We start from the raw sequence: 144179 nt of genomic DNA, 5'->3' as shown, positions 1-144179 counted from the left end.
AAGTCCATCACTATGAACTATCACTTCCTTTTAATATCAAATTGAATCGCTAAACAGTGTTAGCTCCAAAAGTAGACACATTTTCATCCTTCTGTCTACTTGTCCCCATCACTAGTGTCTCTATTAGAAAGAATTGGAGGGAGGCAAAAGAGCTTCTAATTTGTTTTGTGTGTTCGTGTGTTATGTGTTCTTTTTTTTTTTTTTTAATAATCTTATTTCTATTGATAAGGAAATAGCCCAAAGTAAAGCATAGAGAGTTGACCTTGAAGTCAGAGAAATCTTCACTTCAAATCTTGCCTTTTATACAACTGACCTATAATCTTGAGCAAAATACTTAATTTATCAATGCTTTAGTCAAGTTGACAAGAAGATACAGACCACCATCATTAAAGTGGATTTCCTTATTCCAAATTTCCCCAAATAACAATGAAATCTTTTATTTCCATTTGTATTGGAAGAAGTAGAAGAGACCCTCACATTGGAGTTCTTCACCTTCTACCCAAGAGAACTTGATAAGGACTCCACAAAGGGATTTCAGTAACTTAAATCTGGGAGTCATCCTTTTGTCACCTGTACATCCAACATTGTGCTCCAGGTTTGAGCTCACTCTTTGCAAAAGCTTATGGAAGCATATTTCCCAGATTTGGGAGAAATTATTCTTTGTAACCAGTGTCTTTGCAATACCGCCTTACTAAATGCTCTTATTTAAAAGTTAATTAAACCTGGCTGACCAAATTACAATTAATGGGGGAGGATGACATATGGGTGGGGGCTCATGAGTTACCACTTTAGATATTCTCTAACACTTCAGGATTACTTCCAGAACTTTGAGGGGAAAAGGAATCATCCACCTCCTCAGTGCTGGTAGAAGATAGGAAAATAGTTCCAGAGGGCATGCTATTGAAATAATAATTGAGACAATCCTGTGGTCATTAATAGCAGGTGAGACACTCGAGTCCTGTCATGGAGGAGATCTGGCTCATTGTAGAGTACAAGGTGGGATTCCCCAGGGGAAGGTGAGGTTCTATCCAGGCTCCTGTTGGTGGATGACAATGCACTGACTGTCTTGAGCCCTAGTATCCTGCAGGGCCTCCCAAATGAGGTCCATGCTCATTAAAAAGAACTTGGTCTAACTACTTACAAAAGAAAATGTCACGGGGAGAGCCATGATTTCAGGCCAGGCTTTTGGATTTCAAATGCAGAGTCCTTGTATCCCACTCAACACAAGAAAACATCTTGGTAAAAGATGCTTTTTGTGACTTCCTAAAGTATGTGAGTGTTATGGCTCATAGTTTGAAATTACACAGAGATTCTCTTTTAGTCACAATAGTTTATTTATGCCATAGTTGATGGATTAGTCTTTAGAAAGAGTTTAACAATTAGAGAGCTTTTTATACTGAAAATGTGAGGCTCTGCTCTGTGGGCTAACACCCTATAAGATTGTGGGTTGTAAAAGAGAGGTAAGGAAGGAGCTGGGATGTCTTTTAGGTTATATTGCTCTACATTCCTTAGTTAGATATGCAGTTTTGAATAAATCCTGGACTCTGACCCATCATCTCCCCCCTTTTGTCTTTTGGGAAGAGGAAATTCTGGGGGCAAAGGCTGAGAACCTATCACTCTCATGTCCACACTAGCACTATAGTCTTTATTATCAGCTCTCTGATCCATTTCTTCTCTAATCTAAATATCCCCAGGTTCTTTAAGACAACATGGAATGATATCTGTGCCCTTCCCCATCCTGATTATCCTCTCTTGGACAGCCTTTCATTGAATACTCTCAGCTTAACGATGACTTTCTTAAATCATGATACCTGGAAGTACAATGTGATCTGGGAGGGACAGAATACAATTGGGCTATCACCTCCCTCCTTCTGAACATCTGACCTCTTAATGCAGTCTAAGATCAAATTAACTTTTTGGTTAACTTATTGTTAGTTTACATTGAATTTGAACCAACTAAAATTTCCATATACTTTTCAGATGAATTGCTTGCTACCTAGCCTTTAGTTCTCCATCTTGCTTTTGGAAAATTGATTTTTTTAAACCAAGTGTGTGATTTTATATTTATCCCAATTAAATTATTGAATTATTTAACTCTACATGTTTTTTTTTTTTCTTGCTGAGATCTTAAAATCTTGATCATCATCTAAAAAGCAAGTGACTACACTAAGTTATCTGAAAATTTGAAAAGCTTACTGCTGGAAGCCAGGATGAAAACCCAGACCAGAGTGATGGTTCAAAGTGGGGACTGGGCAAAAGGAGAAATTCACATGCCTCTGAATAGTTGAGAAAATAAAATTTAAGGGCAGCTAGGTGGCTCAATGGATAGAGCACCAGCCCTGAAGTCAGGAGGACCTGAGTTCAAATCTGGTTCAAAACTGCTGTGGCAGATGGACTGAATCAAGTTGAAGATAACCAACAGATCCCAAAGATCTCAGGCCCATTGATGAGTTAGGCAAGTGTCTAACCCACTATATAAAGACTTCCTCTGGTAGAATGGATGGGGGATAACAATTTGTTCCAGTGGCTATGAAGGCAGCTAAAGCAGGTATGGAGCACTCAGAGCTGGATCAGACATACATGTTAGCCACAACTTTGTGAAATTTCACCTCCCTTAAATTCAATATATCACCCTGTGATGTCATTAGTCTTCACTGAGATGGAAGGATCAGCAGCAGATATAGCACAGTCCCTGAGGACTCCCCATTTGAGTCCTTTCTCCAAGTCAGCATCATTCCAGTCATTCAATAGGCCCTTTTGCCCACATCTCCCCATCTTCTCCAGAACACTGATATGACTAATATTTTCAGTTATGGTTTCCACGAGGGCAGAGAATGCGTCACAGATGAATTTTTATCTTCTCAGTCATCTTCTTCACCATGTCCGTCCCTGTACTTCCACTGCCATCTTGGATTCCACCCTGGGCTCCTCCAGTTGGTTCTAAGAGATGACATTTTGCATTATCTGGCCCTAACTCTGGCTTCTCCACCAGTCCTGGGCCATTGCCACACTCCCCTCTTTCTCCTTTCCAGCTTTCCCTAATACTTTTGTTGTCATCCTCCATTAGTATATAAATAGCTTGGAGGACAGGTCTTTCTTTGTCTCCAAGTGCTTAGCACATAGTAAGCCTGCAGTAAATCCTTTCTCTACCTATCACCCATGACAACAAGCCGGGCACTACACGCAGTAAGCACTCGCCGGGAGTTGGATTATATTATGACTGAATTGTCTCACCATGCTCCAAATCAACTGTGCTTAAAATTAAAAGTGGCGTTGCCAGAAAGCTAGATTTCCCCTGAGAATTAGTACATCTGTATAGGAAAGCATTTGCTGAATTTAAAAAAAAAAAAAAAAGCAAAGTATTTACTAATTTGGGAAGGTGCCCTATTTTCTTTTCATGTAGTTTTATATTATGATCCTGAAGCTGGGGTATGTTGGATTAAAAAGAAAAAACCAACAAAAGCAATTTCTATAACATTTTAATTTAAAGGTTTACAAAGCTCTTTACCTCATAATGACTTTGTGAGGTAGATTGCCCAAGTATTTTTTTTTTTAATCTCCATCTTGCTGCTGTTGTTCAGTCCTTTCAGTCATGTCAAATTCTTTCTGACCCCATTTGGGGTTTTCTTTGGGGGCAAAGATACTGGAGTGGTTTGCCATTTCTTTCTCCAGATCAGATGAGGAAACTGAGGCAGAGTTAAGTGACTTGGCCAGGGTCATATAGCTAATAAATGTCTGAGGCTAGATATGTTACTTCTCCCAGCCCAGCACTTTATCCACCTAGAACTAGAACATGGTTATGACATGAGCCCAATTTTATATCTCAGCCCTCTTTACTCCAAATATGATACGCTTTTATAATTATTATTTTTTGCTGAGGCAATTGGGGTTAAGTGACTCACACAGCTAGGAAATGTTAAATGTCTGAGATCATATTTGAACTCAGGTCCTCCTGACTTCAGGGCTGGTGCTCTACCCACTGAGCCACCTAGCTGCCCCAATCTGATAGTCTCTCAAAGACATTGCAAAGAGTGGACTTGACATCTGAGGGACCAGGACACACTGGGCCTACCTTGGGGACATCAGATCTGAAGGTTTACAGCCAGAAAGGGCCTCAGCAGCCAGTTAGTCCAAATACCCTTATTTTCAAAACCCATAGTCGCATACCCGTTGGGATTTGAACTCAGAATTTTTGACCTAGAGACGAGTGTCTAAGTTTCCCAACATCTCTAAATCATATGCTTGAAAAAGTAAGTTCCTATAGTCTTCACCACAGAACTGCCTCACCCCATGGGGTCAATGTACCTCTAATAAGGAGAAAATCTCTTAAGTGGGGTCAGGCAGTAGAAGCAGAATAATGGAGGAGTCAATGAAGGCATGTAGACAAGGGCAGGAAAATTATGTTTTAGGATTAAAGAAAATGATTTCCCCTTTCTTTCACTCAAAGAACAGGGGTGTGTGTGTGTGTGTGTGTGTGTGTGTGTGTGTGACCATAATTAGATTCAGAACTGAAAGAGACGTTAGAAACATCTATTCTTATTTTACAGAGAGGGAAACCAAGGCTGAGTCAGGCTAGCAAGTTTTAGATCTGGGATTTGAAAAAAGATTTTCTAATTATAAAATGAGCCTCTTTCTACCACCTTGTGTATTGAAGCTTCTTTCTTGAATCATGTTCTGTATCTCCAGAAGAATATAAAATCCTTCATGACCCTTTTCAACAATGAGGTGATTCAGGCCAATTCCAATAGACTTGTGACGGAGAGAGCCATGCGCATCCAGAAATAGGACTACGGGGACTGAATGTGGATCAAAGCATGATATCATCACTTTTTTGGTTGATGTTTGCTTGTTTTTTCTTCCTCGTATTTTTTCCTTTTTATCTGATTTTCTTGTGCAGCATGACAGGTATAAAAACATGTACAGAAGAATTGCACATGTTTAACTTGGATTGCTTGCTATCTAGGGGAGGGGGAAAGTGGGGAGGGAGGGAGAGAAATTTGAAAAACAAGGTTTTGGAGGGGTCAGTGTGGAAAATTATCTTTGCATGAACTTTAAAAAATAAAAAGTTATTATAGAAAAATATAAATCTCAAAAAAATAAAATGCAGATGTTAAAGAAAAAATATGATAGTCCAGGCTCTGAACCCTGCAATCCTGACACTAATTGGCCCTAGAGATGGGAAGACCTGAGTTTACATTTGAGCTTAGACATTTCCATTTATCATGTGACCTTGGGCAGGTGACAACCTCTGCTTACTTGCCTCGTTTCATCATATATAATTGAAGATAATAATAGGTTTTTGTGAGGATCAAATGAGATATTTGTAAAGCACTTAGAATTGTTCTAGGCACATAAGTAAGGGTTACATAAATGCTAGTTATAATTTATTATTATTTTTGCAATGAGTTCTTTAAAAATTTAGAACTCTAAGTTTTTATAAGTATGGAGGCTAATGATACTTTATATAAAAGCAAACAAACTTGTAAGGGCATTCAGAGGAAAGCAGCATCCATTTTCCACTTTGTGTTATCTAATTAAAATTCCATTAGTATTAGTTGTCCTATTAGTTTGGGGTATGATAGCAGTGATTCTCATCCCATTGGTTTCCATGGAAAATGTGCTGCAACATCTTCATTTGTCATTTCATGGTCATAAAATCCCTGGCAGGGAGAATTAGCCAAAAGTAAAATCACAGCTTGCAGGGGGCGGAGGGTGAGGGAGCGGAGGGGGAAAGACGGGAACAGGGGATTCTCCATGGAGGTCTTCAGGAGGAGACTAGATGACTACTGTTCTGGACAATACAGAGGGGGTTCTTGACCAAGGACTAGATTGTCACTGAGGTCCCTCTCGATCCTGAAAAAGGCCTGTGATTCTGTAAATCTTATGATTGGATGGTCAGATTTCTGTTATATTTCATCCCAGCTGGCTTAAAACAGCTGAGAAAAGAGAGAGAGACAGAGAGAGACAGACAAAGACAGAGAGAGACAGACAGACACAGAGAGAGAGACAGAGACACAGAGAGAGAGACAGAGACAGAGACAGACAGAGAGAGAGAGACAGAGAGAGAGAGAGAGAGAGAGAGAGCGCTTCTCAGAAGAGGTCAGACAGTAGATGGGCCGGAGCCCAAAGGAGAGGGGCCAAGTAAGGCTCCTCACAGATGGACTGGGTAGAACTGGAGGGGAAGTTCACATCTGGGGATTTAAGACATAGACATTTTATTTCTACTTGCAGACAGGGAGGACAAGGGGGCTGCACAGAGTAGAGAGCTAACAAAATTACAAGATTTGAACTAAGAGATGTCGGAACTGGGAGGAGGCTTAGAACAGGGGATGTCAGAGCTGGGAGGGGGCTTAGAACAGGGGATGTCAGGGCTGGGAGGGGGCTTAGAACAGGGGATGTCAGAGCTGGGAGGGGGCTTAGAACAGGGGATGTCAGGGCTGGGAGGGGGCTTAGAACAGGGGATGTCAGGGCTGGGAGGGGGCCTTAGAATAGGGGATGTCCTCAAGGTGCTCAAGAGCTCACTTTGGGATCAGTCTGGAGTGGAATGGAGGGAAACATTTATGTATGTGTAAAGGTCTATATATATATACATGTATATGTATAAAATATATATATAATGTGAAATTTTATATAATATTTATTTGCATACATATATATGTATATTTCTATACATATATACATATGAATCATGCAAAGTTGTGAGGAGGGTTATTCAGCATGCTGCAATGAGGACAATCATCCTTTTGGAGATGACTTTTGGACTGAGCAAGGAGACATAGAGAATAGAATACCGGGCCTGGAGTCAGGAGAACCTGAGTGCAAATCCAGGCTCAGACATTTACTAGCCATGTGACCCTAGGCATGTCACTTTATGTCTGCCTGCCCCAGTTTTCTCAACTATAAAATGGGGATAATAATCCACCTATTTGCTAAGATGATTGTGAGGATTACATGAGGTAATATAAAGCACTTAGCATTAGTCTGGCTTACAGTAGATACCATACAAATGCTTACTTGCTGACTCCTGAGCCGTGAGAAACATTCAATGCTGTAAGTAGAAAGGGATCAATCAGTCCAAAAAAGGAGAGGGAGAAAGAAGATCATACAAGAGCAACAGGATTTGACCAGGATGAAGAGAGGAGGAAGTACAGTAACGGAAGCCTAGAGAATAGACTGGAACCAGCTTGTAAAAGGCATCAAAGATCAAGTAGAGGGATTTGTATTTTACTCAAGAAGTGATATTTAGGAAGTTTTTCATGACATCAAACCCAGATTTGCCTTCTCACAGTTCCCACCCATTCATTTCTCCTGGTTCTGTCCACTGGGACCAAGTAGAACAAAGATAATTCCCTTTTCCCTATGTCAGTCCATGAAGGACCTGTGGTGTTTCCCACACACATACCCCAGTGAGTCTGTTCTTTTCCAGTAAATACTCCCAGGTTCTCTAACCATTCCTCACGGGGCCATGTTGGTTGCCTCCCATCTAGACATTGGTGGGTTATCTATGTTTTTCCTAAAAAGAACTGAGCAGATGCTCCAGATGTGGTGTGAGCAGGACAGAGACAAAAGGACTAGCAATGCTCTGTTCTCGCTCCTAATACAGCCTGAGATGGGCGGTATCAGTTCTTTTAGTTTCCATGCTACCTTGGTGACCCACATTGAGATTACAATCCACCAGAACCCCAAACAAACCGCTCTTTAGCCACGCCTTTCCTCATATTGCACTAGTGATGGGGATTTTTTTTTACCCAAATTACAGACTTTTCATTTACCTTTCTTCAATTTCATCTTGTTCAATTTAATTCACCTACTATGTGCAAGACATTGTGCCCAGTGCCAGTGAGGCAAAGAGAAATAGGAAACAGTTTTGCCCTTGAACCACTTACACTGTTGCAGCTAACAATGATTTTTTATGAATTTATTAGTCAATAAGCTCTCCTAGTTGTTATTTTACTATTCAGTAGAGACCACAATAAGAACAAAAATACATTTACCTATAATTCAACCCATTCTTTGTCCTACCTTGTAATATATTTTAGATCCTGACCCTGTTAAGGCTAAAGAGGAGTGGGAAGAAAATGGTGTCTAGAAACAAGTGGTAAGGGATGGAGAAAAATAAGGAGAGAAGACTAGAAAACCAGTTTCCCTCAATAAGATGCCTGCCTCCTAAAAGAAAAAACTAAACCTAGAGATGTCCTTTGGGTAAAGATTTCCAAGAGTCAGATCAGAGTGACATTTTGGCAGCTGTGTGAAGAATGGATTGGAAAGTGAAGTGATCAGTGATAGGAAGATGAAGTAGAAAGTTATTATTGTGATTATTCAGGTAAGAGGAAATGAGGTCCCAGACTTACACACACACACACACACACACACACACACACATATGTTGTCTCCTTTATAGGGAGGTAAACTCATTGAAAATAGAAACCATTTCATTTCTGTCTTTGAAATACCAACATACAAGAAGCTACCTGGTATATGTGGTTCAGTTATTTTCAGTCATGTCCAACTCTTTGCTACTCTGAGTTTTGGGGGTTTTTTTTGGGGGGGGGGCTTTGGAGGTTGTGACTGTGTGTATGTTTTTGCAAAGATACTGGAGTAATTTTCCATTTCCTTCTGCAGCTCATTTTAGAGATGAAGAAACTAAGGTAAATAGGGTTAAATGACCCACTCAGTTAAAATCTTGAGACCAGATTCAAACTCAGGAAAATTAATTTTCCTGACCCCGGATCTGGCTACCTAGCTCCTTACCTGGCATATAATAAGTATTTAATAAATGTTTGTTGTTTGAGCGATAGGATGAAGAGAAGGGAATTTATTTAAGAGATATTATTGATATAGAGCTGACTAGATTTAGAATTTAACTGGGAAAAGCTAGAGGAAGGAGTTGAGAATGACTCTGAGGTTATAACTTGGATGACTAAGAAATAATGGTGCCCTCAACAGAAATAGGGAGATTTGGAAGAGGGAGATGGTAGTAGGGAAATTACAGGTTCCATTTTGAACATGTTGAGTATGAGATGCCAATCAGACATACTGATGTAGGTGATAGACTAGAATTCTTAAGAGATATGAAAGATTAGATAGATGGATTCATCTGCATAAAGATGGATGGGAAATGATGAGATCTCTAAGGAATAGAACTTAGAGAAAGAAGCAGGATAAGGAAAGAGCTCTTGGGGGATACCCACATTTATGAGGCAGAATGCATAATGAACTAGCTAGAGTGATTAGATAAGGAGAAGAACCAAGAGAGGGAAAAATCATGGAAATCAAGGAACAAGAGATTCTCCAGGAGGAGAGTTTTCAACTACCAGACCAAAATCTGGACAAAGAAAGGGAAAGTCTGAGAATAAGGCATTGGAATGAACAGGTAGACCATGGGAAATTTTTAAGAGAATCATTTTAGATGGGAAGCCAGATTGTATGTAATAAGGAAATGAAGGCAACTAATATCTGGGACTCTTTTTAGGAATTTGGCCATGGAAAAGAGATTTAGCATTATAAATTGAGAGAATTGAGTGGACAAATGAATGATTTTTGAGACTATATGATACTTGATCTGGTAGCTGCCTGGGAAGAAGTTGCTAAATAGGGAAAGATTAAAAAATGAGAGAAAATAAATGATTGATAATAAATCCATCAGTATGGGAGGCATTACACATAGTTACATAAGCACATAGTAATATAACACAGGCTAGTAGTAGTGTAACAAACAACATGAATTAACATGAGAATTTTCACATTTACACATTGTCCATTAGTTCATGTGCCAGGAATCCAATGATTCCTGTAAGCTTTGAGGTAAACAATTTTTCATATACAACATTATACATGTCCCTAAGTCCTAAAAATAGTCCAAAAGGAACCCATTGTCCATCAGTATAACAGTCTAGTAGCAATGTAACAAATAACATGAATCAACATGAGAATTTGTACATGTCCATAAGTCCTAGAAATAGTCCCAAAGAAATCCATTGTCCATTAATGTGCCAAGAATCCAATAATAGATTTTAAAGTTATTTTAACAGTCTCATTATCAGCCATGCTCCTTCAGTGTCAGATGTTTCTTGAATCTTCTCCTTTGTTTAGAGGTTTTTCTTTTTCTGTTTCTCTCTGATGGGCAAGGCGAATATGGCTCATTGATCAATGATTGAAAATAATCTCACTTGGGCCTCATAATAACTCTCTTGATCTTATTATACCCATTTTACAGATGAGAGTAACTGAGACTCAGAGGTATTAAGTGGTTTCCTTCTCATCACATAGCTAGTGTCATAGATAATTCCTGACAACTGGGGTTTTAAAAGGCTTGAAGCCCCCATCTACATGCAATCACAATGTCCCCCAGACCCTCCTCCTTCTCTGTTCCACAGATTTCTCATCATGATGTCCCTTGAACTATCCTCTCGTACTACTTACTATATATGTGACCTTGGGAGAGTATCTTCTCTCTGAGTCTAAGTTTCCCTATCCATAAAATCTGGCTCTGAATCTACAATCTACAAACAGCTTCTGTTTGTTCTGGAGAAAGATAGCCCAGAGTTCTTTGATAGTTCAAAGATGACAGTTGGGTCTTTTACCCACTAAATTTGAGGCGCCCCTTTGAGTCGGAAGCCCAGGTTAAAAGACCCTCCTCTCACCTGTCTCTGACTGACCCTACCCCGAACTCTACAACCCCTGACCTGGCTTACTACCCCTGAGTAAGCACAGGTCAACCCCCAAATTTGATGAGAATGATCTCCTTCCCTTAATCCTGTCCCAAGGGAAAGACTTTGCAGAATGGTTATATTAGGTCCTATTTCTATGCTTTAGTATATTTCTAGTGCTTTAAGACTTGAAGAATATTTTTCAAATAATGATCCTATGAAATTGGTAGTAGAATAATATTATGCCAATTTTGCAGATAAAGAAACTGAACTGGAGACCTGGAATGGTTTATATCAGTTTATAATAGCAGCTGGGCTGTGAAGTGGATTAGAAGTTTGGAGTCAGGAAGACATCTTCCGGAGTTCAAATCCAGCCTCAAATACTTACTAGCTGTATGACTTTGGGCAAGTCATTTCACCCTGTTTGCCTCAGTTTCCTCAACTGTAAAATGAACTGGAGAAAGAAATGGCAAACAATATCTTTGCCAAGAAATACCAAATAGGGTCATGAAGAGTTGGACATGATTGAAATGATTAAATAATGACAACAAACAGAGGCAGCTGGTAGTATAATGGGTACCTATATTAGGAAGATCTGAATTCAAATCCTGCCTCAGCTACTTACCAGTTGTGTGAATCTCGAAAAGTTACTTAAATCTGTATCTCAGTTTCCTCATCTATAAAATGGGAATAATAATAGTGAGTGTCAAATGGAACAATATTTGTAAAGATGGCTTAACACAGTGTAGGCACACAGTAGGCTCTATATTTCTCTTTCCTTCTCCCTTATAGCACCAAGAGTTGAAAAGGACTTTAAGTACCATCTGGACCAGTTCTTTCATTTTAGAAATAAGAAAATTGAAGCTCAAAAGTTAAGGAACGTGACTAAGTCTACATAGCTAACAAATAGCAGAGCTAGGATTTGAACCCAGGCTTCTTCTGACTCTAAGCTTAGAGCTTTTCCCAGTGTGCCACAATGTCTCAGAAACCAGTAAGAGGCTCAAAGTCCAGAACGTATTTTAGAAAGATCTCCATCCTAGGATTCTTGGAGACCTAGTTCCAGTCTTGGTTCTGCTACATAAGGCAGGTCACTTTCCAAAGCTCATGAGCCCCTACCCGTATGTACTTATATTAAACCAATCAGAGCATAGATTAGTTTAAAGCAAAAAAAATTTAATTAAATGACATAACAAGATGTTTCCTCTTCTGTAAAATGAGAAAATTGAACAGACTACTCTCTAAGGTCCCTTTGAGCTCTAGGACTTTATGAATCTACAAATAAAAATGGACTTGTAAGACAAATCCATCTCTAGAGGGAGAGATTAGGGTGAAGAAATCCTCCCAGGCATTTATAGCTCCAAAAGCTATGGTCCAGGAGCCTGCAACTCCCATTAGGTTTCTCCTTTTGAAGGCAGGCTATTTATTCAGTAAGTTTCTTCTCCAAATTACTCAACCATTCTGGAAAACAATTTAGCCCAAACTGTGCACACCCTTGGATCTTGCTACTCATAAAAGAGTGCAAAATGTTTGTGGCAGGTCTCTTTGTAGTGGCAAGGAACTGGAAATGAGTGGATGCCCATCAATCAGGGAATGGCTGAATAAGCTATGATATATGAATGTAATGGAATATTATTGTTATATAAGAAATGATGAGCAGGCTGATTTCAGAAAAGCCTAGAAAGACTTGCATGAACTGAGGCTAAGTGAAACGAGCAGGACCAGGAGCACACTGTACACAGCAACAAGATTATATGATGATGAACTCTAATGGACGTGGCTCTTTTCAACAGTGATTCAATTCAATTCTATTCAATTCAATTCAACAATAATTCAAGACAATTTCAATAGATTTGTGGTGGAATGTGCCATCAGCAACCAGAGAAAAAACTATGGAGACTGAATATGGATCAAAACATAGTATTTCCATTTTTCGTTTGTTTGCTTGTTTTTTTCTTCTTTTCTCTTTTTTCCCCCTTTGATCTGATTTTTCTTGTGCTGTGTGATAAATAAGGAAATATGTTTAGAAGAATTGCACGTTTATCTTATGTTGGATTGCTTGCTGTCTTGAAGGAGGGAAAGGATGAGAGAAAAGGACAAAAATTTTGAACACAAGGTTTTGCAAAAGCGAATGTTGGAAACTCTCTTTGCATGTATTTGGAAAAATAAAATATTATTGAAAAAAAGTTTCTTCTCAGAGCTCAGTATCACAAGTGATGATTTGTCAGCTGCTCAACTAAGCCTCTAGTATGTTGGGCTTTTGTTCTGAAGATTTACAGAAAGAAAATATAGAACATGTTGCAGAAATCTGACATGTAGTGGGTATATGCTCTAGCAAAGAAACTTGGCAGGACAAAGGTCCTGGAAGATGAGGTTCCATTTATGCTTGTTGGTGACTAAGGGTAGAAGATGGATGTCCTTGAGAAAGATGAGACATAAAATGAGCTTTGGGGCTAACTCAGAGTTCCCCATTCCCAAGACCTATAAGGCAGAGAGCCCAAGCAATCAAGGCTGTACCTCCCTTTCTTCCTGACCCCTATTCTTTAGACAAAGCAGCACAGAGAAATAACTCTTTTTCCCCACTGATGGGGGCTTATAAACAACAGATCTTGGAATTTAGAACTCAAATCACTGCTCCCCATTCAGAATCTAACTTGTCAGTATGGGTAAGGTAGATCTGATGAGAATGCTGACTAAAATCTTTCGAAGATGGACTTGAAGTGGGAAGGCCTGCGTTAAAATTTGTTATTGTTCAGTCATTTCCAACTCTTTCTTACTCCATTTAGGGTTTTCTTGGCAAAATAACTGGAATGGTTTGCCATTTTCTTCTCCAAATCAGTTTATAGATAAGGAAAGAGAAGCAAAAAGTGTGAAGGAACTGGGCCAGGATAACTTAGTAAGTGTCTGAGGTCACATTTGAACTGAGGTTTTCCTGACACATGCCGCAATCTGGAGCTCTGTCCATTGCACCACCTACCTGCCCATCATTTGAGAAATTGCTAAGTAAATGTGGCATTAAATATCATAAGGGAAGACTGAGGATGATAAATGGTCATCAATTTTCAGATGATAAAATTAAATCGTTGATAGTCATATGAAAACAATACTCTAAATCACTAATGATTAGAGAAATGCAAATTAAAATAACTGAGGTACCCTTCATACCTCTCAGATTGGCTAAAATGACAGAAAAGATAATGATAAATGTTGGAGGGAATGTGGGAAAACTGGGTCATTAATGAATTGCTGGTGGAGTTTTTAAAAGGGAAGGAAGAGAGTATAACCAGAAAAAATAAATGTCTCAAAATTCCATACTTTATCATTTGGTTAAATTTAACACTTTCACCTGACAGAAGGGGGGGGAGGAGAGGGAAAAGAGGAGAAATTAAGGAAGGTAACATCTTTTAAATTTATCTCCTTAATTGTTCAGTCATTTCAGTTATGGCTGGTTCTTCATGACCTCATTTGGGGTTTTATGGGAAGAAATATTAGAGTGTTTCCTCCAGCTCATTTTATAGATGGGGAAACTGAGGCCACAGGTGAAGTGATTCACCCAGGTTTTTTCCAGCTGGATTTGAACTCAGGGATAAGTCTTCCTGCCTCTAAGGACTATGGTACCACCTCGCTGCCCTTTATCTCCTTCGGGTGCCATCTTAATCCAAATTCTCATTGTTGTGTGCCTGTGAAACCTGGACAGTACCAACGCCATGGTGGGAAACAGAATCGCTTCCATCTGAATTGTCTTAGGAAGATGGCGAAAATCACCTGGCAGGATGAGGTACCAGACACCAAGGTCCTTTCTCAAACCAAACTGCCAAGCATTCCCACTCTACTACAGAGGGCACGGTTCCACTGGATCAACCATGTTCCTTGAGTGCCAGATATTGCCAAAAATGATTTTATGGAGAACTCTCACAGGGCAAACGCTCACAAGGTGGTCAGAAAAAAGGGATACAGGGACACTCTCAAGGTCTAGCTTTAGAATGGATTTATGACATGGGAGACACTGGCACAGGAGCGCCCAATATGGCGTACCCTTGTCAGAGAAGGGGCTGTGCTCTATGAACCAAGCAGAATTGAATTGGCCAAAAGAAACACGAGATGCACAAAATTAGAGAGGCTGCCCCAAACAAAATTAGAGAAAGTGGATTACTGCCCCTCATCCAGTCTTGCTCGCTGCCACATATGACACTCTAATCTCTGGTTTGCATGATTTTGTCCCCAGTGCCTTGCAATGTTTTCCCTCCCTCAAGTCCACCTTCTAGAATCCTTCCTAGGCTCAGCTTAAACCTGATTTTATTCTACCCTAACTCTAGCCCTTCTTAATCCTCTTAGTTATTATTGCTTCCCCTGCCAATAAATAAATAAGAAAATACATAGATGCTTTGTTTTTCTCCCATATATATTTTGCATTTGTTTACATATATATATATATAATTTACCTTGCTATGAATTGTAAACTCCATTAATACAAGGACTGTGGGTTTCATGTTTTTATATTCCCCCAAAGATTAAGGCAGTGCCTGGTACATAATAATTACTTAATAAATACTTTTTGAATTTAATTGATTTGAACTGAACTAAATTGGATTATGAATATCTGTCGACATGTAGGGGATGAAGTTTAGGATCTCTAATTTACTATGATAAAACACTTTTACTTGGGGTAGGAGGAGAAGAGAATCAGCATCTCTTGAATCCATCCTTTCTCCTTATTCATAAAGCCACCATTCTAGTACAGGTCCTCATCACTTTCTTGTCTAGAACTACAGAGGTGGAAAACTCCCTTTAGTTATAACTTAACAATTTTAGAGAATTAACCTGGAACACGAAGGGATCTACCTGAGATCATACAGCTTGCATGGATCAGAAACAGAATCTGAACCCCCCACCCAGTCTTCCTCATCCAAGGTCAGCTCTTTCTCGACCATCACACTTTGCCTCTGATGAAAAAGTACATAAATATATACATACACACATATCACTCCTATTCTTACATACTGGGCACCCAGATCAAGCTTGGGAAGAGTTCAGCCAGATCCCTGATGGAGACAAAAGTCTTGTCAGCCCAAATGAGAACCAGAACCAAGAGTAGAAGAAGGAACCCTGAGAGAGAGGGGTGAATGAAGAGATTGGGGTCTGTCTAAGGCAGATCCTGATAGAGTGATGGGTCCATAGATAGATCCCTGCCAGGGATTTAGACACCAGAATAAAGGGACTATTCGTTTGTTCTGGGCAAAGGGCAGCAGAAAGTTGGGGGAGAGGGGGGAGAACCAGAGGCAGACGAGATTTCATCAAGATCCCCATGGAATCCTAGGGAGGGCACCAGTTAGCTGTAGCAAGTGGTGCTGGGAATATTATAAATGACATCTTCCTGCAGCTTGGAAGTCTCTTTGTCCCCGCGAGTCGTCCGCCACAGAGCCCTCCACCTCTGACCAGCTCTGGCCACAGCCTCCCTCATTTCCAGAACCCCAAGTCTGCCCAAGGCCCTCTCCACTGCCTCACAGTCTCATTCGATACCAAAAAACCAAACAGACATATATTAAGAATCGACTACTATTTTTCAGGCTCTACGTCACTCACCCACGGACCAGCTTAACTAAATGTGGAGAAGCTCACCACCAGGCTGGCCACAGGGGGATTAATTTTTCAGCCGAAGCAGTCCTCCAAGATCATCCGATAAGACAGGCAGAGATTGCAATCTAGGTCAATGGAAGCCATACCAATGAAATCAGTTAGCTAAGCGACTAATCAATTAACCATCAATAAGCATTTACGCAACGTTCAATAGGCAACCAGTCTGGCCAAGAACTGTGCTGGGTATTGCAGAAGATACCAAGGAGGGGAGCTTATAATCACAAAAGGCTTCTCTCGGAGAGTGACTCCTGAGGTCAGAAAGGCTTTCAGTAGGACAGATGGGAAGGGAATGAGTAACACTGGGAAAAAGCACAAAAGCCCAAGGGTGAGTTTATAATAATGAAGAAGCTAGACATTTATCAGGTGGAATAAGTCCTCTCTAACCTTGGACTCTGCCCTGGTGACACTGGGCTCTCCTAAGGGGATTTTTTGCCTTATCCTCAATTTCAAGTTATTCCAAATGATGTCCCTCACCCCCAGTCCTAACCCCAAACTCCCTTCTGGGTCCCCTTCTTTTGTTCGTCTGGAATTAGTTACATAACTACTAATACCTTCTCTGATCAGATTACCTTCATGTATTCTGCATATATTTTATAGGGACTTATTTTTATGTGTGATCTCCTTCAGTCTGTGAGCAGACCCTGTGTCTGGGGAGGGCGAATTTTTATGGGGATTTTGGAGGATTGGGGTATTTCGTTTTTTGCTCTTTTTTGCATCCGTGACTTAGCACAGTGCCTGGCACTTCCCCATGAGAATGTCAGCTCTGTCCCTGAGGGCAAGAACTGTCTTGCTTACTTATATTTGTACTCTCAGAGCTTAGCACAATGCCAGGCACATAGGAACATCATCCGATCATTCTTTGAAAGGGAGATTGGAACACAAATTACGGAGGCTTTTTAATACCAGGATAAAGAGTGTGGAAAGAGAGTGAAAAAGGAAGGGAGAAATGATGCAGTGAGAGGACAGGGGAAGGGACAATTCTTGAAGGAATCATCCTTATCAAACTTTTTATAAAGAATTTTGGGGTGTTTTGAAAATAAGGATGATGGTAGGGCTCCATTAACCCTGATTCAGGTATTCTGAGGTCACTATCTGGCTCCCAGAAGGCCTTTCCTAGGACCTCCAGGTTAGGGGTCCTCCTTCCTCATCCCCCCCATGTGAGTCCCTCACGATTTCTGCCCCCTGGGAAGGAAAACTCTTCCTTCCTTCCTCTCTCCTCCCCCCTTATCTTCCTTCCCTCCTCCATCCCCTCCCACTGCAGCCCAGTGATTTTCCTGCCTCTCACATGGCGATTTTATTAAACATCTCGAAAAAATATTCTCTCTCACTCCCTCTCTCTTTATTTATAAAAATCAACTTAACACCCTGCTCCTTTGTTCTATTTGGAAACGGGAACAGCCTGGTTTATATTTAGCCGGAATCCTGCTCCTTTCCCAACAGAGCCCAGGGAGCTGGGAGCAGCTGGGGGAGGAGGAAAGGGAGGGAGAGGGCCAACGATGCTGATGGAGAGAAGGGTGCTCTGAGTGAGCCCCATCAGCCGTCGGGAGGAGAGGGGAGCAAGAACCAGCCCTCTTCCAGGCTCAGCGATGGGAAAAAGCACCGGCCTGGGAGGCAGATGGTTCTGGCCCCAGCTCGGTCCCTAACGGAGGGAGACTGGGGATCCATCGTTTCACCTTGGCCTGGCTTTCCCACTCTATAAAATGGGCATATCATGATTTCCATCATTTAGTTCTTGGGATTGCTACAACTGAATGAGATAATGTGTGTAAAGAATTATATAAATGCAAGCTATTATTATCCATCTCATCTCCATGTCCTCAGAACCAGGTCTTCCCGCCTTCTTGCTCCCACTTTTATTTATAGAATTCAGACCTTCCCATTCCAATACCAGTGTTTTTGTCACTAGTCAACAGCCCATCGGGAGCATGAGGACTGAACGGGACCCTGGAGAGGCTACCCAGGTCGTGACCTTGTCTAGAAGCCCTTCAATACCTGAATGTCATGGACCCCACCCCATAGACACCATAGAGAGCTTCTTTACAAACACTTCATTTTACAGATGGAGAAACTGTGCCCCTGGGAAGGGAACTGACCTGGGCAAAGTTACACAGCTGGGGTTTGAACCCAGTTCCATGTTCTAGGAACAGCAACCATAGCAACACTGCTATTCTTGAAAAGAACCTGTCTAACAATGGCCTATGGCTCTTCAACATCCCTAGAATTCCCCTCCTCAGCCACTATTCCTTCATATGTCTGTTAAAAGCAAGCTGGGGGTCATCAGATGGCACAATGGATATGGCACTGGCCAAGGGGACCCGAGTTTAGATTTCATCTCTGATACCTACTAGCTGTGGGTCTCTGGGCAAGTCATTTACCCTCAATTATCCCTGCCCCCCCCCCAAGTAAGCTGGTTGTATGCAGAGACTGTCTTGCTTGGTGGGATCATCAACTAAAAGCTAATAACGAGCATTTATTTGTTACTTTGCAGTGTTTGGGGCTTTCGGGGTTTTTTGTAGACGTCTCATCGGAGATAACACATAGTAAATTGCTTTTTCCCTCACTCCAAAGCCAGTCCACACAATGCCCACAACAGATGGGCACATCATTTCCTTCTCGGAGATTTCCAGTGATCATAGCTGTAAAACTGGAAGGGAACTAGCTAGGGCCAACTCCTTTTGGAGTGTATTCTCCCTAAATGACCTGTTCAAATGTACTTTGAGCTGCAGGAAGGTAATTAAGGTGGAGCCTGTGTTAAGAAAAGCTAAAAGGGGCATCTGGTCCAACTCCTTCACTGATGAAGATATGAGGTCCAAGAGAGTTCAATGGCTTGCCAAAGATTACACAAGTGAAAAACAAACAAACCCAAAAAATAAATAAATAAATAAATCTTCATTTCTAAGTATTTTAGAGGATAAGTTAGATGGTAAGTGATTTGGGGAGAAAAGACCTTTTAAAGCCTGATCCCCTGATAAAAGTACTGTGTCTATTGCTCATTACCTGTGCGATTTTGAGCAAGTCAGTTAACTTCCACATAGTCAGCAGTCAATGACACGGCCTCCTTGCTGTTCCTCCCCAATGACACTTGCTCGCAGGATCCTTCCTGCTTGGAATGCTCTCCCTGGATCCAGTCATGACTTCCTGGCTTTCTCCAAGTCTCAGCTAAAATCTCACCTTCTGCAAGGAGCTTTTCCCTCACCCCCTTAATGCCAACGCCTTCCCTCTGAAATGACCTTCAAGAGAACCTGCATGTTCCTTGTTCCCACACAGCAATCTGCATGTTGTCCTCCCCCACTGATTTGTGAGCCCCTCTAGCTCTGGATACAGTTTTTCCATTTTTTTGTGTCCCCAAAATTTGTTTGACCAAATAAGATGACATTTGTAAAAGTGCTAAAGGCCCAGTGCCTGGGTTAAAATAGGTGCTTAATAAATGCTTTCCTTTCTCTCTTTTTTCCTCTATTCTTCCTATTTCTATTCTTTCTTTCCTCTTTTCCTTGTTTCCTTTTTTTCTTTCCTTCTTCCTTCTCTCTTCCTTTCTAGGTGATTAATAAGTGCTTTCCTTTCTTTCTTTTTTCCTTCTATTCTTCCTATTTCTATTCTTTCCTTCCTCTTTCCCTTGTTTCCTTTTTTCTTTCTTCCTTCTCTCTTCCTCCCTTTCTAGGTGATTAATGCGTTCCTTTCTCTCTTTTTTCTTCTATTCTTCCTATTTCTATTCCTTCCTTCCTCTTTTCCATTTTTTTCTTTCCTTCTTCCTTTTCTCTTCCTCCCTTTCTAGGTGATTAATAAATGCTTTCCTTTCTCTCTTTTTTCCTCTATTCTTCCTATTTCTATTCTTTCTTTCCTCTTTTCCTTGTTTCCTTTTTTTCTTTCTTTCTTCCTTCTCTCTTCCTTTCTAGGTGATTAATAAGTGCTTTCCTTTCTTTTTTCCTTCTATTCTTCCTATTTCTATTCTTTCCTTCCTCTTTCCCTTGTTTCCTTTTTTCTTTCTTCCTTCTCTCTTCCTCCCTTTCTAGGTGATTAATGCTTTCCTTTCTCTCTTTTTTCCTCTATTCTTCCTATTTCTATTCTTTCTTTCCTCTTTTCCTTGTTTCCTTTTTTTCTTTCCTTCTTCCTTCTCTCTTCCTTTCTAGGTGATTAATAAGTGCTTTCCTTTCTTTCTTTTTTCCTTCTATTCTTCCTATTTCTATTCTTTCCTTCCTCTTTCCCTTGTTTCCTTTTTTCTTTCTTCCTTCTCTCTTCCTCCCTTTCTAGGTGATTAATACTTTCCTTTCTCTCTTTTTTCTTCTATTCTTCCTATTTCTATTCCTTCCTTCCTCTTTTCCATTTTTTTCTTTCCTTCTTCCTTTTCTCTTCCTCCCTTTCTAGGTGATTAATAAATGCTTTCCTTTCTCTCTTTTTTCCTCTATTCTTCCTATTTCTATTCTTTCTTTCCTCTTTTCCTTGTTTCCTTTTTTTCTTTCCTTCTTCCTTCTCTCTTCCTTTCTAGGTGATTAATAAATGCTTTCCTTTCTCTTTTTTCCTTCTATTCTTCCTATTTCTATTCCTTCCTTCCTTTTCCCCTTGTTTCCTCTTTTCTTTCCTTCTTCCTTCTCTTCCTCCCTTTCTTTTCTTCCCCCTTCTTCCTCTCTCCCTGTTTTCCTTTCTTCCTCCTTTACTCCTTCCTCTCTCCCTTTTCCTTCTCTCCTTCATTTTCACTTCCTTCTTCATTTCCTTTCTCCTTTCCTTGCATACCTTCCTTACTCCTCCCTTTCTCTTTCCATCCTTCCCCTTCCTTCATTCCTTCTTTGTCCCTCTTTTCCTTTCTCCCCTCCTCCCTCCCTCTTCCTTCTTTCCTCATTTCCTTTTTTCTTTCCTTGCTTTCCTACCTGCCTGCCTGCCTTCCTTCCCCCTTTCCCCCTTCCCTTTCTCCTTCCTTTATTTGCTCTTTGTCCCTCTTTTCCTTCCTCCCTTCCTTGTTTTCTTTCCCTCCCTCCCTCCCTTCCTTCTTTCCCGGGGGACCAGGCACAAAGGAAATGCCTCATAAATGATTGTGGGCTTGACGTAACCGTGTCTGTTTCATCATGTGGGGGGGGAAAAAGGAGGCTTCTGAGGTCCCTTCGATCAATCAGTCACTAAAGGCGGATTCACCGCCTGCCCGGGGCTTCACTTTCCAGCATCTACTTCCCCGGCAAACATTGCAGAGACGTTGGGTGACTCGGCCAAGGTCCCACAGCTAGAAGGCGCAGCGTCCGCACGTCGAGGACGCCTGGGAGTCGCGCCCCCCCACTCCCCCCCGTGCGCTCGGCGTGTCCCCGGCTCCCCGGTTATTTTTGACAGCCGCCAAGGTCTGAAGGCGTCACTGGCAACCTCCGGAGCAGCAGCAGCCGCCCAAAGGGGAAACAGAACGCGGGAGGAAATGCCCACCCCGCCGCCGTGACGTCAGCCCCACGCGCTGTGACGTCACGACAGGCCTGCGGGAGACAGCTGAGCCCGCCGGCATCTTTAACTCGTTCGCGGCCGGGGCGCCCGCCCCCGGAGCTCTGCAAACTTAGAGCGCCAACTGTCCCCGGCAACCTTAGGGCGGGCGCCCAGTGGGGCCGCTCCGCCCGTCCCTGCGAGCGCAGGGCAAGGGCAAGGGGCAGGGGCGAGAGGGCAAAGGGCGAGGGGCCGGAGCAAGGGGCAGGGGCGAGAGGGCAAGGGGCAGGGGCGGGTGTGGGGCCCGCGGAGGAGGCAGGTCCGTGGGAGGCTGGGGAACGGAATGGGAAGGCAGCAGCGCCCGCCCGAGTCCGAGGCAGCCTCGGGGAAGCAGCCCGGGCTGCCCAGGAAAGGCGCCAACTCCGAAGAGAGGGAGGGAATCATCCGGAAATCCGAGGGAGAGGAGGGGGCGGCTGCAGCTCCGGGGGGGGGGGGGGGGGGGGGGGACGAGGAGGCAGCGGGAGAGAGAGGAGTGAGTGAGTGATCTCCGGGCCAGACACAGACGCTCCCCCAAGTCAGCGAAAGCGCCGAGAGGGGCGCGGGGACAGAGGGAAGGGCAAGGGGAGAGGCAGGGAGAAGAAGGAAAAGAGAGGGCTTAAAGGCGGGGAGGGAAACAGGAGACGCGGAGAAACGGACGGGAGAGGAGCCCGAGACCCCGACCAGAGAGAGGGAGCGGGAGACGCAGGCGGGGGCAAGAAAGAGCCCGGCAGTCAGAGCAGAGCGAAAGGGACTGGGCACAGCGCGCCGAGGGCGGCGGGGAGGGGGACCCAGGAGAGCGCCCCAAAAGGCGCGTGGGAAATGGGGCAAGGGAGAGAGAGAGGCGGGAAGGGGGCGGGGAGGCCGGGAGACAGGCAGGCAGGTCAGGGAAGGGGGGGACGGGGCGGGAGAAGAAAATAGAGGGAGACGGAGAAAAGAGACAGACAGAAGGCAGGGAGAGGGACAGACAGAAAAGAGGGAGGGAGATACAAGCACAGAGAGACAGAGATAGAGAGAGACAGAGACAAAGAGAGATAGACAGAGACAGAGACACAGAGAGAGACAGAGACAGAGACAGAGAGAGGAAATAACGGTCACGGGGTGAGGACGGCGCGGTCCTAAATCATTCCTCTTGGAATCAGCCAGATGTGACGGCGGTGGCCCTGCTGAGGCAGCGAGAGTCCCCAACCTTGAAAGCAGAGCCCTGCCTGGAGATTTTGCTCCTTCCTGCGGTGGGCACATCTCCCGTGAAGCTCTTTGGCCCCCAGAGCCTCTGACCTCCCAAGGCGGGTGGGGTTCACTCTGTCTCACTATGAATTATTCGGAGGTCGGGGGAGGGGGAGGGAGAACATCCTCACCAGCCTGGAGGGGGAGGGGCCAAGTCGGTGGAAGAAGGCGGGGGGCCGTAACGGAAGAAGCTGGCGCTGAGGCACACGGGGAGTGAAGGGCGGGATTCGAACCCGGACCCGCAGCGCCAGCTCCGGGGCCTCGGCAGGCGGAAGGCGCCTCCGGTGCCGGGCACGTGTCTCGGGGCGGGAGGGGGGCGCCGCCGCCCAAGCTGCTGCGACAGGCGTGTGCCCCCCCCCCCCCCCCCCCCCCGGCCAATCCGCGCGGTTCGGAGCTTCCCCGCGGCTGCTCTGCGGTTCCGGCCCGGCCCGGCTTAGCCCCAGTGACCTGCCGTTCCGGGGCAGCCCCGCCCCCCTTCCGCTGCGCACCCAGGGCTCGCTGTGCCTAATTCTGTCCTGCCCAAGGCCCCTTCCCGAGCCCTGGCGCTCCTTGGGCAGGGCTTGTCTCTGCATCTGCCCCGGGGTCCCAGGCTGGGCTATCAGCCCCCTTCTTCTCGCTCTCTCCCGGACTCTGTAAACCAGCCCCCGGGCGTGGGAGGTTTGCAGGAGCGCCTTGGGAGCTTATTCATCCTTTGTATTCCCAGCACCCGAGTCTGGGGTTCTGGCACACAGCAGGTGGCTAATAAATGCTCGTCCACTGAGGGGGCTGCTTAAGAGCAGGGTCTCCCCTCTGGCCTTTGATCCACAGACCCCCAGAGTGGGCAGCAAGAAGTCACAGGGCATGGGTTGTTAGAGCTGGAAGCAAGGGGGGGCAGCTAGGTGCCCCGATGAATAAAGCTTTGGAATCAGGACCTGAATTCAAATCCTACCTCAGACACCGGCTGTGGGACCCTGGGAAAGTCACTAAAGATTGCCCCCCAAAAATAGTACCACGAACCACAGAAAAGACCGGAACATAGAAGAATGTTAGGACGTTGGGCCATAGAATAGCGGGCTCTATTAGAACAGAGAACGTCGCCACTGAGAGAGGTGACAGAACAGGGACTGTCAGAGATGGGCAGTCGGAGCTAGCTGTCGGGTGGTGTGCGGGAGTTGGGCCTTTTTCGGAGGCTCAGGGTGGCAGGGCAGCAAGACCAGAAGCCAGATCTGGACCCCCAGGTCCAGTGTTGGTCCCACAAGGCCCTGCTTTACCAGAGCACCCCAAGTCTCCTTGCCTCTGGGGAAAGATCTTTCATCTGGGAGACTTCATAGCTCAGGATCGTTTTTTCCACAGGCACAAAGGCCAGTTGGTTCTTAACCTTCTGTGTCTGTCTCTGTCTTTCCCTTTCTGTCCCCCTTCTCTCTCCCTCTTCCTCTCTCTCCTTTCTCTTTCTCTGTTTCTCTGTGTCTCTCTGTCTCTTTGTTTGTCGCTCTCTCTCCTCTCTCTGTCTCTCTCTTTCCCTTCTCTCTCCCCCCCCTCCTCCTCTCTCTCCCTCTTTCTGTCTTTGTTTTCCTGTGTCTGTCTCTCTTTCTCTGTCTCATTGTCTTTGTTGTCTCTCTTTTCTCTGTCTCTATCTCTGTCTCTCTCTCCTCTCGCTCTTCCTCCCCCCTCTCTCCCTCCCTCTTTGTTTCTCTCTTTCTCTTTGTCTCTCTCTTTCTTCCTCTCTCTCTCTCCTCTTTCTCCTTTCTCTCTCTCCCTTTCTCTTTCTCTCTCTCCCTCTCTCCTGTCTCCTCTCTCTGTCTCTCTCTTCCTCTCTCATCTATAAAATGAGACAAATTGGACTCAGTGACAACTCAGACCTCGTCCAGTTTCTGAGCTCCCTCCTCCTGTATGAGACTAGGTGGGACAGGGCCTATTTCCCAGGGGGCTCCCAGCTGAAGAAAGGATGGAGGAAATGGGGAAAGGTAGGAGGGAGAGGGGGGAGGAGAGAACTTGCTAACCTGAAAATAACCTGGATTTTTTTTTCGAAGGAGGCAGTAGAGAGTGCCCCCCTCCCCCCAAGCATACCATGAAGTTCAACTGGAAATGAAATTAGATTCAGCCCTGGGGGGAAACCTGAGCCGGGCAGCCACAGATGACTTGATGTCGGCCCCAGGCATCGATTTCCATACATCCAGGCCTGCCTGGAGAGCGCTGGGTCAAAGAACACAGATGGCTCTTGTTTCTCCGTGGCCCCCAGGGAGGAGGGGGAGGGGGGAGGGGAAGGATGGCCCGGTGTCCCGGGTGTGTTCTGCCTGAGCCCACCGATTCTCTATTCCTGCCTCTGGCCCACAGCCACGCTGAGAAAGTGACAGTTATTTTCAGTTTTTCTGTTCCTTCTCCCAAGTGGGGGAGCTCTGGAAAGGAGGAAAGCCAGGCAAAGAGCCCAAGCTGGAAAATGGGGAGGTTGGGCAGGAAGAGCCAGATGATGAGGGCCCCAAAGGTTGGCAGGCCCCGGCCCCTCTCTTCCCCCCTCAGCAGGACAGCGTCACCTGCTTGTATAGTAAGGGAGTCTGGCGAAAACGGCACAGGAAAGCTCTGTGTGTGTGTGTGTGTGTGTGTGTAATCTCTGTATCTGGAAAAGACGTGACAGACGGAGCCAAGAGCTAGGAGCAAATGGAGCAAAGATCCAGGCAGAAAATGGGGTCGGGGGGAGACCAGGGTTGGGGTGGCAGGGGGGACCACGGCATTCTGGGAGGGCAGAGGGGACAACTGGCCTCTTCGCCAAAGTCCCCCTGCACGTCGATCCAGAGATGCCAGTTTCTGCCTCAGTGAGTTGGAGGCCAAGGGGAAACTCTCAGAGCCCCTAGCAATGGCAGATGGAGGGTTTAATTTTAACCAGATTTTTTTTTTTTTTTGCATGTTCTGTTGGGGTTTTACATGGAATTTGTTTATAGGATTAGAGGTGCTGAAATCCCTGGATTGCTGACAGTATGGCAATGGAGCAAAATCACGAAGGACATAAGACACATTTTGAACATTTCTAAAACATTGCCTGACCTCTCGGACCCTGGGGCGGCTTCTTGCCTTCTAGATGTCTTTGACTTGCACATCCTAAAATCATAGATTTAGAGCTAGAAAAGACTTTTCTCTAGTCCCCAGCTTTTAAGATTTTACAAAGGAGGACACTGATTTATTGGACCAGGATCATCCAGGTGATGAATGTCTGAGGCATAATTTGAACTCGGGTCTTCTTGGTTCTACATCACCACCTCCATCCACTACACCACACTGCCTTCTCCACTGCTCTTACTCGTCACTAGAGCAGCTAGGTGATTCAGGTGATAGTCAGGCCTGAAGCCAGGAAACCAGGAGTTCAAACCCAGCCCCAGATATCTGTAAGCTGTGTGATCCTGGACAAATCACTTCATCTCATTTGCCTCAGTTTCCTCATCCGTAAAATGAGCTAGAGAAGGAAATGGGGAACCCCTTCAGTATCTCTGCCAAGAAAACCCCAAATGGGGTCATGAAGTGTTGGACATTGCTGAAAGGACTGAACAGCAAAAAACTCATTAGTGGGCAAAAATCAGCCATTACCTTATGTGGTGAGTTACTTTTTCACGTGGACCCTCTTGGCTAGACATGTAACCCCTCAGAAACTCAGTTTTCTCCTTTGTGAAATAAAAAGGTTGGACAAGATGACCTCTGATGTCCCTTCTAGAACCAGGAGCCCATGAACCAGATTAGATCCCTATTTCATACAGCTCTATTTGGTTGGTTGGTTGGTCTTTCCTAAATGACATCACTATCACTGACATCACTGATCGGATCAATATGAACTGGGAATAGGGACACAAATAGTCCCTATGAACACTTAGGATGGATTCTTTAAATTTCTATATTTCGCTCTTGTTTATTTTTTATTCTAGTAAATTTATTTTTAATATACATCACTTTATGAATATGTTGGAAGAGAAAATTAGAGCATGAGGAAAAAACCATGGGAAAGATTTTTTAAAATAACAAAAAAAGAAGTGAATATAATATGTGCTGATTTACATTCAGTCTCCTTATTTCCTTTTCTGGATGCAGATGGCATTTTCTGTCCAAAGTCTGTTGGGACTGCTTTGGATCACTGAACCACTGAGAAGAACCAGGCCTTTCATAGCTGTTCATCACATATTTTTGCTGTTATTGTGTAACAATGTATTTCTGGTTCTGCTTGTCTCCCTCAGCATCAGTTCGTGTAAATCTTCCCAGGCCTTTCTAAAATCAGCTTGTTCGTTTTTATAGAACAATAATATTCCTTTATCTTCATGTATCACAACTTGTTCAGCCATCCCCCAATTGACGGGCATTAACTCATTTTCTAATTCTTTCCTACCACAAAAAGTTGCCCTTCTATTTAAACTTCATAGTACCCACCTGGAGCTAGAAGAGCCAGAATCTCCCTTTTTGTAGAATGAAAGTTTTTTTGAGGTGAGGGACAGTTTCTCTTTTTATCTTTGAATCCTCAGTGATTATGCAGATTCTCAAAGATGTGAGCCCTTAAAAATATTTGCTGAATTGGATGGGATCTAGTCCAATCTGCTCATTTTGCAGGTGAGGAGACCAAGACACAGGGTTTTCCCCAAAGTTCTGCTCTTAATTGATAAGGGACCTGCATTCAACTCTTGCTTTGGATTAATCTCTCTGACTGCAGTGTCTCTACTGGGTCTGTATCCCATCAGCTGGAGAATGGCTGACTCAGTTATGGTATGTAAATATTATGGAATATTATTGTTCTGTAAAAAAATGATCAGGAGGATGATTTCAGAGAGGCCTGGCGAGACTTATATATGCTGATTCTAAGTGAAATGAGCAGAACCAGGAGATCGTTATACACAGCAACAACAAGACTAACTGATAATCAATTCTGACAGATGTGGCTCTCTTCAACAATGAAATAATTCAGACCAATTCTAATAGATTTGTGATGGAGAGAGCCATCTGCATCCAGAGAACTATGGAGATTGAATATGGATCAAAGCATAATATTTTCATCCTAATTTTTTGTTATTGTAGATTGTTTGCTTTTTTTCTCGTGTTTTTTCCTCTTTCGCCTTTTGATCTGATTTTCCTCTTGCAGCATGATGAATATGGAAATATGTTTAGAAGAACTGCACATGTTTAACCTATATTGGACTGCTTGCTATCTGGGGGCGGGAGAGCGGGAGGGAGGGAAAAAACGTGGAACACAAGGTTTTGCAAAGGTGAATGTTAAAAACTATCTTTGCATGTATTTGGTAAAGAACTATTTTTTTTAAATCTCCCTGACTCCCAGAGGCACCATATAGTGGGCTTCCTCATCCCTCTCTCTTGGACTAATGTGACAACCTTCTAATAGGCTTCCCTATCTCCAGCCCCCATTTAGCTGACAAAGGAATTTTCCTAAAGCTCAGATTTGACCATGTCATTCTTCAACCTATTCAATGAACTCCAAAAGCTCCCTAAAATACACAGAAACAAACCCAAAAAACCTTCTGTGTTTGGCTTATGAATCCTTTTACAAGCCACTACAATATCTTTAGCAAGAAAACTCCAAATAGAGTCACAAAGAGTCAGACATGACTGAAATAACTAATCCACAAACAGCCTTTTTACCTTTCCAGTTTTCTTACAATTTGTCCCCCCTCTAATTCAGCTCTCCTGATCTATTTGTTCCTCAAATAGAATACTCTACCTTCTTGGCTTTGGGCTGAACAGTTCCATGCCTAGAATATTTTACTTCCTCCCCTCTGCCTCTTAATTTCCCTGGATTCCTTCAAATCCTACCTTCTATAGAATCATTTTCCTGTTCTCTCCCTCCCCACCCATCAAGCACTTCTCTTTGAAATTACCTTCCATTTAGAGGCCTACAGGTATTCCGGGAGGACTAGCACCTTGCTCAGTCCCCATCACAGATGCTCATTCCATCTTTGGTGTCCACCTTCACTCAATTCTCACCTGTGATTCCAAGAAGCTGTAGCATACACAATGCCCCCTCTCCCCATCCCTAGTAAACCATTTTAGCAGATGGGCTGAACCAGGTTGAAAGTAATCAAGGGGATCTCAAACCCATTGGTGAATTGGGGGGTTTTTATACCCCAAACATTCGAGGACTTTTGAGGAGTTTTTGGAAGGGGAGGATGAAAACAATTTGTTCTGATGTTCATTAAGTGGATGAAGCAGACATTGTGGAATGTTTAGAGTTCTATCAGACATTGGAGACGCAAAGGTCTCCACTGTATCCAGGGCCATTGAGAGTTGTCTTGATTTTTTCCCTGCCACTGGACTTTGTTGACTCAGGAAGAGAAAGTGAGCCTGACAACATTATGCAACTCTGCCTCACTTAAATCCAATTCACTAAATCGCAATTCATTACATCTAATTAATGAATTAAGACATCATCCTTGATGTCATTAATCCTCTTAGGAAACTAAGGACAATTCTCCATAATATAGCACGGTGCCTACATATAATAGGAGCTTAATGAATGTTTAGTTTATTATTTATGACTCTACTAAGCACAAAGGATACTAGGAAAGATAAAAACACTACTCCCCTCCTCAAGGAATTCATATAATGAAAGGGAGAAAACAGGCAAATAACTGGTACTATGAGATGCATAATATATAAATGGAAAGTAATCTCAAAATTGCACATATTTAATTTATATCAGATTGCTTGCTGTCTTGGGGGAGGAGGAGGCAAAGAAGGCAGAGGAAAAACAATGAACACAAAGTCTTATTAAAATGAATGTTGAAAACTATCTTTACATGTATTTGAAAAAATAAAATCTCGTTGAAATTTAAAAAAAAAGAAAGTAATCTCAAAAAAGGAGGTTGGCGTAGATACAAGGAAAGACTTCTTAACAGAAAGGGAGATTGAGCAGAGGCTTGAAAGATACTAGGAAGACTAGGAGTAAGAGGTGAATTGGAAGAATATTTCAAGCATAAGGCACAGCTGGGGTAAATGCAAGGAGAGAGGAGATGGATGTCCTCTGGGAAGAACTGCATAGATTGGAAGATGGATATAAAGTGTGTGGAGCCAGGAAAGGTAGGAAAGAGCTAGGTTGTGAAGGGCTTTAAATACCAAATAGAGGACTTTATTTGTGATCCTGGAGATAATGGGGAGCTATTGAAGTTTAGTGAGTAGGAAAGGTAAAATGGTCTCATGTGCTTTAGGAAAATCACTTTTGGCAGCTGAATGGAGGATGAATGGCAATGGGGAGAGATGATGCAGGGAGACCAACTGGAAGGTAATTACAGTAACTAGGCAAGAGATGATGAGGGCCCATATTCATGTGACTTCAGGGTTTCAAGCCTTCTCACACTGGCCCCTCTGACATGCTGGACCTGTATTCCTACTGGTGAATTCCTCCATGTGGTTCCATTTTGGGGAGGAGTCCAGGATGGTTAACCTTCATTCTCCCCTCAGCTGTGCTTCTGACTTTCTGAACTTCAACACCATGCTCCCCTCATCCCCTTCCCTTTTTCACACCCATGGTTAGAGAATGATACAGATGATGATCCAGCAAAGGAGACAGAGAGGAATTAGTCAGACAAGTAAGAAACTAGGACTTAAGTAAACCTAGAGAGGAGAGAGAATCTAGGAAAAGATGATCCACAGGGACAAAGTCAGCCAAGAGATCTAAGGGGGTGAGCACTGAATTTATAACAGCATTTATTTATATATTTACTTCCTTATCTGTAAGGGAGATAATAGCACCTGCCTCTCAAGATTATTATGAGGATCAAATAAGATAGTGATTGTAAAGCAATTGATAGCAATTGTAAATAGCAAAATGTACAGTACTTAACACTTAAATGTTTGGGTGCTAGGTGGTGCCATAGAGGATAGAAGACTCAGCCTGAAGTTAGGAAGACATCTTCCTGAGTTCAAATCTTGCCTCAGACATTTACTAGCTGTGACCCTGAACAAGTCACTTAACCCTTTTTGCCTCAGTTTCCTCATTTATAAAATGAGCTATAAAAAGAAATGGTTAGCCACTTTAGTATTTCTGCCAAGAAAACCCCAAATGGAATCATGAAGAGTTGGACACAACTGAAATAAGTCAACAATAAAAAAAAAAATTAGAAAAAAAAATTTTAAAGAAAAACTCTTAACTTCACTCACAAATTTACCAAATTATGCACACCCTTTGACCCAGCAATGTTTCTACTGGGCTTATATCACAAAGAGATCTTAAAGGAGGGAAATGTGTGGCAGCCCTCTTTATAGTGGCAAGAAACTGGAAACTGAGTGGATGCCCATCAATTGGAGAATGGCTGAATAAGTTATGGTATATGAATGTTATAAAATATTATTGTTCTGTAAGAAACGATCAATAGGATGATTTCAAAGAGGCCTAGAGAGACTTACAGGAATTGATGCTAAGTGAAATAAGCAGAACCAGATGATTGTACATAGCAACAAGATTACAAAATGATCAATTCTAATGGGCATGACTTTTCCAACAATGAGATAGATGATTGGTTCCATTACAATGATCTTGTGATGATGAGAGCCATCTACACCCAGAGAGAGAACTATGGGAATTGAATGTAGACCACAACACAATATTCTCACTCTTTTTGTTGTTGTTTGCTTGCATTTTGCTTTCTTTCTCATTTTCTTTCTTTTTGATCCGATTTTTCTTGTGAAGCAAGATAATTGTGTAAGTATGTATACATATATTGGATTTAACATATATTTTAATATGTTTAACATATATTGGGTTACTTGCCCTCTAGGGGAGAAAGTGGGGAGAAGGAAGGGAAAATTTGGAACACAAGATTTTGGAAGGGTTGATGATGAGAAATTATCCATGCATATGTTTTGAAAATAAAAAGCTTTTACTTGAGACCTAGACCTATTTTTCATTTTGTGTTTATATTCATGGCCCCTTGTACAATGCTTTGAACATAGTAGACACTTAATAAATAATTAATTGAATTGGGGGAAAAAAAGAAAGAAAAGAAAAAGCTTTAATAAAAAAATAAATAAATAAGAAAAACCCTTATAGAAAATTAGAGAATGTTAGAGAAAACATGGGAAAATTGGAAGTTGTGGAATTGTGAACTGATCCAACCATTGCAGAAAGCAACTTGGAACTATACCCAAAGGTAATAACACTGTAAATAGCCTTTGATCCAGCAATATCACTACTAGGTCTGTATCCTAAAAATGTCCCCAAAAAAAGGGGTGGAGGTGGGGATGGAGATGGGGAACCCAATTGTACAAAATTATTTTCAGCACCTCTTTTTGTGGTAGCAAAGAAATAGAAATTGAGGGGATGCCCACAAATTTGGGCAATGGCCCAACAAGTTATGGTATATAATTGTAACAGAATACCATTGTGCTACAAGAAACGATGAACAGGAAGAATTCAGAAAAACTTGAACTACAAAAATAAAGTGAGCAGAACCAGGAGAACATTGTACACATTAACAGCAATAGAGGACCGTGATCAATTGTGAATGATTTAGCTATTCTCAATGACAATAATATAAAACAATCCCAAAGGACTATGATGAAGCATACTGTCTGCCCACAGAGAAAGAATTGATTATCTGAAAATAGACTGAAACCATTTTTCTTTTTGTCTTTTTTTTTTTTTTTGAGGCAATTGAGGTTGTGACTTTCCCAGGGTCATACAGCCAGGAAGTGTTAAGTGTCTGAAGCCAGATTTGAACTCAGGTCCTCCTGATTTCAGGGTTGGTGCTCTATCCACTGCACCACCTATCGCCCCCCAACTTAATCTATTTTTCACTTTTGTGCCTGTTGTTGTTTTTGTGTCTGTATTTTCTTTCATAAAATGATAGATATGGAAATATACTTTGCATGGTTGCACATATATAACCCAAATCAAATTTCTTACCATCTTAGGGAGGAGAGTCATGAGAGGGAGAAAATCTGTAACTCACATTTTTTAAAATGAATGTTTAAAATGGTCTTTATGTGTATTGAGACAAAATATTATTGAAAATAAAATAAAAATCCAACTATATAGTTAAAAAGAGAGAGAATCCTTATAACAAATATGTAGTCAAGCAAAATAAAGTCCCACATTGGCTATATCCTAGGCCTAGAATCAGGGAATTCAAATTCTGCCTCAGCTACTTTGCAGGTACTTGTGAGGTAGATAACATCGCTCGTTTTATGTTGAGGAAACTGAGATAAAGGTTGAGCGAATTAAAATTTAAGGTCTTACAGCTAGAAAATGTCTGAGGTAATATTTGAACTCAGGACTTCCTGAATCCAGGCCCAGCTCTTGCCTTAAGCTATCAATTGAAAAGACTATTGGATTGAGTGAGGAAACCTCTCTCCGCTCACTAATAATAGTCTTCTCTTCCAATAAACCTTCTCAGCTCCTGCAGGTGCAAGGCCAGAGGGTGCTTAACCGTTCTGGTTGCTCTCCATGGTACCATGCTTTGATTCGTCGCTTGTTTCCCTACTATGCCTGAAAGGGCTGGCAGTCTACTCTCCCAATTAAACACCTCAAAGCTCGGATTTGATGAAAACTGGATTGTGGGACAGGCAGCAGAGTGGGCTCCTCCCCCAGTCTTCCCCTCTGGGCTCTGACCCAGGGGTTTCCAGGAAGTGCCAGCCCCTCTGAAGGATGAAGGGTCTTCCCTTAGCCTCTCCTCCACCCCCACTCTCTCCCATTCCCTGTTTGCTCTCAGGTCCCCACTCTGTCTAGGCCGTTAAGCCTGGATTGGAGTCATCTATAATCTCCCCTCCCCCACTGCTGCACCTTTCTACCCCAAACCGGGTCTCGGGACATCGATTCCAGGAGCCCTTGGGCCAGGGCCCAGCCGGGTGGTGATTGCTCCGATGGTTCAGTACTGTCCAACTCTTTTGGAGCCCCTTTGGGGTTTTCTTGGCAAAGATACTAAAATGGTTTGCCATTTCCTTCCCCAGATCGTTTTACAGTTGAGGAAACTGAGGCAAATAAGGCGAAGCGGTCAGAGTCACACAGCCAGTTAGTGTCCAAGGCTAGATTTGAACTCAGGAACGTGAATTTTTCTGACTCCAGGCCCAGGACTCTATCTACTGTCCTAATGTAACCTTCCCTCTCTCATGAGGAAGGAACCAGCAAGGCAGGAAGAAGAGCTTATTGTCCGGAGTGCCGGACTCACAATCAGAAGTTTGCTGGCCGAGAACCTTGCTCTTTGGAAACTTCGGTAAAAATGAAGCCCTGAGGACCTGCAGAAATGAGAAGGAAAAAAAATTATGGAAAGAGAGCCTTCCTCGGACAGGAAACCACCCGCGACCTATCTAGGCCTACTAATAATGAGAGGGACCCTGGTAAAGAAGGGGTGGAGAGCCTAAAGGGCTAAGGATACTGCATCCCTTTCCCGAGATGCTCTTTCCTTTGTTAAGTTTTGTTTGATTTAGTTACATGGGAGAGCTCTAACAATGATGAGGAAATGAATGACATCTGCAGAGCTCCCTTTTTAAAAATGAACATTTTTCATAAAATTATTTATTTAGTTATAAAAATAAAACAAAAACGAAAATAAAGCACCTACTGTGTGCCAGGCGCTGAAGATACAAAAAGAAGCACAAGACAGTTCCTGCCCTCGAGAAGCTCTTGCAGACCAACGGGGGAGCCAGCAGGCAAGCGATTCTACACGACAGGCTCCATGGAGGAGGGATGGGAAGTCATTCCCGGAGGGAGGGCTTCCTGGAGGAGGAGGGATTGCGGCAGGAACTAAGGCAGGGAGGCTCGCGTTTGGCCCAGAACCGACGTCCTCGGTCCCCGTGCGGCAAGCCCCCTCCCTTCTAGCCACCACGGGAGGTATGCATGCGCCCGACGCAAGCGCCCGCTCCCCGGCGCCCCCGAGCCTGATTTCCCCAGGCCTCCTGCTCGGCGCGGCGGGGGCCCGGGTGATTGCAAACAGCCGTCTGGCCTCATTAGGAGACGTGTAATTAGCGGCTGGCGGAGCCGGGAGACTGGCCTGGCGTTGCCGGGGCGCGGCACGCCGGGGGTTCCTCCCAGCCCCCCGGGCCCCGCCGCCGGGAGCTGGGGGGAGCCGGGCTGGGGCCGGGTAGCCCGGGTCCCTGGGTTGGGTCCAGACCGGGCCGGGTCTCCTCCCGCATTGGCGCCAGCCGCGTTTTTGGGAGCGCCTGGCTACCCAGCGCCGGACGCAAAACCGGCAAAAGGACCACGCCAAGCCCGCGTCTCAGTTTTACAGCGGGGGAAACTGAGGCCGGGACGGGGCCCGGAGCCGGGGATTCGACAACCGGTTCCCAGGTTCCAGAGCACCCCTTCCTTTCCCCCAAAGAGCCCGGCCCCGGAAGGGGGTGTCACGGGGCCGGGGTCTCACGCAGCCCCTTCCCCCTCCCCCTCCGGAAGCCAAGAGCTCCCCGCGAGCATCCTTACTCAGCTTTCCCCTGCTCCAGACTCGGTCTGCAGAGGGGCGAACGTCCCCGTCCGCTCGCTTAGCGGGCTGCCGAGGCCCCCTGCTGGCGAGAGCAAGGACTGCGGGGCCTCTGCCCGGACTCGGATCCACCCAACGGAGCAGTCCTGGAGGGAAGGTGTCCAGCAGAAGGGTTTGGACAGCGCCTGGTCCAGCCCCCTCCTCTAGGAAGGCGAGGATAAAGGAAGAGTCCGGGCTCCACAGATGGAAGTTTCACAGGCATTCAAGAGCGGGCTCAAAAGCTGAACCCAGAACTGCTGATCCCAGAACCAAAAAGGAGAGGGAGAGAGGGAGGGAGAGAGGCAAAGGAGATGGGAAGAGAGCAAGAGTCTTTTCTGAGGCTTATCTTTCCCAAAACGCAAAAAACGATCTCTAAGGTTTCAAGTACTAATACTTATCATCCTCTTTCTCCTCCTCATCAATATCATCACCACCTTTCAGCTCCTCCTCATCACCATCCTCCTTATCACCATCCTCCTCTACTTCCTCTTCCTCCTCACCTTCTTCATCATCATCATCATTTTCCTCCTAATCCTCATCATCACTACCATCCTCATCATCATCACCATCCTCCTCTACTTCCTCTTCCTCCTCACCTTCTTCATCATCATCATCATCTTCCTCCTAATCCTCATCATCACTACCATCCTCATCATCATCACCATCCTCCTCTACTTCCTCTTCCTCATCTTCCTCACCATTATCACCATCTTCCTCATCATCATCACCATCTTCCTCATCATCATCATCATCATCACCATCCTCCTCTCCCTCTTCTTTTTCCCCCTTCTTATCTCTTCTATGGACCACATTCTCCCCCATTTGAATTTAAGCTTCTGGAGAGCAGACACTGTTTTTTGTTTGTTTGTTTGTTTTTCTCGTGCAGGCATTTTCCTAGCTGTGTTAAATAAACATTTAAGGTTAGCTTATGAGCTTTTAATGGCTAGCAATAAAGCCCCTAAGCTAGATCGTGAAGTCACTGCTAATATCATAAATACTTGCTGAATAAATGAACTAAAGGGGAAGAAGCAAATGTAAAAAAATATTTTAGAAAATCCTATAAATAAGGGAAGATATTAACACTTGTCTGGGGCCAGGGACTGTCCTAAAGCTTAGAGCTGTCCATTGTTATAGAGCTACTTGTCAGAGGTAAGATTTGAACTCACTTCTTTTAAAAATAATTCAGGCTACTTGTTAAGTCTACAGTGTCCATGAGAAACCTGAGGATGCTGTTATGAATAATACAAAGGATTTGTAAATTAATATACTATGTTGCAGGCATTGGGGATACAAGGGAAGGCAAAATCACAATATCTCTCCTCTAGGAGCTCACAGTCTTTCTTGGCAAAGTTTTCTTGGCACAGTTTCTTGGCACAGTTTTCTTGGCAAAAGTCCTGGAAGGGTTTGCCATTTCCTTCTTCTCTCCTTTTACAGATGAAGAACCTGATGTAAACAGGGTTAAGTGGCATGTACAAGGTCACTAGGAAGTGTCTAAGGCCACATTTGAACTCAGGTCTTCCTGATTCCAGGTCAGCTCTCTCTCCAGGGAGCCACCCATTGTCTTAGATTCACAAATGAGGAACTGAGACAGAAGTTAGGGACTTGCACAGTGTCACCTGGCTAATAAGTGCCTGAGGCAGGATTTGAACTCCAGTCTCCCCATTTCAGGCACAGTGGACTCATATAAGTAGATAAAAAGGGATTTACAGAATAGGTGAAAGAAGAAAGCATTAGATGTACAGGACCTCTGGAAAGGTCTCCTTCAGAATGAGATCTGTTGAGTTTTGGAGGAAGCCAGGTGCATTAGGAAGGAAGAAAAGCATTCTGGGCATGGGGGACTGTCAGTGCAAAAGCTCAGAGATGAGAGATAAAGTCTCTCTGGATGCCTAGGACCAAACTCTCTCCACTCCTCCAAAGTTCTTGTTTTTGCTGTTTGTCCTTTGTTCTTGAACAAAATCACAACTATGACATGCAAGTGATTTCTATTGAAGTGAGGGAGGGCTGTGCAAAGTCACCAGCCTCACTCTCCCCTCCAGAGCTATCGGGTCCAGTGGCAAGAAATACATCAGGATGATTGGAGATGGCTCAGGGTGCAGTGGGAGACCTTGGATTTTCCAAGTTAAGATCTTTCACAGGAATCAATATGAGGCCCATTCAAGTGATTAAGGGTAGGTAAGAACTGAAGCACAGCTGTCAGAAAAGCCTGGAAAGACTTGCATGAACACATGCTGAGTGAATCAAGCAAAGTCAGGAAAACATTGTACACAGTAACAGCAACAATGTTCGGTGATGATCAACTATGATAGTTGTCGCTCTTCTCAACAAATGAGTGATCCAAGACAATTCCAATAAATTTTGAATGGAAAATGTTGGTTGGATCTAGAGAGAGAACTATAGAGACTGAATGCTGATCAAAGCATACTGTTTTCACCTTTTTTTTCCTTCTATAATTTCTCATGTTTTTTTTTCCTTTTGTTCTGAGTTTTCTCTTCCAACAGGACTCATATGGAAATGGTTTTTTTAAAAAATATGTATTGTATGACCTAAAATAAGTAGATAGATAAATGAAGAAAGAAAAGGGAAAAAAAAGAAAGTCACAACATAACATTCTCACTCTTTTTGTTGTTCACTTGAATTTTGTTTTCTTACTCATTTTCTTTCATTTTTATCTGATTTTTCTTATGCAGCAAGAATTGTATAAATATGTTTACATATCTTGGGTTTAACATATAGTTTTAACATGTATAACATATATTGGATTGCTTACCATCTAGGGGAGGGGGTGGAGGAGAGGAAGGGAAAATTCAGAACATAAGGCTACTCAAGGGTCAATGTTGAAAAATCATCTGTCCTTATGTTTTGAAAAAAAAAAACTTTAGTAAAAAATGTTTTTTTAAAAAAGGAAGGAAGGAAGCAAAGAAGGAAGGAAGGAAGGAAAGGAAGGAAGGAAGGAAGGAAGGAAGGAAGGAAGGAAGGAAGGAAGGAAGGAAGGAAGGAAGGGAGGGGGAGGGAGGGAGGAGGGAGGGAGGGAGGGAGGGAGGAAAGGAAGGAAGGGAGGAAAGAAAGGAAGGGAGGAAAGGAAGGAAGGGAGGAAAGAAAGGAAGGAGGAAGGAAGGAAAGGAGGGAGGGAAGGGAGGGAAGAAAGAAAGGAAGGGAAAGGAAGGAAGGGAGCAAAGGAAGGGAGGAAGGAAGGAAGGAAGGAAAGGGAGGGAGGAAGGAAGGAAGGGAAGGAAGGAAGGAAGGAACTCTAAACTAACTTTTTAAAAAGGTCATATGCCCAAAGGGTTATCAAACTGAGCATACCCTTTGATCCAGCAGTGTTTCTACTGAGTTTGTATCGCAAAGAGATCATAAAAAGGGAAAAGGGACCCACATGTGCAAAAATGTTTATAGCAGAGCTTTTTGTAGTGGCCAGAAACTGGAAACCTTGTGGATGCCCATCAGGTGGAGAACGGCTGAACAAGTTATGGTATATGAAAATCATGGAATACTATTGTTCTGTAAGAAATGGCCAGCAGGATGATTTCAGAAAAGCCTGGAGAGACTTACGGGAACCGATGCTCAGTGAAGTGAGCAGACCCAGGAGATCATTGTACAAGGACAGAACTCTTTTCCACAATGAGGTGATTCGGGATAATGCCAATAGACTTGTGATGGAGAGAGGCACCTGCACCCAGAGAGGATCATGGGGACTGAGTGGGGACCACAAAATAGTATGTTCACTTTTTGTTGTTGTTGTTTGTTTGCTTGTTCTTTTCTCTCTTTTTTCTCTTTTTTCTTCCTTTTAATCCGATTTTTCTTGCGCAGCCTGATAAATGGAAATAGTTAGAAGAATTGCACATGTTTAACTTATGCTGGGCTACGGAAAGGGGGAAGTGAGGAAGGAGAAAAAACATAGAACGCAAGGTCAGCGAGGGTGAATGGTGAAAACTATCTTGCGTGTACTTTGAAAAATAAAAAGCTATTAAAAAAAACCCTGACCGACTCGACTTTCCGATGCCCGCGGGTGCTCAGGGAGCATGCGCGCCACGCAGCCGCCGTCCCCGGAGGCCTGGGAAGAGCTCGCACAGGCGCAAAGCGGAGCGACGACCGGCATTTTAAACCCCGCCCCATCTCTGAAGCCTTGAGGCCAGTGGTGGTGCCAGGCGGCTCTGGCCATTCCGGGTGTGGTCTCTGGCCGGGAAACCCGGAATCCGGGTCCAGCGGGCGTTGCTGTGGCGATGGTGCGCTTCAAAAGGTAAGGGGCCTGGGGGGGCCCGACCCGGGAGCCGGGCCCCCAGCTGCCTGCCCGGCTCCCCGGGTCCCGGTGCCCCACCGCCGCCCCTGTGTCCGGGTGCAGGACCCCGGAGGTGGTGTCGGAGGACCCCCGCTGCCGCGCCGGCCTGGAGGAGCGCGCCCTGTTCGGCCTCGTGCGGGACGCCGTCGCCCGGGCGCACGGGGCCTTCGGAGCGGCCGCCTGCGCCGTGGCCTTCACAGGTGAGCCGGGACGCCGGACTGGGGGGCCGGACTGGGGGTTGGGACTGGGGCCGGACTGGGGGCTGGACTGGGGGGGCTGGGCCGGACTGGGGCCGGGGGGGCGGACTGGGGGCTGGGACCGGGGCCGGACGGGGGGCGGGACGGGGCCGGACGGGGGGTGGACCGGGGCTGGACGGGGGTGGACTGGGGGGGTTGGACCGAGCGGACGGGGGGCTGGATGGGGCCGGACCGGGGCCGGACGGGGGGGCGGGATGGAGGGGCTGGGACGGGGCGGATGGGGCGGGACTGGGGGCGGACCGGGGGGCTGATGGGAGGGCGGGACGGGGCCGGACTGGGGGGCCGGGACCGGGGCCGGACCGGGGGGGCTGGACAGGGGCGACCGGGGACCGGGGCGGATGGGGCCGGGACCTGCCGTCCTCCCCGAGTCCCCCGGGGTCCCAGCCTGACGTGCAGGAAGCACCCACTAAGTGCTTGTCCGCGTCCCCGCCCCCTTTTCCCCTCCCCCCGTCACGTCATTTACGAGTGCCCCGTAGCCCCCCCCTGCAGCCCGGGCCGCCGCCAGGCTTGGGGTTAAATCCGCCTCGGTGGGGGGCGGAGCGGGCGTTTGCGGAGCGGCCATTCGGACGGTCATCCCGCCGCGGAGGCAGAGAAACTGAAGGCGCTGTGGCTCTCACGGCCCTTCCCGCTGATGCCCTTAAAAAGTGGGACTCGGGCGGGATGTCCCGGACATCCCTGGAGCCGGGAACCCTTCCCTGTGGGAGATTCAGATGTGCCCTCTGGCACTAACCCTGTAACCCAGAGCGAGTCGTGCGCCCCGCGTGCCTCGGCTTCTCTGTCTGTGAAACGAGCTGAGAAGGAAACGGCGGCTCCTGCAGGATCTGGGCCATGGTTAATCACAACCACGCACCAGATTACCAGAGCTGGCCCTTGTCTTCCTTGTCCCGACCCAGCCTCTGTCTCCGTTGTCCGGCTGACTCGTCCTCCCAATCTGAATCTTAGTGCTACGTGGCCAGAGCTGTGACCCTGCGCTGTGTGAGTCCTTGTGCTCTCCCTCTAAAACCCCATCCCCCCAAAGCGTTAGGCTCTCTGAGCCCACACAGCAGCAGGGCGGGTGCCAGGCAGCTTCTTCAGCAGTGCCCCAGCTCCCTTCCTCGGCAGAATCCTCACCCGTTTTTCCCCTGCCCTGCTCCTCCTCTGCCTCTTCCATTCCCGCTCCCCCCTGCTGCTCTCTCTCCGTGTTTGCTCCTGCAGCCACTTCTTACTTCCCCCAGTCCTGTAAACTACTTTCCCATCTCCCTCCTCTTCACTGTCACTTGGAAGAGTATTCGATATATATATATATATTTGGTCTGATTGCACAAGGCAGAAATAGGAACAGAGGATTTGCTAAGAGAATTGATGGAGGTCAAGATCCCAGAATTAGCCAGGATAGTGAAGGTTCACTTGTCACCCAGGCTTTACATACAGGTTATTGTCAGGAACGTTGTAGAGGGGAACTGGACTGAATTAGATTTTGGGGGAGGTTTCCAACCCCACCTGAGTCTCCTTCCAAAGTTAGTTTACAGCTTGCATTTTTGTTTTTCTTCCCTGGTTATTTTTACCTTCTGAATCCAATTCTCCCTGTGCAACAAGAGAACTGTTCGGATCTGCACACATATATTGTATCTAGGATAGACTGTACCCTATTTACCATGTATGGACTGCTTGCCATCTGGGGGAGGGGATGGAGGGAGGGAGGGGAAAAGTCGGAATAGAAGTGAGTGCAAGGGTTAGGGTTAGTCAATAAAAAGTTATTTAAATTTTTAAAAAAATGGAGGAAAAAAAGTTAGTTTACAAAGAGTAGCTGTTCCCTTCCTGTGCCCCTTGAAACGCTTCTGCCCTCACCACTCATTGCTCTCTCTAAAGACCAGCATTTCTGATGACTACAGTCAGTGGTTCTTTCAGCTCAGCACACATAAGCAGGAAGGGTGCTTGTGGGGTGGCTGCACTATGAAGGCTTGTTAGATATATCACCTTCCTGCTGCATCAGCAATAAGAGTCTCCTGGTTCTGCCCCACCTTTCAGACCCGCATGTAGGGGGACCTTATGGCTCTGGGGGCTTTACTAGACCTCATTCTGCCCCAGGCTTTGTCACCCCCACACCTCTCCACGAATGGCCCACTAGTATTTCTCAGACAGCAGGTCCCCCCAAACCTTGTTTTCTTTAGATCCCTTGCCTGCTTGGCTTGGGGCTTACCATCTTGTGTCCAATTATTTGCCCAGGCTCCCATTCTACCCCTCCAGCCTTTCATACAACAAACAAAACTCCCATCTGCCTACGTTACTCCCTTTCTCAGCAATTCTAAGTAGCCTCCTATCATCCATGACTTGGATGAGGATGGGAATGGCATACAACCAGTTGTACAGATGCCCCAAAGTAGAGGCCACAGGATCCAGAAGGACTGGGATAGGCTGAATCCAAGATGGACTTCACCTAGCCCCAAGTGTCAAGTTGTCCATTTGGCCGCAAAAACAAGCAACAAACCCAAGGTGGGGGAAACATGCAGGATTAGACAGTAGGTCATGTTAAAAAAAAAAAAAAAAAATTTTTTTTTTGGACTGCAAACCAGCAGAATCTCGGGCTGCTTTAAGAGGGAGGGGACCATCCCCTGCTGCATGACCCTTGTTGGGCCCTCTCTGTTCAGGTTAAGGTGAAAGTCTAAGGATGTTGATAAGCCAGAGGGTGTCCAAATGAATGGCTAGACCCAGAAAAAGATATGTTGAAGGTGGGCCTCTGTAACCTGGAGAAAACTTAGGGACTTGTCTTCTAATATTTGGGATTAGATAGACTGGTTCTATTTGGCCTCCAGAGGAGGTTGACACCTCAGCACGCTGTTTGGGTTGGACTTCCAGCACATGCCCTTCACAGTTGTCACCAAGAACTGCTGTGGCTAAAAAAAAAAAAAAAAAAAAAGCCTCAAAACCATCCTAGAGAGGAATTCTCCAGCCGTAGTTTTTCTGGGCCTGGCTCTGTGGCTGTGCTGGGGGCAGGCCAAGGGAGGATCCCAGCAGCCTCTCTGGCAGTGGGTTGATGCTACATGGGCGGGTGAGGGGGCTAATTCCCAGAGGCCTCTGCCTGCAGCCGTTCTGAGATAGGGTCTTTCTCCTAGTGAAGTACCTCAATGCCTACACTGGGGTGGTGCTGCTCCGGTGTCGGAAAGACTTCTACCAGCTCCTGTGGTCAGCCCTGCCCTTCATCACTCATTTAGAGAACAAGGGACAGCGCTTCCCCTGCTTCTTCAACACTCTGCACGTGGGAGGTGAGTGAGACGGCGGAGGTTTGCCTTCAGGTCTAGCCAGCAGCCGCCAATCAAAGGTGTCCCCACACCGGGCACTCGCGCTCAGCTGGGGACCACCAAATGCTCTGCTTTGATTTGTTAGGGACCATCAGAACCTGTCAGAAGTTCCTGATTCAGTACAACAGGCGCCAGCTTCTGATCTTACTGCGGAACTGCCCTGATGGAGGTAAGCAGTGATTATTGGGCAGCCCCACCTGCTGGGTGGGGGGGGGGGGGGGGGGGGGTGGAAGATCCTGACGACATGTCACTTGCAGAGATCTTTCATGATTGCTATGCTTTTGATTCTCTGCAGAGGAACGGGAGTCTATCAGAAAGTCGGTCATGAGCTGTTCATTAGAGGAACAGCAGGAAGACGAGTTCTCAGGAAGTGGAAGTGAAAAGGATGCCACAGAGATGGAGTGAATGTCTGGCTGGGAAACTCTGCCACCCTGATGCCCTCAGAAAAGCTTTCCTTCACCACCTTAGCTAAGGTGGATCCAACCCCGTTTCCTCAGGCAAGCCTCGTTCTGTGCCTCAGAAGGGATTAAGAGCAAAATCCCTGGGATCAAGCACCCTAACCCTATGAAACGAACTACTTAAACCAAAATTTCTGCCATTTATCCTTTTTCTGATCAAATTAACCGAAGCTTTGTCTGTTTTGGTTACCAACTATTTTATTAGCTCAATAGTTTCCATTTTCAGAATGGAAAGTTTCAGAATTCCTAGTTTGGTATTTAATTGTTCCATTTCTAACTTTTTGAGTTGCATGTATTTTATTCATATAGCTTTTTAGATTAAAAAATTTCCCCTGAAAACTGCCTTGGCTGCATCTCATAGGTTTTGGTATATTGTCTCATTTTTGTCATTTTCTTGGATAAATTATGGATTGTTTCTTTGATTATTTGATCCACTCGTTCTTAGATGCTGAGAGGGGTTGTTTATCCTTTTTCAATATAATTTTTGTTGCTGTGAACAAATGCCCTCTCCACCTCTTGATTTGATTCCCCAGTCTTCACAGAATCCACTGGTAAAATGATGCAACAAATTTGGGTCTCTTGGAAAGGATTCCCTCCCCTGCTAGTGTAAGTTACTCACAGTAATAACCCTTCCTAGTGGCATAGAGTTAGGTGAAACCAAAATGCTGAATGGAATCTATATTAAACTACCTGGTCTTAGGTTGGTCTTAGAATTTGAAGGTAACCAAGGAAATGGAATGTTATCTTCAAGTTCTATTTCCTTGGTTACATTTAACTCCAAAGAGAAAAGAATTAGCCCCACTTTGGCCCAAGCCCATGGCTGCCCTGTTGGTGATGTGGGAGGGATGCTTCACTCCTTTCTCTACTGACCGAATGTTCCCCAGCTTGATCTAGGAGGAGGGGAAGGGGGAACAAAGGGGGTTGTAGACAAGCTTCCGGGCTATGCTGAAGCCATCCCAGGATAGGATTTGGCCAACAGGCCTAGGTTTGATTTGAATTTTAAAAAAGAAGGCTCACGCTTCCTCTTGTGCATATGATTTATTGCAACTGTTTGCCTTCGCCATTACGTTACACCTAGAGGTCACTTTATTCAACAACAACAAAAATCCACATCACTGAAACTCGGCTTCAAACCAAACCCCAAGCAGCACACAAGGAGACTGCTGCAGAAATCGAGGGAGGCGGTGGACAGGGCATTGCTGCTTTCAACCCAGCTCAGTATCAAGTCCGCGTGACTCGCGCTGCCTCCTCCTGCATCCCAATAGCCAAATTCTTGGCCGTCCCTGCTTGTGTCACTCAGACCTGTCCCATTAATACCTGCTACCCCAACTGTGAGGTAGGCATGTGGTCGCTTCTAACCAGACTTGTTAGTAACTTTTTCTTGCTGAGCCATTAGGTAGAGAGGAGGTAGAGAGGTTGAAGGGAGTCTCTCCTCTCCAGGCAAGTCCAAAATCCAACTACTATGTATGTATTTGGAGGCCTAAAGCTCTCTGAAGTTGGCATTACAGGCTCTCTGCTGGTCAAAAGAAAAACAATTGCAATTTGAGCTGGATGTCCTAAATCCGATCTACTCCCACACCCTTCTGTTCTTTAAAAAAGTAAAAGAAAATCCGGAACAGGTAGAAGAGACTTAACTTGTTTAAAAAAAAGAAAAAAAAAAAGAAAAAGATGTGAACTGTGATTAGTGTGTCCTCTAGAACCCTGTGAGATACGCAACAGGAAAGGGGGTGTCAGATTAGTACAGCTGTACCTTCGAGCCCACGTTGCAGCAAATGCCCCGATGGCTCTTGAGCTGCCCGGGGAGGGCTTGGCCCCCTCCAGGTGCCAGAAGCTAGAGTAGAATGGTCAAGACCACCTGCACATGGGCCAATACAAGATGGAATTGGCACAAACTAGAAACCTTGACTGAAGGTTTGTCATGTGAGTGTCAATACTTTATTCTGGTGTAAATATTGGAAGCTGGAAAATACACTGTATTTAAATTAGTTCCTTTGGTTTCCCCCTTGATCTGTGGAAACCCCCCCCTCCCCCCAACAGAGCTAATCTGTGCAAACTCAAGTCCTTAAAAACTATAGCAGCAAAACAAAGCAAAGGAAAAAGAAAACACAAGATGGAGAGGACTTGGGGGCCAGAAGTATCACTTGGTGTGGACCACCGAGGTGCTGAACAGCAGCTTCTTCTTCTGTTTCTTCCTTTTCTTTCCTCCCTTCTCTTCTGTTAAAGGAAGTACAGAGACAGGACTCAGCTATAATTTAGGGTGGCTACAGTCCCCAAGTGTTAATCAAGTGTATAAGGAACAATGCAATGATAGGGGGAGCCAGAGGTGTGGGGGCAAACCCGAAGAGCCCAGTATATTTCCTAGGAAAACTTATACCTAGAAATGACCCAAGTCAGAATTTGAGGGCACCCTGAGAACAAGCAAAGAACCAGATGAGGATTCAAGCAGAGGCTGGGAAGGGGAAAGACTAAGAAAGGGGTGTTCAAGGCGGCAGAAATATGAACTAATAAGCCCCGGAGAGAGGAATTCGTTTTTAGTCTGTGGTCCCTTTTGACAATTCACTCCGCTAAAAAATGGGGTCACCACCTCCTCTTTAACAGATAACCCTCCCTGCGTCGAATGAGGATTTCAAGATGGCTTCTTATCCCTTACCAGAGAGGAGTTCTGAGGAGGCCGGGGTGTCCAATTTCAGGAAGGCTGCTTCAATCGCTTGGCTGAACGAATTCTGGAAGCTGGGCACAGGTACACGGTCTGAGTTGTCACTTTCCCCATCACTGTCCACAGGGGCAGGAGGAGCTAGGGTGTTCTCATCTAGAAAAGGCCAGTGTACTCTCAGGGCAAGGATCCTGAATCACTCCCCTTATAGCCGGTTCTAAACCACTGTCCACTTATTAAATATCTCCTCTCACCTTTCTTGGAGGCAGTTTTGGACCACATATCTGCCTTTGCTTTTCCAATTCTCAGCATCTGCCAAAGAAAAGATGTTAGCCAGGAAGGGCCACAAAGCTTACTTAGTCTAGCATGTTCCAGTTTCTGATCCAGCCCCACCCACATGCTTAAACTACATCCTGGGCTAATAAGGGAAAATATATGAGCCTAGAGCAGATCAGTACTTGACAGAACAGTCCTAGCTAAAGCCAACCTAATGACCAGACAGGTTATAAAAAATACAAGGCCCTCAAAATGGGTCTAAGAGTTTTACAACGAATGTAGATAAATAGTTCTTGTTATGTCTCTTAAATTGGTTCATTGGTTCCCGATACAACTTCTACCAAAGGCCCTCCCTTAAATAGCTTCCTCTTCCTAAATAGCCTTAAAAATTCCCGCTTTCTAACAATTCAGAAATGACAAGAATAAGCCATTTCTGTATCGCAGTTCCAATTAAAGCAATAAGGTGGTAAAGTGGACAGAGTACTGGACCTGAAATCAGTAAGACACAGAGCTCAAACCCCATCTCAGACATCTGCTGGCTGTAGGATCTTGGGCAAGCCACATCTAACCAGTCAGCCTCAGTTTCTTCATATGTAAAATGGAAATAATACCTGTCTCTTCAGGTTGTTTTGAGCATCAAATGAGATTAACTGCCAAGTGCTTTGCACAGTGCCTAGCACAGGGTAGGTACTTAATACCCCTTCAGTATCCACTACCCTACCCTATTCTCTTCAGCCTGTCCCAACTTTTCACTTCCCTTTATATAGCCATTGGCTCTCTTGAGATTCAGCCTTTACATTTCTCTCAAGAGCATTTGACATAACTCTGGGCCCCTATTTCCCAAGAATGTCATACCCAGATGCTTGAAAGTTATTCTTAATACCAGAAAGTAAATTTTTTTTCTTCTAAGAATCACTGAATGCTTAGTGAAAGGAATAAATACTCAGGTCTGATTTTCTGATTTTAACGGGTATTCTTAACTTTCAAGTAATGTTATCACCATTTTTTTTGATCTACACAGAAGTTTCTCCCTATTTAATGGAAATTTTTGTCCAAGGACAAGCCACCTGGATTTTTAATATGCTGCCCTTAAGAGACCTCTAAGCTAATCTCGTTTCAAAAAAAGGAATATCGTTGAAGTCAAGACAAGTACCAAACTCCTAGGTGCCAGCTTTGATATTTAGGAGGATTTAAAATCACACACCCCCCCCCCCCATTTCATCACATTCTTTTGTGAAGGCCAATACCAACGTCCAAGGAATCCCAAACCAGGCTCACCTCCACCAAGACTACTTAATAAAACAACTCTATCTAAACTAGTGGCCGGGAAGAAATGAATTGCTGCTCAAGAAATTTCAGCTCCAAAACATTCTTCACTAGCTCTCTGAACATAAAGATTATCCTGTAAACTGACTTGGCTACAGTCACACTGCTCTACTATTTCTGAATACTCTCATCAGCTAAAATAAGGTTTGCCTGCCAAGGGTTTTACCTGAAACTTAATTTTTCTCCGCCCTCTCCTCATCAAAGAGAAGAGAACAGGATCATCTAAAGCCAATGTCACCTGACTGAAAAGTCCTAAAATGAAAAGGTGGGAAGGGAGCCCAGATGTCCATTTTACATCCATAATTCATTAACCTTCCAAGCTCCTCCGTACACAGGCCCTGCTGGCTCTTCACCACAAACCAACTCACACTATTCCCCTCCAGTAATGATTGTCAGAAGCGCTGCTATTACATCAACTAACTCGGACACGAATAACCATTTTCAAAGAGAAATGGAGAGGGAAAGATCTAGAACTCATCTGTCTCGGACCCAGCTCTCTGAGACACAACAGATAGTCTTGTGACCTTAGGTCAAAACCAAAATGAACAGCAGTGCCAAACAGTTTTCTGCTTCTCCATCAGCAAAAGGTTTACCTGGGCAAAGGAGGGAAAAGGAGACTCTTCTTCCAAGCTCCCAACGCAGAATGAAGGGTTGACCTGACCATCAGTGGGTGACAAAGAAGCCAACATAGTGTCTGCAAAGGAAGAATCAGAGACCTAATCACAACAGTAACTCAATGAGAGCTGTTGTTTTCCTCAGAAAAGGAAGAAAATTAAGAACATGAGTTAAACAATCCAGATATTTTCTAAAAATCAAATTAATCAAACATTACTCTACTTTGCCTTTTTACCTTGTTCCTAAAACTAAAAGCTCATCACAGAATGTGATGTTCAAAAAAGTGAATTCTGAAACGGATTTTTTCATGTGCTAAATTCCTTTCTTTCCCACCTGAAATGCGACCTGGTTCCCAAGTTCCAAAAAGTCCTGCCCCAGTCACTCATTTAGAGAAGACTGAAATCCCCACTTGGCATTATCTGAAAATGGGCAGGTTGATTATGTTTATCTCAGAGTCAAAACTTAAGCACAGATGGAAATGGAGCTGGTCAGGTCAAGCCTCCTCGTGGCTCCCAGATGTAGTGCCCTGAATCCACCATGGAGCCATCTGTATCAGCCACTCCTGAACCAAACACCACTTGAAGACCTCCAATTTTCATTGGATTGGAACCCATTATCTCCTAATATAACTCATTGTTTGTAACCATTTTGATGGTAAAGTGTTTCTTTCCATCAACCTCAAATGCCTCCCTGTGATATCTATTTGTAATTAAAGATGCAATGGTGAGAACCAATTCCTTCAATGGTGTTCATTCCTTCATTCCCAGATAGAACTGTCCAATGCTGACACTATGGAAACCACTGCCAGAGCCAGTCCCTTTGGCCAACTTGGCAAACTACTTAACTTTCAGAAAATCTATGATGAAAACAACAAAACTGCACTCTAAACTGTGGTGACATGTTTTGTGAAGAGGTTAATGACTTCAGCATTTTAAGATTTAGGGACTGGGACTTTTGTAACTTATGACCAACTGGGGGGGGGAGGGGGGAACCATAATTTGACACTCACCTGAATGGGTCCCTGGGCTTCTGCTAAGAGGAGACTGTGTGAAGGAACCAAGGCCCTCAGTGCCAAGAACCAAAGCAGGATCAGGGGAGCAGGCATTAAAGGCAGGAAACTGCTGCAGATTCTCTAGAGCGATGTGGACTTCGGGATCTACAAAGGAAGAGGACAGCTCGGTCTCAGCCAGGAGTTCAAACTGGTACCAAGATTACAGCATCACAGCCACCTCAGCCAAAATCATGCCCAAGAGAAATGGCCGAGGATGTTGCCTCCCCAGCCCAGTGCAGCCCAGCCTCCACCTCCTTTTTCTGTCTAGAATCCCTCTGGCATCAAAAACCACTTTTGCTGATTGTTCTAGCAGTTTCTCTTCCAATACCTGGAGCCCAGGGCAAAACCAGCAGTACAGCCCCTCCCCCCTCTCCCCCAACCAGCTTCAGAGTGGGTAGAGACAACACCAGGATCAGTCTCAGAGAAGCTAGTTTGAATCACAGGCAATTTCACTGTGTTGGTCTCGAATTCCTCATTTATAAAAATGAAAGTGTTGGACTTGCTCCTCTCCAGGACCCCGCCTAATTTATCTGGTCTGGAGACCTGCAGACCAGAAGATCTCAGATGGAGCCCAAAGGAGCCAAGGAGGCCACATCCCTTCTCTGAGGGGAACTTGGAAAACAAGGATCCAACTCAGTGATGCACATAGAGCTTCTGCAGCCCTCACTGGGCTAAGAGCCAGTGGGCACTGCCCCTCCAGCCACCTTCTAACTTACATTTGCCCTGCCTCTTGTTCTCTTCTATCTCAATCCGGCGCTCCCTCCGCCTCTCCTCCCGAGCCTTTTTCTGCCGTAGCCGTCGTCTCTTCTCAATGTCATCTGTGGATCAGTCAGGAAATGATGTGAGTGAAGTGCCAGCAGACTGGAACCTTTCCCCCACACCCAAGCAGCCAGGCTCTCAGGGGGGTCACAAGCACAACTCCCTCAGGCTGGAGCAGCTGCCACTCATTGCTTTTCTGGTCATAAAAGAAAGTGGAGCACACTAGGGAGAGAGATTCACCTGAAAACATTTCCAGAGTTTCCTTGGAAACGACAGGTGGCTGCAGAGCCAGTTCACAGATGCTGAATTCACAGGTAAGAGGCAGATGGCAGAGGTAGCGATGCCGCTGTCGCACGTCCTACAGTGCAGAGGAGAGCAAAGTTCAACAAAGACCTAAGCACTGCCCTGCGGAGAGTGGGGAGACCGTGGGTGCTGTCCCCAAGGGCCTGGGCCCAAAGCCTCAGCATGAAAAAGGTAGCAGTCTGGACAAGTAGCACCCCATACTGCCCGGTGCTCGAGACACCAAAAGGGCCCGGCAATGACTGAAGCTCTGTCACCACCTGTCTTAAGGATTCAAGAAGTGGGAACAGTGTTTGCACACCTAACACGGGGACTCACCTCTGAGATAGAGTAGCCAGCGATCTCTACCACTGTGGCGGTGATTTTCTCGGGGCTCTGCTCCAGGCTCCCATACTCCCGCACGAGGCAGCGCACATTCACAGGATGCAGAAACATGTACTGTCCGTCTTCCGCTGTGGGCAATAGTCACCATCACCCTTCCTCCCTCTCAAGTCTCAAAGCTCTCCCAAAGGTACATACAGGAAGAGACCCCTTTTGACCATGTGATTTTCCTTTAGATTAAGTTATAAAAAAGTTGAAACCATGCTCAGGGATGACCAGCCCTCCTCCTAAGTGCCACTAACCTTGATAGAAGTAGTAGCAAGGAGAGCTGCCCAACGATCTGGTACCGAGTGTGGCCTTGGGCTTCTGCTGGCTGGTTTTGCTGCAAGTGGTCCCTTCTTTATCATTTCCATCCAAAATCTCCGACTCATATACCTCTGTTACTACTCTCGGCTCCAGCTCAGTCACTGGCTCCTCTTCTACCAGGTGGGGAGGGGGAAGAGGACAAGGTCCTCTAGGGCAAGGGTCCACAATTTCTTCATCAAAAGCAGACAGATACTCCAGTATACACTGTAGAAACAAAAGCTAATCAACAGCAAATCCACCTCCTGCTAAGAATACGTGTCAGCACCATCCCATGGAAAAGGCGCAGGCCATCTGGAGTCTAGCACTGTCTTCTTCCTGGTGACTCAGGTGGCCTCTGGGTGGTTCTACTTCCCCCAAGACTAAATGGGGGGATGTGACCACCTTTCTGGGTCAGAGATGTGAAAAATGGAGTAGTACACAGTAAAAGTTTAGGGATCCCTTGTTGCAAAGAGAAGGTCTATGTCCCCAAGTTAGTGAGGAGAGGCACGATAATAAGCATCAAGGAACACACCCACCTGGGAGTCTGGCTCTTTGTCCAGGGGTGCTGCTATCAGGACCAGCTCCTCTACTGCAGTCACAACATCAGTCACCTGATCACCTTTGGCTTCATCCAATCCTGATAGAGCGTCCTCTCGAGCCTAATGCCAGAGACAAACATGAGTTCATCCCTTCTTATTGAAAAAATAAAATTCTTTTTGTAGAGAAAGGAACCATAGCATCCTCTCCTAGGAGGAACACAAGGGCAGCATGTACTCTAACCAAGCAGACTGAGAATCCCAATTCAGGACCCCACACCACAGGGAAAGGAAACAACTTCAAAGTCCTCTGGGAGCCACAAAAATGTCCTTCCTTGGTTGGTGGGGCAGCCCGCCTCACTTTTTCTTGGACTAAACAACCTTTGGAATCCTGCCAACTCATATAAGACAGCACCTCTGCTCACAGATGTCCTTTATTGATTACTTTCATTCACCGAGAGCCACATTTTATAACACCAAGGACACCCACCACTAGTGTTTTAGCCCAAAAGGCCAAGGGCGGAATGCCTTGACAGCAACATAAAAAACAAGTCTTTGTGATGAAAATCAAAGATGTAGGCAGCAGTAAGATTGGTTTACAACTTTTAACTTGAGAACCAGAACATCTGGCCAAAGTTTCATTTCTGCAATTCTTGATGCTCTAAGTGTCCAGCAGGGGTCACCAGAGAGGAACTGAGCAGCCTAAAAAGGGACAATTTCCCTCCAGGTTCAAATTCTCCCAAAGGTACTTGGGAAAACTTTCAAGTGTAAATGGTCTACAAAAAAAAACATCAGCTGACCAGAATGCTCCAGGAATAAGGGGTCTACAACTTAATCAGGTATCAATAGAGCCAAAAAAACCAAACTGTCTATGACAGCTGCACCAACATAAAGCTCACCCCATAGACCAAGGATACAGCCGCCTTTCCAGTCCATAAACTGAGTATTTGGGGAAGATATATTTATTAGACAGGCTGCTGGGAACTGGCCATTTTGTGTGATAAAGATGAAAATGTTTAGGATTGTTTTTTGTAAAGAAATTTTCTACAATCAGACTGTAACCTTAAGAAGCATTCCTCTTCCATTACAGAGCAGCTTAAATTCATCCTGGGTCTAAATGCCTTCTGGGTGTTGGAATGCATCCCTCCAACCCAACAAGCCAAGCCTGCTTCTCATTGACTTCCTTGTTTATATTCGTGGTTCCCTCTCTTCCCAGGCCCCTTGACCCTGAGATTGTCATCCTTGTCTCTTCCTTCTTTCTTTTAGGCAACAAGGCCTAACCACACCCCCTCTGAAATGCCTCACCTGCCATACCTGTCCTGCCTTTTGTAATCCTCCTGCTACTAATCTGTTTCAGACCCTCATTCCTTCTCATCAGAACTCTTCCTAGGAACAAGAAAACCAATTACCACTAGGGACAGTTACCTCTAACCTCTCCTGTATTTGGCCTTTGTTCAAGTGTCTTACATTTCCTTAACACAGCTGTTCCTAACTATCCTTCCAATCTTATTCCCCAGGATGCCTCTCTCACATCTTAGTACTCTGGTCAAGCTGGACATCCCTGGGGCCTGAACTCTTGCCCAGTCTTTCCAATCTGTACCTCTTCTGCTGCGCCTACCCTATGAGTAACATGTTGATCCCTTTTGTTAATCCTACAAGATGCCTTTACATCTCCATCTCAGTTCACAAATACACCCACTTGTCAAGGCTTAGCTCAAAGGCTAATAAGGAAAAACTAAAGGAATAGAAACAAAGATGCCTTTCTGTGACTTACAAGTCTGTCTAGAAATCCTTTGACCTTGATTTCTCTCCTCCTAAAAAAGGATTATAAATTATATTATATACAAAGTATATGTGAAATCTGTGTATACAGTTCTGGTTTCACACACACCTTTCTTTGTTTTTCTTTTTAATGGCACTCTTCTCCAACTGCCAGACACATGGACTATTTCTTTTTTTTTGGCTATTACATTAAAAATCTTTTACATATAGATTCATTCATAATTTTGTAATAAAAAATAAAAAAGGGATACAACTGAATTGAGTCAGAGCAGTTTTGTGACACTGCCTTGTGGCTCATCAGAGCGTCTGCACCCGTCTGTGGTCACACCAATAACACACTGGGAGGCCTCAACTTTGCTTCTAATCACATCATCTACTACGCCAGGGTCAGCTCTATGATGGCACAGACCACATTTTATTCAATCCCCCCCTCCCTCTATGGAACTTGGCTATGCTTCAACAAAGCAGGCACTCAGTAAACACACCAATGAATGAGCTTCTTAGGGACTTCAATGCAATAAATCCACCCAAGCACAGACATATTATAGACAACTGAACATTCCTTTAAGGGTTCAGGATCATATATATCCTAATCAGGCCACAGCACAAATTAACTCATGGGAAACAGAAGGCCCTGAGATACACACAGCAACACCCCAGATGGACCACGGGGGTGTGATTTTTCAACACTACATCCGTCAATCCAGCTTCTCCCTGCATCCCAACTCTCCTTCTGCTTGGTCTCCTCACCTTGAGCTCCTGGAGGGCGGCTTCCACAAAGCACGCCTCAGGAGAGTGTTTCTCCTCTGCCAGCTGCTGCTCCAGGGCTGCCTTCTCTTCCAAAATCACTCGCTGTAGCACCTGCTCCTTGGAGGCCAGCAGGAGTTTGGAGTATTGGCTGTGCTGGTCATCTGTCCAAGGGGAAAAAAATCCAGAACCCCAACTCTGTGAACCTAGTGCCAAAACTGTATAGCTAAAACACATCTATCATCCTCAAAGTTGCGATCTTCATATACAAAATTTCATCAGGCTTGAAAGCTGGTTTTATATTTTGCTGGTCTTATAATACCAATAAGAAACATATGCAGTAACACAACCGGATTGGGGCTGTCTACCTGAGTGGTGTCAAGGATCTCTATGGCTGCATATTGACTTTTTATTTATTTTGTTAAAACATTTCCCAATTACATTTGAATCTGGTTCTGGCCACATGTGGGAATTTGGGGACCACTTGAGCCCTAGGCTTGACATCTGGTGAACCAATTCAAAAGTGAAAGGCCTAGTCAGGAGGCTCTGGAGAAGTTGTGCCAGGGTACTATTAATTAAGCAAGTAACTAAGCAGGTAACTCACCTCCAAGGTGAATAGGCTGTTCTACATTCATCCATTTGGATTTGGGTAAAGCCACTAGCACACCTTTCTCCCTTCTCATGAGCTGCATTGTGATGGTATCGCCAACAATGTATTGGCGTGACTCTGTAGCAACAACACTGTAATGTGGGAAGAGAACTGTCAAGTGGAGATAACGTGCACCTGAAGCTCTATAGGCTGGTGAATTGCCTCTGAGCTCACCTCTTGAGATCCTTCTTGTGAACAGAGCTGTAACAGATGGGACATTTACTCCAGGTCTTCTCACTCAACGAAAGGTAGTGCAGAATGCACGCCCAGCAGAAAATATGCCCACAGCGTGTGATCTTGGCTGCAGTTGGCGGATAAAGGCATATTGGGCAGGACGGCACCTCATGACTACAGATGCGCTGCAGAGGCACAAGAACAAGAAGGGTCACTGATGTGAAGACGGGTCAGAGCAGCCTGGCCTGCCCCTACCTGGCCATCCCAGACAAGCCTCAAAAAATTTTTGCATGCTGGTACCTTAGGCTGTAGATGAGAACTAATTCATAAATCACATTTGCAAGTTAATCTGTTACATTTCAGTTCAGCTCCATGTGAGCTCCTGAGACAATCTGTCCCAGTATATGACAAAGCTAAAATGTGTTCTATGCTCAGCAGAATTCTAGCTCAGATCAGCAGAGAAGCAGTTTGCCGTTAAATGCACTGATTTTCATACCAACAAGAACCCATGCTCTTTCCAAGGTAGGGAGAGGAGGGAGGTGATTCCTTAGAAGTCTCCTTTCTCATTAGGAAGATCTACAAGATAAATCAGGCCTAATGGTATGATTCAACAAGAGACTGTTTGAAAGCTTCCCAGAACTTTTAGCATTCATAATGAATACCAAAACCAGCTAAAGACTCTATGACTTATTTTTCCTTGTCTTAAAGAGGAAATACAGCTGTGTGGACTACTCATCTGCTGGCTGTCACTGGAGATTAAGGTTTGGGGATATTTCTTATTTTGATTGCGTCCAAATATCTGCACAACAAGCCCAATATCCAAACAGGCTGCTGCAAGTGAAATGCAGTGATCATATTCTGGGTCTAAAAGTCAATTCACTCTCTCCCCCAAGTTCAATTGGCAAACTCTTTCTGACACTAACTTAAACCTTTTAGGAGAGTTAGAAGCTGCAACTGAAGCTGTTCTAATCCAACTATCCCAATTACCAGCACTGATTCAACCAGCCACATGTTGAATTCCTTACCCATGGAATACAGGGTTAGAATTTCACAACTAAGATTCTGCAATGGAGGATATAAAAGTCTCAGCAGAAACCTGATCTGACAAGAGGAAGGGAGGAAAGGATCACTTGAATTCTCTTCCCCACCCACTGTCAACAAGCTTAGCTGTTGCTACTGACCACTTGTTCCACAAAGTCCCAGTTGACCAACGTATCAGGGTCAGCAAAGTGCACTGTGTAGTCTTGGTCTTCGGACACCACAAATTGGCAGCTGGACAAGTAATTAGGGGAGAAAAGAGCAGACCATCAATAGAATTAGCAAATAATCATGCTTCCAATTCAAAAGCAGTCCCATATGCTAACTCAGGTACTGTACAGAATTCCCTACTTTGGCATGTTACAGAAGGCCCAGTGAACATTAGTTTAATAAGAAACCAATGAACTTGGTTTCCATCATATCAAAAGCCAGTCCAAGCTAGTCTAGCCCTTCCCCCACAAGCCTGTCTAAGAACTAAAAATAGCTCAGAATGCTGCTTTGTCAAGGGCTAAACAGCCAGTTTTGTTCCCAGTGGCTAGACTTGGGAAGCACTGGAGTAAATCAAATGGCTGCCTGGCCTAAAATCAAGCTTTGTATTATGGTAAGCTCACATACCTCTTTAGAACAATATGCATCTTTATCACAACTCTTAAGAAGTGAGATTTGAATAAGGCGGCAGTTTTATGCCACATATCATATCAAAGGACCTCCAAAACCACCAGCCTGGCCCTTGACTGTACCAATCCGTGCTTTGCTCCCAAACCATTCTTTCTAGCTACCCAAAATAGAGAATGATTACAATATCTTAGGAAGAATTGACATGTCTGCCTACTTCTCTTCTACTCACTTGGCCTGTAAGAAGAGCTCCTTGTTAAAAGGTTTTTGTCCCCATTTGTTCCTCTTCCCCCAGTTGCCATGTCCATTGCCTTCAAAGTGACCTGTCTGGCCACGGGGTTCAAAAGTGAAATTTAGTAAGTGGTTTAGATTTATCTTCTTAGGACCAGAGAATTGGGCAGGGCTGAACTCTGCCCGTTGAGCCTCTGCTACCTTGGGGAAAAAACGGCAATATTTTAGATAGATTGACAGAGCACTTTATTTACTACAAATACCAGTACAACATTCACTACTCATTTAATTCTACTTTAACCATTTGAAAAAATAACACCACAGCTAACAGATTAAAACAAAGCATTTGTTCACTTTAAAGAGAACAGTTTAAAACAGACCAAGTAAAAGAGCCCCCAAAAGCTCAATAGGAAAATCCGTATCATGCCAATTGTTGTGACTAAGACAGTCTGCCCCCCTGTAGGGCATGAAATTATATAAAAACTAAAACAGCATGAACCTCTGTGGTGCAGACTAAGTATAAAAGGGTTTTTAAACAGAAGCCTGCAACAAGATGCCCACCTCCTCACCCTCAGTAGCTAATTGTTCCCTGGGCCAGTTTCAGCTGATACTGTCCCTTGGAAGTATACTTCCTAGGAGACCAACCTGCTGCTGTGACTCATTCCCACAAGCTTAAGAACTCTGCCAGAAAATACTCACATTTCTACTCATTTTTAATTGAAATTGACAGAATTCGAACTTGTGGGCTAACACTCTAGCTAGAAAAAAATCTTATCAGCATCAATTAAAAACCAACTTAACAGATGATTGTGTACAAATACACAATCATCTGAAAAAGTCCTCTGCGTCTCACACATGCACACGGCCCAGCCTGCAGTTTTATCATTCTCCCAGCAATCCTATCATGAAAGACATGGTCATTCTGCCAATGTACGACTTAGACCCAGCCAGGACATAAATGTCATTCTACAACCAAGGAACTCCAAAGAGGGCATCATCCCTTCTCCTTGCAGAGTATCTACACAAAGCTAAAGTTACCCAGAACACCTCAAAACCCAGCAATTATGACATCATGATTTGCAGCCATCCTGAAAACATGTTCCTGCCTCCAAAGGCATGTCCATAACCTTCTGAGAAAGGAGCAAAAGTTTCAAGAACTGAAGGGCTTGTAACAAGCACTGAAGTTGATATTCAGTGATCTTCACAAAGTAGACAATTGGTAGGCTGCCAATACTTCCTGCAGTCCAGAACCTTCACAGAAGTCTTACCTCATCTCGTCTTCCACCATTAGAAGAAGAGCTAAAGAGTTTGCTGCTGCCGCCGCCCCTTTGAGGAGGCATCTTATTAAAAGTTTTGCTTTTCTGTGCGTTGGAGCGACGGGACTGGTTGTTAAAGTTTTCATTTTTAGGATAGGAAGTTTCACGTTTACGGTTATAACGTTTGGATCCACTCGCATTCTTTCCATCTAAAAAACAAGAAGAAGTTTCATGTAAAGTCCAGACTTCTGAACTGCCAACCCTCCCCCCCATCCCAATGGCTGGATTTGGACTAGACCATTAGGTTTCATTACTAGACTACAAAAGCAAAGGCAAGACTAGCTGCATTAATCATAAATCTGTGTTGTTTCTACTGGTTTCTTTTGAAATTAGGGTGAACAAAACTATATGGTGCTATAACTTTCCCATCCTATTTTCAATTTCACCATTATGAACTATGGACCCTCAGTGTTTTTGATGATTTCTTAGCAGTTTCAAGGGCTGATGATTCTCATAATTCTATTCCCTGTACAGAATTTATAGTCATTGCTTTTGGAAACGAAAAGTACAAGACCTAGTGAAAATACTACTACTACTGAGCTGTAAGAATGAAGAACATGAGAAACTAAAAACAAAACAAAACAATAACGGGGCAGTTAGGTGGGCACAGTGGATAGAGAGCACCAGCTCTAAAGTCAGGAAGACCCAAGTTCAAATCTGGCCTCAGACACTTAATACTTCCTAGCTGTGTGACCCCAAGGCAAGTCACTTAATCCCAGTTGCCCTGGGGAGGCAGGGACCCACCCAGGAAAATTTATAATAACTAGTGCCAAATTAAGAGTAAATGTAAAACAAAAAGTCAAATACAATAAAATCCAATCAATAATCACTGCCAAATCAAAATCATATACATAATTAACAATGCTGCCTTCAAATTATTCAAGTTAAAGCATTCAAACAAATATACATACACATACACACACATGTAAGGGAAGTTGAAAGTAAATTCAGTTAAGGGAAAAGGATAATACATATTTTAGCTAGAAAATTTCAATGCTGAGCTAACATACTTTCTTTAAATCATTTAAACTCCAACCTAGGCTTTTCACACACATCTATAAAATAGGCATACAGACAAGGCAATCTACTCATTTAAAGTTTCCTAGTTAAGACCCTAAAAAAACCATTACAGGATATTATTACTAGAGTTAAGTGTGAAGAATGAACAAAATTTTAGGAAACCTAATATACATCTATGATTTTTCAAATGTCTTTTATAATAGCTTTTAATTTTCGTTATATATGTAGAGTTCCAAACTTTTTTTCCCTCTTTTCTTCCCTCTCTTCTGGACAGCAAGCAACCCACTATTGGTAAAACATAATTCTTCTTAATATATTAACATATCCTGTGAAGGAAAAATCAGATCAAAACGGGGGAGGGGGGGGAGAGAGAGGCATGAAAAAGAGAAAAAAACAAGCAAATAATACTACCACCAAAAAAAAAAAGTGATAATACTATGATTTGATTTACATCATCTCCACAGTTCTCGCTAGGGATGGCTTTTTCCCTCCCAACTATTGGAATTGCCTTGAATCACCTCTTGTTGAAAAAATCCCAAGTCCATCACAGTTGATCATCACACACAATCTTATTGCTGCTGTATATAATGATCTCCTGGTTCTGCTCACTTCCCTCAGCATCAGTTCATGCAAGTCTCTCCAGACCTCTCTGAAATCATCCTGCTGGTCATTTCTTACAGAACAATAATATTCCATAACATTCATATACCATGACTTATTCAGCCATTCTCCCACTGATGGGCATCCATTCAGTTTCCAGTTCCTTGCCAGCACAAAAAGGGCTGCTACACTTTTGCACATGTGTGGTCTTTTCCTTTTTATGATCTCTTTAGGATACAGACCCTGTAGAGACACTGTTGGATTAAAGGGTACAAGACTCCTTTGGGCATAGTTGCTCTCCAAAATGGTTGAATCAGTTCACATCTCCTTAGCATCTCAATTTTGAACATTTATCATTATCTTTTCTGTCATCTTAGCCAGTCTGGGAGATAATGAAGTGATATCACAGTTCTCTTAATTTACATTTCTCTAATCAACAGTGAACTAGAGCATTTTTTCACATGACTAGAAATATGTCCACTGATTTTTACTCTAAATTGAAGACTTAAGAGATTTTCCAACCACCTGCTCCAAGACTGATGCCTGAGATATTACCAAGTTCAAATTTAGCTAAGGATGAATTCGATTCAATTCAAGAGATTCAAATAAGAAAAAGGAAAATGGCTTTTATGTACAAAAATATTCATAGCAACTCTTTTCTCAGGACAAAAAACTTTTGGGGAGTGGGGGCAGGTAGGTGGTGCAGTGGATAGAGCACCAGCCCTGAAATCAGGAGTACCAGAATTCAAATCTGGTCTCAGACAATTAACATTTCCTGTGACTTTGGGGCAAGTCCCATTAACCCCAATCAGAAAAAAGAAAATTGAGGGAATGCTCATCAATTGGGGAATGGCTCAATAAACTGGTCTTTTTGACGGATTATTGTTCTATGGGAAATGATGAGCAGGATGCTCTCAGGGGAAAAAAAAAAAAACACCTTGAAAGACCTCCATGAATTCAAGGAAAGTAAAATGTACTGTATACAATAGTAATGTTCTGGGATGTGCAATGTGAATGTTGTTATTTTCAGTGGTGCAATCATCCATCACTACTCTGAAGGACTTATGATGAAAAATTTTATCCATACCCAGAGAAGAAAATGATTGTGTCTGAACAGAGATTGAAGCAATTCTTTCTCATTCTCTCAATTTTTCTTGAGGGTTTTGATTTTCATTAAGGTAGATCTGTTTCTTTTTTTTTTTTTTTCACAACTTGACTTTTATGGAAATGTTTTGCATAACTTCCCAAGTGATTTCCTAATTGTGGGTGGGGATATATGGTAGGGAACCTAGAACTCAAAAATTTAAAAAACAAATTTAACTGGGAAAAAATATTAAATAAATTTAATTTTAAAAATTAGCTGGGGGGACAGCTAGGTAGTGCAGTGGATAGAGCACCAACCCTGAAGTCAGGAGGACCTGAGTTCAAATCTCGTCCCAGACATTTAACACTTCCTAGCTCTGTGACCCCAATTGCCTCAGGAAAAAAAAAAAAAAGCCAAAGAATTTGGAATTCCCAAAGCAGCCCTCCACAAAAAAAGAGAAGGTACCACTCTCATGCTTCAGTTTTTATTCAGGATGTATTTCAAATCAATACTTATTTGGAATAAAGGCCAAAATCATAATAGGAAGAAAGCTGGATCTGAAATCAAGAGGTCCTGGTTTCAACTACCTGTGGGATTTGGGCAAGTCACAACCTCACTGGGTCTCATTTTCCTCATCTGTAGAATAAAGTAATTACACAAGATAATCTCCAAGGTCCTTCTGCAGTTCTGAATCCTCTAAACTTTTGAGAATTATCCTATTCCTAATTTATTAAGGCAAGAAGGGAAGTGAGTGAGTAAAGCAAAATTTGTAGTTATTTTCAAAATACCTTTACAAAGTAAGAGAAACAATTTGGCTTGGAAGCTAGAGCTGGCTTCCAAACCAGGAAGATGTAGGTTTAACTCCTACCTATGATATATACTGGCTGTAAACCTGGGTAAGACCTTTAATCACTCAGGAGCTCTAGACATCCAAGACTATTAAGTTGCAGAGAAGTTGTCACACTAAATTGGTAAGGGGAATTTCCTATTTAACCCAAAAATGTAAACAGAAATTTTGGCAATTTAACCCTGCAGTAACTGATTTAAGTCACAGTAATGAAGGTATTTGTACCAATGCACAAAAGTTTAAAGAAAAATTTGAATTTTCCCTTTGGTAAAAATTTATCCAAATCAAGTCAAAATCACAAGTTATTCAATGCTTCATGAAAACAAATCTAGTATCTATAGCATTGGGGGCAGGGGGGAGAGGCGGAGGAGGGAGTCTTAATTACCAGATGAATAGAATCAAGGCTCTGCAAGGCTTTCCCCCTTATATGAACTATACATAAATCCATATGGACTATATGGATCAAACCAACACAAGCCTTATAAACCAGAAGTCAGAATTCAGGAATAAGTTTAGTTGGCTTTTAAATCTTAATGTCAAACAAAAGAGGTTTCTTAAAAAAAAAAAAAAAAAAAAAAAAAAGCAAACTCAAGGACAAACAAATTTCCTTCACATTTCAGCTGCAATAGTGGCCGCCTACCCCCATATTTGGTCAGCTTCTTTAGGCAGGCTCCATCACTCACAAACCTGCTTACCACTGATGCTTAAGAGCTAGTATTATTACCATTTGGGCAAAATGCCAGTAACCAGCTCTTTTAATTGGATGGTCACAAAAAAGGGGATCTAGCCTGGAATGACAGTCATATTCCTGATAATTCTGGCAAAAGCTGTGTGTATAATTTTCAAATTCTTTACAGGCACTGCTTTTGATCAAAATTATCAGGAATGTCTGATATTAATCATGGAAATCCCCTTGATTCATGGGAATTATATGGTTAATCCCTCAAAAAACTCAAAAAGAATACTTCTGTTCATTTTCCAGGGAATTAACCTTGAAACAAGAAGGAAAAAATTGGGAAATGGAGGCAATGAAAAGAGCATATGCCCAAATATATACTTCCAGTGTCCACAAACATTTCAACATTTCTTAGGGCCCTGACAACTTATTTGTATATTAAGATGGTGAGGATGGCTCATAATGATCTAAAATAACTAAGATTAGCCTCTGATTTGCATAGAGCTGTTAACTCACCCAGAAGTGCAGTTTTCAAGATTTCCCCCCACCTATTACAACACTGGCAAGGAACAATTTCATAATGCTTACAGAATCATTCTGAAAGAAAGCAATTCCCGGAAGTATTTGGTTCTGAAACACAAGGGATGACTGCAACTGACCACATTACAAATACATGATTTTATAACTTCTACATCCTCTACCCAAACTTCTCTGCTTCCACCACACTAGCAAGTTTATAAGACAGCAGAATGGAGGGTCTGTTATCTCTCACACTGCACAACCAGCAGCGGAAAGATTGCCCGTGCAGCCAGACCTGGCACTCAGAGATAAAAACCCATAGCACTATTTTTGCAAGGACGCTGTTTGTGGAAAGCTGGCTAAGATAACTTGGGGGCAATTTTTTTCTCAGGCAGTGGATCAGCCAAAAAAGATTCATCTTCAGACTGTTTAGCATAAAGCGTTAAAGCAAAATCCTAGCCCTCAATGGACCTTTTCCTGAAAGAAGCATTTACCTAACTAATGCTCTAAAACACACAAGACAAGGTGAGATGGCTCAAACTCAGAGCTCAAAATCTGTGGGGGTCAACAAAGCAGGGCCTCAAAAGCTGACTGCAGAGCACCTGTCCATTTACATATTTCCACAGCCAATGATAGAGCCTCTATCCAAGAGTCTCTCATTCCCCACATCCAAATTAAAGGTTCCATATCATTTTAACAGGAGTCATAACAAATTTGGCAACATCTCCATATTATATATTAATTGTGAAAGCACAGACAGGTGGCCCTGCTTAGGTCAGAGCAACAGCTACAAGTTATTGCTGATTCATAGGAGGATCATGTTCAAGTTCCTTACTCACAATACTCGGCAGAGTAACTGGCAAATACTTCCATCATTCTGGGTAACACAGATGTTTGCCAGGAGGCTGGCTAACAATTTAGGATTTCAATGGGATAAATATTATATTGAATTGATGTAGCAACGTTTGGGATTGGAGGTCATTTGGGCAAGTAAAGGGCTCCCTAGTTTGTGGACAGGGCAGAAAGAATCTGTATAAGCTCTTCAGACCTCAGTACAAAATTCAAGTTTTTCCCCTTAAGCAGCACCTGTGGAGTTCCCACACATGAGATACTAGCCTAGAAGACACAAATATTCTCAAAGAAGCATGGTTTAAAAAGTCATCCTAATTTCCAAGGCCAACACCAGCTCAAACTTCCTGTATAATTCTAAGGATTGCTAAAGGCAAATAGGTTTACACTACCAACCTTTCTTTTGGCGTCAGTAAACGGAACAAGAACAAAAGAAGGCCACGTAATTAACCTGAAAGAATTACCTCAATACCTGAACTATTGCTAACCTTTAAATGATTGGGTCCACCTACTCTTCAGTGGGAAGAGACAAGAGTTTTATTTCTGGAACATATAGCTTCATGCTTGCTTTAAACCTAAGTTCCCTTCTTTGTCTTCATTTTCCCTCCTCTCTCCAACTTTTTTGGGGAGCAATGTTCAAAAAAATATTAATTAATGTTAATTCTTAGAACTGTGTCTTAATTCTACTAAAAAATTTACATTTATTATTATAGGAAAGAAGCTATAATCCATAAAATCCAAAGTACTACATAAATGTCAGCTACACAAATAAAGGTAAGGGATCTTATCTGGAAAAAAAAAAATTTGTACTGTAACTGGAGAAAAGAATGGGTAATTCCTACTTAAAAGGCCAAGGAAATTTGAGGGTTTATCTTCTAGTATTCCAACAGAGTGAACACAGGCAAACTAATAACAGCAGACATTTCGAAATCACTCTTTGAAGGTCTGCACAGTGCTTCATTTATTACCCCTCTGGGTCTCCACATCACTTATTTTAGAGAGGAAAGTGGGGTTCAAAGGATAAGTAGCTTGGCTAGGGTCACATAGAAACCAAGGTCAGCACTATCTCCTAAACTGTACTGCTTCATCACTATCACCAAGCAAAGACAGTGAGCTTGTGTTATAACTGAGATAACGTGACCAATCTATCCAATTTAGTCATTTTAAACATTTAAAACTTTTTAAACCCAGCTTTGGTGGGGGTTTTGGTAAAATACAAAAAAAAAAAGGTATGGAGTCTCCAGCTCTTTTCCTTCTTTTTAAAAGAGATGACAAGTGTTCCCCTCATAATGCCACCAACCTCACCCCAGCTCCCAATCTGGATGCTTGGAATGGAGGAGTACTTCCAAAGGACTCAACATCTGTTTATCACTTTGAACTGCATTCCTACTCTATGATTTGAGGGAAAGGCAATGTTATTTCATTTTATGTTAACACACAGTCTACTTCAACCAACAGGTGAGTCATATAATTCAATACAATCCTGAAAATTAGCCAACACTTAAAACATCTAAAAACATCCATGGTGAACTTTATCATTTAACCTTTATGTTATGTTAGGTCATGTTTGGTAGGGAGCAAACTATCTCACTGCAAGCACACAACCAGGGAGTCTCTTTTTTCCTGAGTAACTGATAGGCACTAGTAAGCATGCGCAGATGTGTGTGGTTTCTTTGTTTTTAAGCAAGTTATTTTTAACAAACACTTCTGTCAAGAGATTGTCATCTGTGTGTTTACACAAGACTCAGGAAAATCCAGGCCTCTGATTACAAAATTCTCAGTACATTCCATCATTTTTCATTTTCATACAAAAAAATTAGGAAACCATCTTGGGAAAAAATGGAGCAGGAGCAGGTAGAATCCATGTTAGGTAATCAGAATGAATCCAGAATATTTATCCAGAATACAACTTGCCAACAAATTAATACAAATACTTGCTTGCACAAGGCTATAACCCGTCTATATTATCTTGGGAACAAAAACTCGGCTCGTTTTCTCAACAAGTTTCAGAGCAGCAGAGCACAGGTAACATACCTTCAATGAAACAGCTTTTTTAATGGTGTTAAACCAATTTTATTTTCTCCCAGGGGACAGACTTAGGGGCTTTGTTAATAGCTGAAATAGAGAAGCTTCAATGGGTCTCAGAAAAATTAGCAGAAAACGGCAAAGTCAAAGGTCCGAAACAGCTCTGATTTGAGGATAGAATGAAAAAGAAAAACAATCCTTTCTCTTTCCATCAAGAGGATGAGGGTCTTATGACACCTTTAATTTTGAGGGGCTAGCCGAACAGATGATCTGTGTTCAACTTCAAAGTTGATTTGCGATTAAATCCCAGACCCAGGCCCAAATTCACAGCATTCACTGGTCACAGCTCAGGAACGGACACTAATGTGCCTGAGACATTTCTGTCATTTTCTGAATTGTCTCAGCCTGTATGTGTCCTGACACAGCACAGTAGATCTGTTGTCTTGTTACAGATTTCATAAGCAAATGTCAAATGAAATGGTAAGCAGCTTACAAATGCAGGTCAAGTGCTTTGTGAACCTGAAAACCTTCAATAAAGGGTGGCTATGACCATTATGCTGAGGTACAAGACAGGTTACTTCCATGACCCCCACTTAGAATTTGTTTCTGAACCTAAACTAAGGAGGCTCCTAATTTGGAGCCCTTTGTTCTGTATGAAGGAATGCTGCCGGACAGCTCCCTTGCCCCATTATGTGTTCTTTAAGAGAATATTAAAACTGCCTAAAACCAAACCACCCAGCCTTTACTCTAAGCTGCTGAGCTTCTGACACATAGCCCACCTTAAAGCCGTTCAGGCATCTCTAGCCTGACTCAGTCTCTGAAATCCATCTCCACTGTTGTAGGCAAGCCTTTCTTCCAGTGCCAACCTGTGTTCTAATCCCAACTTGTTTGAATGTTTCAAAGTGGATAGGAGGAAAGGAGGAGATGGAAAGTGGGATTCAAGAGGGAGGATGGGACTTAGAAGCATTTGGGGATTGCATCAGACCCATCTCTGGGTTTGAGAGTTGGGAAAAATCTGCTGCATTCCTGGGATTTGAACCACCTAGTTCAAATCCCCAAAGCCCAGCGCAGTCAGCGGGCGGCAGGAGCCAGACAAGCCCTCGGGAGGCAGCAGTGTCTTACAAAAAGAGCAGCTCTGGGATCCAGAAGGCCAGTGAGTGCCATGACCTGGTTCTCAGATGGGGCTGGGGCTTGTCAGCATGGTGAAGGCATCTGAACAGACACCTCCAAAGCCCAGCTCTGAATCCTCTTCTACAAGCTACAATCGGAGGCCTTGCCCACGGTGGGACAGACTGGCATAAGAGCAGGGGTGTCTGCTGACAAACCAAGTTCTCTGAAACGCCCACACTTTGGAAATGCTTTAGAGGGCACATGTTCACCAGGGAACTCCTGGCCACCTCTCTGCCCCTCCCCCTTCTGGGGAGAAGGAACAGCTGAAAAGACAAGGTCACTGGGTGAAATGGAGGGGTCAACAACATTCTCAAGTTCCAGAGAAAACTGATCCAAAGATACTTAAAGGGACCAACCTAATATGGCGGCAGAGACTAGAACCCAAGCACGTGGGCCAGGCAGCCGGTACCGGAGGACTCATGCTTCTTCCAGATCCAATAAAGGGGAAGGGAGGACGAGGTTCTCCTGCTAGCTAGCCTCAAACCAAGGTGAAAGAAATGAGGCCTCAATGGGGCCCACCAGGAGACCTGGGTCCTAATCATGGCCCTTCTCCCCAAGTAGGGCAAACTTTGTTTCAGTTAAGAAAATTCTTAAAAAATTAACATCTGAATTCTCTCCCAGCTCCAAAGCCCTGATGTTTGACTTGAGTTTCACCATCTGAGGATTAAAGATAACAACCCTCTAATCCCTTTACCTCACTGGATTTGGGGAAGGAAATACCTTTCTTCAAAACTATAGGGACTCACTGTGACTTTTATGGACTCATGTGACTACACATGTATAACCACTATCTAATAGTCTTCTCAATGGGAGGGGTGAGAAGGGAAGAAGGGAAAGAATAAAAAACAATCATTAAAAATTGTTTATACACTTAAGAGCTATGTGGATATAAACTATCACAATAACACTACCAACTTAAACTCTGAAATTAGAAAAAACTGGGAAAAAAAGCCTTCACTAAGAGGGACCTAAGTCACAACTGGAAGGAAGAGAAGGCTTTCTAGTCTCACCCCCTTCATTTTACCAAGGCCAAAGATAGGCAGTGACTTGCCCAGAGTAGCCCAGACCATAACGGCATAAATTTGTAATTTGTTTAGATGAAACAAACCCTAAGGCACCACAAAAGGTCAGCTATTACTAATCCAGTATCCTCCAGATCACAGATAATAGGATCATCGATTTAGAGCTACAAGGGACTTTGCACTGTTGTGGTTCTGTCCTTTCAGACTCCATGACTGCATTTGGGGTTTTCTTATCAAAAATATTGGATGAGTTTGCCATTTTCTTCAACTTGTTTTACAGATGAGGAAACAGCGCAAACAGGGCTAAGTGACTTGCCCAGGATCATAGATAGTAAGAGTCTGAAGTTGGATTTGAACTCAGTAATTGCTGACTCCAGGCCTCAAACTCTATTAACCAAGCTGCCTTCAGAGACCATCTAAGCCAATCTCTTCAATCCCCCCCCCCTCCCAATCCATCCTACATGAAGCAGAGAGTAATGGCCTGTCCAAGGTCACAGGCAGAAATGGGCATGGCAGGACTGGAGGGAAGGGTGTTCCCAGGCCCTGAGGATTATCTGATCCAACTCCACATTTAGCAGATTTGAGAAGGGGGGGAAACCAGTCAAGGTTACCCAGGTATTAAAGAGAGGGGCCCTTTTCAGTCTAGACTCTCCACTAGTCAATAAAGTTATACACTTGAACAGGATTTTAGACAAGTTAGCTATGGCCCATCTCTGGCACTAAATGAATGGGAACTGAAAGGAATCAATACCTCTCACTTTGCATGATCCCTTTCCACAATGTGCTAGGGAAGGAAAACTGACCCAAGTTTATTATGACCAATAAAGGGCCTTTACTGACTTCAGTGGAAGCTCCATAAAGACTCTTAAGTCATGTCAGACTTAGAGCAGGATCTCAAACAGGGGCTTTCTCAGACATGCTACTCAAGTGAATCACCTGGCCTGAAGGCAGCCCCACCCCACCACACTCCTAGGTCACTGCTTGGAAAGGCAATGGGCACGTAGAGAAAATTCTTGTTAATGAGGAAAACAAGACCCAAAGAAGCTCAGTGACTAGTCCCCATCACAGAGGCTGAGTGGATGCCCAAGGTCTCCAACTGCCACTCGCCCCCCCCCCCCCCCAGGTCAGCCAAATGACCTCAGAGCTGAGGAGACCGATGTCATCACCTCATCCAACCAGGGATAAACCCTGTGCTGAGAATCCAATCCTGAGAAAAATGAGGTCTAGAAGTTCAAGGCCTGGAGGTGAAGAGTTGGGCCCAGGATACATATCCCCCCCTCTCCAAATCTAGATCCGTCTCCTTAGCTCATACCTCTAAAAATGGAGCAGTACCAGGCTTTCATCTAGTCCAACCCCACAGGAAAGGGAATATAACGACTCAAACAGCTGGTAACTGGCAGAGACCGGCTTCCAACTGGGTCCTCAGCCCCTGCCGGACAGCTGAGAGGGACCCCGAGATGCCAACTCTGATTCATTTAACAGAGGAAGAAAACGGACCTTAGACAAAGAGCCTCTGATCCAAAATCAAACCACTGTGAGGTGGCCCAAGCAGCCATGGAGCTCTGGACCTCCAGCCTTCCTGGTCTAGTAGCACCCTACTCTTCACTTCAGAGATGAACTGTCATCCCATCCCATAATCCGCCAGTCTCGGGCTTATAGGCTTTAAAGCCAGAGTCTAGTCCCACCTGCTCCGTTTTATCAAGAAGCAAAGTAAGCCCTGGCCTTGGGGAAGAGAAAAGTGTTACTACAAATAACATCGATATTCTCAATCGTTTAAAAGGCAGCAGCAAGGTGTAGGGGACAGAAACCTTGCTTCAAAGTCAGGAGAACTTAAGTCAAAATCCAGCCTCAGACACAGTTTGGACAAGTTTGAGGTGGGTCAAGAGACAATTCTCCAAACTTACAAATGGCAGAAAAGTCACAAGATTTGTATTGGCAAAGAAAGCTTCTCACAGGAGAGTGAGTATAAACAGAAAAGAATAGTTCACACTTATAAAACGCTTAAAATAGGCTACGGATGCTACACCAGCAAAGGCAATCGGAGGCATGTTCAGCCATGTACAAGAACCAGGAGGGAATAATATGAGAAGTCATGAGAAGAGAGTATGTAAGAGGAGGTCAACAGTAAGATTTAGCAAAAGTTATCAAAGCAAACTAATTTTGAGGGAGTTAAAAGGATCTGTTCACATCTCAAGGAGGAAGGGAGAAAATTTAAGACTCAAAATTGGGGGAAAAAAATTCTAATTGGCTTTACAAGTAAAAGCAATTCTAAATAGATAAAATGCTTTAAGATGGCCTATGTGAAGCAGGAAACAGAGGGCAGAGTAATGGCCTATGGTGTCTCTTTAGATCTTTACAAGACCCTCAGAAATGGGTGCTACTGTTCTTGTCCATGTCTGGTTTTTTGGCGTTTTCTTGGAGTAGTCTGTCACTGCCTTCTCCAGGGGATTAGAGCAAACAGGTGAAAAGTAACTTACTGTCGGAGGCCAGATTTGCCATCCAGTCTTCCAGACGCCTGGCCCAAAGCTCTAAACATTTCCCCATCTAGCTAGCCAGATGCTATTATGATTCCCATTCCACAGATAAGCACACTAAGGCTGAAAGCCGGTTCACCAAAGCGATCAAACCCGAGGAGGGATTTGAGGCGGACTCCCTAAATTCCAGGCTCCAAGTTGGTCTGAATTAGAACCCAAAACCTCGGGCTTCGCAGCAAACCCAGAATCCTTACAAGCTCGTCGGCGAAAATGAAGGACCAACACCGTTTAGGCGGTTGTTGCTTTGGCCCTCACGATCACCTGACAAGAACGGGAAAAGTGGGCTGGGGAAGGTTCGTTCAGGGACTCCTGCAAGACCGGCTCCTCGCCGCCTCGGTCTCTGCCCACGGGAGGCTCCGAGAGCCCGGACGCCTCCTGGTGCCGGGGAGGACCCCAGCAGGCCCGGCGCCGGCCCAGCCCCTGGGGGCACCCTTGCAGCCCGCCCGCCCGCCCGCGCGCGCGCTCCCGCGCCTTACCGCTCTTGGGTTTAGACTCGCCGGCAGGCCCCGCCGAGGTTGCGCGGGGTGGCTGCTGTCCTTTGCTGCTGCAGCCCCCAGAGGCAGAGGAGGAGCTGGGGGTCCCGCTGTTCTTGTCCATGTCGGGGGCGGCGCTGCTGCTGCTGCTGCTGGGCGAGCTGGGCGGCATCAACGGGGGCCTCGGCGGGGGCGGCGGCGGGGGGGGCAGCGGCGGCGGGGGCGGCGGGGACGGCGGCGGCTTCGGTCGGAGCGGAGCGGGCGCGGCGGGGAGCCAGGCTCATGGCGTTGGGGGCCGGCGGCGGACGGCGGGGGCGGCGGCAGCGGTTCTCGGCCTTCATGGCGACATTGTCCTTGCTTCCTTCCTCGGCTTCTCAATCGGGACGGGCGCGGAGCGCGGAGGGCTCCCCGGTTCGGGGCGGCTCGAGGCGGGCGCGGCTCGGGCCTGGCGGCGAAGGCCGGCGGCGGCGCTCGGACGTCCGGGCCGGGCCTGGCGGAGCGGGGCGGAGCGGAGGGAGAGGGAGGACGGGGAGGAGGAGGAGAGGGAGAGAGGACGGGGCGAGATGGAGGGACCGCGAGCCCCGCCCGCCGGCCGGCCGGACACTCTCGCTCTCCCGCCGCGGGGCGGGGGTCGGGGACTCGCCTCGCCTCAGGGCCGGGGCCGAGGCCGAGCTGCTCCGGGAATGGCGACGAGTCGCCAAACAGCGCCGCCGAGAACCCGGATGCACTATTTATACCGGGGACGCCGAGCCGGGAGCATACCGGGAAATGTAGTTTGGGCCGGCTTCCTTTCTCCGGCCCCGCCAACCTTGCTGCACAAACACAGGCCAAACGCGCAGGCCTCTAACGTCATCAGCCGGCCCCACTGTACGGCCTCCTGGGAGTTGTAGTTCGCAGAGCACCAGATCCGACTACCCGTACCTGGCAGGTGTTATGCACCGGGCCTGGGAACTGCTCCCGCGGGAAAAGCCACGTGGATGGACGACCTCGCTCAAAGCGGGAAGAGGGGTGTGTCCCGTCCGTGTGCACACGCGAGCGCAAAAGCACAGTTGCGGATGCTCAAGTCAACTTAGTAGGAGTTTTTTGAAGCTCCTACTGTCTGCCTGGGGGGAGGGGCCGTAATAGACGCACGCGTGTGTCTGTGCGAGCATACGTGTGCGAATCGGGTTGTTTCTATTCTGTTTCATGAGCATTTATTAAGTTCTTACTCTGGGCCCCGTAGTGTCCGTGTATGCACATATGTGCATAAACATGAGCACATCCGTGCCTTGTGTGTGGCTACTCAGTTCAATAAGGATTTAAGTACCTACTACGCGCCCAGTAGTATTCATGCATCTTTATAAATGTACAAATGCAGCATATAAGTAAATAATATAAGCTTGTTTCTCTGTGTTTGTAGATGCTGACTTTAATTCAACAAGCATTAAGCCCGCCCTGGGCCAGGTCCAGTGTGTGTGTGTGTGTGTGTGTGTGTGTGTGCACGCGCACTTACCTTTGGGTTTCATGTGTGCAAACACATAAATACACTGAATATATACGTAAATGTCTAGTGCACACATAAATACATGCATGTAACAAGGCACCTTTGGGGAAGATTCGCAGGCTGGATTTGTTATCAGAGACAGTGAGCACTCTGCTATCATAAAGGAGGTAGCTAGACTCTAAGGTCCCTTTCAGCTTTAAACCCGTGCTCCTGAGGGAATCAGAAAACCACCCTGCCCAACCCTCTCATTCTGTTTGGGTAAACTGAGGTCCACAGAAGGGAAGTAATTTTCCAAAAGTCACACTGGCCCCGAATAACCGAGATTTGATCCCCAAACCTTCCCCTTCCCCTCCAAAGTTCTTTCTGTTGCTTTCGTTATCTTAAGCTCTTCCTCTATTCCTAGCTGAGTAATTTGGTCGGTCCACCTGTCATAGAGCTGCTCTTTATAGTGTTAAGCACCTACTGTGTGGAGAGCCTTGGGCCCAACACGTAATCTCGGCACAATGCCTGCCTTCATGGAACTTGTCAGAGAATCAAGCATAAAGACCGGTAACCACAACACACAGTGTTACTTAAGTGAGCAGTCCAAGAACTCCAAAACAGCAGTTCTCTAGCTGTGGTCAGGAAATCCCTGGGGGTCCCTAAGACCCTTTAAGGGAGAACTTTAGGTCAGTTATCAGTTATTTTCATGATAATAAAGACGTCTTAATTTCTAATACACCAAACAGAAATGTAACCCACACAAACAGAAGTTCTCGGGTATGAGATAAATAATTTGTAAGTGTAAAGAAGTCCCAAGACCAATGTTTGAGAATTGGTCATCTATTTATTTGGACTGATGGAGAAGGGACATTCATGTAGTTAAAGGAGCAATAAATTCTTAAGCAGATTAGATCTAAAAGGAAAAGATCTAACAGCTCATCATTTCAACCCCCAAGGTTAGGCTCAAAAAAAACATAGAATAAGAGGTAAACAGAAAACTTCTGATTGAATCTCTTTATTTTACAGGAAACTGATTGAGAGGCAGCTGTGTGGTGGAGTGAATAGAACGGTTGGCAAGAAGTCTAGAAGATCCGAGTTAAAATTCTCTCTCAGACATTTAACCGTTTTTGCCTCAGTTTCCTTATTTGTAAAATGAATTGGAGGAGGAAATGGCCAACCACTGCAGTATATTTGCCAAGAAAACCTCAAATGATGTCACAACGAGTTGGACATGACTTAAATGACTGAACAACAGCAACTTCTCTGTGCTTCCTTTGGCTGACTTGCATAGCCGTGAAATCAGCTTCTCATCCAAGTGTACATTGGCAAATCATAAATCCCCTTCTAATCATGGTGCTGTTTCTAAAGTTCAGCAAGATGACTCATACATTCTGAGAATTGTCTTTAGACACCTCATAACATTTTTTAAAGGATCCCAATTTACATCCTTGACCAGAGCTACTCCAGCACCAATAAGCTCTTAGCTACCAAGGAACAAAAAGCGGTTGGTGTAAGATAGTCATGGGCATGAACAGGGATATTAGTTTATTCCTTTTCCTCCTTTCCTCTTTTCATACCCTCTTCCCCTTCCCCAGCACATTTATGGAACAATTTAAGGTTTATAAAGTACTCAATAGGCATCTTGGGAGATAGGTGTCCTGGGTATATTATTCCAATTGTTCAAATGAGGAAACTGAGGCTAAAGGATAAATGACTGACCATTGGTAACACCTGAACCCAGATCATCATTTGAACCTTCACCATTCCAGATCCAGTACTAACTTCCCTTGAGCACAGTACCTGAGTTGAAGGCCTCTGACCTAACCTGCTGAGTCACTGTTTTTGAAGCTGTGAAGGAGCCTCAGTGTAAAATGGATGTTGTGAGAATCAATAGAAACAGTGTTTTACAGACCTTAAAATGCTACGTAAATGGCAGCTACAATTACAAAGCCAAACTATGAGTAATTATACTGATTCCACTAGGTCCTGAAGAAGAGACAAAAGGTTCTCTTTGCAGAGGTGGGGGACTATGGGAGGTGGAGCATTGAGTGCATTGTTCTATGAGATTAATGATTGATAGATATTGATGATAGATGATTCCATCTTTTTTTTATTCCTTGTTATAAGGAACGACAGTGGGAAGGGTAAGGACATAGACTGGAAATGAAGCATGACAAAGCAAAAGCTTATCAAAGTATTTTTTAAATAAAATAAATGATTTAGAAGTTCCATGATCAAAAGAAAGACTGAATCATAGTTGACAAATAGCTGGCTTTGGAATCTGGAAAACCCAGGACTTTTTTTTCCCCAAGTCCTTTCTCTGACACACATTATCTGTGTGACCCTGGGCAATGTCATTTATATTTAAGACTTGTCAACTCTAGATGAAGTAAGAAATCTGAATTAGAAGTAGTGGCAGTTCCCACAGCCAGAGGTCCCAGTCACACTAATAAAATCTTAGGTAAGGTATCACTCCTCCCTATTCATTGGAAGGCATTAGCAAATCCACTCAAAACTACCAATGTGCTACAAAGGAAGAAGAAAAGAACAAATCTGGAATCTCTCACTGCTAGCAGCATTTATATATCACTTTAAGATTTAAAAAGCTCTTTACAAATACCATGTCATTTGTTCTTTACAAGAACACTGGGAACTATTATTATTATTATTCCCATTTTACAGATAAGAAAACTAAGGCAGATAGAGGCTGACTTGCCCTGGATCACATGGCTAGAGTCTGAGACTGAATTTGAACTCAGGTCTTCCTGACTTTACTATCTACTCTCTAGTCTATTCACTGTGTTACCTAGCCTCTTCTTTTAATACAAGGAATTGATCTCTGAAACTTGTGACATATTATGGACGAGGTTAGCAAGGACACAAATGCCAATTGAATTCAGAAAAGATCAGCTGAATTCAACGATAAATGTTTGTTCAACTGAATCTATCTCCCATACATTAGTTTTTTGGTTTTGTTTTTAAGGCAAATGATGCATTTTATAAATAAAAGTTTAGCAATGAAATCAGGGTATCTACTAATCTGCGGGTCAGTATTTCAAGGGGCCTAGATTTCATCCCAGAATCTTAGTTCTAGAGCTAGAGGCCATTAAAGAGTGCTTGGGGCAGGGGAGAGAAATCTGGTACAACTCCCCTTCATTTTGTAAAAGAAGGAAGCTAGATCTAAGGAGAATGAGTGATTTGGCCATCAATTCGGGCACTTCCTCAATGGCTTAATTAATAGGTAGTCTTCATTAGATTGATGTGGTGAATAAAGGATTCATCCTCTCAGGTCCAGCTAGATGATAGAGCACCAGATGTGGCATCCTAAGGAACAGAATTCTACTCTATTCTCAGACACTCCTCAGCTGTATAGACAACCTTATGGTGATAAGAACTTTCCAGATTTAGCAGAAGCTTGTCCTCACGAGACAAACCTGCTTAGCACAGTGCTTGGTATGTAGTAGGTGCTTAATAAATGTTTGATTGATAAGTACAAAAGTCTACTTCCAAGAACTACAAAACCTCTCCAGCTCAGGCCTTCCTCTACTCCCCCATTACCATTTTATCCAGTACCATCAATGAAAGGAGCCTGTAGCTGTATCCTGAGTCATTTGGAACCTTATCTCATATCCAAGACGCCTAAGATCCAGCTGTATCCAAATTTCTGCCCTGGATCGTTCCTTTATTATGGTTAAGCTTTTATGACTAAGGTTTGGGATCTAAAAGGTTCAGGAGGAGCTGGTGCCTAATCTTAACCTCTCACACATCTCTGTGACCCTGGGCCAAATTCTTCATATCTCCGGAGTTCAGTGTCCTCCTCTGAAATATAATAAATTAAAACCCAACAATCTAAAAATCTAAAGAAATCAAAAGTACAAGAAAGTGGATTAGACTGAGATTAGGCCTTCAGTTCTGGGTGTCTGATTCCATCACTGAATGTAGAAGTCGCATAAAAGGGCATCCCTGGCTGGCTTCTCTTCCTTTTAAGGGATAATAGAAAAAAGTGAAAATGTACTTTCTTCTACTGTCCTCCCCCTTCCCACCTTCACTCAAAACAACTAAGCCTATCTTACATTGTTAAATCATTTCCAAAATGACTTAGAAGGTGCTTAGTCCCATAATCAGAAAAAGAAGACAAGAATACTTTTGCTTTAGGGTGGGCTGTCTATTTCTACCTATTGGTCAATAGATCCATCTGTGAGTATAAAAGGTTTCTTCATCTTGCCCAGGGACTACCCATGAGCCCCATGGCACTAGTGATCAGCAGGGAAGCTCCATTTCTCTTTTTTTTTTTTTTTTTTTTTTTTAAATTTAATAGCCTTTTATTTACAGGTTATATGCATGGGTAACTTTACAGCATTAACAATTGCCAAACCTCTTGTTCCAATTTTTCACCTCTTACCCCCCGCCCCCAGATGGCAGGATGACCAGTAGATGTTAAATATATTAAAATATAAATTAGATACACAATAAGTATACATGACCAAACTGTTATTTTGCTGTAGAAAAAGAATCAGACTCTGAAATATTGTACAATTAGCTTGTGAAGGAAATCAAAAATGCAGGTGGGCAAAAATATAGGGATTGGGAATTCAATGTAATGGTTTTTAGTCATCTCTCAGAGTTCTTTCTTTGGCCGTAGCTGGTCCTGTAAGTCTCCATTACATATGGAGTCAGTTCAGTTCATTACTGCTCCATTGGAAATGATTTGGTTGATCTCATTGCTGAGGATGGCCAGGTCCATCAGAACTGGTCATCATATAGTATTGTTGTTGAAGTATATTATGATCTCCTGGTCCTGCTTGTTTCACTCAGCATCAGTTTGTGTAAGTCTCTCCAGGCCTTTCTGAAATCATCCTATTGGTCATTTCTTACAGAACAATAATATTCCATAATATTCATATACCACAATTTATTCAGCCATTCTCCAACTGATGGGCATCCACTCAGTTTCCAGTTTCTAGCCACTACAAAGAGGGCTGCCACAAACATTTTGGCACATACAGGTCCCTTTCCCTTCTTTATGATCTCTTTGGGATATAAGCCCAGTAATAACACTGCTGGATCAAAGGGTATGCCCAGTTTGATAACTTTTTGAGCATAGTTCCAAACTGATCTCCAGAATGGTTGGATTCGTTCACAACTCCACCAACAATGCATCAATGTCCCAGTTTTCCCACATCCCCTCCAACAATCATCATTATTTTTTCCTGTCATCTTAGCCAATCTGACAGGTGCGTAGTGGTATCTTAGAGTGGTCTTAATTTGCATTTCTCTGATTAATAATGACTTGGAGCATCTTTTCATATGACTAGAAATAGTTTCAATTTCTTCATCTGAGAATTGTCTGTTCATATCCTTTGACCATTTATCAATTGGAGGATGGCTTGATTTTTTATAAATTAGAGTTAATTCTCTATATATTTTGGAAATGAGGCCTTTATCAGAACCTTTGACTGTAAAAATATTTTCCCAGTTTATTGGGGAAGCTCCATTTCTAATCTAGCCTGGTTCCCTCCTCCTCAGGCAATATGGTGGTCCTCTCCAAACCACATTAATGCCAAGCTTAGGGCAGACTTTTAATTGCCATGCACTGTAGCTCAGAACTCCTGAGCTCAAGATATCCACAGTCTCAATCTTCCCAGTAGGGATTGTAGGGATGTGCCATCGGCTGGGAATAGGTGGACAACTTGGACAATACCTATAGTACTATCCTGGGAGACTCCCTCCCATACTCGAGAGCAGACAGGTGCGGCAGCTGCCTCATCCTGGAGTTCATCGTGAGTCCTACCCCTTTCAGTAACACCCTGATGAGTGCAGACCACCATAGCTGCTACTGCCCCCACCTCCCTCCTAGCCACTTGCCTCAGGTGCAAAAGATGCTGGTTACAATTGATTTTTCTTTTGCCTCATTTCTGGTCTCTGCAAATTAGATTAGATCATATCTGTCTTTCAGAAGTTTTTTCATTTCATGATAAACTCTTGGGGTCTTGTGTGCTTTCTCTAAGAACTCCGAGAATCCTTTACAACATAAATACATCAAAAACAGGACTCAAAAAGGAAACATATGGAAAAGCAGGCAAAAACTCGCCACCCCCTTCCTCCCTTTGCTCAAGATGGTCTGCATTCTCCCTTCCATAAACACAGAATGTGAAAAGAACGGGGGGGTGAGGAAACCGCCCCTACAGTGCCAACTGGAGCTGAAGATGCCAGCTTATGGCAGCAGGAAATAGGGGAGGGGGCTAAGTGCTGGCTGCTTCTAACTCGTTAAACGGAAAGCTCCACAGCTAGTGCTTAGCACGACATATCTATCCGCTGCCCACCCATGAGACTTCAAAAAATAGGTGGAACACGTATAATCATTGAATTCAAGGAATAATGTTGTCCGGGTCTTTTTATTTTTTTGAAAGCAGAGAAAGTTCTACTTTGGAGCAGGAAAGCCTTAGTTCAACACTTGCCTCTTCTACATACAACCTAAATGACTTTAGGTAAATAATGTTTTGGGTTTTTTTTTTTCCTGGGCTTCAACTATATGGAAAATAAAATGAAAGGTTGAAGTGAAATGGATAATCTTAAATTGTCCAACTCTAAATATTAAGACTGGTCTCATGGAGTTTGGGGAAGGAGGGAAGGAGACCATGGCACTATAGGCAGTCAGTCAACAAGCATTTATTCCGTACCTACCATGTTCCAGGCAATTATGCTTCACTTAACCACAATTTCTCCCAGGACAAACTGATAGCAAAGAACCCTACTTACTTATCAAAGATCTAATGAGGATAAAATGAGATAATTGGAAAAATACTGTGCTGAAAATTAATAAATATACAATACCATAAAGGAATAACCAACACCAATCAGCTTCCCAGATATAATTCTTTGAGATTTTTCTTGGCAAATATACGTGGAATGGTTTGCCGTTCCCTCCTGCAGCTTGTTTAACAGATGGGAAAGTGAGGCAAACAGGGTGAAATAACGTGGCTGGGGTCACACAGTGTGTGTCTGAGGTCAAATTTGAACTCAGATCCTACTAACTCCAGTTCTGTGTTTTCCTTCCATGCTACCTATCAGCCTCCCAAAAGGGATGTAAATTGGTAGATTTATGTGAAGTACAAACTAAGAGATAACTAGGCAATCCCATTAAAACTGTGAGTTGTAAAGTCCAGTAAAAAATTTCCTATAGGAAAGAGAAAACTTTTCCCTGGAGCTGGCAAAAGTAGCATATGACTCCTCCCTCTCAAAGGAAATCTTCCACAAAAGCTAAGTGCCAGGGAAGCTAGTTGGTACAGTGGAGAGAGCATCAGCCCTGAAGTCAGGGGGTACCCGAGTTCAAATCTGACCTCATTCACTTAATACTTCCTGGCTGTGACCTTGAGCAAATCACTTAACCCCAATTGCCTCAGCAAAACAAACAAACAAACAAAAAAAAAAAACAAACAAAAAACAAAACTAAGTGACCACTTGCATGTTCCTTATCTCTGTTGATTATTTCCAATATATCCTGTTGGTAGCCTCTGTTAAAATGGGAGCTCCTAATGTTATGACTTTCTTTGTAGGGCTAGAATTTAGCATATACTAGGAGCTTGTATACTTGTATACTACAACTAGGAGTGGTATACTATTAGGAGTATTTAGTATATTACTAAATGCTTGTTGATGTAATGACTACTATGGTGGAAATTCTTGGGCAGGTATAGGTTGGACTATATGATCTCTGAGGTCCCTTTCAATGCTGATATTATGCAAACAAGATTTCACTGAAAATAGACTATATATAGGAAGATCATTAATGACAATAATAACAATAATAATCAAGTCAGGTCATTATCACCAGAAATTACAGAAAAAAGTCATTCTTATGAAGTCCAGATTGCTTGAAACAGTTTTTTCAAGGAAATGGTAGACACCGCAACAGATCTATCTCTTTAAATTACAGAAATCTGATAGCAATAAAATACCTGGTTAGAAACCAGGAATTGGTCAGAAAATACACAGAGAACTTGCTGGCCTGCATATAAACTAACATACCAAATCACAACACAACAAATGCAAAATCTATTCCAAATCCCAAATATCTTTGAGAATCCAAAAAAAAAGAAAAAAAACCTCTACCAAAAGTGCATCATGACGTTGTTTTTTTTTACGATACATGCAAAGGTTATGAACAACTTTTTACAAAAGATTATAAAGATTCATCTTTATATTAAAATTAAGAAAAAATAAAATGGCGATTCACTGCTGTCCCAAATACTCATAAAGTCCAAAAAAAAGTTGAATGAAAAGTTCTCAAAATGTAAAGAACCAGAAAAACCGTCCCAGCCACGTGGAGTCAGGGTGAGACAAGATCGCTGCTGTGAAAACATCTGCTAACGGCGTTTTCCCAGATGTTTTCGGTGAGCTCCAAATGCTGGGGAAAATCAGTTATTTGGGTAGACTATAACAACAGCGCGCATTTGTGGAAGGCTGGAAGGGCTGCAAGGCTAATTCCGCAAAAATCTGAACGGACCCTTTGCAACCTCGCTGGGAGGCACTGCTATTTTACTGTCCCAGTTTCACTTTCCTTTAAATGTTACAGGCACTAGTTAGATGCGGCGCTCAGGGTCGCAGCCCTCGCCCGTCCCTGGACACCAGCTTCTATGCGAATTCAGCCCAAGAAAAGCTGAGAAGCCGAAGGGCAGCCCTGGGATGACAGAGCCTACCAAGCTGGCTTGTCTGGGCTGCCTGACAGCGCTTTCGCCTCTACCTTCGCAGGAGATGGGCAGCGCCAGCCTCATCCCTGTAGGTGGCAGAAGAGCGTTCCATCCCGACGCGACAACCTGTGGAAGGACCACGAGGGAACAGGACTGAGCGCAACAGCGAAAACACCACTTCTAAGCCCCGCCCCCAGACTTCCGGTTTCCCAGATCTTGATTTCCGGGGAGGCGGTTCCGAGGCCCTCCGTCATTGGCTAGGACCGTCCCTGACGTCACGCGCCCGAGCTGCCTAGTTCTTTGGTCACCGGGTCGTCATGGTGGTGTGCAGGAGCCGCGCTCTGGGGCAGCTGAGCGGCCGGGGCTGGAAGCGGGCCCTGCTGTCTCTGCGGCCGCCTTGGGCCTGGGTCCGGCCGCTGTCCAATGGGAAGCCAAAGGCGGACACGCATTTCGGATTTGAAACGGTGTCTGAGGAAGAGAAGGGGGATAAAGGTGAAGCAAGGAGGAGGCGGGTCTAAAGAGGGGGCGGGGTCCGAGGAGGGGAGGGGCCTAAAGGAGGACGAGCGGGGTGTGAGCCAGGGAAAGGAGGGGCCTAAAGCAGGTGGGCGGGGCCAGAGCTTGCTGCAGGCGGTAGGAAATGAAGGGATGGGGAAGGGCTCAAAGAACTGGGAGGAAGGGAGAGTAAGGGGTTAGAAGGATGAAGGCGAGGCCTGGGAAAGATGAGGGGGGAAATAGCCCAATGAGAGGGGGTGTATGGGAGCTGAAGGCAGGGGAAATGGCGGGAAGCATTTATATGGCACCTCCTGTTTACCAGGTACTGTGCTAAGCGCCTTATAAATAACCCATTTGAATAAGTTTCTCGATTTGGGGAGGGGGCCAGGAGAGGAAGGGGCAGATGCAAAGAGCAGCACGACGGGGGAGGGGCTGCACCCAAGCTCTGGGAATATGTGGGGAAGCAGTGAGAGGTTTGTGAAGGGAAGGAAAGGGTCTGGGGGGATGGGAGGAGAGAGCTAGGGAGAGGGGATGCATAAGGAACTTGAGATTATGCTGTGAGGGTTTAGGGTGAGAGGATTGAGGGATCTGACACGCTGGGAGTGTCCCAGCGTCTTGAGGGGCTAGAATAGGCAGGAGATCAGGTGGGTTGTCAGAAGAAAGGCTTATTTCCCTTAACTGCAGAGAACAGCTGGAGGAAGAACTGAAGGAACAGGACTGGGGAGGGACAGTTAAAAGAAGAAAATTTAGGCTGGATGTTGGGGAAACTTATTTTAATGACCGGAACTATCCAAAAGTGGAATGAGCTAGCTTGGGATATTGTGGCTTCTTTGCACATCTGGAAGCACTTGCGCGATAACCATTTGTCAAGGTGGATGGCTTCTCAGCTTATGAGCTGAACTAGGTGATACCTTCCATCTCTAAAATTCCCTGACGCCTGTAATAGAAATAATGTAGATTCACATTTGTTTAGAGGAAGGAGAGAGCCGCTATTGGGCAGGATCCTTTGTGAAGGGAGGGGCATTTAAGGACATGGAAGAACTGACAATTTACTCCTTAAGAATCCCTGCAATCTCAGGTCTGATCCAAAAGAATATTTTTGTTTAGGCTGTTGGCCCAGGTGAGCCAGGGAGGAGACAGATGAAGGGCCTTCCAGAGGCTACCAGACTGAGACCTGTCCAGAGACAGATAGTCTTATCTAAGGCCTTTTCTTGTAAAATCTTCTCAGTGAATTGTGTCTCAGTAACACATTTGTGATGGGCTTTTTTAAACCCACTTTAGTCTACCATGTATTTGAAAGTGTGGCCAAAAAGTATGACGTGATGAACGATTCAATGAGTTTGGGGATCCACCGGCTTTGGAAGGATTTGCTGTTACAGAAGATGCACCCGTTCTCTGGAACCAAGCTCCTTGATGTGGCTGGAGGCACAGGTAGTATCCAATTTTGTACCTTGATTTATCTTGGTCACATCATTGGGTCAGTCCTTCTTGGGTTAATCAGAGCCAGAAGTAGAAAGTGTATGTGATAAAAATGCCCCATAGAAATGGCAGGCGCTATTTACTGTTCTTTACCTTCCGAGTACAAGCTTTTTAAGGTCAGGGTCTTTGAACACCTTCATTTTAGTACTTCTAACCTATAGTACAAGGCATTTGATCAGTATTGAGTTGAGTGGTATAGACCAAAGCCACGGAGAAGTCTGCTGCATCCTGGAGCTATGGTATTAGTAATGAAAGAATTACAAAAGAAAATGGTTATTTTTAGTCTCATGAGACTTTCAAACTAGGTGATTATTGTTTCATCTTTGAACCTAAATTTTATTTTTTACTTTTTCTTTAATTGGCCATTTTAATATAGTAGGAAGGGGCAGATTTGGAGCCAGACTTTCTTCTAATTGTGTGGCCTTGATGAATTGCCACTTGTGACATAATAGAAGGGCCTCAACTTATTCCTTATCCGCTAATTCACATCACTAAAATCACAGCTCTTTTAAACTATCAGTATAGTACACAGCAAGTGTTTGCTAACTGCTTTTTATGTGTAAGACATTGTATAAAGCATTATCATTGAAAAGCAATAATATTTTATTTCCTTCCCTGGATACTTTTTTTCATGTAGCCAGCTATCCTAAAATTCCTTTGTATCCATTAGATAATACAGTACATTGGAAAATCAGAATACTTGTACCTGGGAGCTGGACGTTGAAGGTGGCTGTGGGGAAAATAGGCACCTGGTAAATCTTAAAATTCTATCCCTGTCCTCATTCTCTTTATCCCTGATGATGTGAATGGTTAAGTTATCAAATTTCAGCAATTTTAAGGGGCCAGACTGTGCTTACCTGTCAGAGCTCATAGTTATTCCAGGGTATCAGAATATTTTGGAGGTACCCTGTTTCCCAGCGCTAAGGTCCAGTAAGCAGGCTGTGTCCTGAGCTTGGCTTAACAATAATCCTCTGCTTTCTGGGATGATATCACCTTCTGGCAAAGTGTACTGCTTGTACCAACACCAGGTGTCCACTGACAGATTTAGCTTCCCCTATTTTCCAGTGTCGTCCCTCACATTCACAATCCCCCCCTTTATGATCTCTTTGGAATATAAGCCCAGTGAGACACTGCCGGATCAACAGATAGGCACAGTTTGATAGTCCCTTGGGCATCGTTCCAAATTGCTCTCCAAAATGGCTGGATGAGTTCACAATTCCACTAACAATCCAGCTCATTTGTGGAATATAAGACCAGCCTTTGGTTCAGCATGTTAAGCCCTCCTTCTGGGGGAAGAGTTCCTCATTCTGAAATTAATTATATCTGAATTAATTATACTTCTGTTTGTGTCCTAACTCTGCTATCTCTTCTGTTTTGGTTCTAGCTACCCACAGGTTAGCAACTGGTTCCACTCTAGTTAACAAGGTTCTGGTTGGAGGGGCATCAGGATGATGGCCAGTGTGTATGTAGGCAGTCTGGTCTGAAAAAGTCACTACAAATTACCTTCTCTCATTAGACCTTACCACCAAAAAAACAAAAAAACCTTACAGCTTTTAAGTGTCTAAGTAAGGATCTGGAGCCGGGCCTTCCCAACACTTTACCTATTAGGTCATGTTTCATCTTGAAGCAGTCCATGCCAAGATTCTGGGGCTAAATATGGCAGTCTATGTACTAAAAGTTTTCTAAAATGCCATTAGTTAACTGAATATATGAAAGAAATGGAATATAATTGTTCTATTAAAAAATGATGAACAGGCTGATTTTAGAAAGGCCTAGAAAGATTTACATGAACTGATGGTAAATGAAACAAGCAGAACCAGGAAAACAATTGACTATGATAGATAGATTTGGTTCCTTTCAATGATTCCGTGATCTTACGTAATCCCAATAAACTTTGGATGGAAAAGGCCATCTGCATCTGAAGAGAGAACTATGGAGACTGATCAATACATACTATTTTTCACCTTTTTTTTTTCTCATGGTTTTTCCCTTTTGTTCTGATTTTTCTCCTCCCAACATATGTGTGGAAATATGTAAAAACTAAGTGTACATGTATACCAAAATTGTTTTTACATGTACCTGGGAAAAATTAGCTGGTAATAAATCTCTGATCTGTAAAAAGTCATATAGATTAAGAAATAATTTTGGTATGGAGAGGGTCTTGAGTTTCCCTGGCCAGTCAGCCTACACACTGGTGTGGTCCATCCCATTTTGAATGGACCATCCCATGTTCCAAGAACCTCTCATTTTATTTGATTATACAGGAGACATTGCCTTCCGATTCCTTAATTACATCAAGGCTCAGAACCAGAGACGGCAGCAGAGGGAGCTGAAATCCCATCAAAATTTATCCTTTGGAGACATTGCCAAGTGGTACCAGAATAGCCGGTGTTCGTTGGGGGAATCCCATGTGGTCGTCTGTGACATTAACAAAGAAATGCTCAAAGTTGGAAAGCAGAAAGCACAGACCTTGGGCCACAAAAAAGGTAGGTCCTGCAGGAAGTAGGCAAAGGGAATGGCCCTAATAAGTGCTTTTTGTGTGAATTCCACCTCCAGGTAGCCCCATTGCCCAGCTGATCCCATTGGATTTTTGTTGGGGGGCATGTCACATACAAAGAGAACGGAGCGGTCTTGCTTAGGGCCTTTCTCTTCTGCATTTAGCTTTGCTCCTTGTTTATCCCAGTCCTTCTTTCTTCTCCTGCCTCTCTCAGCAGGAATTACTTTCCCCAGCTCTGGCCCACCCATTTGTCTCAGTGTCAGCCCACTCAGTCCCAAGGATGACAAAGGCACACTGTTTGCCTCCTGGACTTCCTCCTGCACTTCTACCTTCCTGGTAGCAGGAAGCTGAAGTAATGCTGTTATCTGTTCTCTGGAGCATAGCTTTAAAGTGGCCAGCCTTGGGGGCAGCTAGGTGGCGCAGTGGATAGAGCACCAACCCTGGAATCAGGAGGACCTGAGTTCAAATATGGCCTCAGACACTCAACACTTCCTAGCTGTGTGATCCTGGGCAAGTCACTTAACCCCAGTTGCCTCAGCAGAAAAACAAACAAATAAATAAAGTGGCCAGCCTCAGGAAATAAAAGGTACATCCCACGGACCTGGATCACTGGAAGTCTGGAGAAGTGGATTCTTGCCTCAGCCACCAGGGAATTCCCTAAGTGAGTTTGGCTCCCTCACAGCTGCTTTCTGTGCTTCAGTTTGCTCATGAAAAGTGATGGGAACATAGTTGACCTGACCTCTAGGCTTCTGTAAATCTACTTATCACAGGTTTCTGAATCACGGGGTCAAAGGTTGATTTAATATTGCTAAGCTCTACAGAAGGAGCTAGCATTTCTATAACATTTTAAGGCTTTCAAAGTGCTTTGTAACTATTATCTCATTTGAGGCAGATACTATTATCCCCATTTTACAGATGATGTGACAGAAGCAGCCACAGACTGAGAGATTTGTCTGTATTCACACAGCTAGGAAGTGTCTGGGATCATATTTGAATTCAGAACTTCCTGCCACCCAACTCTCCCTTTTCAATTCTCTCTTTTGTCCCATCATCTGTCTTTTTGTAGTAGGTCCATCCCTTACCAAAAACAAGGTCAATCCAAATAAAGGAGTTAAGAGCCTAAAGTAGAAATTAGTTTAGAAGAAAGATGTGAGAAACTTTGAGTCCAGTGTAGTATATCTTTCCTCTTGGGATGGATGCTCTGAAAGCAAAACTTACATTTTCCTGCCATGTTAATGGAGTTTCCAACACAACACATGGTTCATAACATGGAAATGCAGCCACCTGGCTCAGGCACTGCCCCATAGAAGGTAGTCCCGGGTGTCCTGGTGAGAAGGGCCTTGGAGTCACTGCAGCTGTGGGGAGTCCATGGATCCCATTGGGTTGTACTTTGTGGTCAATGAATGCTGGAGCTCGTCTGGAGAAGCAGAGCATTGCTGGAAATGTCCATGGGGCCAGCAGGGAGGTCACCTGGCCCTGCAGCTGTGGCAAGGAGACAAGATGATGGAGATGAGGGAAGGGCGTGGTGCTGAAGAAAGATCTGGGTGGATGGGGAGGGTGCTGAAAGGGCACTGCTCTTTCTGATAACAATTCCCTCCAGCATTATTGTGGAGTTGGCCTAATATTCTCATTCTAGCAATCTGGGATCTTATGATCCAAAAAGGGGATCAGACCGTAGATTTAGATAGAATAAAAGGAAAACATTTCTAATAATTGGAACGATCCAAAATGGAGCAGTCTGCCTCTGGAAGTAGAGCTTCCCCCTTCCTCTATCATAGAGGTCTTTAAGTAGAGCCTAAATGGCCATTTGGTGGTTGAATGTTAGATGTGAATTGGACTTTGCTGGTTCTGCCCTCAGTGGGCAGATCCTTAATAAACGTTGGCTTCATGAATGAATCAAGTAAACTAACTCCAGGGTTCCACTGTGGTCCCTCGGGGGAAAGTCGGCCCTCGCCCCAGATGGGCTTTCGGGGGCAGAGGGAAACCCCTGGGAAAAGCTCACACGCTGTTTTCTTCTAGGCCTGGCATGGGTGGTGGGCGATGCCGAGGAGCTGCCCTTCGATGACGACAAGTTCGATGTTTACACCATTGCCTTTGGGATCCGAAATGTCACACACATTGACCGGGTGAGCCTGGAGGGCAGCAGAGGCAGCTCTCTGGCTGGGAGGCAGAAGGGGCGACAGCGTTTGGGCTGGGAGACCTGTTTCAGGCTCTGGTCAGGGTCTTTCATAAGCTCCAAGCAAGCTCTCACAGGGCGTGGTGTCTGAGAAGTCTGTTAAACACACACCATGTTCCAGTGTGTCATGGCTGCCTTTGGGGGGGCACTACCACCTCCTAGAGCAAAGGATCGGGCCCAGCCCAGGGCTCAGTGCAGACCGCTTGGCTGACTTGTGGTGATGTTTTGCCCAAAGCAAAACTCCCAGAGTCCATTGCTGCCTGGATAGCCAGATACCATCTTTCTTAAGTATCCTAGACTGTCTTCTGCTTGTAAAGCTGGAAATGGGGCAACAGGGTGCCCACCCATCGGGGACCAGCTAAACAAATTACAAGTAAATGTAATGAAATATCACTGTGCCAGAGAAATGATGAAATGGACAGTTTCAAAAAGGACTGGGAAGACCTGTAAGATCCGACTCAGAGTAAAGAGAGCAGAGACTACAGATGATCCACTGAGAAAGACTTGAAAATACTGAATAATGCAAAGCCCCACCATGATCTCTGCCTGATTTGGAGGGGAAAGGAATATCAAGCTATTGGTCTCTTTCATCTCAGATTATCAATTTTTTTTTTTAATTAATAAGCTTTTATTTCCTTTCCTTCCCATCCCCCTGACTCCAACAAAAAAAGGAAAAAAAGCTTTTGGGCAGTATTCATGCATCATCAGGTAAAGCAGATTCCCACATTGGCCATGTCCAAAGATGTCTGCGTCTTTCTATGTTTAGAAGGAATCCAAATCAGGCAGAGATCATGGTGGGGCTTTGCATTATTCAGTATTTTCAAGTCTTTCTCAGTGGATCATCTGTAGTCTCTGCTCTCTTTACTCTGAGTCGGATCTTACAGGTCTTCCCAGTCCTTTTTGAAACTGTCCATTTCATCATTTCTCTGGCACAGTGATATTTCATTACATTTACTTGTAATTTGTTTAGCTGGTCCCCGATGGGTGGGCACCCTGTTGCCCCATTTCCAGTTCTTAGCACAGATTTTTTAGAACATGCTTTAGCAGTAGCCACATTGACTTATATCTTCATGGCCATGTCGCTGGTGCTAAGTGACAGATCTGGGTCCCGTTCTAGAGTCCTTCAATGTCTCCCTGATAAGTAGAGGTGACCTTTGGCCTTTCTCCAAGAAGAAAACTAGCCACAAATAAGCTCCAACCCACAGGTTTTCCTGAGCTGGCCCTTCCCCCAGCCACGGCCCACGTACTCTGGACGAGGTCATTGTAGTCCAAGGGTCTCCCTCATGGAGTCTTAATTTTTTACATGATCCCCGCAGATTTGTCTGTCTCCAGAACTAGTGACCAAATCTTCTTTTGAGCTGGAGGGTGGTCTGGTGAGTCTCGACCCCCAGGATCTTGGAGGTGTGAGAGACCAGCTTAGAGGGACTCTGGGATTGTTTGAGCCCCAGTCGCTGTCTGGAAGAACGTGGGAGGGAGCGGTTCTCTTCAACCCAGACACGTGGTGGAGAGACCATGCAGCCCTCCCTCTGTGGGACTTGTGAGGCCTCCCCCACAGAGATGCTCTTGTTTGCTTGTCTCTCTCAGGCACTTCAGGAAGCCCACCGAGTCCTGAAGCCAGGAGGCAGGTTTCTCTGCCTGGAGTTTAGCCAGGTGAACAACCCCATCATTTCCAGGTAGGGAGAGCATACTCCCTGGCTAGGTTCTTGCACTTCCTGGCCTTGGGAAATGCTGGCTGAGGGAGGGCCATGGAGGGAGAACCATGGAGGGTTGTACTGGAAGGGAAGTCCTAGTCTAGCTATTTGCAGCCTCTGCCATTTGCCTTCCTGTCCAGGCTCTATGACCTGTATAGCTTCCAGGTCATTCCAGTAATGGGAGAAGTCATTGCCGGGGACTGGAAGTCCTATCAGTACCTTGTGGAGAGCATCCGACGTTTCCCACCACAAGTGAGTAGCCCCCAGTGCTCCCTTCCACGGCCCGATTCCAGGTCTTCTCGGCTAATCTTTCTCCTGCTTTTTAGGAGGAGTTCAAGGAGATGATTGAAGATGCCGGCTTTCAGAAGGTGGCCTACGAGAGCCTCACGTCAGGCATTGTGGCCATCCATTCCGGCTTCAAGCTGTGAGCCCCGCTGAGCCCGCCTCCCGCTGCGCAGTCGGGGGAAGAGCCTCAGAGAGTCTATGAAGCTCTCTTGCAGAGCTCCGGCCTTAGGAGCTAGGGGCTGAAACGACCAGCCAGCCTTGGTTATGGAAGGAGGCACGTCATTCCTTCAGTGCTCAGCTGGTGCTGTTGGGTGGCGTTTGGTTCAGTTGCCACGTACGCCTTCTGTTAGTTCTTGGATGTGCAAGTGTGTGGGTGGGGAGAGGGGAAGGAGCACCGAAGCGCCAACTGAACAGGTTCTGTGGCCCGAGCCTCCCCACCCCGCCATCCCGAAGGGGAAATCGGGGAGCCCTTGTTGGGGAGAAGAAAGGAAGGACCTCCTCCCACAGACACACACCCAGTCATCCTTTAGTCCTAGGACCGTACGATGTGCCCAGTCAAACACTGTGTGCTTCTGGCTTCTGTGTGTCCCCGCACAGCGTATTAAACAACTTGACTTGGGTCTGATTTCTCTGCTGTTCTGTATATTTCTCACAGGTGCCAGGAGGGCTTAGGGCTCTGCTTGGGGCTAAGATATGTAACCCCCCACTCAACAAGGTGAATAGAGGCCTAGAAATTGAGACAGTTCATCCTGCCATCAGAGCTGCCTTCTTTGCACAAGTTAGACTGGATTCTGGACTCTTCTGGCATGGGGTAGAAAGAGCCCTGATCGCAAATCCTAGCTCATCACGGCCCAGTCATTTTTTCCACTCCCTGGGCCAATTTCCTTCCCTATATAAAGAGTAAGGAAGGCACCCCCAGAATCTCTGATCTTACCTGCCCTTCACCCATTTGAAAGCTTGCAACAAGCAATTCAAAATTCTGGGCAGAGAATTTTGCTTTTTGAATTCAGTTTGAGGTTCTTGCACTAAGAAAGTTAGAGAAAGCCACCTGGGGCTGAGTTGTCCAGCAGCTTCTTTCTTGCGGGGAGTAACTGTGTAATTATACTTGAAAGGGCACAGAGATATATGCTGCATCCTAGCCAACATCTCCCTGCTCTTGGCTCCATCTTTATTCCTAACACCCAAACACCAGCCCCTAACAGTCACTTCCCTCGCAGAGCTTGTCCAACCTGTATCCCGGAACACCAGTTAGATTCCTTCCTAACGCTGGCCACAAGGGAACTGCAATTAAATCTCAATCAAATAGGAAGTTAATAGGCTGTGACTTTGTTTAAAAATCTTTTGCTTCAACAGGAACAGGGACGAGCAGGCTAGGAAAGAATTTAGTGCTTCGTCAGTCCCGTCTCATCTCCATGGAAACATATCGGAGTCAAAAATAGATTTTTGGTGATCTGTCCCCATTTTCTGGCAGAGACAGGCGAGGGTCACGTCAAAACCTCACCCTCCATTAGTATTGGGGAGGTGGGAATCATTTGTATTTGGGGGTCGATGCTGAGAAACCTCGATCTCTCGCCTACTTAGGGGACTGCTGAGTTGTGTAGCAGAGCTGTTCTAATAAATGATAGCAAGCTGACATGAAGCTCCTCAATTCTGTTGAATCTGTGGATAGTCATGGGCTTACTGACTCAGTAAGTGCTTTTCACCAACAGCCAAACTGTGAGATTCAGCAAGAAAAGGGATTCAGTTCTAAGACCCCAGATTTGCACATTTCTGTCACCCGAGGAGCTGATCATTATAGGGCAGGGTTCCATCAAGGACAGCCATTAGTGATTTGTAGTATCATGGACAGGAGGCAGATATCCTCCCCAGGTTCCAGAGTTCCGTGCTGTGATCATGAGCAAGACCCAGCTTCTCGGAACTTGTCCACTTGTATGTAAATGGAGCTATTCTCAGGATCACTTCCACAAGCTTGCAAATGCTGTCTCCCAACTTTGATATACAAATTACCAGGGCCAAAAAGCATTGTACCTGCAATCATCCTAACCTGGACTGGGTGAGGAATATATTTCAGTCTATTGCCAGGATTTTTTCAAGTAAAATGGTCTTCAAAGACCCAGCACAAGACAAGGAAGTGGGCCTGCCTGTGGCTATTTTTCAATGGGCATGAGAAGCAGGGGCAATTTAAAAAAAAAGGAATTTGAATTAACAGCTACCAACTAAAACCTTTCATACCCTCACTTGATATGCTACTTAACTGGTCAAAATGCCCGGATCGATGGGGGAAAAAGTGGAACCAGGCACCTTTCCCTGCATTCCCAGTTCATGGGACTCTGGCTGTTCTAATCCTCATTGTTGGGAAAGGGGGAAACAAGTCTGCCATCATCAAAGATCTTAGCCAGGGTTACACATCGGCAGCCAGTTAGTTGATTGGGCTCTAATGAACATAGCTCGGTGTTCCCAGTTAAAGGTTTCCGACTCCAGCTGCAGAGGGTAACAGCAGGCTGCGAGTTTTAAATCCTGCCTAGACTTAGCAACAAAATGAGCTCTGCTGCTCCTCCATCCTGCTGGTGGCTTAAAAGGGACCTCTCAAAGACCTCCTCCCTGGCTGTTAGAACAGCCATCTTCCAATCTCAGAGCACTTCCATTATCTCATTGTCCCAACTCCCTAGGCCCTGACTTCATCCCCATTTCACAGACGTCAGAGGTAGAAGCGGCAGCCATGGGGACAGTTGGAAGGAATCCATTTCTTGCTCTGGCCTCGCCAGCCCTTTTCCCCTCCCTTGGGCACAGTGCCCAGAACACAGCACCAGCAAATCCATCCCAACAGAAGGGAGGCTTGGGCTGTGCTGCTACTTTGGTGTCTATTTAGGAATAGCACTTACTCCCTCCCACCCCCCACAACCCATTTCCCATTCTGCTTTGTTGTTTTAGCATATCCAAGGTATGGACCACAACCCTCCAGATGCCTCAAAGATCCCCTATTTATGATCCCCCTTCCCTCCACGGCTGCCCAAGGCTTGATGGGCAATGTCAGGCACTGCCCCCGCCCTGCCCTTCCCAAGGGATCCTGTTTGGGTGAAGGTTCCCCGAATTTCACATTAAAAACTCAGGGTAAGGAAGCTGAGGACAAGGAAGCAGCAGCTGGCCAGCTGCAGCTGTTGGGGCTCCCAGCAGCTCTAACCGGATGTCATTCAAACAGATTCTTCAAGTTAACACACACATCTCCAAGAGGTTTATTTTTAAAAGAGCCGGATCGTTTCTGGAGTGGGGAGGAAGAGCAGATTATGGAAAAGAAAATAAATACCCAGGGTAAAGCTGTGTTTTGCTAATTGTTTTATAACCACAACAAACTAGTACATAGGATGCCCTGTACAACAACAACACAATAAAGGCTGAAAGCTCGAGGTGTTCCCATGGCAATGCTGAAGATAGTTCAGTCTCTGGTATTTGGAATTTAGGCTGCAGTCCTTGTGATTTAGATGGCTCTCGGGGCAGGAGGCACAGGCCATGCTCTAACCAGACTTGAACAGGAGAATGGCGACCTGGCCCAGGTAGAAGTAGATGAAGTGTTTTGTCTCATGCGTCACGTAGCTGCCGAAGTTTCTCCCCACAATGCAGTGCCAGGTGGGGTTATACTTCTTGTCAAACTCCTGAAAAGGAAACAATACCCAGTCTGAGCAGGGCCCCAGGGGGTGGGGAGGCCTCCGAAGGGAGAGGGACAGAGGGAGGCCGGCCAGCCATTCCTCCCATCCCCGAGTCCAAGAACACTGGAATGCTCCTCCTCTCCAAGTCGCCTACATCCGCATTCATGCAAACATACTTGCAGCCTGAGCTCAGCTGCGCCATGGAAGGGTGGGTGGGGACAAACAGACAAGTCAGCCCTCCTGTGTGCAAGGGGCGAGGATGGGGACTGGGGGGGAGCGCAGGGTGGTTCTGCACCAGGATCTACATTTCCTAGGCAATTTCGCTCAGTAATCCCAGGCAACTTCAGTTGGCAGGAATGGCTGACACTCATGTCTTTTTAACAAGTTGTCCACTAGCTTGTTCTACTTCTAAACACTTCAACTTTGAGAGGTTTCATAGATTTTAAATAAACTAGATCCAAGAACACATAAACAGGTAATATTGACAGTATATCACCAACCCCTCAAATAGGGAGACTAGTTTCAAAACTAGTCTAGGTAATTTTATTTTCTTTGAAATGACAATTGGGGTTAACTGATCTTTGAAATGACAATTGGGGTTAACTGACTTGCCAGGGTCAGAAAGAACATCTGGAGCTGAATTTGAACTGAGATTCTCCAAACCTAGGGCCAGGGCAGGCTCTATCCCCTGTTCCACCTAGCTAGTTATTTCACCTTCCATTCTTGCTTCTACCAAAACTCACGAGGTACTTGTAAGGACTCATGCATAAAATATATAAAGTGCACCTTGGCAAGCCAAGGTAAGCTAATCTTCGAGAAATCTACCATTTATTTTTTATTATTAGAGGGCAGGATGTAACAATGAAAGCCAGCATTATATAGCATGCACACCTGAAAGCACCTTGCAAACATTAACTCCTTCACAACTCCCCTAGCACAATAAGGTGCTGAGATTATGCTTCCCCTTTTACAGCTGAAACAGCAGAGTGGGACAACTGTGCCCAGGTACCCCAGCTAGTAAAGATGTCTTGGGCAGGGGGCCAAGAGCTCCAACCATTACACTACAGTTACACTACAGGCTCAGTTTTCCAACTTCAATCATCAAGGAGCAAGCTGCCCTAACATTTGTTTAGCTAAGTCCCTTAACATAAAATTTATATACTTCAAGCTTTAGAAAGTTTTCTGGCCATAAAATAATGCAGGAAAGGAGGCATAAACCTACTTCCCAAGTCTCTGAGATACAAAACATTGCAAAGTTTAATATAAATACATGGAGCATTCTAACACCTCATTAAATAGGCTTGATAAAGAAATCTCATAAAAGAAGGGCCTTGGGAATGCCCAATATTAAACTATTCAGAGGATTAACATAATTAAGCCAACCCTGAATAGCTGACTTCACTTTATAGAGCTCTAAGGGGACGACCCCCACATACTAATTCCACCGGTCCTGAAACCAGTCAGGTGCCACTTGCACAGGGTGGCCACTGAGGACGAGCCTCCCCCCGTGGGAATCCACTTATGAACCCGTTTCTGCCTCAGTTCCATCTCCTTTCCAAGTTACAAGCTGTTCTTCAGGAGAGTCTACCCGGGCTGGGTACAAGGGTGGCGTTTGTCAGAAGCGACGTCTGCTTCTCCAAAACCCTTTATCTCCAGCCTCCCCACCGCTGACACTGCCAGCTCCCTTCCGTCGGAGGCCGAGAAACTTGGCAGTTTTACGAGCTTCTTACAGACTGCCGTCAGCACCGCCACCTCCCTTTAAAATCACCCACCCGCCCCCACTCTCTCTTGCACCAGGCCGCGCAGGCTAATTCTCCCCGCTGGAGAGCTGACAAGACTTCCCCACGGCTCTGCCGGGAACGCCCACACAGCTTTTCCTAACAGATCTCACACAGATGGGGCTGCGATGCAAGAAGGGGGGACCGCTGGGTCCCGAACCTAGAAACGGTTGCTAGGCAGCATTTTTTTGGTCTTGTTTCACGGACCCGCGTCCCCATGTTCTCGGCAGAATCCATACCGCCGCCCGCCACCGCGGCTGAGTTTCTGGCAGCCTAAGAACTCCGGCCCTCCCCCGCGGGACGTCCGCCCACCTCCCCAAGCTTCGGGAAAGGAGAAAAGTCTACGTTTGTTTACAGGGCTATGCAAATTAAGCGCAGGAAGGCGCCCCCCCCCCGCCCCGCTTTCCCCCTGACCTTCTTGATATGGGCTGCTATGTCCTTTTCTATGTTATACTTCTCCAGGGCCTGAGTGGCACACTCCACCGAGTCCTGCTGCATCTCCTCCGACATGTCCGCATTTTTGATCACGGCCTTGCGGTCACACATGGTTACCTAGGGGAGGGGGAAACAACAGGGAGGGGCCCGGGGGGGGGTCGAGTTCAGGAGAGCGGAAGGCATCCTTCCTCCCCCCTCCCCCCGGGAGATTCCAAGCACCACCACCTACGGCCCCCGGGCCAAGCCACAAGGAGGAGGAGCTCAAACGCTCCCGGCTGCGCCAAGCTGTGCCCGGGGGACCCCGGCCCGCAGCCAAAGGAGCCGGCGCTTCTGCCGCCCCCTTCGAATAAGGGAGGGGGGCGGGGAAGCAGATATTCGGCCGCAAACATCCACAAACAAACTCAGGCGCCTCTGCACCCTCTCCGCTGCAAACATTGGGGAGTGGGGATCAGATATTTACAAGCCCGGGTTTCCCTTCAACCCCTCCCACCCTCAGTTTCTCCATCTGCAAAAATGGGACAGGGGTGGGGGGGTGAAGTTAAGACTAGAAAGATCTACAAGGTCTGTCCCCCCCCCCCCCTTCTCTAGCGCTCATTTTCCCCAACCTGCAAAAATGGAGGGGGAGGAACTTGACATGGGACTACCGAACTCTGCCCCTCCTCCCCGCCCCCCTCTCCTGCCTCAGTTTCTCCGGCTGCAAGAGGGAAGGGATGGAATCCTAACCAGAAATCTCCCAAGCTCCCAGGCCGGCTACGCCCCGCCAGGGAACCCAGGCGCGCTAGCCCCAGCGCCTCCCCTCCCCCCAGCTCGGGCCTCAGTTTCCGCCCCCCTGCACCCACTCCCTAGGGGGATGGGGGGGACGGAACGGGCTGGAACGCCAGGAGCCACCCAACTCGCCAGCACGCGCGCGCGCGGAACGAGCCCGGGACGGGGTGCCTGGGGCCGGGCCGGGAGGGAGCGGGGGAAGGGCACGTGCTACTTCTAGGCCTCCCCCACCGCCCGGGCCCGGGGCGCGCGCCCCCCTCCCCCCCCCCACCGCCCGGGCCCGGGGCGCGCGCCGCCCTGCTGCGGCTGCTGTGCCTCCCCGAGCCCCGGCCCCGGGCCCCGCGCGCTGTAGGGGCAGCGGCAAGCACCACTCCTCACCGCGGGTCGGGGGTGCTGGCGGCTGCGACGGGTCCCGGCGGGAGGGGGCGGCGGCGGCGCGGCTCAGGCACTCCGTCCGACCTGACAGGTGCTTTCACTGCCTAAGCCGTTGCGCATCTAAGGCGCCCCACGCCAGATGCCGCCGCCTAGTGCCCAGCCCCGCCCCCTGCTTGCTGCCCGCCCCGCCCCTAAGCCGCGCGCCTATTGGCCTGTCCTAGCTGCCTGCCCGCCTCTCATTGGTGGACGACCTCAATGGTTCCCGCAGGCTCCTTCGCCCGCATTTTATTGCAGACCACAATGCACCGCTGACGGCGTCGGTTGCCACGGCGACGGCCTGGGGAGTGGCCCCCTCCTCTTTGCCCGCTGCACGAGGTTTAGAGTTTCTGAATAGCGGTTCACAGCGGGGGGTTCGCTGGGCTCAGGAGCCCGGGAAGGCGGCCGCGGGGGAGCAGCCCGGGCCGGGGAGGACGGGGAGATCCGCAGGGCAGCAGTGTGGCTGCCAGGGGCACATGACGCAGTCTGGAAGCATGGGCGCCCTCCTTAGAACGGGGGAGAAGCGCCCCGCTGGAATATAGATGCGGGACGTAGAATCCGCAAAGAAAAGGCTGCATAGACCCTGGGCTGGGCTGCAGAGCATGCAGCGGAAATCACGGACACAGAACATAGCGCACAGAACGGCCTAGGCAGAGACTAGCCTGCAACAGGGGTCCTCACCCTGCGGGCGGGGGAGGGGGCAGATGCGGCAGCTGAGGGCGCTTATCCCCCTCCCCCGGGCTGGGAAGTGGCTTTGTTTAAAGGCCCACGGGACCAAGTTCTTGTTTTTTCTGTAGTGCGGCCTCCAGCGCTCCGAGGGGCGGGGACTGGCCCCTGTTTAAAACGTCTGAGGGCCCCTGCGGTATGGACCGCCCAGTGTAGACTAGGCAGAGGAAAGCCCAGAATGTGGAATATGTAAAGTCTGTAGAACTTGGACCACAGAAGGTAGAATGAGTAGAGAAAGGCCTGGACTGCAGAATATGGACCACAGAAGGTAGAATAAATAGAGAAAAGACTAAACTGGAATATGGACCACAGAAGGTAGAATAGTAAAGTCTGTAGAACATGGACCACAGAAGGTAGAATGAATGAAGAATAGAGAAAAGACTAGACTATAGAATATGGACCACAGAAGGTAGAATAAATAGAGAAAAGACTAAACTGGAATATGGACCACAGAAGGTAGAATAATAAAGTCTGTAGAACATGGACCACAGAAGGTAGAATGAATAAGTAGAGAAAAGACTACTCTATAGAATATGGACCACAGAAGGTAGAATTTGTGCAGATAGAATTTAGACACTACATATAGAATAAGACAATGGAGTATAGACTATGGATATAGTCTTTAACTCAGTCTTTAAGGACCATGAACCCTAAGCATTTTACAAATGGAGAAACTTGAGGCCCAGAATTGCACAAGACCATGAGATATGAGCCTGGAAAGATACCTAGGACAGGGCCCAAATGCCCTTCATTTCACAGATATAGAAACAGAATATATGGAAACTGAATAGTCCAGTATTTAGTAAATAGTCCAACCTGGTACATACAAGGAAACTGAGGGCCCAGTACTTAGTAAATAGTCCAGTCTGGTACATACAAGGAAACTGAGGGCCCAGTACTTAGTGATAGTCCAGTCTAGTACATACAAGGAAACTGAGGGCCCAGTATTTAGTAAATAGTCCAGTCTAGTACATACAAGGAAACTGAGGGCCCAGTATTTAGTGATAGTCCAGTCTGGTACATACAAGGAAACTGAGGGCCCAGTACTTAGTGATAGTCCAGTCTAGTACATACAAGGAAACTGAGGGCCCAGTATTTAGTAAATAGTCCAGTCTGGTACATACAAGGAAACTGAGGGCCCAGTACTTAGTGATAGTCCAGTCTAGTACATACAAGGAAACTGAGGGCCCAGTACTTAGTGATAGTCCAGTCTAGTACATACAAGGAAACTGAGGGCCCAGTACTTAGTAAATAATCCAGTCTAGTACATACAAGGAAACTGAGGGCCCAGTATTTAGTAAATAGTCCAGTCTAGTACATACAAGGAAACTGAGGGCCCAGTACTTAGTGATAGTCCAGTCTGGTACATACAAGGAAACTGAGGGCCCAGTACTTAGTGATAGTCCAGTCTAGTACATACAAGGAAACTGAGGGCCCAGTACTTAGTAAATAGTCCAGTCTAGTATATACAAGGAAACTGAGGGCCCAGTATTTAGTAAATAGTCCAGTCTGGTACATACAAGGAAACTGAGGGCCCAGTACTTAGTGATAGTCCAGTCTAGTACATACAAGGAAACTGAGGGCCCAGTACTTAGTGATAGTCCAATCTGGTACATATAAGGAAACTGAGGACCTAATGTGTTGATGCACTGAGGACAGACCACCGAGCACTTAAGGCTAATTACCGATTGGACAATATTCTCATATGCTTGGAAAATGGCCCTTCCCACTATTCTGTGCTGGTTCAGTCTTTTGGTGTATACAGGGAATTTGTGGGAAGGATTAGGGGGTGAAGTAAGACAAGACAGAGTCACTTTGGCAGTAGAGGAAGAGAAGGAAAGTCCTGCATCCATCCTGTTCACTTCTAAAGACCAAGAATAAAGAGCAAGGACTTTTGTTTATCCTGACTCCGGCTGATTCTAAGGTATTCAGGGTGCTAACACGGTCTTCACAAATTAACTGCCCAAATCTATAATTTTTAAAAGTTAGAAGGATACCTAAATAACAATCTAGCCTAACCCTCATATTTTACTTAATAATAGCAAACTTAGGCTCAGAGAGGGGGAAACTGAATGGTCCAAATTCATGGAGAATTTAGAGCTGAAAATAAGATTACTGAGCTCTAGATACTCACTTCCACTTATTTTACAGATAGAGAAACTGAGCCCCTATGGGGAACACTTGCCCTTGGCCATGTTCCACAATTTTTAAAAGCTAAAAAAGATGCCTTAAAAAAAAAAAAGTTATCTAGCCCATCCCCCTCTCATTTTACAAATGGGGAAACTGAGGCTGAGAGGAAAACGAGTTGCCTAAGTCTCCTATAGAGCTCACTGAGCCCCAGCCTGTCCTATTTTACAGATAGGGAATAGTTTTAAAAATGACTTGCCCAGAGTACTCAGGTCTGGCTCAGGAGGAAATGTCTGTCTCTGAAAGTATGGGAAGCCGTCCTGAATCGAGGGTGTCTCCCAGGACTGAGGGAGACTCCCTCTGAGGTGAGGAGGTAGCACAGCAGACCTTTATATATGATGCTTCACAGTTTACAAAGGGCTTTCTTTCCTCACAACAGCCTTATGAGGTAGGCAGTGTAAACACCTAGATTATTACATCCCGATATTCCCAGGGCCAGGGGAGGGATTGCCCACACCTAGAGTTTCTGTCTTCAGAACTGAGACTGTTCAGTTCCTGACCCTAAATTTACTGAATATTCTTTTCACTGCCTCCTTCCCCCAGATAATTATAAAGAGGAATGAGGGAAACTGAAGTTTGGAAAAAGAATGATCTTTATCTGGCTAGAAAATCTAAGAATTTATTTACTTATTATCACTGACCCGAGTTCAGAATCCTTTGTTTGCCACTTACTAGCTTTGTGAATCTGGAGACAAGTCATTAACCTCTCTATGTCCCCAGACAACTCTGAGATTCTATTTGGTCCAGTCTTGGGGAAGTAAATAGGGAAGAAGTTTGTGGAAAGGATTGATTGAGGGAGAGAGAGGAGGTCTGTGGGCATCTAGAAATATTATCCAGGGAACATAGATTATATTATACATATTATATATATATAATGTATATGTATAATATATATATTGTATATGTATAATATAATCTATGTTCCCTCCATATATATATATATATAATACAACCAGTCTCCCACCAAAAGAGCCCTTTAAGCCCCAACTAAAATCCCATCTTTCCCAGGAAATATCCCCCAACTCCCCTGAATTCTAGTGTCTTCTTCTTCTTTCTGTTAATTATTTTTTATTTATCCTGTATATATAAATTGCTTTGTATATATTTGTTTGCATGTTGTCTCCCCCATTAGATTGTAAGCTCCTTGAGGGCAAACACTCTTAGCTCTTTTTTTGTATCCCCAGCACTCTTGGAGCCCATTTGGAGTTTCTTGGCAGATACACTGGAATGGTTTACCATTTCCTCCTCCATCTCATTTTTCAAAAATATATTTTTTATTTTAATTTTTCCTCCAATTCTATGTTAAAAAACAGTTCTTTAACATTTGGATTTTGAGTTTTTTGGTTTTTTTTTTTTTTTTTTGAAGTTTTGAGTTCCAAATTCTATTCATCCTTTCCCCTTCCCTGAAACAATAAATAATCAGATGTGAATTATGCATGTGCAATCATGTAAAACATTTCCATATTAGTCATTTTCTACTAGAATACTTAGATAAAAGAAAAAGAATAGAAGAAAGTGAAAATAGCCTGTTTCAGTGTTTGAATATATACAGATTCATGTTTGAATACAGATTCAAAGACTATCAGTTCTTTTTTCTGGAGGTGGATAGCATGCTTCATCATGAGTCTTTTGGGATTGTCTTGGATCATGTAAATCATTCAGAGTTCAGTATTTCTGGTACTGTTTACAATGTTCTCCTGGTTCTGTTCACTTCGCTTTGGATCATGATGTTCATCTAAGTCTTTTCCAGGTTTTTCTGAAATCATCCTGCTTATCATTTCTTATATAGCACAATAATTTTCCACAGCTTGTTTAGGCATTCCCCAATTGATAGACATTCTGTTGAATTCCAGTTTTTTTTTTTTAACAATAGCTTTTTATTTTCAAAGTATATGCAAAAATAGTTTTCAGCATTCACCCCTGCAAAACCTTGTATTTCAAAATTTTCTTCCTCCCTTCCCCTCATTCTCTCCCTAGACAGCAGGCAATCCAAAATAAGTTAAACTTGTACAATTCTTTTATACACATTTCCACAATTATCATGCTGCACAAGAAAAATCAGAGCAAAAAGGGGAAAAAAAATGAGAAAGAAAACAAAAAGAAAGCAAACAACAACAAAGAGTGAAAATGCTATGTTGTGATCCACACTAGGTCCCCATAGCCCTCTCTTTGGGTACAGAAGGCTCCCTCCTTCACAAATCTATTGGAACTGAATCACCTCATTGTTGAAAAGTCCTGAGTTTCAGGACTGATCACAAAATCTTGTTGCTGTGTACAATGTTCTCTTGGCTCTGCTCACTTCACTCAGCATCAGTTCACATAAATCTCTCCAGGTTTTTCTGAACTTATCCTGCTGATTATTTTTTTAATAGAACAATAATATTCTATGACATTCATCTACTGTAACTTATTCAGCCATTCTCCCACTGATGGCCACCCATTCAGTTTCCAGTTTCTAGCCAATACAAAAAGCACTGCCACAAACATTTTTGCACATGTGGGTCCCTTTCCCTCCTTTATGATCTTTTTGGGATATAAGCTCAGTAGAAACACTGCTGGGTCAAAGGGGATGCACAATTCAATAGCCCTTTGGGCACTGCTCTCCAAAATGGTTGAATCAGTTTACAACTTCACCAACAATATATCAGTGTTCCAATTTTCCTGTATCCCCTCCAACATTTATTAAGATCTTTTCCTCTTATCTTAGACAATCAGAGAAGTATGTAGGGGGACTTCAGAGTTGTCTTAATTTGCATTTCTCTGATCAATAATGATTTGGAACACTTTTTCATATGTTTAGAAATGGTTTTAATTTCTTTGTCTGAAAATTTTCTGTTCATATCCTTTGACCATTTATCAACTGAAGGATGCTTGTATTGATTTCCAATTCTTAGCCACCACAAAAAAAGAACTGCTATAAATATTTTTGTACAAATGGGTCCTTTTCCCTTCTCGAGCTCATTTTAAAATGAATAAATTGAGGTAAGCAGGGTTAAGTGACTTGCTCAGGGTCACACAGCTGGCATTTTGGGCCCAGACTTGTACTCAGGAGGATGAGTCTTCCTGACTCCGGGCCTGGCCATTGTGCCACCAGCATACAGTAGATGCTTAATAAATGTTTGTTGATTGACTTATAGTCAGAAAACCTGGGCTAAATCCTAACTTAAAGGCTAACTAATCAAACTCCATCCATCTATCTCAGGATCCCCTTGAATAAAATGGAGTTAATAACGATGCTCTCTGCTCCCCTATCTCATGGGATCCTTGGGCAGAAAGTCCTTTCATTGATTTGAGCCTGCAGTGTTCATTGATTGCTACCCCCAAGGCTATGGAAGACTTGGAGGGGAGGGAACATAATGCTCTCTACCCAGTCTGTGAGGCTGCAAAGGAGAGCTGAGACCCAGGACCCCCCAGGGGAGATATGGGAGGATGGGAAGGCTTCCTAAAGCTGAGCCCAGGAGAATACAACTGTTAAGGCGGCCAGGGATCCCCACCTCCACCCAGAGGAATCCATCACATGTGCCCCATCCTACTGAACTGGCCTTGATTTCAAGAATTCACCGCCCACCCCAAGCTCGAGCAGAAATCAAGGACTTTGTCCTTGGGCCCAGGAAGCCTGACTCCCAAAGGGGAAGGGTAGCCCCAGCTGGTGGAGTGGGGAGTCCAGGCAGGGAAAGTGTGTGAGGAGGACTGGGGGAGGGGGTCTGATGGGAGATGAATCTATAACTAAACTCCCCCCCAACTATTACTGTCTAGTTATCACTACAACTGATTACTACTCCTACTCTTACTACAGATAATACTACTACTACCTAGTTACTAACTACCACTGCTATTATTAGTTTCTGCTACTACTACTACCATCACCACCAATATTACTGCTGCTAATATGGCTACTTAGTGTTAGTTACTATTACTACTACTATCATTGTTAACTACTACTATCAGTACTACTGATGCTAATACTACTACTTAGTATTAGTTACTATTACTACTAACTACTACTACTACTCCTATCATTACTGTCATCACGCTACTACTACTTAGTTGCTTTATTTATTTATTTTTTTGGCAAGAGTCCCAGTGGTCCTCAAATTTTTGTTCTCAATATCTTTATCTTATTAAAAATGATTGAGGATCTGTCCAAAGAGTTTTTGTATATGTAGTTTATAGTTATAGATATTGATCACATTAAAAATAAAAACTAATTATGAATTTGTAGACTCTCTGAAAGGATTTCAGAGATTCCCAGGATCCTCTGGACCAGACTTTGAGAACCACTGGAGACAATGGGGTTAAGTGACTTGCCCAGGGTCACACAGTTTGTCAAATTAAGTGTCTAAGGCCGATATGAAGTCAGATGCTCCTACCTCAGAACTGATGCTCTCTCCTTTGGTATTCTCTCTAAAATGTAATGTTCTTGGTTGAGGTTTTCTTGAGGTCTCTGGGAGCAGGCTTCCTTTCAGTTCAGTAATCACAAGTACAGTCAGGGGTTAAAGTCCAAATCCTTTATTGTCTCCTTCAAAGTCTCCTCTCCTTCACTTGGGGCTTGGCTAGTTTTTCTGCAGGCCTTTCTGATCTTGGTTTCAGTGGAGAAGTGAAGGAGGAGAGCCTGTTGCCATTTCTCTGTCTTCCTTAGTTCTGATTCTGGCTGAGCTTGTCCAAGCTTATATGGTCTCTTATCAAAGGTGTGAATCTTGTAGAACTATAGTAAGTACTAAGTACATGTACTGAACCGGAGAACTGTTAAGCACCATGTTAAATAATCATTATCTCCTCAATTCCACTGACTTAGCGCCTTGTTTCAAGTTCTGGCCCATAACATCTCCCGCTTTCTTTTGTTTTTAGAACATAAGGTGGTCATGGCCTCCCTGACTTCTCAAAGAAGTGAGAACCCCCCAAAAGGAGGTGATCACGCCTTCCCTGACTTCTCAAAAAAGGAATGAAAACACCATAAAAGGAGGTGGTCACATCCTCCCTGACGTCTCAGGAAGGGAGATGAAAACACCAAAGAAAATGGGAAATCAAATCAGATTAGCGGGTTTCTGAAGGGGCTCACTTGAAACAGGTATACATAAATCCATCAATATGGGAGGTATTACACATAATTACATAAATTACATAAGCACATGGCAATATAACACAGGCTAGAAGTGATGTAACATATAACCTGAATCAACATGAGGAATTATACATGTCCATAAATCCTAGAAAAAGTCCAAAAGTTATCTATTGTACATTACTTCATGTGCCAGAAATTCAATAATTCCTGCAGGTTTTGAACTCCTGCAATAGTCTCATCTTGTATTAGGGAATCCAGTGATTCCTGCAGATTTTGTTTTTAGGTCTTCTCCTTTGTTTTGAGGTTTTTCTCTTTTTCGGTCTCTCTCCAGGTGCTCATTGCCACCCATTTGATTCCTTCTCCATCTTGTAGAGATACAAGCAGACCTCTTCCCCAATCAGTTAACTTATCTACTCCCTTCTATTTACCACTTTCTGGATCTCTCCACATCAGCTGGCAATTACATTGAGCTGCTCATTATATTGGAATTGCTCACACTGGACACTGCCCTTCTGTTGGGTTAAAAAAGCCTGTATTCTCCCCAATTGTAATCCCTTTCTCCCATCAGATTACTTTTTGGGCTGACTGATTATGTAATCCTTTTTTCCCATTTGATTGCTTTCCCGCTGATTGATCACATCAGAGTCCTGAACTTCTAAGGGTGTAACCTCGGCTGCCATCATGCCCCACCTGTTTTTTGATTGATATCTTGGAGCTGGGCCCTACCTCTCATTTCCCTGGGTCAATCCACATTCTGAGGCCCAGTGTAAGCCCTTATGGCATTTTGGACACAGGGTTTTGATCTTCTCTCACCCTGTCTTCTCACTCTATTTCTTTCCCTACATTGGGCTCTCAGATGTCCAACTTTTCCACACTGAAAACATCGACGAATCTCTAGAAGTCTCTTGCCAAGAGGGACCCTGTCTTCCCATGTTCATCATAGTCTGGGTATAATAAGCATTTGTGCCCACTGTGACACAGCATCTTATGATCTTCTCTAAAGGAGCATCTTTATGTAGTCCCCATATAATTCTTCTGCAAACCCCATTAGCATTTTTCTTAGCCCATTGTCTGATCATAATTCTTGTAGCTGCATTTTCTCCAATGGTTCTTGTGACAGCTGTCTGCAAACGTCCCACAAAATCCATAAAGAGATCATTGGGACCTTGCTCTATTTTTGTGAAGGCTTCCCTTCAATCTTTCCCTGGAAAGGTACTGCAAGCTTTTATAGCAGCAGTAGCAATTTGTTCATATGCTCCTATGGGGTAATTAATCTGTGCTAAATTCTCTGCACACTGACCTTCACCTGCTAGTTGGTCAAAGGTGACTTGTACATTAACTCCTGTTTGCCTATTGCATCTGGGCTTGAATCCTACATAATTCATGATACTCCTAAAACCACAACAAGTTTTGTCCAGGTTCTAAACATGTCCTAGCTATGGATTTCCAATCACTTGGGGTTTAGATTTCATAAGCCAAATTAGCTAGTAACATCTTAACATAAGAGGATGTAGCCCCATAAAGAGTGCAACCCTTTTTCAAATCCTTAATTTTTTCCAGATCAAAAGGAGTCTATCTTCTCCTTTGTTGACCTGAAGAGTCAAGCTCTTCAATCACAGGGTATGCATTTATTAAATCAGATACATCCTGTCTTTCATTTTTTGCCTTAACCAGTAACTTTTGTAATCTTGTCACAGGCTCCTTCACAGGTGGTGCTGATTGTGTCACTAACCCTTGCTCCTTCTCCCTCCACCCATGAAGGCTTAATTGAGGGAAGTACGTCAGGGGATGGGGAATGCCCTAATGGCTCCTGCTGTGAAGCACTACACTTAAAATTATACTTAACTCCATTCTTATTTGATTCTTCATCCTTTTCACCTAGTTTATATGGATCCTCCCTCCCCCATTCATTCTTCTTTTTCTTTATTCTATAACTTATATAATTTCCTAAAGCCAGTTGTATTAAATTATATGTATAAAATGTATCCTTGGAAATTGAGTCAAGTCCATTTTCATTGTAGAATTGACATAGTTGCCCTCCTACTAGTTTCCATTCCTCTAGATCCGATTCTTTTTCCATAGCGAACCCAGGAGATGTGTAGTGTACAGTTTCTAAAAGTTCAGTGATCTGCTTTCAAACCTTGGCTTTTCATAACCCTGACAATGTTCTCTACACATTTTCCTTGAATTGAAAAAGAAGGCTGTTTTCTAAACATCTGTCCCATTTTAGCTGAAATACTATTTTAGCCCTTTAACAAAGTTTCCTTGTTGTAATCACCCTAATTTCTGGGTCACAGATGAAGGATCTTGGTCCCACGTTCTGATGCCAAAATGTAATATTCTCTCTAAAATGTAATATTCTCTGTTGAGGTTTTCTTGGGGTCTCTGAGAGCAGCCTTCGTTTCAGTTCAGTAATCATCACAAGGGCAGCCAGGGGTTAAAGTCCAAATCCTTTATTGTCTCCTTCAAAGTGTTATCTCGTTCACTTGGGGCTCAGTTAGCTTTCTTAGGGGCCTAACTCTCTCCTTGGTTCTGAGAGCTTGAGCTCCTACCGCCTGTCCTTTGTCTTCTCTGCCTCTGCCAGATTCTTGAGCTCCTCCTGAATGTGTCTTGGTTCCTGTGGGGGAGGCAGGAGGACCACGGTCTCTGTCTTCCAGTTCTGCTTCTGGCTGAGTTTGTCCAAGTTTATATGTTCTCTTATCAAAGGGTGTGAATCTTGTAGAACTATAGTAAGTACTAAGTCCATGTACTGAACCAGAGAATTGTTAAGCACCATTGTCTCCTCAATTCCACTGACTTAGCACCTTGTTTCAAGTTCTGGCCCATAACATCTCCATTGTGCCACCTAGCTGCCTCCAAATTTCTTTCTTAGTTACTATTACTACTAACCATTACTACTATTGCTCCCATAACCATTACTGCTACTGCTAATACTACCACTTAGTTTATATTACTACTACCACAGCCACCATCACCACTACTGCTAATACTACTACCTAGTTCAGGGGTCCTCAAACTTTTTACGTAGGGGGCCAGTTCACTGTCCCTCAGACTGTTGGAGGGCCGGACTATAGTAAAAAGAAAAACTTTGTTTTGTGGGCCTTTAAATAAAGAAACATCATAGCCCTGGGGGAGGGGGATAACCGTCCTCAGCTACCGCATCTGGCCCACGGGTCATAGTTTGAGGACCCCTGACCTAGTTACTATTACTACCATCGCCACCATTACTGCTACCATACTACTACAATTTAGTTCTCTAATGGAAGTGTCCAGGAGAACCCAACCAGGCAAGTGATTATCTGGTATAGTTTTAACTGGAAGTCAACTGAAATCGGAGCATCTCCCAGTGTGCTAAGAACCCTGAAGGGATTCTGCAATGGAAGTATCTAGGAGAACCTAACTTGGGCAAGAAGTGTGAGAAAAGACCCTCTAGAGAGAACTGAGGCCCGCAGGAAGAAGTCTCAATATCACAAAGACAGAGGCAGAATTTGACCAGATCTTCTGGCTCCATGCCCTGGCCTTTTTGAGGATACCACACAGGTAGGAAACTGAGGTCAAGACTTCTTTGATCTTCACCATTCTCTGTTCCAGAGAGGTCTAGGAAGAGGTGAACTCCCCAGTTCATTTGAAATCTTTAATTGTACTTTCATTAAACAATCCCAATCCCAGATTAATCCGGACATCCCAAAGCGGAGAGTCTCAAAGTCAGTTCCAAGCACTTCCTTGGGGTCCCTGACACCTTTTTAGGGAGTTTGAAAGGTCAAAACTATCTCCAGAATATACTGTGATGCTGTTTGCCTATGGAAATACCCCCTTGCTTTCCCAACTACACATTTGTGTGAAGTCATATTTTCTTCATATATTTCAACCAAAATAAATCTTACCAGATTGCGTGCAAAAGCAAATATGAGAATGCAGCTGTCTTCTATAAGTCCAGACATTAAAGAGATTTGCAAACATTTTAAAACAATGCCACCTTCTAAGGAAATGTTTATGTTTTAGAAAACATATTTTTCATAAAAATATGTTGCTTATTTTAATGTGGTAATAAGTTAATTATTTAATAAATTTTAAAGGTTATCACTTTTAATAACACATGTAGTAAATATAAAAAGATATCACCACATAAACTAAAACTCTTAGGAGGCACCCTCGGTAAATTTTCGGGGTGGGGGGGGGGAATCATGAGGTAATCAGGATTAAGTGACTTGACCAGGGATACAGAGACAGTGTCCTCAAGTACAGAACTCCAAGGGGGGCCAGATCCACGCTAATTTCTAATTTTCACAACTAGAGATGACTGGGAGGTAGGGCTGATTCTTACTTCATTTTCCCATAATCCTAAAATAGAGAAAAGAAGGAGAAAAAGAGAGAGAGAGAGAGAGAGAGAGAGAGAGAGAGAGAGAGAGAGAGAGAAGGAAGGAAGGAAGAGAAAGGAAGAAGGGAAAGTAGAAGACAAGGAGAGAGGGAAGGAGGAAGGGAGAAAGGGAGGAAGGAAGGAAGGAAGGAAGGAAGGAAGGAAGGAAGGAAGGAAGAGAGAGAAAGGAGGGAAAGTAGAAGAGAAGGAGAGAGGGAGGGAGGGAGGGAGGAAGGGAGGGAGAAGTAGAAGAAGTAGAAGATGATGATGAGAAAGGGAGAGGAAGATAAAGAAGAAGAGGAAGGAGGAGGAGGAGATGGGGGGAAAAAAGGAAGAGAGGTGAGAGAAAAAAAGTAAAGGAGAGGGAGGCAGAGATGAAGAACTGAATAAACCAAAACAGTCCCTGCCCTCTAGGAGTTTACATCTTTTTTGTTTGTTTTTGCTGAAGCAATTGGGATTAAATGATTTGCCCAAGGTCACACAGCTAGGAAGTGTTAAATGTCTGACGTCAAATTTGAACTCAGGTCCTTGGGACTTCAGGGCCGGTGCTCTATCCAATGCACCCCCTAGCTGCCCCGGAACTTCCTTCTTAATGGGAAAAAGCAATAGTATACAGAGAAGGGAACGGGAAAGGGGTAGAGGGCACACATGTGGAAGCAGGTCAGGGATGCACTTGTGTGAGCACCCATATGGACCCCAGAGTCGGCTCAGAATGGACAATCTACCACCCCCTTCTCCTCCTTGTCGGTCACTATTCTAGAAAACAAAATCATTGGTTATTACTCTAAGCTAATAAGCCCAGAAATCCCAAGCTTTGTTCTCAAAGGAAACGTGAAAATTCCAGCTCTCCTTATCCTGGAAAATCGCTCTCACTTTGGGGGACTCAGTTGCCTTTTCTGTAAAATTAGTAATTTAAACTTAAAAAGATTTTAGAATTTTGATCAACACAAAGTTAAAAGAGTCCAAAAGAATGAAGATGAGAACCATTACTCAAGATTTGACAAAGAAAGGGGATGAACTTAAGATGCAGAAAGAGACTTTTCAGATTGGGCTAATGTGGGCATTTATCTGTTTTGCTGGATTATATAGCTATGTTTTGAGGGCTTTGTTATTTTTTTAAATTGCTCAAAGTGGCATTAAAATTTTAATTTAATTAATTGACTAAATACTATGCCAAATAATTTATAATTAATTATATATAATATAAAAATATGAATAATAAATTTGTATAATATAATTATTATATAATAAAGTATATAAAATAAATATAATTATATAATTACTATAATTATATAATCCATAATATGATGTAATACATATTTAAATATGCAATGAATAATACTTTACATTAATTTTAAATGCTTATTATTTAGAAAATAACAAATTATTCAGAAAGCTAAAAAGCTATTATAAGATAGATGAAATTTCTTTAAAGTCAATTAGTGGATCCCAGCTTAAGGACTCTTGACCTAGTTGTACTTTTCCAGTCCTAAATATGACCATCCTTGTGAATACAGACAAACACAATAGTTTGGAGCCTCAGAACAGCCTGGAGAAACATCCTTTCCCAGGCAGAAAAAGCTTTCTTCTCCCTTGAGCTTTAAAAAGTGAACAAATAGAGTCTCCTTGCTAGAACAGAGAGGTATACTAGAGAGGATCCTGAATTGGGAGTCAGAAGACCAAACAACAAACGTTTATTAAGCCCCTGGTATGTTCTGGGTAAAGAGCTATACAAAGGCCCTGAAAGAGCTTACATTCTGCCAGGATTCAGCTACACATCCAGGTTACCCAGGCAGCCATCTCTGACTGTGCAACTTTGGGCAGGTCACTTAAGGAGCCTCAGTTTACTTTTCTGAGAACTGCCCTGGAGCTAGATGATCTCTAAGGTCTTTGCCAGTCTAAATAATGATAAAAAGTGACATAAGGTCTACAAAACATTTTACATATGTTATTATATATTAAAATAGAAAATTTTTTATATAATATAAAATAATAACATAATCTTTTGATATAATACATTGCATATTTATTTATAATATATTATAATATGTGCATATATTATTATAAGGACCTGAGCATGAAGGATCAAGGTATCTCTAAAGGCTTAGGGAAAACTTTGGGGATACCCTGTATTTTAAGTATTATTTTCCTTTTTTTTACAGAAAAGGAAACGGAGGTTCAGAAAAATGGAGTCATCTGTCCAAGGGGGCACAGTTGGTGTCCAAGATCTTACAGATTCCAAGTTGGTCAGACTGTGCGCTTTGTATACTATGCAGCGGGAGGGGAGGGGTGGAACAGGAGGACAGATTTCTATTCAGTTTGGAAGACCTGAGTTTAAGTCCAGCCTTTGCTGTGTGTGGGAAAAAGGTGAAGAATTTACAGATCAAGCACATAAGGATCAGATCTGTTAGTTAAATTAATTGAAGCCTTAAAGGCCTCAGTTTCGGCTTCTCCGGAAGCAGGTGATTTCCGATAAGAACTGGACTAAATTTCATTGTCCAAAAAAAGGATACTGGTGAGAAAGCTGTACATCCCCTTGTCTACTGCATCCCACTGGCCAAATAGGGGAATAGAGCTTATGTGACCAATCCTACCATATAGAGGGAGGGAGGGATTTGGGGGGTTTTTTGTCTGAAATGTATAAATACCATGAACATTTTCAAGGGAGTGGCTCTCTCCTGCTGTGGGTTTCAGAGCTCAGACCAGGATGGGGGTCCGCTTCTCGAGATTCTAATAAATAATTCTCCTTTCTATGAGTAATCTCTGAGTAGTTAATTTGGGAATAGGTCTTTTTGTCCTAAACAGTTGTGAGCAAGTCACTTCAACTCTGCTTCAGTTTCCTCATCTGTAAAATGGGAATAATAATAGCACCTATTGTTAGGGTCTGGATAGCAGGTCATATATCCTCCCTCCCCTTTTTCATTTGTGCAATTAGACTTGGAAAAATTAAGTTTAAAAAGAAAACTTTAAATCTTGAGGCTCCGACTTCTGTTAGGACTGTGGAAGCTGAGTGTGGATCACAACATAGTATTTTCGCTTTTTGTTGTTGTTTGTTCGCATTTTATTTTCTTTCTCTTTTTTTTTCTTGGTTTGATCTGATTTTTCTTGTGCAGCACGATAATTGTATAAATATGTATGCATATATTGGATTTAACATCTATTTCTACCATGTTTAACATATATTAGATTACTTGCCATCTAGGAGAGGGTGTGGGAAAAGGAGGGAAATTGGAACACAAGGTTTTGCAAGGGCTAATGTTGAAGAATTGTCCACTCATGTGTTTTGAAAAATAAAAAGCTTTAATAAAGGAAAAAAAAAAAAAAAAAAAAAAAAAAAGAATGGTCTTACTCCCCTGTGTGGCAGGGCCTGAGCCACAATCTCCAAGCAGAAAATACCAAGTTAACTCCTCTGTCCCTGCCCTCACTTTGAAATAAAGATACCAACGGCTGCAAGACTAATTGCACTCTAGATTCTATATTTTGCTTACTAAAAAACCTAATATAAATGGTGTGCCTCAGTTGCTCTGGATCGAATGCTTTGGAATTACATTCCCATTTCGGTCAGTTAGTTTAAACTCTCCACATTAAAAATTAAAAACAATTTTTCTTGCCTCAGTTCCTCTGGTATTACACTATGTCCTAAGGATTTTGTGAGAAATTTTTTTGAGAGATAATTGTCTGCCTCAGTTTCCTCATCTGTAAAATAGGAATAATAATAGTACCTATCTCCTAGGGATTTTGTGAGGAAATGAGAGATGATGTGATAGCTGGAGGGGTCTGGCAGGATACATCTCTATGAAGGATATATTGAGATAATATGAGATAATATTTATATATTGAGAGGGATAGGTTGAGATAAAATGAGAACATTTGTAAAAGCGTTTAGCATAGTGCCTGCTGCATAGTAGGTGCTTTGTAATTTAGCTCTCATTGTCTATCTAATTTGAGCCTCAGGTCCCTCCCAGCTCTAGTTCCATGATCAGGGCTCCATCAGAGTCTTAATCCACAGTTTGCTCCCATCTCCCACCCCTGGTCAGTCAGTCAGTAAGCTTTGCATACACACCTACTATGCGCCAGACCCTACCACTTCCAAAGAACTCCCAGAATGGGTTCTCCCCTAGATCTGTGGGTTATTTTATTAGACCCAAGAAAAGGACCTTGGGCTGGGCTAGGAAGCTCCAGGGGGAGCTGGCAGAGGAGCTGGTAGGTCTTGCCAGCCAAGGGCTGCATTGCAGAAAAAGCAGAGCCAGACTGAAACCCAGGATGAGAATTCTCCCTTCCAGCCAGTCTGGGGAGGAACCGGAGATACCTCTGCCCTCTCCTGCACTTAGAGCTGGCCAAAAACTCTTGGTTTAACCCTCCAGCCACCACCCAGGAGCCTTCTTAAGGGGCCACAGCTACTGTTAGAAATGGGACTCCAAAGCAGGTTTGGGGTTCCGGATCCAGCCAGCTCTCTCCCCATCATCCTCTCCCTCATCCTCTCCCTTTTGGAGCAGCCCAGGATGGGGAGAGCCACTGAGAGCCCTTCCCAGGAGGGTTTGGCTGGCCTCCCTTTCCAGGATGACACTCTTTCACACATGCTTTTCCTTGTCCAGATGGGACATTCCCATGCTGGGAATGGGCTCCCTCGGGGCTCCCCAGAATCCCACGCGTCCTTCATTTGACTCCTAGCCCTCCATGCTCTCCGACTCCAAAGGTCACACATATACTTAGCCATTGAGTGGACCTATATCTCCAGTAGAATGTCAGTTCTTCTAGGACAGGGACCCTTCTATTTTTCTGTCTTTTGAGTCCTCTCAAATATTATACAACAGAGTTAATAACAGACACCCATAGGGCATATTTAACAGTGGCATCAAACTTCCAATTGAGAGGAGACTCATTTCCCAATCAACAAACATTTGTTTTTAATTTGTTTTTGAATTTTGATAGTATTTTATTTTCCAAATACATGTAAAGATAGTTTTCAACGTTCATTTTCTGTAAAACTGTGCTCCAGATTTTTCTCCCTCCCTTACTTACCCCCCCAAAATGGCAAGCAATCTGATATCGATTAAATATGGGCAATACTTCCTTGTACACAATAACAACAAGATTATGTGATGATCAACTAGGATAGACTTGGCTCTTTTCAAAGGTGATTCAAGGCAATTCCAATAAACTTGGGATGGATTGGGTCGATTGAATCCAAAGAGAAAACTATAGAGACCGAATGTGAATCAAAGCATAGTATTTTCACATTTGTTGTTCCTGGTTTATTTCTTTTTTTTTTTTTTTTTCCTTCCTACTGTCTTATTTTTTCCCTTTTGATCTGATTATTTTTTACTCAGCATAACAAATATGGAAATATGTTTCGAAGAATTGCCCAGGTTTAACCTGTGTTGGATTGCTTACCATTTAGGAGAGGGGGAAGAAGGGTGGAGGAAAAGAAGGAAGAAAAATTGGAAACACAAGGTTTTGCAAAGGTGAAAGTTGAAAACTTTCTTTGCATGTACTTGAAAAAATAAAATACTATTTTTTAAAAAGCACTTATGAGAAATCTCTACACAACAATTATGTGCTTCAAAACAACCCTGAAAATCCAATAAACTGTTTCAGAAGTGGAAAAAAATATGCAGTTCTTTAAAACATATTTTCATAGTTGTCATCAACAAGCATTTGTTAAGGCCCGGTATTTATAACTGTAACTATAACTCCCTCTCTCTCTCTCTCTGTATATATGGAACCTTATGGATTCCATTTATAGATGTATGTGTTATCTCCTTCTGTAAATTCCCTGATTTAATTTTTGTCTGTTTCCCTAGAGTTCTCTGGCACAGACTGGGTATTTAATAGATGTTTGCTTTGGTTCTTACTTCAAAGTACTTGAGTTCACATCTCCCCTCTAACACTCTGTACCTTCACCTCCCTGGGCCTCAGTTTTTCTCATCTGTAGAATAAAAGGGTTGGACCAGAAGGATCCAAGATCCTTCTAGCTGTTGATCTATGATTCTAAGTTGATGATCTGAATTCAGATAAATTCCTAGCACATAGTAGGTGCCTAAGAAATAAATTGCAGACTGATTCACCAAATGCTGTAATAATGCAGTAAATGCAAATCTCTTGAAGAGAGGGCTGTTTTGTCTTTGTATCGCTTTTGTTTGGTTGTTCAGTCATTTCAGTCATGTCTAACTTTTTGTGACCCAATTTGGGATTTTCTTGGTAAAGATACTAGAGTGGTTTGCAATTTCCTTCTCCTGCTTAATTTACAGATGGGGAAACTGAGGCAAACTGGATCAAGTGACTTGTCCAGCATCACACGGCCAGTAAGTGTCTCAGGTTGGATTGAAACCCAGGAAGATTCCTGATTCCAAGTCCAGCACTCTAGCCACCACTTAGCTGCCCCTCTGTGACACTAGAGCCTTATGTTGAAGTCAAACCATTTATTTTTGCTACTCGGGGCTAATAATAGAAGAGCGTTTTAATGCTATATTCTGACTTCAAAAGCACAGTAGTTGGGGTTGGTCTTGCTGCTTTAAAACTCAATTTTTAAAAATCCAATATTACAAAACAATCCCACAAAAATCAATAGCATTTCTATAGAGCATTGATTTCCAAAGCATAGTGCAGAGACGCCGGAGATTCCTGCAACCCTTCCAGGGGGTCCACAAACTTAACACTTATTTATTTATATTTTTTTGCTGAGGCAATTGGGGTTAAGTGACTTGCCCAGGGTTACACAGCTAAGAAGCATCTGAAGCTGGATTTGAATTCTGTTCCTCCTGACTCCAAGTCATTGGGTCAAAAGCTGCTTCTGATATAGAAGAAAATAAAATACAGGAGGAAATCATAATTTTAAAAAATTACATTTGAAAGAACTACAAATGGATAAAATATCTGGAAGTCAATATACCAAAGCATGCTCAGTACTTACAGAAGTATAATTACAAAATTCTCTTTAAAGAAATAAACAGGGGCAACTAGATGGCACAGTGGATAGAGTGCCATCCCTGAAGTCAGGAGGACCTGAGTTCAAAATTGACCTCAGACACTTAACACTTCCTGGCTGTGTGACCATGGGCAAGTTACTTAACCCTAATTGCCTCAGAAAAAAGAAAGAAAGAAAGAAAGAAAGAAAGAAAGAAAGAAAGAAAGAAAGAAAGAAAGAAAGAAAGAAAGAAAGAAAGAAAGAAAGAAAGAAAAGAAAGGAAGGAAGGAAGGAAGAAAGAAAGAAACAGAACAGATTGCTTGCTGTCTTGAGGAAGGAAGGAAGGAGAAAAATTTGGAACTCAAAATCTGATTTTAAAATGTTTGAAAACTATCTTTACATGTAATTGGAAAAAATAAAATACTATTTACTAAAGAAAGAAAGAAAACTGAAAGAATTGGAGGGCTATTCATTGCACATGGTTGGATCATGCCAATTTAATGACAGAACTACAGAAATTAACTTAAAGATTTTGTACAGTGCTAATCAAACTACCAAATAGTCTACAGAGCAAGATACAATAATAATAAAATTTATTTGAAGGAATATCAAAGGAAAATGATGGGAAAAAACAAAGGGAAAATAGTGTTTACTGATCTCAAATTATATTATAAAGGAATTTGGCACTAACTAAAAATAGAAAAATAGACTCATAAAGAGATTAGACAAGCAAGAACCAAATATAACATGATTCAAAAATCCAGTGTTGGATTAAAAAAAAAAAACCTTGGCATAAAATACCAGATAAATTCCTAGCACATAGTAGGTGCCTAATAAATGTTTGCTGATTGATTCACCAAATGGTATAACAATTAATCCAGTAAACAAGAAAGAATTCCTTATTTCACAAAAATTTCTGGGGAAAACCAGAAAGCAGTTTAGAAGAAATTAAATTTAGACCAACACTTTACACAATACAATTGTAAACTGAAAAAAAAAAAATACATGATCTGAATAGAATAAAATCAAACTAAATATCTTTCATAGCTTCAAGCAGTAACAAAAGATAAAATAGATCATTTTAATTACATAAAATTAAAAAGCATTTGCATCAACAAAATGAACACAACAAGGATAAGAAAGGAAGTGAACGACTGGGAAATTTCTTTGTATGAAACATCTCTGATAAAGGTCTGCTATTCAAGCTATTCTCCATTGGAGATATATAAGAATGCAAGCTATTTTCCCAATAAATAAGTGGTCAATAGATATGAATAAATAGTTCTCAAAAATAGAAATGTAAACTGTTCTCATTTAAAATTTTTAACTATTAGTAACTATATTAAAGAATGTTCCAATTCCCTAATTAATAAAGAAATATAAATGAAAATATTTAAAGCACACGTAGCAAATTGACAAAGATGATGAAAAATGGAAATAATATAAAAGAACCAAGAAAAAACATGTTGAATTTGTTCAACTGCTCATGTTAAAGTGTGAGAAATGAGGGTTGAGAGATCCACTGACAGCAATGGGGTCCCATAGGCTTTGCAAAAGAACTCACAAACCCCAATGAATACAGGCTCGAGTTTGTGGCAATTTATTACACTGAGAAGAGAAATATCTTCATCAGCGGGCAAACTCCTGTTAGGACTTTTGCAAAAGGTCTGGGTCATAGCTTATGAATTTATGGGGTCTCTTTGGGCCCAAGACAGGGGCCAATCTCTGGATGAATGAGGGACTAATTTTCAACTCAACTGATGGTCTTGAGTCCAGTGGTTCTCAAACTTTTGTTTTCAGTATCTTTATCCTATTAAAAATGATTGAGGATCTCTCCAAAGCGTTTTTTGTTTATCTGGGTTATATTTATAGACATTTACCCACAGAGATCCCCAATTTTTTTTGTATGAATAAAGAACTAGAATTAGAGATGATATCCTACCACTGGGAAATGGTTGAGCACAATAGGATATACTGGGTTGTAAGGAACAATGAATATAGTGAATATGGAGAAGGGTAGGAGGACTTCCATGAACTGATCCAGAGCAAGGTCAGCAGAATCAGAAAAACAATATACACAATGACCATCACAATGAAAACGGAAAGAACAGAACAGTGGAAAGTGGATGTTAGGAAGTCATAATGACCCAGCCCGGGCTCAAAGAGATATGAGAAGTCACATCCTCTCCACTTATTTGCAAAGATGGAGATTGTGGTTATTGTTTGTGCTTCATTTTTGAAGAGGACCATGACATGCAAGGGAATTGGATATGAGGGAGAGCTCTGCAAAGTGACCGGTCTTTCACTTTGTGGGTCCAGTGGCCAGAAATAGATCAGGACTGGCAATGGCCTTGGATGCAGTGGAACACTCTGGCCTTTTTACACTATTTTCCCAGTGTTGACTGAGGCAATGTCCATTTAGTGATTAAGGCCAAGTAAGAAATGAGGCAGAGAATGGCCTCTTTTACTAGTCCCTGATGGAAAGACTGGAGACCTGTGGATATGGAGCACTGCATGAAATTTCAACATTTTTCAATATGTTAGCTTTGTGGAAACTTTTTTTTAAACCTCATTTTCTTTTTGTTATAAGGGCTGGCTCTTTGGAATAGGGTAAAATATAATGGGAAATGTAGAGGGAAAATATATAATATATATATTAATATACTATAAATTAATTATATTAATAAATATAAAATATTTTTTAAAACCAAAAGATAGCCATAAAAATGTAATTTTAAAGTATTTCTTAAGGAACTACTTTGTTCCAAGGACAATGCTAGCTGTTGGGGAAACAGACAAAAATTAACAATCTCCCCTCGGGAAGCTTACTTTCCACTTGGGGAGCCCCCAACCTATATAGAGATAATTAAATATAAAACAAGTTGGGAACTGAACGAGATGAGGTGAGATCTTTGAAGACAGTTGGGAAAATGGAGTAAGGCTTCATCTACTTCAGAGTCTGAGTAGGCTTAAAGGACTTTGAAGATTGAGTCAAGGGCATACTTAAGTCCCCTTCCTGCTATCCTCCTATCACATCAGTATCTCCCTATTTCAGTCAAATATGGGCAACTATGTACTTATTGGTCAAGTTCAATTTCTTGGGTAGCTCCCGAATGTAAGATCCTCAGCCAATAAGGATGAGGGTCAGTGGTGGGAGGGGGCATTTGGGTTAGGGATTAAAAGTGTTGACCCTGCCCCCTACGGTGCTTCCTCCCTTTGATTGTCTGCTCGATGGGTAGGATGCCCTTCTCAGGAGAATGTATAATAAACTTTGCTTTGCTTCTAGAGATCTCTCCAGGTTTTTTTTATTAAATGGTGACCCCTCACCATTTCTGAACCACAAAGGAACGAAGGGAAAATGGACAATGAGTGGGATAAGGAAGTGAGATGGGATCTGAATGTAATAGAACTGTGTCCCCTGATCTTTGTGAAGGGTGAGCCACCTGGCCTGGGAAAATTCTTAAAAATGATCTTTACCCTCCTTGTTTCCCACGGAAAACTCCCACTTCCCAATTGATCTGGGAATCACTTTGGTCTGGGAAACAATCATCATCTTTTATTGATTTGGAAATTAGCCCCTAATCACTCCTTAGCCCCAAACCATAGAAGCTAATAAAAACCAAGATTTTGTACCCAAACTTTTGCTATCTTCCTAATCAGGAAGCAGCCCACCATGGGAAAGATTCTCAGTGTAATAAACCTACTTTTTTTTTTTTTGCCAAAAACCTCTCTTGCAGATTGGGACTGCGAATTCTTTCTCTAAAACCTACGACATCAGCCTGGGGACCCCCATTGCTGTTAGGGTATCTCTCATCCCTCAACATTTCTCACCCCTCAACAAGCTGAACCTGGAAGGGGACAAAGGGAGGTAGTGATAAGGAGAAAGACTGTCATGGTCCACACACAAGTGGTACAAAGTTATAGGGACAGGAGATAGAATCTTGTGTTTCAGGAACACTTTAGCTGGAACATAAAGTACATGAGGAAGGTTAATGAGAAAGGAATCTAAAAAGCTAAGTAGGAGAAATGAGCCAGTGCTCAAAGAGTCAGCTAAAGATAATAATAATAATAGCTAGCAATAATTAGGCACCTACTATGTACCTAGTCTTATGATAAATGTTATCTTGTTTGGTCCAGATGAGCTAGCTTTTACAGATGAGGAAAGGGAGGCAAACACAAATGAAGTGATAACCAGTAAGTGGCTAAGTGAGGATTTGAACTCAGGTCTTCTTAACTTTATGCCCAGCACTCTATCTGAAGAGAGGGGACCCCAAAACTCTCAAAAACTCCTTTAAGGAGAAAGTCTCCTTGAATTCTGGCTTCTGTAACAGACCCGGCCCCAGAGAAACAGGACAAACAGCTTCATTCTGATATCTAGGTGGGGCTAGTTGAGTCCCGAGTTGGAGATTCTAACCCATTGAATTGGAGATTAGTCGAGAAACTCAAATCTAAGATTCTCTATTCAAATTCTAGCTCAAGCCACACCAGCCCCCATCAAGAGCAAATCCCAGCTTGTAGCCAAGGCCTCAATTATAAAATGAGCCAGCTTAGGGCTCAGTCCTTGCAGAGGACCTAACACGCCAAGGAACCTCCTCCTGGCATAGCAGCAACCTCTGCCCCCTGAAATGATATTCTCTTTCAGCGTTACCCTCTCTTTATCTTTCTTACCTATTTCCTTATCAAGACTTTATACCTCTCTGTTGGGTTTTCTCTTCTAGAAATTCTCTATCTCTCTGCCAGAACCCCCGGCCTGCCACTAATCTCATCATTCAACTCCCTGACCACCAGGAACCTTAACCTCATTATATCCACTAAGCCCACCATGCTGCCCCACATAATCTGGACCTCTCTCCTGAGCTTCAGTCTCACATCACTAACTTGCCTTTTTGATATCTCCAATGGGACAATCTTAAATTCAATCTGACTTTTCCTGTCCAGGGAACTGCTGTCCTTCCTTTTCTTTTAGTCCTGACTCTCCCCTATCATAACCATTGCTAAATCTTAGGTCCCATCTACCTTCACACCATCTCTCCCATAATTCCCTCTTCCACATGGCTATCCCTTGGTGCAGGCTCTTCTCACCTCCTGTTCAGACTGTTGGAATCACTTCCTAATTGGTCTCTCTTCCCTAAGTCTCTCTCCAGTTGCAAAGATAATTTTTCTAATATACAGATCCGTGTCATCCCTTCCTTCCCCCTACTAATACCAGCTCCTCTAGGAACAAACATGAAGCTCTTTGACATTAAACATTACAACCTAATTTGCCTATTACAGTTTTCTTACACTTTATATCCCTCCGTGTATCTTACATTCTTTAGGTAGCCAGGTTGCACAATGGCGAAAGCACGGGGCTTAGAGTCAGGAAGATCCGGGTTCAAACCTGGCCCAGGACTTACTAGCTATGTGATCCTGGACAACTCAATCCTGTTTGCCTCAATTTCCTCATCTGTAAAAGGAGATGGAGAAGGAAATGGCCAACCATTCCAGGATTTCAGCTAGGAAAACCCCACATGGGCTCAGAGATATTCATGACTGAAATGCCTGAACAACAATCCTACCATCTAAATGACACCGGCCTGCTTAATGTTCCCAATTCTTAATTCTCGTCCCTTCTTTCTGCTGAGTTGCTCCCATTTAACCAGTCTTTATAGTATTTGTATATGGATGTCTGCATGTTGTACCCCGTTAGATTGTAAGCTTCTTGAGTGAAGGGATTGCCTTTTGCTTTTTTTTGTATCTCCACCATTTGGCACATAGTAAGCCCTTAATGAAAACAGATTAATTAATATTGCTTGTTTGTGATGTAATAGGACTCTGTGTTCCCCTGATTTTTGGTGGGGTGGGCTTGGGTTAGAAAAACCTGAAACCTCCCCCACCACCACCACCCCTGGGAAAATTTTTTTTTTTTTTATTTAATAGCCTTTTATTTACAGGATATATACATGGGTAACTTTACAGCATTAACAATTGCCAAACCTCTTGTTCCAATTTTTCACCTCTTATCCCCCTACCCCCTCCCCCAGATGGCAGGATGACCAGTAGATGTTAAATATATTAAAATATAACTTAGATACACAATAAGTATACATGACCAAAACATTATTTTGCTGTACAAAAAGAATCAGACTCTGAATTATTGTACAATTAGCTTGTGAAGGAAATCAAAGATAGGTGTGCATAAATATAGGGATTGGGAATTCAATGTAATGGTTTTTAGTCATCTCCCAGAGTTCTTTTTCTGGGCATAGCTAGTTCAGTTCATTACTGCTCCATTAGAAATGATTTGGTTGATCTCGTTGCTGAGGATGGCCTGATCCATCAGAACTGGTCATCATCTAGTATTGTTGTTGAAGTATATAATGATCTCCTGGTCCTGCTCATTTCACTCAGCATCAGTTCGTGTAAGTCTCTCCAGGCCTTTCTGAAATCATCCTGTTGGTCATTTCTTACAGAACAGTAATATTCCATAATATTCATATACCACAATTTATTCAGCCATTCTCCAACTGATGGACATCCATTCAGTTTCCAGTTTTTAGCCACTACAAAAAGGGCTGCCACAAACATTCGTGCACATACAGGTCCCTTTCCCTTCTTTATAATCTCTTTGGGATATAATCCCTGGGAAAATTCTTAAAATGATCCCCACCCTCCTACGTGGTTCCCATGGGAAACTCCCACCTCCACTTGATCTGGGAATCAATTTGGCCTGGAAAACAATCACCACCCTTTATTGATTTGGAAATAAGTCCCTCCAATCGATCCCTAACCCCAAGCAATAGAAAGCTAAATAAAATCAAAACTCTGTACCTCAGTCTTTGCTATCCTAATCAGGAAGGGACCCACTGAGAGAGCTACTCAGTGAAAATAAACCTATTTTTGCCAAACCTCTCTTGGAGAATGGGATTACAAATTCTTTCACAAAACCTGTGACATCGGCTTGGGAACCCCCATCATTGTTAGGGTATCTCACTCCTCAACATTTGTACATAGGTGTTTGCATGTTGTTTCCCCCATCAGAGTGGAAGCTCTTTCAGAGCAAAGACAGTTTTTGCCTTCCTTTGTATCCCCAATGATATGATTAAAATAAATCAAATGATGAGACTGATATAAGCAGTTTGCACTAAATGTTGGGGTTTAGTCACGTGAAGAATTCACAATGGCCTTTCTCTTTGGCAAAAGGCACATTTATTTATGCTAAGACTTTACAAAGTAACCAAATAAGAGGAAGGTTAAAAAAACCAAGCGGAACGGATCAAAAAATATTGGTCAAGAGTTCAATAGGCTCCTCCTTAGTCCTAGATAAATGTAGTTTTAAGGTTTATGCAATGGACTGAAGTTAACTAGTTCCTGAGTAGGAATAGTTGCCAATGGACATCAGTTACATAGTTGTGGGAATATCTGTCAAAAAGACCACTGGTGGATCACTTTACAACAAAGAAATAATTTCTGAATTTGTTTACGCCACACAACAGGTCCTTTTCCAATTCTCCATCATTGTTTCTTTGGAAACATAAGGCAGCCACAAAAAGGGGGATTTTTGTCCTTTCATTCATTATATAATTTTTTGTGTCTCAGAGAAATCATCAATTTGGGTGTTGGTTTTCAAATCTGAGCTAAAATCTCAATGCCCTTTCTGTGCGCATTGAGCTTAATTTCAGTGCTTTCTTTATTTTGATTATCTTTCATTTATCCTGAGTATAGCTTGTTTGAAAATTGTAAACTCTGAATAGAAGTTATGGATTCCTTGAGAGCAGGGACTGCATTTTACCTTTGTATTCTCAGTGCTTACCATTATAAGGGAGGAAAAAAAGAGTTTGCAGATAAAATGAAGGGGTAAAATCGACGTCGAGTGGTAAATATAAAATGTATTTGGGAGAGCATATAGTTAGCAAAAGACAAGTTCTCTAAGTGGAATGCACAGTTAACTAGGAGGAAGGAAATACACCATGGGGTGGGAGTAAGCCATTGGCTTACTAAAGGCTAAATCCTAAAAGAGACTTAATATCATAAAAGAGATAGTTAGCTGTAACAAGGAGAAAAATACCATAAGGCATGGTGAGGGGCTGAGGGGAAAGACACCAGGAGGCAGAGGTCTGTGGCAGGATACCCAAAAGGGATTCCAAAATGGCCCATGTGATGGTCAGATTTATAGGGGAAATTTAACCTCAAGGGGTTTGACATAACTTGGCTTTCTAATTAGATAATCAGATGGGATTACCCAAGACTCCCACCTGGGATGGGATTGTAAGGTAGAGCTGACCATGATCAGTGTCCTTCCCTGTTTGCCTTAGGGAGGCAATCTTATCAATACTTCAGGTTTTCTCTGCCAATCCCATCTAGTGACCCAGGACCTTATCACCAAGACTTAGCTCAGTGCCTGGTGCTTTAAAAATTATATATTGATTGATTTAACCACTATTCTTTGTTCTTGCCTTCTTATCTCTAGCTTCCAGGCCTTTGCAGGCTCTTCCCTATTCCTGGAATGTTCTCTTTCCTTATCTTTCCCTCTTAGTCTCCTGACTTCTTCCAAGTCTTGTCTTTTTTTTCTTTTTTTGCTGAGGCAATTGGGGTTAAATGACTTGCCCAGGGTCACATAGCTAGGATGTATTAAGTATCTGAGGCCAGATTTGAAGTCAGATCCTCCTGACTCTATCCACTGCACACCTAACTGCCCCCAAGACTTGTCTTTGAATCTCACATAGATCATCTAGCATATTTCTCTAGTGCTTTCTTATATTATTCTCCTTCAAATAATCTGTTTTCTGGCCAAACTGGCCAAACCGTTTTCTGGCCACTCCACCCCATATCTTATTCACACCACACACCCGCATTTCTGGTTTCCTTGTGTTTGTTCTCACCTTTCTCCATCCTAGGAAGAGCCTCCTCAGACACCACCCAGCCCTCTGACATTTATTCAAGTCCTTCTCTCCCTCTGAGGTTTAAAGCAGAAGCTGCCTTTTTCACAAAGCTTCCCCGGCACCCCACAATCAGCAGCATCTCCCCTCAAAGGGAGTTCTCCCTCCTCAAGTCATTCTTAGCATTTCTCTGGCTCTCAAGCACTCCATGGCACATTCTTCCTTCCGTAAGGATAAGGTTGAAATAAGTAACTGTGGAAACACTCTTGTGTGTTATGTCTTTCCCTGGATATATTAGATCCTCTTTTACCCAGCCATGAAACTACAAGCAACTTGTAAGCAAGGTCTGGACCATTAAAAAAAAAATCTAGTTCCTACCTAGCAATCTGGAACCTAGTAGACATTTAAGAAAATATGTTAAGGATATTTCAAAGAAGTTTTGCTTAGGTCAGGGATTTTTAAAATTTTTGTTTGTTTTTATTTTATTTTTAAGGATTCTTAACTGGACATTCTCAGATATCACAAGGATAGATTTCAGGAGGCGTGTAAATCTGGATGAAAAAAATATTTCCATCTTTATTTTCACTAACCTTTAGCTGAAATGGAACATTCCTTTCGATTACAAATATAGAAAATAAAAAATGATGGAAAAGTGTCCATAGGCCTCCACTTAATGCCATTTCATTTATTTTGCATATTATGCAGTTATTTTCTTTTTTTTTTTTTTTAATAAAGAACAATGTGGCTCAATGCTTAGCACAGTGGCTGGCCCACAGTTTAGCAATTAAACTCCTGTTAAATTACTGAAATCCTGAAAGCCTTTGACACTAGCTGAGTGGCAGTAATCAAATCACATCCCATGTCTGGGCCTCAGTTTCCTTATCAAGAAAATAGGAATAATTACAATACCCATGGTATCTACTTCATCTGTGAATAGATGATGTCTGTGAAATGCTTTGCAAATCTTACCACAAACTCAGCTATTATTATTCAGAAATGCCAGCTATTATTATTATTATTCATCTTGGTGACTCAGTGTCCAACCTGAGACATGTCTTTTTATCATGCCTGAGCTCCCCCCAGGGTAAAGAAGATCAGGGAACTAGTTGTTCTTCAATCAATGAGAATAGAATACTAAGAACCCCATTCTCAGCACTAAAGGGGCCACAAAGGATTTAAGATTAAAAATAAGTTTTCTTCACCAAGAAACGTTTGCCAAGAGACTTAAAAATACTTTCTCCAGAAACATTTTTAACATTATTGAATTACAAGAAGGTTGTAATTCAATAATGTTAAAAATGGAGGAATAGGTGTGTGTGTCCTTGGTCCTAAATCCCATTTTGTAGTTTGTATTATTTTGAATTCACATCCCTTTTGAGAAAATAAAATGAAACTACCAATACAACCTCCCACTGGAATTTTTACACCTAATGCCTTGGACTTTACAAGATCATAGTCATAGATCTGAAAGGGACCTTAGAGTTCATCTAATCAAATCTTTACGTTTTACAGATGAAGAAACAGATTATGACCAGGGGAGTGGTTTGCCCAGGGTCCATAGGTAATAGGCTACAAAATTAGGCTTTAAACGTAAATCCTCCAACTCCATATTATCTTGAAGTCCCAGCTATATAACATTCTCTTCCAGATTTACACGCTCAACTGCCAACTAAAATGGCAGGCCAATGAGAGAGTGATTACTACTCTTTCTAGTACTATTGCTCACAAGCCTCCATTGGTGTGCTCCCCAAGCAGAGTTAACTAACTTTGAGAACAAGTACTTTTCAACTAGTATAACAAGGACAAATGATATGTAGGAAGCAGGGGATCTAGTGAACCAGGGCAAAAGTCTCCCTTTGCACATGCAAGGTTTGTGGGAAAAATAGGACTTCAACTTAAAAGCACATGTGGAAAGTTAATGACTATAGTAATCTAGTGTTTGATAACCTAAAGATCCTAGTTCCTGGGATAAGAACTCACTATTTGATGGCAAGCAGTCCTATACATGTTAAATATGCCAGTATTTACTCTATCCCAGATACAATCTATGTGTGCAGAACCGAACAGTTCTCTTGTTGCACAGGGAGAATTGGATTCAGAAGGTAGAAATAACCCAGGAAGAAAGACAAAAATGCAAACAGTTTACATTCATTTCCCAGTGTTCCTTCTTTGGGTGTAGCTGCTTCTGTCCATCTTTGATCAATTGACATTGAGTTAGATCTTCTCTTTGTCGAAGAAATCCACTTCCATCAGAATTCATCCTCATACAGTATCGTTGTTGAAGTATATAATGATCTCCTGGTTCTGCTAATTTCACTCAGCATCAGTTCATGTCTCTCCAAGCCTCTCTGAAATTATTCTGCTGGTCATTTCTTACAGAACAATATTATTCTATAACATTCATGTACCACAATTTATTCAGCCATTCTCCAACCGATGGGCATCCATTCAGTTTCCAGTTTCTAGTCACTACAAACAGGGCTGCCACAAACATTTTAAAAGGCCTCATTTCTAAAATATATAGAGAATTGATTCAAATTTATAAGAATACAAGCCATTCTCCAACTGACAAATGGTCAAAGGAGATTGATGAGGGGAGCCCTGAAATTCTCTCTCACTCTCTCTCTCTCTCGGACTTTGGGGGGAAAGCTTGGGTAAGTCCCTCAGAGAAGCTGTCCCCTGAGAGACCTGCCCCAGAGAATCAAGATAAAGTGATTTCATTCTGTTATCTGGATGGGACTAGTTGAGTCCAGAACCGCTCCTACTTAGTCTGAGCTGGAGATGGAGATTAGTCCAGGGACACTCATTCAATTCCAAGATTCTCTGTTCTGATTGCAACTCAAACTGCTCCCAGTCCCCACTTGTATAACAAGCTTCCTTCAGCTTAACAACTTTCAGAGGGCTAAAAGCAGGAATTATACCAAGGAATCTCTTTCTCTCCTTGGCATAACTGCGACCGTCTCCCCACTGAAAAGACATTCTCTTTCAGTGTTACTCCCTCTTTATCTCTCTACCTATTCCCCTAACAGGACCTTATTCACTTCTCTGTCAGGATTTCTTTGCTAGAAACTTTCTCTGCCAGAGCTTTACTTCTCTGTTGGGACCCTGCCATTAAGAAAATCAGCCTGCAAAAGCTGACCTCTCAGTTCTAATAATAAACTTCTTTTTCCAGTTTAACTTTTTGGATTCATAAATTCATTTATGAAGGACCTGCATCAACCAGAAGGAGGTTCCCACAAATCCCTGCCCTGCACCGAACCTCATCATTTTTGGCTTCCTGATTGGGAATCAAGGGCAGCTGAATCTCATCAATATGAACAATTTTCAGATGAAGAAATTAAAACCGTTTTAGTCATATGAAAAATGCTCTAAATCACTATACATTAGAGAAATGCAAATTATGACAATGCTGGTATCACTATCTACCTTTCACATTGGCTAAGATGACAGGGAAAAATAATGATAAATGTTAGAGGGGATGTGAGAACATTGTTGATGGAGCTGTGAACTGATCCAACCATTCTGGAGAGCAATTTAGAACTTTGCCCAAATGGCTATTAAACTGTGCACACCCTTTGACCCAGCAGTGTCTCTACTGGACTTGTATCCCAAAGAGATCTTAAAGAAGAGAAAGGGACCCACAGGTGCAAAAATGTTTGTGGAAGGTCTCTTTGTAGTGGCAAGAAATTGGAAACTGAGTGAATGCCCATTAGGTGGGGAACGGCTGAATAACTTGTGGTATATGAATGTTATAGAATGTTATTGTTCTATAAGAACCAACCAGCAGGATGAATACAGAGAGGCCTAGAGAGACTTACAAGAACTGATGCTGAGTGAAATGAGCAGGACCAGGAGATCATTATACATGGCAACAGCAAGATTATGTGATGATCGGTTCTGCTGGACACAGATCTTTTCAACAATGAGATGATTCAGGCCAATTCTAATAAACTTGTGATGGAGAGAGCCATCTGCACCCAGAAAGGACTGTGAGGATTGGGTGTGGATAAGAACTTAGTATTTTCACTTTTTGTGTTTTTTTGCCTGTTTTTTGTTTTCTTTCTCATTTTTTTCCCTTTTTGATCTGATTTTTCTTGTACAGAATGATAATTGTGGAAATATGTATAGAAGAATTGCACATGTTTAACCTATATTGGATTACTTTCTGTCTAGAGGAAGGGGGAGAAAAGGGAAGGGAGAGAGAAAAATTTGGAACGCGAGGCTTTGCAAGACTGAATATTGTAAACTATCTGCATATATTTTGAAAATAAAAAGCTATTATTATTATTTTTTTAAAGCACATGTGGACAAAACCTAAACTGATATCTCCTGAGTATTGAAACTTCCTTCCTGAAGCGGCTTTTCCTCATTGGGCCTAGATTGTCTTAGTGATGTCTCCTAGCAAATGGCAGCCATTTCGTTCAGAAGATGTTGCTATCAATATTAATGGGAATTTCAGATCTTCTGACCTTTCAAAGTTCACAAGGTCATTATTTGGTGAATGGTGTGAAGGAGAAAGGAGAGAAAAACTCAGTGCACCTCTCCACCTTCCTTCAAGGGCAATTGTCTCTTAAGAGTCCATCACCATTCTATTTGCCACTATGGGATTCTCTGTGACTAGAATTCAAGATTCTGAACCAGCTTGTTGGCACCCAGAAGTGTGTCCAATTCTTTCAGCCAATAACATCATATTTTCTTATCTATTTATCTCCTTCCCTCTTTCTCTCCCATCATTCCTTCTTTTTTTCCTTTCTGAATTCCTCTCTTTTTTTCTTTCTTTTTCTTTCTCACATAAGAGAAAATAGCATAGGAAACAAATTGCATTGAACTAAAAATTATCTATTTTTTTTAAAGTTTCCAGAGTTCAAAATTAAGAACCTGCAATTCTAATGGAACGTAAACTTCTTTAGTTACAAGGATCATTTTTCTTATATCCCTCAGCACCCCATTAATGCATTACACCTAATAAGACACTTAATGAATCCCTGCTGAATGGATCTAACCCAATGCTTCCATTTTGAAGTCAAGGATATTGAGATCTCAACTAAGACAAAAGAATTTTGGTAAAAGAATTTGCCAGTGTCAAAGGGGCAGTCAGTTGCACCTGGATCTCTAGAACTCAAAGAGTAAAGTTAAGATCTGAACCAGGGCAGTTATCTAGAATTTAAATCCAGTCTACTTCATGACAGCCCCATGGCTGAAAGTATTTCAGTGATTCTCTAGGGAACGTCACAGACCTTGGTCTATGACCTGCCCTAGCAAAAAGCCTTCATGTCGAGTCTTTTTTTGGAGGGTTGAGGCTGGGGTTCCTGGAAAGGGCTTAACTTTTTAAATGTCTGGCAGTTAGCAGGTGATCTGAGATGCAAAGGTTGTCCTTGAAATACATCTGGGGGAGCTGGTAATGCCCATTCTCATCACTTGTCAAAAGAGTATCAGCCACTAGAATGACCTCCAAGAAAGATTCAGAAGACGGCATTCAGGGGGCACAAAAAAAGGCTGGATAGTGAGAAAGTCTTGTTTGAAATCCCATTTCTACATATATTGGATTGCTTGCCTTCTAAGGGAGAGGATGGGAGGAAGGAGGAGAAAATCTGAAACACAAGGCTATGCAAGGGTCAATGTTGTCAAATTATCCGTACATATGTTTTAAAAATAAAAAGCTTTAAAAATTAAAAAAATTAATAAAAATTTAAAAAGAAATCCCAATTGTACTTCTTGATACCTGTATAATCTTAGGTAACCTCTCTGGACCTCAATTTCTTTAACTGTAAAAAAAGGAGGGGGTTGCACTAGGATGACCTGTAAGGTGCCTTACACCTATTCTGTTTGTTGCACCCTGGGCCTGGGGAAAGTCAATCAATAAACATTTATTAAATGCCATATACACACATGTATATATGTATGTATGTATATATATCACTATCCAATCTTTTTTTTTTCACGAAAAACCTTGCTCTTTAATAGTATAATTTTTTTTAATATGTAGTTTATGAATTTTTTTTAAAAAGCTGCTCTCTGTGGCTCAAAGGAATTTATTTTATAAATCAAGTCTCCAGAAGTTTTTTGTAATAGACAGTGGTCAACTAAAATGGCAAAGACACAAACAGTCCCTGCCCTCAGGATACTTACAATCTAGTGTGGAGGATAGCATGTATAAAACAATGGGTAACTAACTGACATGCAAATTAAAGATGGATACGGATAACCAAGATATACACGAGATAAAATGAAGGTTATCTGCTAGGGAAGGCATCAGTAGTAAGAAGAACTGAGAAAGACTTGTTGCAAGAGGGTAAAATTTTAGCTAGAACTTAAAGGAAACCAGATTCTCACTTTTTTTGGTATCATGGATCTTGTTGGAAGTTTGATGAAGCCCATGCACCCCTTTTCAGAATAAGTTTTAAAAAATCATTACAGGAGGAAGTCCTAAATTTTAGTTAGAAATTAGTAAAAAATAAAGATGTATTTTTTTTTTCCCCAACCAAGTTCATGGATTTTCTGAAATGTATAATGGAGTCCATCCACTCCAAGTTAAACATCTCCATTTTACAGGAGAACATTGTACACAGTAACAGCAACACAGGGTGATGATCAATTATGATAGACTTAGCTCTTCCCACCAATGCAATGATCTAAGACAATTTGGAAAGATTCCTGATGGAAAATACTTTCCATATCCAGACATCTAGATGCAGATCAAAGCATACTACTTTCATTTTTGTTTGTTTTCTCTCTCTCTCTCTCTCTTTTTCTTTCAGTTTTTCCTTTTGTTCTGATTCTTCTTTCACAACATGACTAATGTGGAAATATTTTTTTAACGTGATTGCACATGTATAACCTATATCAGATTACTTGCTGCCTTGGGAAGGGAGGGAAGGAAAAAAATCTGCAACTGAAAATCTCATAAAAATGAATGTTGAAAACTATCCTTATAAGGAAAGGGACCCACATGTGCAAAAATGTTTGTGGCAGCCCTTTTCATAGAGGCAAGAAACTGGAAACTGAGGGGATATCCATCAGTTGGGGAATGGCTGAATAAGTTATGGTGTATGGATGTTATGGAATTATTGTTCTGTAAGAAATGATCAGGAAGATGATTTTAGAAAGGCCTGGAGGGACTTAGATGAACTGAGGCTAAGTGAAATGAGCAGAACCAGGAGATCATTGCATACAACAACATCAATATTATACAATGATCAATTCTGATAGATGTGACTCTTTCTAACAATGAGATGATTGATACCTGTTCAATGACCTTGTGATTAAGAGAGCCATCTATACCAGAGAGAGGACTGTGGGAACCAAGTGTGGATCACAACATAACATTCTCACTCTGTTGTTATTTGCTTGCATTTTGTTTTCTTACTCATTTACTCTCTTTTTTTTTTGATCTAATTTCTCTTGTGCAGCAAGAGAATTGTACAAATATCTTTAAACATATTGGATTTAACACATATTTTAACATGTTTAACATATATTGAGTTGCTTCCCATCTAGAAGAGGGGTTGGGGGAGAAGAAAGAGAAAATCTGAAACACAAGGCTAGGCAAGGATCAATGTTGTCAAATTATCCATGCAATAGTTTTGAATATAAATAAGCTTTATTTAAAAAAGAAAGAAAGAAAACTATCCTTACAAATAATTGGGAAAAAATATTAATTACAAAAAACAAAAGAAAACACTCTGGTCTAGACTTACTTGTTGTGCAACATGAAGCATTACTTCCTATTCCTGGACCCATTTCTTTACTTGTTAAAACCAGGGGGTTGGGTAAATGAACCTGTAGCTCTAAATCTAGGAGCCCTAAGCTAATGATACATGGGGTACAGAGAAGGACCCAAAATGCCATCCTAGCTGCCTAGGATTCTAAAAGACAACTATTCACTATTACAGCGGATAGAAGGTTGGACTTGGGAGTTAGGTGAGTCTGAGTTCCAATACTGTTTCAAAACACTTATCCTCTGCCTCAGTTTTCTCAGCTGAAAAATAGCTAATGTGTGATCCCCAAATTAAGAGTCCTTTCCAAGGCGTAGAGAGACTTATATGAACTGATGCTAACTGAAGTGAAAAGAGCTCGGAGAATAGTACCTTGCAACAAGATTATACAAAGATAGTTCTCATGGACTTGGCTCTTTTCAACGGTGAGATGATTCAGGCCAGTTCCAATAGACTGGTGATGGAAAGAGCCATCTACACCGGAAGGGAGGACTGTGGCGACTGAGTGTGGACCACAACATAGTATTTTCACTTTTTTGTTCTTGTTGTTTGCTTGCCCTTTGTTTTCTTTCTAACTTTTTCTCCTTTTTTGATCTGATTTTTCTTGTGTAGCATGATAATTATGAAAATGTATAAAGAAGAATTGCACATGTTTAATATATATTGGATTGCTTGCCATTTGGGGAGAGACTGGGGGGAAAGCAAGGAGAAAAAAAATTTGGAACACAAAGTTTTGCAAGGTGAATGTTGAAAACTATCTATGCATATGCTTTGAAAATAAAAAACTTTATTTTAAAAAAAGAGTCCTTTCCAAAGCAGAAAATTAGTTTAAAAAATACAGCAAGTTGCTCTGACAAGTCTCATTTCTCAAATATATAAGGAATTGAGTCAAATTTGTAAAAATAAGAACCATTCCCTAATTGATAATGTTAAAAAAGGATAAATGGTCAATGGATAAAAACAGTTTTTAGGAGAAATCAAAACTATCTATAGTCATATGAAAAAAATTAACTAAATCACTAATATTTAGAGGAATACAAATTGAAACAACTTTTGGGGCAACTAGATGGTGCAGTGGATAGAGTGCCAGCCCTGAAGTCAGGAGGACCTGAGTTTAAATTCTGCCTCTTAAAACTTTCTAGCTGTGTGATCCTGGGCAAGTCACTTAATCCCAATTGCCTCAGCAAAAAACAAAACAACTTTGAAGTACCACCTCGAATCCATCAGACTGAATAAGATGACAGAAAAAGAAAATGACAAATGCTAGAGGAAATGTGGGAAAATAGGTTCATTAATACATTGTTGATGGAGTGGTGAACTATTCCAACCATCTAGAGAACAATTTGGAACTATGCCCCCAAAACTAAAAGATATGCCCTGGCAAAATTGTTAATTTGTTCTACAACTGAGAAAGTTAAGAGGATCAAAAGATTCTCTGATCTCTGAGAAAGTTAGAGATCAAGAAAGAGGGAAAGGATCTATATGTACAAAAAATATTTATAGCAGCTCTTCTTGTAGTGGCAAAAAACTAGAAACTGGAAAGATGCCCATCAACTGGGGAATGGCTGGACAACTTGTGGAACATGAAGGTAATGGAATATTATTGTTCAATAAAAAATGATGAACAAGCTGATTATAGAAAGATCTGGAAAGATTTACATGAACTGATGCTAAGAGAAACAAGCAGAACCAGGGATACATTGTACATAATAACAGCAAAAATGTGTGATGATCAACTAAGAAAGACTTGGTCCTTCTCAGTGGTTCAGTGATCCAAAGCAATCCCAATAGACTTTGGACAGAAAATGCCCTCTGCATCCAGAAAAAGAACTAAGGAGACTGAGTGGAAATCAACACATGCTATATTCACTTCTTTTTTTCTGTTGGGTTTTTTTTTTTTTTATCTCTCTATGGTTTTTCATTTTTGCTCTGATTTTTTTCTCCCAACATAATTCATAAAACAGTGTATTAAAAAGAAATAAACTTTAAAAAAAGAAAAGACGAGCAGGATGGCTTCAGAAAAAGCATTCTTGTGGTTGACACAAAATGAAGCATGAACATTTTACACAGAAACAGAAATACTGTAATAATGATCAACTGGGAAAGACTTTGCTGCTTTACCAATAATCCACGACAATTCCAAAAATAAAAAATGCCATCCGATTCCAGAGACAGAACTCAAGAACTCTGATATACAGATTGAAGTATTTTTCATTCTCTTTATTTTTTTTGCTTCTCCTCAACATCATTAATGTAGAATATTTTTTGCATACTTCCATATATATAATAATATAATTATTACAAGATCACGAGATCATGGAAACTGACCTCAATAATAAAAAAAAAGATATCCTATTTCTTGACTTCTGAATGGATTGGGGAGAGGAGAGGAGAGAATTTGAAACTGAAAAAATATTTTAAAATGTTTTTTAAAAATTCTTTCCAAAGACTAAACTGGGTAAGGGTGCTCTGCCTGGAGACTTGAAACTGGTACCTAAACAACCAGAGAAGGGAAGTAAATAGGGTCTCTCAAGGAAGTCACTTCAACCAGGATGTCTTACCAATGGACAAGGTCCCCACATACTGGGCTTATGAAAACACCAGACATATGCTGCTGCCTCTTGGCACTAATGGAGAAATTATGGCAATAGGATATTATTCACAGAAGCCCCACACATGTGTCGGCTGTGGGGGAGAGTGAGAAAAAGCAGACCAGATGGAACTTTAGCTACTGTGTCTTGCATGTGTTAGTTTTGGGGGATGTGATAATGTCAAGTCTCCTGGCTTCTTGTGTGTGTGTGTGTGTGTGTGTGTGTGTGTGTGTGTGTGTGTGTATTACCCAGGCTTTCAGCTGATTGGGTTTACTTCAGTTTGGGGGATTTTTGTTTTTCAGGGTGGGTTGTTTTGTTTTTTTTTTAAACCCAGGAGATGTGCTGGAAGCACTGAGATTTTCATTTCACTAATAAATAACATCCACATTTTCATTTTTACTTTCTTAAAACATAATTCTTGCCAGAATAGCTCTTCTTCCACAAATCCCTAATCAATTTTGAATGTTTGTGGTCTTTTAGATTCTATATGGTATTTATAACCGTGGTACCACAGAGTGGGAGAAGTTGGAAAATGTTTTGCTGGAATAATTCAGGAGGAGGATTCAGAAATCCTGAGAGATGTGGAAATGAGACTGAGCGACCTCAGAAAAGTCATTTCACTTTGTGTTTTGGTTCCATATGTTCAGTATTAAATGATATTTCTCCTTTTCTCTTTTGGGCTTCATTTCTTTCTCCAGAAAATAAAAGGTTGGTAGATGACATGAGAGTCTTAGCTCAAAATCCAAGGCTCTCCAGAGTTCTTACTGATGGATGGGGAGCTAAGTACACAGTGGATGGAGCACCTGGCCTCAAGTCACAAAGACCTGAATTCTAATCTGGCTTCAGAAATTTCATTGTTCTGTGACCCTGTGAAAAATAACTCATTTGGACCTCTAAATGATTCCAATTAGTGTTAATCAGTTTGGTATTATTTTTTAAATTATCAAAGCTTTTTATTTTGAAAACATATGCACAGGTAATTTTTCAGCATTGATCCTTGCATAGCCTTCTGTTCCAAATTTTCCCCTCCTCCCAACCCCCTCCCCTAGATAGCAAGTAATCTAATATATGTTATACATATTAAAATATATGTATATATTAAATCCAATATATGTAAATAGGTTAACATATATTGGATTTAATATATACATATATTTTATGTAAACCTATTTGTACATTATCTTGCTGCACAAGAAAGAATCAGATTAAAAAGGAAAGAAAATGAATAACAAAAGAAAATGTGAATGAACAACAAAAAGAGTGACAATGTTGTTATGATCCACACTCAGTTCCCATAGCTCTCTCTGAATATAGATGGCTCTTTTCATCACAAGATCATTGAAACTGATCTCAATCATCTCATTGTTGAAAAGAGTCATGTCCATCCCAGTTGATCATAAAATAATCTAGCTGTCACTGTGTACAATGTTCTCTTGATTTTACTCACTTCACTTAGCATCAGTTCCTTTAAGTCTCTCCAGGCTTTTCTGAAATCATCCTGTGATCGTTTCTTACAGAAAAATAATATTCCATAACATTCATGTACCATAATTTGTTCAACCATTCTCCAATTGATGGGCATCCATTCAATTTCCAGTTTCTGGCCACTACAAAGAGGGCTGCCACAAACATTCTTGCACATGTGGGTCCCTTTCCCTTCTTTAAGATCTCTTTGGGATAGAAGCCCAGTAGAAACACTGCTGGGTATGCACAGTGTGATAGCTTTTTGAGCATAGTTCCCAATTGCTTTGCAGAATGTTTGATACCCTATTAAATCCTACAGGGATAGGTAAGTTCTTACAGGAGGCCTTAATGTAATGTTCACCACTTGTTTACAAGTTATGAGGCTCACTTCTGCTACCACAAGAATGCTGACAAAGATAACTCCATCCTATTTTGCTCAAATTCCATATTTAAACCCTGCATGGGTAGGATGCCTTGATGACATGGAAAGTCCCCTGCTTATTTTTGTAATTCTGGATCTCTCTCTCTCTTTCTCTCTCTCTTTCTCTCTCTCTCTCTCTCTCTCTCTCTCTCTCTCTCTCTCTCTCTCTGTCTCTCTCTCATCTAACACAAACAAGTGACCATCTTATGACCCTTAATCAATGGGGATGCCCTATGCTTTGCCCAACTGATGATGACACTGTCCCTTCCTACTAATATGTCATTTTGGCCACTTTGGCCTACTAATATGTCATTTTGGTCAAGAGCAAGATCTATTAATCAATGAAATTGTATATTCTGCCAGGTCCCTTTTGCAATTTGATTTTAAACTCTATAAAAAGGAAGAAGGGGGTATCTCAGATCACGAGGAAAATCTGAGGAGCACTTAAGTGCAAGGTACCATGAATCCTTTGGTAATTATGTATTTATTCATTCAATCAGGTCCAATTCAATCATTCAATCAACAAATAATCATTAAATATCATTATGTAATAGCAGTAGAGAATAGGAGGCTGGGACTGGGGCTTGTATGAAATTATGGGCCTAATTTTGAATCCTGTGACAACACTTAATCTCTCAGTTTTCTCATTTGCAAATTGGGGATTCACAGAGTACATGTCATTTTGAGTTTAAAATGTCTATAGGGCATCTAGTTTGAGATGTCCAAGAGACAGCTGATCAAGAGAGAGGTTAGGCTGGATATAGATCTGAAAATTTTATGCATCTAAAATAATTACATAGTGCTTTATGATTTGCCAAGTGCTTTACAAATATTATCTAATTTTATCCTCATTAGCTACATTTATTGCATGGATAAGGAAACTGAGACAGACAATTGACTTGCCCAGGGTCACACCCTGAGTCCACCATTTGTCAGTCAGATGGGGAATACAGTTCACCATGAAGAGGACCATTATTTATACTACTGTATTCAAGAGAACGCTAAGCACCAATCAGCAAAGGTATCAAATAAAAGGTAAGAGATGATTCTTCAGGGAGTAGTTAGTACCAGCATATTTAAGGGGAAAGAATTGGAAGCTATTTGTTTGAAATTATGAAACGTGGATCCACCCTCCCCAAAACACATATATTCAAGCATAAACAGAAGCTATTCCTGAAAAAATAAATCTTTTTTCAATACAGAGGCAAGGAAAAGAAAAACTCTTTGAGCTGGACCTTGGAACTTCTTCCTTGCCAATCTTCCTCCATTGAACCAATCTCACTGAGTGACACATATTTCCATCTTTCCTCTTCTACCCATCATTTCCCCTTTTGCACACTGGCTCCTTCAGGGCTGGGAGCTTGGGAGGTGCTCCTGATCAGCCCTGATTAAAAAGGGAACACCTTGGTGAGGTGCCAGTGGGAACTGATGTCACAGGGAAAGAGAGGAAACCAGACAGACAGGTTTGTAATGTTTTTCTTGAATTTAATTATTTTATTTTTACTGGGTAGAATTCAAGGAGGACCATCAGGATGGAGAAGGGATTAAAGTCATGCCACATGAGGACTGTTTGAAAGAGTTGACAATGGAGAAGAGCTGGCTTGGGAGATAAAGCATGAATGAGAATTGTCTTTGTTTACAGGATATATGCATGGGTAACTTTACAGCATTAACAATTGCCAAACCTCTTGTTCCAATTTTTCACCTCTTACCCCCCACCCCCCCCCTAAATGGCAGGATGACCAGTAGATGTTAAATATATTAAAATATAAATTAGATACACAATAAGTATACATGACCAAACCGTTATTTTGCTGTACAAAAAGAATCAGACTCTGAAATATTGTACAATTAGCTTGTGAAGGAAATCAAAAATGCAGGTGTGCATAAATATAGGGATTGGGAATTCAATGTAATGGTTTTTAGTCATCTCCCAGAGTTCTTTCTCTGGGCATAGCTGGTTCAGTTCATTACTGCTCCATTGGAAATGATTTGGTTGATCTCCTTGCTGAGGATGGCCAGGTCCATCAGAACTGGTCATCATATAGTATTGTTGTTGAAGTATATAATGATCTCCTGGTCCTGCTCATTTCACTCAGCATCAGTTCGTGTAAGTCTCTCCAGGCCTTTCTGAAATCATCCTGTTGGTCATTTCTTACAGAACAGTAATATTCCATAATATTCATATACCACAATTTATTCAGCCATTCTCCAACTGATGGACATCCATTCAGTTTCCAGTTTCTAGCTACTACAAAAAGGGCTGCCACAAACATTCGTGCACATACAGGTCCCTTTCCCTTCTTTATAATCTCTTTGGGATATAATCCCAGTAGTAACACTGCTGGATCAAAGGGTATGCACAGTTTGATAACTTTTTGAGCATAGTTCCAAACTACTCTCCAAAATGGTTGGATTCGTTCACAACTCCACCAACAATGCATCAATGTCCCAGTTTTCCCACATCCCCTCCAACAATCATCATTATTTTTTCCTGTCATCTTAGCCAATCTGACAGGTGTGTAGTGGTATCTTAGAGTTGTCTTAATTTGCATTTCTCTGATTAATAATGACTTGGAGCATCTTTTCATATGACTAGAAATAGTTTCAATTTCTTCATCTGAGAATTGTCTGTTCATATCCTTTGACCATTTTTCAATTGGAGAATGGCTTGATTTTTTATAAATTAGAGTTAATTCTCTATATATTTTGGAAATGAGGCCTTTATCAGAACCTTTGACTGTAAAAATATTTTCCCAGTTTATTGCTTCCCTTCTAATCTTGTCTGCATTAGTTTTGTTTGTACAAAAACTTTTCAGTTTGGTAATTTCAGTTTGGCAATTGTTAATGCTGTAAAGTTACCCATGCATATATCCTGTAAATAAAAGGCTATTAAATAAAAAAAAGAGAGAGAGAGAGAGAATTGTCTTTGAATATTGGAAGGGCTGTTTGGGTTGGCCCGAGGGGGCAGAACCAGGGCAAAATCTGACTTCATGCTTAGGAAGGCTGTCCAACTTACAGAGCCCAAAGAACCAAGAATCATAGAGGGAAGATGCAGAACAAAATTTGATTCCATATATGGAAAAACTATCGAATTTGCATAGAGTTGTCCAAAGAACCAGAAACCATAGGGGAAAATGCAGTGCAAAATTCGACTCCATGCATGGGAAGGCTGTCCAACTTATAGTTATCCAAAAATTCAATGAGCTATTCATGAGCAAGTTCTCCATCACTGGAGATATTCAAGTAGAGGGTTAAGTGACTACTTCTTAGGGATTCCTTGTCTAAGTAGCTTCTGAGGTTCCTTCCAACTTTGAGATTCTGTATTTATTCTACCCTCAGGTATGGAATAAATTACTCCCTTCAAGGCATATAGTAACTCCTTTATCCCCTACATATAATCTGCTTTTTCTAGAATGTTATCAAGCCTATTTTATAAATCGCTGTTGGTTTTATTAACATCATCATCAGTCACATTAGGAATTGGATACATGTGATAGGGCCTTATGGTGTCTTAATTGTAAAATTTTCGAGGTCAGGCTCTGTGTCTTCTTTATAACTCCTCACAGTGTCCAGGACATTACCTCCACACAGCAGACACTAAATAATAATGCTGACATTTCTATCTGAACAGGACGACGCACAGTGGGTGCATTAGGACCCACTCTGTGATTTGTGCTTTCAGCAGGGGGAACCACCCCTAGTCTCTAGTCTGATTCCTTTTGTAACCAGCAACTTCTATCTCAATGATGACTCAAAGACGGCTCTGTTTGTTTCCTTCTCGGTGCATCTGCCAACAGACCTGAACTCTGTCCAAGATGTGATTGGGCTCATGTGAACATTGTTGGCAAGGCCTTGGCAGCAATCTGGAATTGGTCAGGCAACCCAACACGACCCACAAAGGGTACCTCCCCTCAGAGATCTGCCATGAGAGGTTGCCATCACTAATATTCCACAAGGAGCCATTGCCGCCATTTTCTGCTCCTATGTGTGTCTTGGCGAATTAAGACTCTCTGTACCTTTCCCTCCCCAAAATCTGAATAATCCTAAGAGTTACAAATAGTCTAGTGCAGGAGTTCTCAAGCTTTTCAGAGTATGGACCCCTCTGGCCCTCTCAGGGGATGGCAAAGGACCCTCTCTCAGAATCATGCTTCAAAATGTACACCATAAAAATCTACTAAAGAAACCAATGACATTGGAATATTTATCAAACTTTTGTTTTAAATAGGGGTCCTTCATGGGCAAGAACCCCTGATCTAGACCATCCCTTCCAATGTACATCAAAGATGGGGCCCAGAGAGGTCAAATCTTATCTAAAAATCGTAAGGTAAGTTAGTACCAGAGCTAGCAATATTATTCTGGTCTCTTGATTTTGATATCATGGCCTCTCTGGTATATTGTCTAAAATAGACCTTATCATACCCCCTCCCCCAAGATCCTCTTCCCCAATTTCCCCATTGCTGTAGAGGGCCTGGTCATCCAGGCTCATACATAACCTCGTCATCCATCACTCCCCACCCTTCACTGAATCACGTAGCCTGTCTTTTCTACCTTCACGACATCTCCTTACATTCCTTTCTTTCTACTCAGAAAGCCAGAACCCAAGCCCAGATTACTTCCATGATCACCTCCTATCTCTCCTCAATCCACACCATCCTTCACTCAGCTGCCAAAAGGATTTTCCTAAGATTCAGGTTCTGAATGTCTTCCTTCTATGGTAAATTGCTGTGGCTCCCTATTATCTCTTAGATCAAATATAAAATCCTCAGTTTGGCCCCTTCCTATCTTTCCAGTTTTCTGACACTTTACTCTTCCTCTCCAGAAAATCTATGATCCATCTGCATCCCTCCTCCTAATCTTCCTATTTCTTGACTCTGGGTATTTTCTCCAGCTGTTCCCCATATCTGAAATGCTCTTTTTCCTCATGTCTGCCTTTTCTGGCTTCCAGATCTAGCTTAGATCATACCTCCCTTTCCCCTCACCCTATCCCATAACCCCTTTTTTATCCTCTATAGTTGTTAGAAAGTCTTTCCCATTTGAATGTGGCAAGGCTTACTTGCTGTTGTGTTCTTGGGGGGAGGTTTATTTTCAGTATTTCTGTATTTTTCTTGTAAGCTGAGGACTTACCTTAGTGCCTGGCTCCAGGTAAACGCTTAAATGCTTGTGAATATTTTAAATTGGAGATTTGGAACAAAATAGAGAAAACCAAACCGATTTTCATACTGAAAACTTCCTATGTGTAGTATTTTTGATACTTTTTTCCCCTGTTAGACTTGCAGCTCCTCAAGATAAGGACCAGTTTTTGCTTTCTTTGTACTCCCAGGGTTTAGCACGGGATCCGGCACATAGTGGGTGCTTTAATAAAATGCCTGTTGATTTCCATAAAGTTCTAATAAGAGGTGAGACCTACTTGAATGTGTATCATTCCATATTTAATATTTCAGAAGGGAATATATTGCCAGCATTAGCATTTTCTCATAAAGCTTCCTCCCTTCCCCCCCACTCTACAGAATTTCAAATTCTCTGATACTGGGGTTGGGATGAACAACTAAGCCCTTTTTTGGAGCCGGCTGGCACCCAGCAAGAATCCGGGTGGTTCCAAGTGAGTCACCCACAGACTCAGAGCAGCCTCCCATCATTACAGTTCCCACCTCTCCCCTGCCCCCAGGGGCAGCCGAGACCATCTCCCACAAAGCAGGGCTGCTCTGCTGGGTCCTGCCAATCTGCTAGGAGGGGAAGGATGCAAACGTGACTGCACTGGGGAACAAAAAGAGAGACAGATGCACTCATGCGTGAATCACACCGGTATTTACCCTGGGCTATGGCCATCTTCCTGTTTGCTATTCATGCCCAAACTTCCAAAGAGGGGGAGAGAATGTAGGGGATGGGGAGCTCTGCGATCCGGACAATTACTAACCCTGTGACCCTGGAGTGTCAGTGCCCCCCCTCCCCCCAATCTCTATGCCTCAGTTTCTCTCTCTGTGAACCTACAAGTCTGTCCCTGAACTCCTGGGCGGCTGTTGTGAGGACAGGAATCAGAAAACCTCCAAGTGCTAGGAAACATCCAGCTCCTTTTGAAATAGCTATTATTGTCATTCATGGCATAATAATAGCTAGTATTTCTACAGCCCTTGAAAGTTTGCAAAGCCACGACTGCTTCCTTCCCTAGCTGATCACCCCAAATCTCTTCACCAGGACTCAGTTTGGACATTCTCCATCTTCTCCCCTTTTTCTGGGCTAGTTCTCCCCTCACAACCTCCACCAGCAGTTCTGTCTGGCTTCCACTCCATGGAATGACCTGACCCCTCACCCCAAACCCTTTTCTGTTCCTGCTGTCTTCCCCCATTGGGTGATAAGTTCTCTGTAGGGACTGTTGCTTTTTTTTTTTTTTCCTTTTTTAATTATAGCCTCAGAACTCAGCAGTCTTTGGCACAGAGTAAGCTCTTAATAAATGTTTATTGAATTGCATTGCATTATATTGTTCCCTTTTTACAGATGAGGAAACTGAGAGCACAAAGAGGTTAAGTGACTGTTCAGGATTAGAGAAAATGAGCGTTTGAAGTTAGTTTTGAATTCAGCTCTTCTTGACTCTAAGAGCCTTTACTTCTTCACTTAGCTGCTCTTGGATACTTGAGGCTAGTAGAGGGAGAGCTCTGGGTTAGGGCTGGATATCCTGGAGAATGGGATCCTGACTAAATCCTACATAAGCCAGCAGCAAAGTATAATGGAAACAGGGAAAGAGCCCCAGCTTGGGGTTCAGATCCTGACACCTCCTAACTCCAAGCTTAGAAACAATTAGGAAAATCAGCTTCACACTTATAAACTCCAAGAAACTCAAGAAACGAGGATGAAATTTTATAAGGGTCACTTATTGATACAAACAGATCCAGATCATAAACTGCAGCTTCACAAAGAACTAT

The 144179-nt window shown here is 43.1% G+C and overlaps 4 protein-coding genes across 5 annotated transcripts; 2 read left to right on the top strand and 2 right to left on the bottom strand.

Moving 5' to 3' along the window:
• Nucleotides 1-39561: 39561 nt before the first annotated feature.
• On the top strand, nt 39562-45127 carry POP5 (POP5 homolog, ribonuclease P/MRP subunit). Its single transcript, XM_031948701.1, has 5 exons — nt 39562-39578; nt 39681-39817; nt 42967-43116; nt 43238-43321; nt 43448-45127. The coding sequence occupies exons 1-5, from the start codon at nt 39562-39564 to the stop codon at nt 43555-43557; spliced, it is 498 nt and encodes a 165-aa protein (XP_031804561.1). The 3' UTR covers nt 43558-45127.
• RNF10 (ring finger protein 10) lies at nt 44634-71392 on the bottom strand. The gene is made up of 17 exons (XM_031948728.1): nt 71167-71392; nt 58297-58493; nt 57030-57229; nt 56326-56416; nt 55145-55329; nt 54926-55062; nt 54325-54485; nt 51793-51915; nt 51214-51481; nt 50909-51042; nt 50531-50648; nt 50248-50349; nt 49490-49636; nt 48459-48559; nt 46518-46575; nt 46261-46419; nt 44634-45824 (listed from the first exon to the last, which is right to left on the bottom strand). The coding sequence occupies exons 1-17, from the start codon at nt 71333-71335 to the stop codon at nt 45748-45750; spliced, it is 2427 nt and encodes an 808-aa protein (XP_031804588.1). The 5' UTR covers nt 71336-71392; the 3' UTR covers nt 44634-45747.
• A 10184-nt stretch (nt 71393-81576) lies between these two features.
• On the top strand, nt 81577-90563 carry COQ5 (coenzyme Q5, methyltransferase). The gene is made up of 7 exons (XM_003761106.3): nt 81577-81810; nt 83092-83241; nt 85554-85775; nt 87806-87912; nt 89547-89635; nt 89794-89905; nt 89980-90563. The coding sequence occupies exons 1-7, from the start codon at nt 81636-81638 to the stop codon at nt 90079-90081; spliced, it is 957 nt and encodes a 318-aa protein (XP_003761154.1). The 5' UTR covers nt 81577-81635; the 3' UTR covers nt 90082-90563.
• Nucleotides 90564-93147: 2584 nt separating this feature from the next.
• Nucleotides 93148-100221, bottom strand: DYNLL1 (dynein light chain LC8-type 1). 2 transcript variants are annotated; one of them, XM_031948726.1, is made up of 3 exons: nt 100084-100221; nt 95775-95912; nt 93148-93588 (listed from the first exon to the last, which is right to left on the bottom strand). In XM_031948726.1, exons 2-3 carry the CDS (start codon nt 95904-95906, stop codon nt 93451-93453), a joined length of 270 nt encoding a protein of 89 aa, XP_031804586.1. In that variant the 5' UTR covers nt 95907-95912; nt 100084-100221; the 3' UTR covers nt 93148-93450. The 2 variants fall into 2 exon arrangements, with proteins under 2 accessions (XP_031804586.1, XP_031804587.1); XM_031948727.1 differs by lacking the exon at nt 100084-100221 and adding an exon at nt 96939-97199.
• Between the last annotated feature and the right edge of the window lie 43958 nt (nt 100222-144179).

The sequence above is a fragment of the Sarcophilus harrisii genome, chromosome 1, assembly GCF_902635505.1.
Source record: "Sarcophilus harrisii chromosome 1, mSarHar1.11, whole genome shotgun sequence".
Classification (NCBI taxonomy): Eukaryota; Metazoa; Chordata; class Mammalia; order Dasyuromorphia; family Dasyuridae; genus Sarcophilus; species Sarcophilus harrisii.
This window is presented reverse-complemented; position numbering and strand designations above follow the sequence as displayed.

Coding starts and splice junctions, on each gene's coding strand:
- POP5 (XM_031948701.1), top strand. Junction 43,117..43,237: donor CAACACTCTGCACGTGGGAG/GTGAGTGAGACG, acceptor TTGATTTGTTAG/GGACCATCAGAACCTGTCAG. Junction 43,322..43,447: donor GCGGAACTGCCCTGATGGAG/GTAAGCAGTGAT, acceptor GATTCTCTGCAG/AGGAACGGGAGTCTATCAGA.
- COQ5 (XM_003761106.3), top strand. CDS start 81,636: ATGGTGGTGTGCAGGAGCCGCGCTCTGGGGCAGCTGAGCGGCCGGGGC. Junction 81,811..83,091: donor GGAAGAGAAGGGGGATAAAG/GTGAAGCAAGGA, acceptor AACCCACTTTAG/TCTACCATGTATTTGAAAGT. Junction 85,776..87,805: donor GACCTTGGGCCACAAAAAAG/GTAGGTCCTGCA, acceptor GTTTTCTTCTAG/GCCTGGCATGGGTGGTGGGC.
- RNF10 (XM_031948728.1), bottom strand. CDS start 71,335: ATGCCGCCCAGCTCGCCCAGCAGCAGCAGCAGCAGCGCCGCCCCCGAC. Junction 57,230..58,296: donor ATGGTGGAAGACGAGATGAG/GTAAGACTTCTG, acceptor TTTTTCCCCAAG/GTAGCAGAGGCTCAACGGGC. Junction 51,482..51,792: donor ACAAAGAGCCAGACTCCCAG/GTGGGTGTGTTC, acceptor TTGTTTCTACAG/TGTATACTGGAGTATCTGTC.
- DYNLL1 (XM_031948726.1), bottom strand. CDS start 95,906: ATGTGTGACCGCAAGGCCGTGATCAAAAATGCGGACATGTCGGAGGAG. Junction 93,589..95,774: donor TAGCAGCCCATATCAAGAAG/GTCAGGGGGAAA, acceptor TTTCCTTTTCAG/GAGTTTGACAAGAAGTATAA.